Source organism: Sander vitreus, chromosome 19 (assembly GCF_031162955.1).
Source record: "Sander vitreus isolate 19-12246 chromosome 19, sanVit1, whole genome shotgun sequence".
Classification (NCBI taxonomy): domain Eukaryota; kingdom Metazoa; phylum Chordata; class Actinopteri; order Perciformes; family Percidae; genus Sander; species Sander vitreus.
In genome coordinates, this window is record NC_135873.1 from 12,693,493 (window position 1) to 12,837,671 (window position 144,179).

Here is a 144,179-nt window from a genome sequence, read left to right on the forward strand (position 1 = left end):
CTTGTAAAGGGGGTTCTCTCTCTCACACACACACGCACACACACACACACACACACACACACACACACACACACACACACACACACAGCAGCATGCAGCAGCAGCAGCAGCAGCAACCCTCCCCAGCACACAGATGGCCCAGTCTCTACTCTAAACCCCGCCTACAGTCTTTTGTCTTCAGGGAATCTGTCTCTCGGCTGTCGGCAGAAAAACTATTTATTTCATGTGTCAGTAGGGGGCGCAACGAGGCTCTGAGAGTTAATACAGAGGCCTGATCCCATTGTAAGAAGTCTGTTTTGCAGTTGAGATATGACTTTGTCTTACATGTAAGTATTTTAGACTTTCTGTACATTCTCTCTGGTGTGTGTGTGTGTGTGTGTGTGTGTGTGTGTGTGTGTGTGTGTGTGTGTGTGTGTGTGTGTGTGTGTGTGTGTGTGTGTGTGTGTGTGTGTTCGAAGGACTGGATAATAAAATTCAAACTGCCCCCTCCCACTGCCACACACACAGACGCTTCTCTCCACCTCAGCAATGCTGTGTGTGGTGTTCTATTGCAGACCATAGATAGATAGATAGATGGATAGATAAATAGATGAGGAGGACAGAGGAGAAAGATGAGAAAGGAGGGAGTAAGAGGAGAGGGGAGGAGGATGAAAGAGAGAATCAACAGATGCAGTGTGGAAAGGACCAGAGGAGAATGGAGGATGAGGATGAGGCCTCTCTCTCAATGCAGCAGCCCTGCAGAACAGAATTACAACACATAGAATGGACATCCACCCAACATGGCTGTTCTACTGAGAGGAAATGGTTGTACAGGATGGCTACATATGGGATGAACATGTCTGGTGGTATCTGTCTTCTGCAGTGGTACTTCCATATATGTGGAAGACCTTACAGCTTTATATATCTGGTGGTGAAGCAGCATTAACCAAGTCTGCATCAACCCCACTTAAAAAAAACTATATTCAGCTAGCCTGGGTTCCAGTGGACATTTTTAGCCTCATTTGATAATCTACTGTACATATATCATATGTGAAATGTGACCTTTACCAAAAAGGCACTGTATCTTGAAAACTAAAGGCTGGATAGCATGCAGTTCCAGTAAATATTCATGATCCCAAGAGGATGATTTTTTTACACTCTGTGAATGTTCCACCCTTAGGTCAAAATGTCAACTTTGCACACAAGATATCTTATAAGCTAACTGGCAGATTGTCATGGAATTTACTAAGCACATTCATGCAGTATATGCATACTGATTTGCTTTTTGAGTGTACTGCAATTTCATACTTTTTGAGTGAGCAGCAAACAGCACTGCACAGAGAGCAACTGCTATCTCAAAACCTCAGCATTACACAACTAAATGGGTAACTAGTAAACTAAACTAAAAAAAAAGTATTGATTTTATACATTTTGCCCTTAAAGATCATTTCGTAGGCCTTGAGATTAGAAGAGTTTCTAATCTTTTGTACACCCTGAAACATGACAAGTGAGTATCGACAGACACAATCAATTCAGTGCTACATTATCTTTTGCATCTTTATATAATTTCAGTTTGAATCACATAATGTGATCTATTTATGTCATAAAAGCTTGTGTCAGACTACAATGAGTCATCTGATGTGTCATACAGTGCAACATCAGTGACCATATTTTGGTAATCAGCAAACGGAAATCATATGATAATGTATTCTAAATGAAGGGCATCATTCACTGTGCCTACATTAAGGTGTGTATTGCAATAGGCTACAGAATAGACAGGCTACATCATGGTCCTACTATGTGACAGCAACTACACACAACAGGAAGAGTTCACTCTATCACATCTGATTCTAGATCATGCATCGCCTGAGATAACAGAGAAAGTCAGAGAATACTTGGGGGGGGGGTGTAAGAGAAGGAGAGAGAGAGTTATGTGGACATGTGGAGAGAAATGGGGGCGTGAGGGAGGGTGAGAGCAGAGGAGACAGACAAAAGTGAGAAGAGCAGACAGATAGACAGGCAAGAAGGAGGAATGAGACAGGTGAAGAGAGAATGGAGGAGGCGGGGGGAGGGGCGGGGGTGAGGAAAGAAGTGAAAACAAGAGTGGGAGGGGAAACTCGGTTCTGAAAGATCGAAGAGAAACCCAGCGAGAAGAGGAGGGAAAGGAAGGGCGAGAGAGAGAGAGAGAAAGAGAGTGACGTAGCCTATGGAGAGGAGGACAGAGGAGGACATGAAGAGGAGGATGAAAGGAGAGCTGGGAGGTGAATGGAGGGAGGGGAGATATGTAGCAGTTGTTCATTAGTGAGGCTGTGTTAGGGACTGAAGGACTGAGCGAGAGGAGTGAGAGTGGAATGGTGAGTTTCATGGTGAGACACTGACTAATGAGAGGAGAGTAGAGGAGAGAAGGGGGTGAGGGGAGAGGGGAGGAGGTGGCAGGGGTGAAAATGAGACTGGAGAGGGAGGAGGAGAAAGGGGGAGGAAGAGGAGAGGAGGGGGCCTGGAGGTGAGCGAAGCGAAACTGCTTCACTGTATCACCGTAGGGGAAGGGTGGGGGGAGGGGAAGAATTTGCACGTACGCACACACACTGTTGAAATCGAAAGCGACATGAGAGGAAGACTGCAAGAGAGGGAGACAGGAAGGAGGAAGAGGAGGAGGGGTGAGGAAGGAGATGAAGAGGAGGAAGGAGGGGAGGGAGGCAGGAAAGACAGAGTAGCCTAGAGGAGACATCACTGGGGAGAGAAAGTAGCCTATAGGGGGAGCGGAGGAGGGAGGGGGAGAAATATTAAGGAGGGGAGGAAAGCAGAGGAAGCAAAGGAAGTGGGAGAAAGAAAAGAAAGGAGGGAGGCAGGGAGAGAAAAAGACAGAGGAGGATGAAGGAGGAAAAAACAAATCAGGGATGGGGCACAGACAGTGAGAAGAAGAGGAAAGAGGGGGAGGCGGAGGAGAATTAGGGCAGATATTCACGAGGTGGAAGAAAGAGGGAGAGGGGAGGAGGAAGAAGAGGGAAAAAGTATTGGAGAAGGAGAAGAAAGAGGAGCGAACGGAGGGAGATTAAATAAAGAATGGGGAGAGGAAGCAAACAAATAGAGGAGGTACAGAAAGGAGCAGGAAGCAGGGCAGAAACAGGGGGATGACTAACAAGAGAAATCATGGAGAAGATGGAGATAAGGTGGGAAAATGAGAGACCTGGGATGATGAAGAGGAGGTGGGGGAAGAAGAAGAGGAAGTGGTAATGTCAAAGAGAGAGTAGAGAAAGAAAAAAACTGGAGGAGTGTGTAACAGGCTGTTACATGTCAGCAGCAGGCACTTGTGAAGGTATAGCAGCAGGTCCTGTGTGTGTGTGTGTGTGTGTGTGTGTGTTATTGTGTTTATTGCCAGCATCAGGTGTGTGAAATCCTGCTACAATGGGCCTATCACTAAAACAATTCTACTCACACACACACACACAGTCTTTGAGTTTAAACCAACATTTATCGACATAAACCAAGTATTGAGGCTATTTATCTGAGTCATTGTCATGTTTAAGCACAAAGTCCCGCACGCTCTTATAATCACGTTCGCTCTGTCACGCACGCGCGCGCACACACACACACACACACACACACACACACACACACAGGTTCAATTGTACCCCACTCCTGCCCTTTTCTCTACCATGCATACATCAGTACAAGTCTGGACAGCCTGCCTAAGCACAGAGATGCACAGCTGACGAATCCCTCCGCCGACACACTGGCAAGTAGTCCCTAATTTATGGGATTTTGATAGATGGCAGATTAAGAGTAGGCTAGAGTCTATAACGGCTACTGTTTATACAACGTATAACCGCGCCGTCTTTCTCCTTCTATTTAAACGAGATCAACTGTGAATAACCATAGTGTAAATAGCAGGCAGGCAGTTTTGAAAACCTGTTTTTTTTGCCAAAGCCTTTCAGTACGAAATGCTGGTATATAAATCACTCTAATGTGTCAAATTACATGTTAAGCAACAAAATACAAAATTAAGAGTATGCTACACTTAATAGTTTTACAGGACTACTTTTTGTCAATCCAAACGGCTGGTTGGGAGAGGCGAACGCATCGGGGCGGATGTCCACTTCACTTTTCCCCGGGTGTTGTCTGTCTCCCCGGCGCACACTCACGGCTGCTTCCATCTATCCATGCAGTTCACTTCATTGTACTGACTGTGCTCATCAATTAGGCAAGAATTAAGCCGTTTTAGATGTAATATTGTCTTTTAGCGCTTCGAAGAGGATTGTAACCTGCGGAACGAGGCGCAGATAAGTTTTGAGTGCGGGAAAGCGGAGAGAAACGAAACACAGGTACAGTGTGGCTGTTATCTCGACTTCCAACTATTAACGTTACTAATGTAACGCGAGGGTACTAGCCGCAAGCTAACTGGCTAACGTTAGCATCCCATCGACCAACTAGGTTTGACTTCAGATTGCACTTTGGAGAAGAGGGAAATGTCGCCTGAATTTTATTGTTCAGCCCCAGAAAATACTTTCGTTCAAACTGCTACAGTTTGTAGCTAAACGTCCTGAAAGAGACCGCCAACTTGAGTTATAATAACCCAGAGAGCGAGTTTTTACTTGGTGCCAGCAGCAGACACAGCGTCAGTAGCGTCAGTAGTAGTAATAGCAACGTAAGCGTGGGGAAAACAAAAGGACTTCAAAGTCTGACACACAACATACATGACTGTTTAGGAATAAAGCTGTGAAAATTGTGATTTAGCGCGGAAACGTTGCTCGGATAAAGCACCGGGTGCGTATTCACCACCTCATATTTTTTAATTAACACATTTTATAGAAAACCAAGTTTAACAGATTATAAAATGCTGGTTTAAAAAGGAGTCCCTATAGTAATATTCTCGTGTTACCTTTACTGAAATACAAAAATACCACTACACGGTCACTCTAAACTTAACTTACTCCTGAGATCCATGAGCACATTTTTATTCACTTTAGGAATACTATTGTCAACGTTGGCAGTATGAGTAAAAAGTATGCATCAATGCATTGACATTTATGATATAGAACAAATCGAATGCATTTTTTATAGACTATACCTTAAACTTGATAAACAGTGTGTAGTATGGATTGGATTTGTGTAGCATAATCATAGACTGTAAATAGAGCATAATACATCAATAGATGTGGAAAGTTAACGGACAAACAGTTCCTTATGGTGGTGAGAGGATGTGAAAATTGTACCGGTAGGCCACTAAGCATAAGCGGGTGGTTGGGCAATACTACAAATAGATCCTGCCTAGTCGGGTTAGCAGTTGTATAATAGTTTTAGCTCTTATTACTCATAACAATTGCTTAGTCTGCCAGAGATCGAGGCTATCGTGGCAGTGTCCGAGGCTATCACAACCCCCTAAAACTCTCTCTGAAAGTGAACCGAGGCGTGATTATACTTTGTCCCCATTATACCTGTAGCTTCAGCGATTTCCCTAATTTAAATCCATCGAGATATACGTATAGACATAGATTTGTCTAGGTTTGAATGAGGTGAGTTTCCAGTGAAGTTAGAGGGGGCAGCTGTTGTAACCTTGGGGGGGCCACAGGGAGCCGCGATAGACAAAGACCCCCAGAGAGCCTCAGACATTTGTATTGTCTACCGGAGTTTGGTAGATGTGAATTCATCTCTCGGGTTTTAAAGATCGCCCCTCACCCTCTGCAGAAGCATCACTGGTCATGTTTAACCTGGAGAATGCGAGAAATAGGACCTTAATGTCGCCCGTGCTTTGTTCTGGTCGTAGTTCGAGTTAGGGAAACTGGAGATGAAGTTGCTGATGTGATTTGTGAATTAAAGCAAACCAAAGGTTTTAAAATTCGGTGCACATAATTCGTGTTTACTGTGATCGGTGAATGATATCGGTCATTGTCTTTGTGGTCGCCTGTCGTTTGTAACCGCACTGTGTTTGTGTGCGAGGAGGGAGTTGTGTGGGTTACTTTCTGCTGTGTCCTGAGCTGACCGTCTAGTCTATTGTGCTGCTGGGAGACTCACTGGCCCGGAGATGCAGAGAGAGAACGAGGCTTGGCCACCTAACAATATAGCACTGACTGTGGATGACACTTAAAACGAGAGTCCCCTTCATGCAGTAGGGCTCTCATGTTATCCATGGCACGCTTTCCCCACGTTGTTTTATCAGATGCTGCCACTTGTCAGCTGTGCTGATAGATTTCCTTAGCATGTAGGAAAAGGCATGTGAGACCATTACATTACATTTTGGACATCTTAATAGTGAAATTGAAGATGCATAGATGGAATATGAGGCCAGGGCAAAAGCAACTTCACTTTTTAGCCTTTTTCATACTTTCTACACAAAACGTTAAGGGCTGCAACTAATGGTCATTAATGATCAAAACAGTGACAAATGGCCATTATCATTTACATACAGCCCAAGTTACCATATTCAGACAGCTTGTTCTGTTCAACCAATAGTGAAAAATCTGAAAAAATTGTTTGCGTAGATTAATCTACTAGCCTAATCATATCAGTTCTAAAAATCTTCAGTACATTTTTCAGTGTCAGCAATTTAAGTTACTCTTTTTGATATGTCAGAATAGTGTTTCTTAGTGCTGAAACTAACTATTTTGTTTATCAATTAATTTGCTGATTATGTTCTCATTAATCGTTTTAACATTTGGTTTATAAAATATGAGAAAATACTGAAGGATGGTCAGCCCAATTTCCTAGAGGCCATAGTGACATTTTCATAAAATCTGCAAAAGATAAAAATATTCAGTCTACTATCACTTAAGACCAAGAAAAGCAGCACATCTTCACAGTTAAGAAGCTGAGACAATGAAATAGTCAACATGTTTGCTTGAAAAATGTCTTAAATGATTAATTGATCCCAGTGATGCACCTGGCTGATCCTCCAGATCGATATCACTGATACTGACATGCAGCCATTTTTCTGACCTTGTTAATAGGAATGGATATTGGCCATAATATGACCGATTCACACAAAATAAAGTTTCTTTGTCAGTATTTTAAAAAAACAAAATCATTGTTTCTGCAGTTGCATTCACTCAGTTACAGTGGGCTGCCAGCACAGTTTTTAGAGCTCCACTAAAACCCTGACATCCTGTTAACTTTCATGAAATGATTCCATTGAGTTCCACACAGTGAAGTATACACATTTTAAATTGGAAAAAGAGAGCACTGGTATGTCAGCTCTTAGTGGTGGTTCCCCCATAACAGGAGCATGTTCTTGATTAACTGGAGTAATAAAAGAAGACTTGTTAATCAGTTTGGGTCCTGTGATTAACAAGAAGAAGAAGGGCCTGTGGATCTAACTAATAGAGGCCATGTCATGGCATCCTCACTGTATGCCACGGAACTGATCACAAGGTCATTTTGATTAGCGAGACACCAAGTTCTAGCTATTGAGTAATAATGAGGGTTAAGGAGAAAGAACTGAGAGTTGTTGAGTGTGAATCAGTTATTAAACATTAAACCAGTGTTTGGAAAATAAACTCAGCCCAAGGGAAAGTAATGGGATTCCTTCCAAGCAGCATAAGGTGCCGTTCTACTTTACAAGAGTGGATTAGGTTTTATAGGGGTTCAAGTGAAAACTAACAGCAGCCAACTTGCTAATGAAAAAAATAGACTTAAGTTATATTTTTTCATGGGAGATTGAATCATACTTAAGACAGAAACGGCATTTTGTTGATGAATGCTGGTGTGTAAGTGGTTCAATTTTATATTTTGTGTGTGTGTGTGTGTGTGTGTGTGTGTGTGTGTGTGTGTGTGTGTGTGTGTTGCAGCAGCCATGCCCTCAGTGATGGAGCGCTCGGGGTCCGGGGTCCTGTCCAGGAGCAGAGCAAAGACTGTAACCAACGGCAACAGCCAACCACACTCTGAAGAAGAGAGCAGCGATGAAGAGCATGCTCATGGTACACACACACACACACACACACACTAAACTGAAGTATAATCTACTGCATGTGTAAAATGTACTTACAGTAGACATGCATTTCCATTGTACAGATATACATCATGCCAGCTGTTCCGCTTGCATTCATTACATTGCTGTAGTGCTTCTATAGTCCCTGCACACTGCTCTCCTCTGTCCTCCCCTCCCTTCCCACACTCTTCCATCCTTGTTATCCTCTGCCCACATATATGTTTCCTCCCTCCATTTTCTCCTTCACCCACTGACTTGCTGTTGATCTTTCATTTTTGAACTGTTATCTCACTAGGCACAAGATATCTTATTAGATCAAACAGATTAACAGGAATGGTTAGGTGAGTGTTCAAAAGGCACTTTACTACCCAGATTTTCCCCTGTTGATGTAGGTTTGAGACTTTAAGCCACCATCCCTATCATTATTGCAACCCCCCACTTTCATACTCGCCTCCACCTCCATCCGTTTTCAGTCTTCCAGTCACCTTCGTCTTTTTCATCCATCTTTTATTTTTCTCTCATTTCTTGCCTCCTTTCATACCCCTTTTTTCCTTTCATCCAACCTTATTTCTTCTTTAGTCATCCCATTCCTGTCTCCACCCATTTCTTCCCATCTACTCCAGTTTCTATCATCCTCTATCGTCTCCTCCCTTCCTGTCCTCTCTCCCTGAGGAAACAGTAATCTGCCTCTTCCTCCTCCTGGTCTGCTTCCCTGCCCCTCTCTTCACTCCTCGCCTTCTACCCTCTTTACCACTGCACTAATTACTTAATGTTTGCCATGCTCTGTTGTACCCCTCTCTCTCTCTGTGTCTGTCGGTATTTCTGTCACTTAGTGATGAACATGCTGAAAATGTTATCACGATAAAAATGTAATGCATAAAGGTATTTATCACGATATTTGCTATTTCTGTTGAATTTGACTTGTTCTTTTGTAAACAGAGACAAGTTATATGCTGTGATTCAAAACTTTCTGGTATCTTGGTTGAACCAAATTGTTCAGAAAACCAAATGTTTAGAACAATTAAGGAAATGGAACAAGGGAAGACTGAGACAGTCAGCAGTTCCTCGTCTTTTAAAACCATTAGAACCACACTATAATTTCAATAGTTGATTAAAAGCAGGCTCCCTGTGTGGTTCTTACAGGCTGACAACTTGAGGATTGTTTGCACTCTTGCAAACTAATTACATATCCCCAGGGTTTCCCAGTATTTTATAGTGCCCCACCTTGCCTGAAATACCTCCACTAAAGAACCTTTTGTAAAGTGTAATTAGGCCTATTAAGCATCAGGGAAAATAAGCATCGGTGCTACTTTACAAAGCAAAGCCAATGTATTCAAAGATTGAGGTTATTGTTTAAACCATAATGTAACTACTTTTAATAGCGAGATGAGATGTGCCAGGATATGGCCGATTCAGCTTTGCAGGTGATTCATTGATTGATCGCACATCATATGTTCAGTCAGTAGTAATTAATCAGAGCAGCACGTCACTCTGACCTTTTTACAAGTTGGAAAAAATTGAGAGATCAGCTCAATCATTTACAATCAAGTTCTGATGTATGAGGGGGGAAAAACTCACTTTGATGGGAAGCGCTTATCAACTCCACTAACCCTGATCCCACAATATAGAAATTTCAGTGTAGGACAAAAATCAGTTCCATAAATTGTACTTCACTTTTCAAAGCCAGAGCACTGTTTTGGAGAACCTTTTGTCCTTAGTTTCACAAAATACATAAAGACTTGTTAAAGGCTTTTAGGCCTGTGTTGTTATGTGTATTTGGCATATTCGTATAGATGTTTTTCTCACAAACCACGGGGTCTCAATTGGCTCAGATTAAGTAGGCTGCAGCTATTATTTCAATGTGTCAGATATTTAATCAACATTTTGGTGAATATATATATTGCTATTGCAGAGGCAGAGCCCTGATGGGATAAACCAATAGTGAAGCCGGTTAGAGGGCAGAGCACAAAAAATGATTACCATGCTGTAGATGACTCTCCTCGTGTCGCTCCTGTTATCTGCTTCTTATGGTCCCGTCTATCCAGCTCTGCAACTTTCTGGGAAATCTACGGGAATACTCGTCCCCCATCCTCTTCTATCTCTGCAGCTCTACCCATCCTTCTGGGAAATAGAAAGTCATATTCGTCTCGTGTGTGTCTCTCTCTACAGACAGTATGATCAGAGTGGGGGGAGACTACCAGGCTCAGATCCCAGAGTTCAAACCAGGTAAGCTGACAGAGGAAAACATGAGAGAAAAAGAGATGATTGAAAAGGAAAATGAATAGAGAGAGGGAGGAAATCAGGGCTGAGAAGGAGACATAGAGGTGAGGAGTAATGTGGAGGACATTGAAATGGAGGAAGGAGGGGAATGCAGATGATGATGATGAGAAATGAAGGTCAAATGACCAGTTACTGTCTTCCCGTCTCTCCAGGAAATGGAGAGGAAACATGTAGACACTTGCCTGTGTTGCAGAGGTTGTCCTTGTTCAGTAATGGGAAATGCAAATATAGTGACGTTTAACACAAGAATGATGCTTCCTCCACACAGCTTGGATTGACAGGTTTACATAGATGCCCATGGCTGTGGCATATTGAAAGACCTTAAATTAATCCTATAAAGGTAAAGTTAAAGTCTTAAAAGTTAGACAACGTGTTAAATAATTAGTATCACCAATGACACTGTACAGTCAAAGGTTTGTTTTGAAGCGGGTGTCAAGTCTTTGTTTGGTCAATAAAAGGGTTAGCTCTGCAATATTCAAACCCCTTCGTCAATGGGCATCACATATTGTTTTGGGATGTTTCAGAACAGTCCATAGTGATGTTGAATCAGAATAAAGCTAGTTTGTCGGCCTGTTTGTTTGAAAACAATGTCGCGGGGAATGGAAAGGTTCATCAAATCAAGCTTATTGAAGTATCCTGATTCCTTGTATAAGTCGTGGTAGATGTAAAGTGGCTGAACACTGCGAAAGCAATCACCATAGACAAAGTTGTCCCACAACCATCAGATTGCACCAGATGAGGGGAGAAGTGGGAAAAACCAGCCTCTCGTTTAACATCTGGATTTTGGCAGAACACAGGTGGTGAATTCCCAAAAGAGTCCACTGGCTGACACGTCACCATCTCCACCTTGTTCTTCTTGCCAATGAAAAGAGACAGGAGAAAACATGCAATGAGGGAGAAGTAAAAGTTAATATGAAGATGGATATAGGTAGACAATCAGGTAGAGACAGAGAGGTTGGGAGTCATAAGCGGTGGAGGAGGGAGGAAAAAAGGGATTCAAATATACATATTACCTCAATATATGAATTTAAATGCTAAATGTGTTTAAAACATTAAAAAAATGTTCGTTGTTTTTCCAGACAGTCCAACCCGCTGCAATGAGAAGGACGAGAGGAGCATGTTGGTCTGGCGTCCCAACAGTCAGCTTTCTGATGCAATGTGTAAGACACACACACACACACACACACACACACACCCACCCACCCACCCCTCACCTTACCTTCACTGGTGCAAGCTTAACAGCGTGACCTTCAGTTTAATGGCTATTTGCTGACTAGAGAATAGCAATTAAACTTTCATTCTGTGTTTTCTCCTGTGCACTCATTTTCTCTCATTCTTTGTCCCTCTTTGTCTTCATCTCTTCCAATTATTTATTTCATTGTCCTCATCTTTCTTTCTTTCTCTCTATTATGCATTTTACTTTCTCTACCTGGTTTCCCCCCATCCTCCTCCGTCCACTATACTATTGTGGTTTCTTTTTTTCCCTTCTATTTTTTCTTGTACTATACCTCCTCATCTCCTTTTTACTAATGTTTCCTCTCTTTTTAACCCATTTTGTCTTTCTTCTAATCCCAGTGGACGAGTACATACTGATGGCTAAAGAGAAACATGGATACAACATGGAGCAGGTACGGCAGACCGCAAATTTCATTTCAGTTTCACCTATCAAAATGAATCAGAAAAACCCCCCAAGATAAAATCTCTTTCTTTCACTGCTCCTTTGTATCTCTCTCTTCTGACCTGTCACTGTTTGCCTGACTCTGTCTTCGTCCTGTCTGTGCGCTCAGGCTCTGGGCATGTTATTATGGCACAAACATGATGTGGAGCGCTCGCTTGCTGACCTGGCCAACTTCACCCCGTTCCCAGACGAGTGGACAGTGGAGGACAAAGTGCTGTTTGAGCAGGCCTTCAGCTTCCACGGCAAGAGCTTCCACCGCATCCAGCAGATGGTGAGAGACTGCAGGCACAACATTTAGTTTGAATGTTGCAGGCACAACATTTAGCATGAATTTAGCATAATTTTCAAAACACAAATTCAATATTTGAAATTCAATTTAGTGATTTCTGTGTTTGCGTGTAGCTTCCAGACAAGCTGATCTCCAGCCTTGTGAAGTACTACTACAGCTGGAAGAAGACCAGGACCAGGACCTCTGTCATGGACCGACAGGCCAGGAGGCTGGTCAGCAAGAGAGAGAAAGATGACAGGTATGAGATATTCAACCAAACTTTAAGGATCCCCTGAAGGGAGTGAGACGGGTGGAGAGAGGGACAGAGAGAAGAAGGACTGAGCAGGAAGGAAACATTAAGTTCTCAGAAACTACTCCTCTGAGAAGTGACATTTACAAAACTCTGTAGTTAAATGACACTCAATAAGTCTCATGAATACAAATGAGATACTTTGATATTATTAGTTGTCATTTTCAGTTGACATTCTGGAGCAGTTTTAAAAATACTTTGATGAAATCAGACACTTTTAATTTAGATAGGTGGCAGAATCTTGGGTGTGTTTAGTTACATTTTCTTTCTTCATGTAGTAATGATGAGATTGAGGAAGGAGACCCTGGCAGTGACAGCGACTTTGAGATTGACGCCAAGAAAGAGGTGAGCAATATAAAACGTAATAATGGTTGAGTGTGTGTGTGCCTGCTTATTTAAACAATGTTTTGTGTCTATTAGTAGGGTTGGGTGCTAATACGGCACCGGTGCCTAAACGACCGGTATCTACCAGACCAAATTGCAACGCGGATTTCGGTGCCTCATTTCTGTGCCACTTAAATGCCTTCTGTGCTGCTCTCTGATGCTCTGAAACAGACGTTAGAGATTCAACAGGAACATCGCCGCACGTGACGCTAGTTAACACTTCACTTGACAGCAGGTAACTTTAGCCTACCGTTAGCTAGCAGCTGGATTAAACACAGTGTGCAGCTGCCGTTGTCGGAAAAACAACACAGACGTGGTGCGTTCACTTGAAACTAGTAAGCCTCGTGGTACATTCAAAGTTACTGTAAAATACCCTATTCCCCTATTTTTTTAAAGTATCGGTTCAGGCACTGGCGCCGTTTTAAAAGCATCGTTTTAGCACCGGTATCGGGGGGGAAAAAACTCAAACGATACCCAACCCTATTTATTACTCATGACTTGCCTGAGGAGATCAGCCTAGCCAAATTGATGCATTCTATATCCTTTAATTTGAACTTCATTTATTATGCATACATGGAATGCTGCTGCCTTCTTGAATTGCTGTTTATGTACTTTTTTTAATTCCTGTCTTAGTTTAGGTTCTGTCCCAGCTGCTTTTTGCTGTGGTCAGGCCCCTACTTAAGAAGCCTCAGCTTGACCCCACAGTATTGTCCAATTTTAGACCAGTTTCACATCTGCCTTTTCTGTCAAAGGTTTTGGAAAAAGTTGTTTTTATACAGTTACAAGCCTTTTTGCAACTGAACTGTGTATTTGAAAAATTTCAATCTGGTTTTAGATCACGTCATAGCACTGAGTCTGCACAATGATATTGCCTTGACTGTGGATGCCGGGAATCCGGCTGTTTTAGTGCTGTTGGACCTCACAGCGGCGTTTGATACAGTGGATTATGCAGTCCTCTCTCGCCTTGATCAGTGTGTAGGCATCCGAGGCTCAGTACTTACATGGTTTAGATCCTATTTGACAAATAGAAGCTTCTCTGTCATGATTGGTGACTTATCCTCGTCAACTGCTCCTCTCTCCTGTGGGGTACCCCAAGGTTCTATTCTTGGCCCCATCCTGTTTTCTTTATATATGTTGCCTTTAGGGGCTATTATAAGAAAACATATCCTGTCTTTTCATTGTTATGCAGATGATTTACAAATTTATTTGCCTATGAAATCGAATGACAGTGTTGCACTAGACTCCCTGCTTAGCTGTATTAATGATATTAAGTTGTGGCTTTCACAAAACTTTCTTCATTTGAATGAAGCTAAAACTGAGTGTATCGTCTTTAGTGCCTCAGGTATGCCAGTAACAGTCCAGCTGTGAGTTTGGGAGCCCTGGCTTCATACCTTAAGCCAGCTGTCAAAAATCTGGGGGTTACTTTTGATTGCAACATGAAATTTGATAAGCAAATCAGCAATGTTGTTAGAATGAGCTTTTTCCAGCTTCGTCTCTTGGCTAAAGTTAAACCCTTCCTTAACAGGCATGATCTAGAAAAGGCTTTTCATGCTTTCATAAGTTCAAGGTTGGATTATTGTAATGTTCTCTATGTTGGACTGACCCAGACCTCCATCTCACGACTTCAACTTGTACCAAATGCTGCTGCTCGCTTTTTAACAAATACATCTAGAGGCGCACACATCACTCCCGTTCTCTACACCCTACATTGGCTCCCTGTGCATTATAGAATCGATTTTATTGTTTTTTTCAAGGCCTTAAATGGCCTGGCCCCGGAGTATCTGTCCGAGATCTTAACCCTGCGTGAGCACAACCGGTCCTTGCAGTCCTCAAATCAACAAAACGGTACAAACGGTGGGGTGATCAGGCTTTTGCAGTCGCTGCCCCGACACTCTGGAACAAGTTACCCCCTGAAATTCGGACGACTACAGATGTAGCGCTTTTTAGGTCTAAACTCAAAACGTATCTGTTTAGAAAGGCTTTTAATACGTAGTAGTGGTGTGACAACTTCCCTCTCCTATTTATATGTAACCATTTCTGATTTTATTGTTTCTATGTGTCATTCTTTTTATTGTATGATATGTTATGATGTGTGTTTTAGTCTTGGTTTCTGATGTAAAGCACTTTGGACACCTTTTGGTTACTGTAAAGTGCTATATAAATAAAGGTTGGTTGGTTGGTTGGCTGATTGATTGATTGATATGTAAACAGGTGTCATTCTGACCGAACCTCTCTCTGTCCACACAGGCAGTGAAACAGAACCCCAACAGTGCCAACTCTAACAAGGCCACCCCCAGTCGCTCTGGGCCAGTGAAGAAGGAAAATATCGGAGCTCAGTACCGCCACCACCCGCTCAGAGCCCGACGCAGGCCACCTAAAGGCATGTACCTGGAGCAGGGAGACATCATGTCGGTGTCAGCCTCCCACAACGCCGGGGTGCTAACTATACAACAGCTGGACACACAGTTGGTGTCACTCAAGAGACAGGTATGTACCTTCAGTATGAGTAATCTGGCCATTTGAATTGAAGGTGTAAATGCACCTAAAATAATCTGAGGATCTGAAAGCTACTGTACTTCTAGAGGTAGTTTTGGTGAAAACCAATAGGATTTGTGTGTGTGTGTGTGTGTGTGTGTGTGTGTGTGTGTGTGTGACTATGGATCTGCCAGTGAAGGTGACATTTAACACCTCCTCGAGAGCTTTATAGTGCAACAATACATTAATAAATTGTCACCTTTGTATGTGACAGATATAATGAATTCAGTCTCACTGGGGGGTTGCTTTGTCTTTTTACCGTTAGTATGAACATTTTATAAGCAGGTTTCAACAATAGAAAATGAAGAAAACTTTTAACTGCAACTCCATGTTTAAAGTAAAGCAGCGTCTTTGCGCATCAGTGCAACTAACCCAAAACATAAACTTACTACACTGTCCCCTCTGTCCTCTCCGACACTTTTTCCTCTCAGGTCCAGTCTATTAAACAGAACAACAGTAGTTTGAAACAAAGCTTAAATGAAGGTGTTAACACTTTCAAACCAGCTGAGGTAAGTCTTTTTTTTTTTTTTTTGTACAGCTTTCTTTTTTCCACTCTCTTTCTAAACTGTCTCTTTTACATCCTTCGTCTTATGCCCTTTTTGATTTGTGTTTCCTGGACTGCGTTCACTTTTCCTCATCTCTGATCTCTCTTCAGTTTGTCGCTGTCCTCTTCCATGTATTATTCCCTCTGCCCTTTCCCATCTCCCTCCAGATATTATTTCATCCCTTGTGGGACTGAGATTGGTCTTAATCTGCCGTTATCGCTCTTGCTGTCGTTTTCACCCCTCTTCTTCTTCTTCTCTTCTTTTCTACCACCCCTCACACTCTAATCTCTCCCCTTTCCTCTCTCTCTCAGCCTGTCCCTAAGATGAACTCTCGTTGGACCACAGAGGAGCAGCTCCTGGCTGTGCAGGGTGAGTAAAGGCTGCAGCAGCATCATCCTCCTCCTACCCTCTTACAGAGTCACCTCGTTTACATATTTAAGTCACCCCTCTGCTTAGGTTAAACTGTACTGCTGTATTGGCCTTAAAAAACACAGGCTTTGTCCAAAATCATGTATTATTCAGTGTGTAGTGTAATTGGCATTTGCTGTATTATCGAAAATGATACCAGACTAGATGCATTTTGTTGCAATAACTAATTAGTTGTCAGTTTACCTTTTGAGCAAAGCATTTAACCCCCAGAAGAAGAGAAAGCAGGAGCTGAAAGACATGAAATGAATGATATGAGAGTGAAGCCGGACAGGCCTGGAAAAGAGCAGGTGCACTCAGCCAGCCGAGCTCAGGTAAAGGTTAACAGAAAAGGCACGCATCAACAAGCCTGTTGACACGACATTCACTTCTCCTGTCTCTCCTCTCACACACTCTGCTGCATTTCTCAGAGTGAAAGAAAGCAGACTTTTTGTAGCCTTTTGATGGCAATGAATTGGTTGTGAGTGATGCATAGGCACAACATTAACCTGGCGTTCTCCTTTCCAGCTATCCGTCGCTATGGTAAAGACTTTGCAGCCATTGCTGAGGTGATCGGGACCAAGACACAAGCTCAGGTGAGCAACCTCTTCCTCAAATCTTGTGAAGATTGCGTCTCTTATTCTGACCTCACTCTTACCCTCCAGAGTTTACTCTCTGTGAGATCTGCTTTTCATCTCCTCTCCAATTTCATTCTCATTCCTCTGTCTGGATAAGCATTTTTCTTTATAGGATAATTATAATCTCCATTATCCCTCCTTTCATTTGTCTGACCTCCAATCTCCGCCTCCATGGCCTTGAGCACAGTACAACTTTCTGCCCTGCTTCATTTCTCCTCTAAGTGGGCATTCACACAGCCTGCGTCGACTGTCAGACGCAGGTCTTTCCATTCATTTTGGATGGGGGGTAGTGTGTTTAGGCTGCGGCGGGGTTTGCCACAGGGGGGAGACGCCAAAAAAAATAATGCAGCGGCAAAGAGTTGAGACGGACTACATTTTTGGATACGCTGCGGTGGCCAATCATGTAACCGGAGATCAGACTTGTCAGTTTGTCTTGAGGCGGTGTGAGAGTCCCTAACTCTCCATCTCTGCCCGTCTGTTCAGGTGAGTTCCTTCTTCGTGAGCTACCGGCGCAGGTTCAACCTGGACGAGGTGCTGAGGGAGTGGGCGGCCGAGCAGGTGGCCACCAGCCGAGACCAGAGAGACCTCAGGAGGAGCAGCGAGGAGATGGCAGCAGCTACAGATGGAGCTGCCGAGGAGGACGAGGTGAGCCGTGGCAGGATACACATATAAAGAACACTATACTCATTTTGAGAAACAACGTTTAGACACAAGATGTCTTAACAAATCAGTCAACATGAAACCGCCTACCACATGATATTGACCTTCTCGTCTAACTCTTTTAAAAAATGCTGAACTATTTTAATCTAAGTTCATCATCAACCATGTCCATCACAGAGGGGTAAAAAATGGGTTGGCTGGCTCACTGGTCCTCTAGTTAAAGTTCTATTTATAGTCATTCATACTTTTCTTGTAAACCTTAAATGCACCTTATGAAAAACCCATTAAGAGTAAAAACTATAGTCTAATATACTGAAAAAGAGCAACTTGGAGCAAGGGTAATGAATGCTACAACTACACAAACTTGCTGGTTTTAGTATCCGAAACTATGTCCTCAGTGCTTACCATACAATACAGCGTGTCCAAGACAGCATAGGCCCTAAGATAGAAAGATAGAAAGTCTGTCATTAACAGGACCATCGACTTTATGCTGAATCACACAATCCACGTGTCTGCTTTCTCAGTGCTCTTGGTGACTGAAGTGGATTTAATGGGTGAAATTCAACCATCATAGCTCCCGAGTATATTGAACAGAAGGAGCAGGTGGTTGTAACGTTTAACTTCTCTCCTGTGCCATCTGCTGTGGTTAAAGCCGAAGGTGTCTCCTCTTCATCATAGAGCAAATATGACATCTGTCTCTCTATTCACTTTCCTTCAACTCCTCCTCTCTCCCCCTTCTTTGTTTTCTCACAACTGTTCTCCAACTGGCTTTCTCCTTATCTCACTTCATCACCTGTTGTTGTCTCCACTGTTTGCCCTCCTCCTCCCTCCCCTCAGGTCAAAATGGAGGACTCCCCCTCGGACACCGCTAGCGGCTCCTCTCCTCCCTCCTCCACCCAGACCCCCTCCTCCCTCTCCCAGCCTCCTCCACTGCTGCGCCCTGCACCTCCGTCGGCTCCCCCCAGCCTCCTCCGTCAGCCTCCTCCTCTGCAGACACGCCCGCTCCAGAACAGAGCGCCCCACAACCACCCTCCCCCTCCGCTCATCCGACCCGCAGTCACCACCTCGTCCTCCACCGGGAGCTCCAGCCTCAGGGCTTCTCCTCCCAGCTCCTCCTCTGCTGCTGGGCAGCTCCCTCCATCGCTGGTCGGGCTCAAAGTGGAGCAGCCCAACTCCCACTGATACACACACACACACACACACACACACACATACATACATATGACAATAGGAATAGAAGCACACACACAAATTAGCATGCAGACAAACACTGCTTTCTCTTCTCTCCAGAGAAAATTCCGTCACCCTGTAACTTCCATCACCCCTAGCCTTTGTTCCTGGGACCATTACATCACAAGCTCAGGTCCCTAAGGTGACATCACAGCTCTTAAAATGCAGAAAGATCCCCATAGTAAGGCAGTGGCCTGAAGCCCCTTTACTGTACTAACAAACACCTACCTCCAGACCATCACTCACTCACTCTCTCTCACACACACACGTTTCACTATCTTTGTGGGGACCAGTCATTGACATAATGCATTCCCTAGCCCCTTACCTTAACAACTAAATGCCTAACCTTAACTCTTACCCTCACCATAACCTAATTCTAACCCTAAAACCAAGTGTTAACCCTCAAACAGCCCTTTAACCTTGTGGGGTCCAGCATTTTGGGCCCCACAAAGCTGTGCAGACCCCACAAGTATACTGTATTCCCCGGTTTTTGGACCCCACGAATATAGTCTCTCACACACACACACCTCCCTGAACACAAAAAGAGACACTGGATCATCAAGCTATTGAAGAAAGCCATGACCACAGAGTGCGAAACACACCTACTTGTTTCCATGGAAACTGCTGAACATCTGGATTGCGGAGGAGTGTGGTTGAACGCACAGACACACACTATATATATCTATCTATCTATACTGTAGGTTCCACTGGGTAGGTATCAAGTCATCGAAACGACCTTCAGGTAAATCAAATGACTAAACGAGGGACAGAACATGTGAGCCAAACCTGCTCCTCCTGACAGGTCATGCACATTAGAAAGTCATTCAGATGGATGGAAATCATGTGAAGAAACAGGCTTTTTGTAAGTGAGCTTTGCTTTAAAACTCGGACCCTCATAGGAGTGAAAAAAGTTATTTTGCAAATTTACAGGGCTTTGCTCTCAAAGCTGTCCTATAAGTTTACTGTTATGGCTGTTGGTTCAAAAATGGAAAAGGAGAGCAAGAGGTCAAATCTCCCTCTTCTCTCATAGCCATGTATTACTAGTATTAACTGGAGTGATGTTTTCCCTATTAGGCAGTTAGTTATTGTAAGTAGTTTAGATAGTGCATACTTTATTATGATGATTGACTAAGCACTAAGGAGAAAAGGAGCCGTTTAACACACATGACTGGACCTTTTCTCACATTTCAAGAAGACAAGTCATGTATAAACCTTTTTCTTTTTTTTTTTTAAACTGTGTGCAGTGCTTCTTCACTAATTCAGGTCTTCAGCATTCAGTCTAGCACGACACTGAGCAGGAATCAAAGCAGCCCATCACTGTTTGGCTTTAAAGTGGCTTGCATTTTTAATTTGATGGACTTGGTTTCTTGCGGTTATTCCTTCCTACAAAAATTGCTTGTGCGTACTGTATGTGAGAAGCTGTTTACATTGTAGAAACTGAACTGTTTGTGTTTGAGAACTGTTTTCTTAGAATAAAGAAATGACTAAATAGTCCAGCATTAAAGTGTTTTTTACACACACGCACACACAGTGCATGGCACTATCTTTGTGGGGACCCGCCCTTGACATAATGCGTTCCCTAGCCCCTTACCTTAACCATCACAACTAAATGCCTAACCTTAACCCTCACCATAACCTAATCCTAAAACCAAGTCTTAACCCTTGAACAGCTCTTTAAAGTTGTGGGGTCCAGCATTTTGGCCGCACAAAGCTGTCCGGACCCCACAAGTATACTGGACTCCCGGGTTTTGAACCCCACGAATATAGTTGAACACGAACACACACAGTAAAAACACCTACCACACAACCACTTTTTGCATGCTTGTTCAATGCGACTACTGTTGACTGTCACATTGCCTATATAACTATAACAATTATCCTACACGGGAACTGCTGTCAAATGTGAGATTACAAAGTCTGAAAATATATTTAAAAAAAAGATACTTACATGTATAAATATAATTGGTGCAACAAATCTTTGATCTTCAGGAATAGGTCTTGCACACCTGTAAGTGACCCAGTTGTAATTTCCACAGACTAACACACGTGCACAGTAAACAGTCAGGTAACGCCCCCTCTGCTGGTGTGGAGCATCACAGGATTTGAACTAGCCGTGTTTTCTTCATGCTGAATACTGCCTTGATTGCCGGTGGTACATGGCACCAAAGTTATTTTCAAGTAGTTAAGCAGCAATTTCACTTTTTTTTTTTTTTTTTTAGAAAGGCTGTTGAGCTGTTTTTTTCATTTGTCTTTATGAGATTAGAGCTGCATTACAATGAAGAGGGTAGACATGTAAAACAAAACATGTAACAGTATATATATCTCTATATATATATATATATATATATCTCTCTATCTCTTCACATGGTGAGCCCATGAGAAAAGCCTGCAGAATGGAGGGGTTTTAAATGGGGAAACTGCAGTTCACTGCCACTGACCTCCAACTTCAACTACAGGGCTGCTGAGAGCATACCAACATCTGACTTAACACATTCATGTAGCTTTTTGCAGAATGGATTTCACAGTCAGACTATCATTATATCATTGTTTTTATTACTATCATTGTAATTTTTCATCATTTTCTTTGCACAAAAAAAAAAAAAAAAAACAAATAATACATTTTCAGGAGTTGATCACCCCTCCCAACCCCAAATCCACCACTACAGTTACAGTTTGCTCAAAACACATTTGAAATCAATGTAAATTACAGCAATGTAAAACAAAATAATGTAAAATAAAATCAACCCTGAAAGAGATAATATAACAGCAACAGCCAGAATAATAATTAGAATCCAATACCCAGCACCTTAATACAATGATCAACTTTTAAAAGAAAAATCGGACGCATTAAAAACTGAAAGAAAAATAATAAAACAACAGTGTGTCACTGTGTAAGAAAGAAAGAAAAAAGTGTTAAGTCAGGTACAACCAGGTGATGGGACCCAACGTTGTCCCCATCGCCCCCCTTTCTCTAACCACTGTGTGTGTGTGTGTGTGTGTGTGTGTGTGATTTTCTTTTCTGCTTCGACAAACTGAAGCAATCAACGCAAAGTGAGAGAAAGGAAGCGACGTCTTCTGGTTTGTGGTTTTGAACGTGAACAGATGTGCTCTGATATGAGAACGTTTTGGCGAAGAAGTCCTCCCTGCTTTCTCTCTCTGCTTCGAGCCATTCAGGGCCGATGAGGCCTTCATAAGAACAGACAGATGAAAGGAAAAAAATCCAAAAACGAACGAGCAGTAGTCGTCACCGCCACCATCGAACATCGCCAAACACACCGATGACTGCTGTCTGCCCGGGGTGGGGGTTATTAGGTTAATGCTATGAGCCGTGTTTATATGTGTGTGTTAAAGGTGCACTACACTGAAAAGGCAGCAATGATATGATCCGACATCCCTTCACACCCTGTCCACCCCCCCCTCCCCCCCCCAACCCCAAAATATCCAAATCTGTACAAACCAAAAACTTTCAACGACACAAAAATATATTATCAAATCAAAAGTAGAAGAAAATAATTCACCATTCGTCGTCGTGGATTCTTTTTTTTTTTTTTCCAGTGATCTTTTATAATACACACACGCACGCACACACACACACACACACACACTGTTTGTTACATACTCCAAAGACACCTTGTTTGCGTGTTTCCTCTTTGGGAACACAGCAGAGAGCAATTGGGGAGGGGGGGGATGGGGGGTGGGGGGGTCAGGGTTGACATTCTGGATATGAAGGCGTGATGCCAACCGAAATGATCCCAACATATATATATATATATATATATATAAAAAAAAAACGTACAAATAAATCATTTGAGCATTTATGTGCTGACAACAAAAACAAACCCCAAATTTCATTCTACAAAGAAAGGCAACATAAAGATCCATCAACAACCCCGTCCGCAAACTGTCCTCCCCTCTTTTCCAGTGCACAACTCTTTTTAAAAGCCATAAAAGAAGAAGCAGCTCAATAAAAATTTAAACAAAAGTACGGACTTAAAGCCAGGTTGAGGCCCGTACAATTGATGGCGTCATGACGACAAACTGGACTCCTGGGACTTGGTGGCGTGAGAGAAATTCAAAAAATGAGGAAGAAGTGGAGTGAAGAAGTGAAAAAGATGGATGTGTTTGTGCTGAGTTCAGTTTGAAATTAGAGGGAGAGAGGGTGGTGTACAGTGTGTGTGTGTGTGTGTGTGTGTGTGTGTGTGTGTGTGTGTGTGTGAGTGAGAGAGAGAGAGAGAGAGAGAGGAGAAGGGAGGTGGTGGAATCAGATGGATCAGGCGGATTTTTTAAAGTTCATTTTGGAACGGGAGGGGAGGAGGATGGAGAGGGTCCTTTAACCAACAACAGCAGAGTTCTTCGGTAAGTCCATCTGTGGGTGTGCGTTTGTGTGTGCGAGTGTGTGAGTGAGAGAGTGTGTGTGTGTGTGTGTGTGTGTGTGTGTGTGTGTGAGAGAGAGAGAGAGAAGTCCTGGCTCAGTTGGAGTCCATTCAGTTTCGGAGGAGAATCGGAACAAATGTAATCAAAACTCCTTTCGAGTTTTCCAGCAAATAAAGGCTCTGAACTTTCTGTCAATCATCACCACTTAGTTAAGAGTTTTAGAGAGAAAGTCTCTCTTTGTCCTCCATCCAACCTTATTTTATTTATTTTTTTTTTTTTTTTAAACCTGGTTTCCCTCCTACCCAAAAAGACCTGGCAGCAGAACCGTGCAGAAAAACGGAATAAATAGCAGGAAGATGTGACATGAGTGGTCAAAGTGATCAAAGTGTGACTACTAAAAACAGAGAGAGCAGATCGGACATGCAGAAGAGTGGAACGTCTAGTAGAACGTGACAAAAAAATAAAAAAACAGCAGGGAAGAGAGAAGACCTCGGTCTATAAGTACTTCACAACTCAGAGGAAATGGACTCAGAGTTTCTAATGGCAGGGCCTCGTGAACTTTAGGAACAAAACTCCTAGAAAAGAAACGTTTTCTAGTCTCAGAGAACCAATAGCCCTACTTCAGACCTTTGTCCAGATAACAATCGGGTTATTTATTTTTTTTTAAAGTGTTCCCACCCTGTAGCTTACCTCCACAGTGCCCCCATCCCGCTTACAGCATCATCGTCATCCTCCTCCTCCTCACTATCACCCCCTTCACCCGCCCACCTCCGCCCTTTAATCTCATCTCTCCTCGCTGCTCCTCCGCACTCACAGTTTGAGCTCGTTTGCAATCTTTGAGGCAATGTTCTTGAAGGCGATGGATGTGCCCGAGATGCGTTTGAAGCGCACGCCGTTGAGGGAGAGCCGCGGAAGCTTGCACACCTCCATCTCCCACTGGACGAAGTCGTCGCGCGCCGGGTTGCCCGACACGCACAGCAGCATGTAGCGCTCGCGCATCTCGTACTCGCAGCTGTTGGAGTCGAGCACCTTGCGGATCTCGCGCATCATCTCCATGGGCTCCATGGACGACGTGGTCTTCATGGACCAGGTGAAGCGAAGTGAGCGCGGCTTGGCCGAGTCCTTTTGGCTGCCGATGGCAGGAGGGGTGCCGGTGCCACCTGAGGGGGAAGAGAGAGAGAGAAGTTGCAGAGTGGAAGGGCACAGAATGGATAAAAAAAAAAAAGGCAAAGTCTAAGTAATGGCAACAAAAATGTCTATTTATTCTTCTAATGACATTTGAAAATAGCAATACAAGCCAACATACCAGTGTTACCAGATCCTGGGGAGGAGTTGTTCTCATCATTGTTGGAAGAAGAGGAGAGAACACCGCCGGACGTCTTCTCTGACTTGTCCACTGTGCTGCTCAGCATAGACCTGGGTGAGGGATGGGAGGGTGGAAGAGAAGGATAGAGGTGGCCGAAGACAGGAGGAGAAGAAAGAATGGGCAGATAAAGAGATGAGACAACAGGATAGGAAGAGGGAGAGCAGAGGCAGGGGGAAGGAAGGGCGAGGAAGAGGATGAGGAAGAAATAAGCAAAGAGAGAAAAAGAAGAAAAGTGTGAGAATTGAGAGAATTATTTAAAAAGTAGAGACAAAAAAGGAGGGGAGGAAGAGGGAGAAATGGAGGGATGATTGAGAGGAAGAGGGAGATGATGAGGTCGTGGAAATGAAATGAAGACAAAAAGCAAAATTTCTTTCAGTACCCCTGTGTGTGTTTGTGCGTGCACGTCTCTCAGGTTACTAAAATGTGTGTGTGACAGTGGATTTGGAGTCTGCTTGCACACAAACACACATTTGGGTACCCTCAGTTCTGATTTCCCCTCACACACACACATGCAGGCCAACCTCCGCACCGGCACTCTCACTCTCTGGGATGCTACCATTCAAAGCTTATCTCCCGTCCCCTGATTGGTTAAGCCGTTATCACCATCACCAACCAATTACATCCCAGCTTGCTCCCCCTCCCTCTCCCAGCCATTCACAACAAGCTCAGAAATCATCTACTGTTCGGCTCCAGTCTACTGATTTGCAGGCGGCTTTTGGTAGAGTCTGGGGGGTTTGTAGGGTTTTGGGGCTGCTCTGTATCTCACCTGCTCCCCTCATCCCGACCCTCTCCCTCATACGGACTCCTCGAGAAAAATCAACAAAAGTTTAGTCTTTTTGAGGGCAACAACTGGACTCTAACACAGAAAGTTAATCAGCTGGCGGAACACAGTCGTGCTGCTCGCCATGCCTGCCTGAAATGTTCCAATCCAACCACACCAAATATCTCATGTCCACACCAAGTGTTCACAGTGGGCAGCCACCTGATGACTACACAGAAAACAATGCAGATCCCAATACCAGTCCACTCTGAATCACCCCTATCTCACAGCTCCCTCAATCAGGAGACATCATGAGTGTTCAGTGGGTTGAAAAGACTGAGCTGCACCAGCCATTCATAAATCCATTACTAAGTTTATGTGTAAAGTCCTTCTTAAAATATTAGTAACTACTAGCTTTAATGTTAAAACATAACTGCCAACTGTTTGAAAATGTAGGCATTTATATGTCTCCATGGAGAAATATGTGTGTCAGAGTCAATAGGATTTAGGACGTTTACAGTCCAGTGAGAGATGCTAACCTAATGACATTATTTGATCATTTGGTCTAATGTGATCAGCATAACGTTTTATTATTTGAGGTACATTGTGTTACTTTGTGGAAAAGTCATTTTAAAATATTAGCTTAACAGGTTATTTATTAGCAGCAAGCTAATTTGGCGATTTAATTAATTCAGTTAGCCACGCGACAGTTAGACCTGCCAATTAACAGGTAAAAAATACTTTTCAACAACTAACCTCTATGTAAGAACTAGTTTGCGTGGTGCAACCGGTTTTCATTTAGCGACGCATGAAACTAAACTTGTGTTATAACTAGGCTAAGAACTTTCAAAAAGCTGGTGCAACCAGCTGCAGGATGGATGGGGAAAGGGGGGGATGGATGGAATAGAACAGCTGTGAATGGAACAGAATGGACTGAATAGAAATGGAACTAAATGTAAAGTTTTGACAAAATCTAGACAGCTCAAAATGTTTATTTTAGATCAGAATTGAAGTATTTCCAACAAGTTGGAACAGAATGCAATAGCTTGCACTGTGTTGGATTCCAACAAAATGGAAAGTTTGGAACAAAACGTAATATGGAATGATTTGGAACAGAATGGAATGGAATGGGTTCACACAAAATGTTGGGAACAAAATGTGAAATGGAACAGTTTGGACCAGGATGGAATGGTTTGGAACAGAATGGTCGGCACGGTGAGGGCGAGTCGTGCGGCTAAAGGATGTTAGGAGCATTTATGATCCCAGCACTACATTAAAAACCTTTATTAGTAACAGTAGACCCACATACAGGTTGGTTTAGAAATCCTACTGTATATAAAACGTGTAAAACACACACACACACACACACACACACACACACACACACACACTCTCTCTCTGATAAGACTGAAAACATACAAAACAAACTTAACAGAGAAAAGCGACAAAGAAACACAAAGACAAGAAAACGGCTAAACACATGCAGACAGTGGATGGAAAGTGACACATACATGACAAATTCAACAGTTTATGGTCCTAAATTCTTTCTGTTGTGGGAAAGGTCATCAATATTTTGCCCCATTCAAAAAAAAAAAAAAAAAAAAACATAAAATACCTTCTGCAACAGAAATATGGTTACAAATGTAGCACATGGAAAAATGACAAGTGGGAGAAGTGGAAACAATTTGCACAAGGATATCTTAAATAATAGAGAAAAATTGGTGAACAATGTAACATTTAATAAGTTGATAAGGATCCGATGATTACCAAATATATCTTACTTTACTTACTGAGAACTTTCGCTGTCCACTACATAAAGTGCACTGTAAATACATGCAGCTAAAATCTATTCATATACTCATAAACAGAACCACCCTTTGCCTCATATGTATACACATATGTTCAAGGCAGATTCATTATTTCTCCCTCTCATATTTCAAATGTAATGATTTATGAGAATCCTTAAATAAGCCAAAGGCTTAACTACTTACATAGAAGAACTGAAAGTTAGCTTATCCAAAGAATAGTATTACAACTTCTAACCACCAGGTGGAGCAATGGTCCAGATTAAAAGGAAAATTGCTCTACCAGCTGGTGAAAAGCAGACAACACACTCAAAAGCAAGTGTGTGTTAGACAAATGTGGTTGTGAAATGTGTGTTCAGCGTGTACATATATGAATGTAAAATGTGTCATCGTGTTTATCATCTGCATATAGTGCAAATATCTATGTGAGCATGGAGCCATGTTGTCTGTGCAAATGTACATATATGTGCATCGAGTGTCATCTGTGTGTGGGTCCGAGGCATAAAAGGTCTTTTCCAGCCAGAGTAGGTCAAAGCCATCCAGTTCTGTTACCGCTGCAGTTAGAGAGCCAGTGCCAGAGTGAGAACACAGCAATGAAAGAAAATCAAGAGTGCAGCCTCCAGAAAAGGGTGCAGCCTGAGAAACACTGAATCCCCGTCCCTCCCAGATCCTCTCCTTCCCTTTACGTCCATCCACAACTACAGCCGGGGACTTGTTATTATGAATTACTTCCCCTGTGGGATCCTCACAAACTAAAAACACAACTACAGTCTCTAATTTGACCAAACCAATGAAAGCAGAGAGGTGAGATGGGTGGTAGTTTGGTAGGTGTTGTTAGCTTGGATAATGGTTAGCAACATTACATAATCCTGGGCAAAGAAAGTCAGCCAGACTAAAATTTAAAAAAACACCTGCTGATAACAGCTTAAAAATCAGTGTTTTTTTGTTTTTTTCTCTCTCTCTCTCATATGCTTATGGAAATGTGGAAATTAATACATGATGCTGTTTATGGATCCAGTTTTAAAGATATGGAGAAGAAGACCTCCATTAAGCTCAAAAGAAGGCCGACATTACCTGCATCTGAAGCTAAGGAAAGGGTAGAAAGGGAGCAGTTTAATCTATTGCACCATTAAGACTCAACCTAAATCTGGGACGCTACAGGGGAATACGAGCTCTCACACACTCTACTTGGTAAATAAATGGGAAAAAAGGAGGGATAAGGAGGAGGTGGGTGGGAGAGACGATGGAGGGACAAAGAGGAAGAGGGGTGAGGTGTTATTGTGCCGCATGATGATGGAGTGAGTGAGTTAAGTGAGTGGGCAGCTGGGTGAGGGGGAAGTTAGTAAAAAATGAACACGGCACTCAAAACCAGAAGGCTCAAAAAAAAGGGGCCAACCACAGAAAAAAGGAGGAGCAAAGATAAGGCTCAAGGCACAAAAGAAAGATTTCAACAGAAAGCTGCACGAAACACCAACAGGGGAGGAAATATAAATATATATATATATATATATGTAAAATATATATGAAGAAGAGAATATACGTATATATATCAAGGGGTTATATTTAACGTTGGGGGTGTTGCCTACCTTCTCGGAAACCTGAACGAGAGATTTCTACAAAAACAAAAGAGGGATAAAGAAAGAAAGAGAAACAAACGTATATATAAAAAGTTATAGATTTATGACTTTCCTGTAAAAGACAAGCTGCCCTCTGAGTAGCAAACTTTAAAGCAAACTGTCCAACATGAACCAGGCTCATTTAGGACTGAAGCAGCAAGCACAACCATCATTAAATTACCAAAAATAATCAAAATCAGTGTTACTGCAGTCGACTTTCGTTATTAAACGCACACCGGAACACCTTACATGGATGTAATGAACTCTGTGGGAAAATTCCATTAAGAGACCTTGTTTGAACACAGACACCCCCCCCTCCCAACATGAAATGAAGTGCTCCTCCACATACAGAGCAGTCCTGGGTGATCCTGAAAAGAAGCGTCCGTGAGGTGAAAAGTTCAAATGTGATTTAAAAAAAAAAAAAAAAAAACACTTCCTATGAGCACACAAAGACATTTCAAATGAAAATGCACAGGTTAAGCAACAACTTAATCTTGAACACACACTGAGAAACTTAAGCTGTCACACACACATGCAAGTACACCGATGTGTTTGAAGGACGGAGAAATATCACTCCAGACCAAGCAGGAAAATGCAGTGGTGAGGTTATATGATATGTTAATAAAACACATAGCTTTAGTGTACATGTGTGTGTGTGTGTGTGTGTGTGTGTGTGTGTGTGTGTGTGTGTGGTCAAACTGCACAAATGCAACACAATCTCTCTGTCTCCACCACCTCTACTTCCTACCAGCACGCCAAGTTGTGTGTGCGTGCATGTGTGTCAAGGTGTCCCCACTAGTGGTATTTATAGTTGAGGGAAAAGTGATATCTCCGGTGTAACCATGGATACTGTCGCCACGGTGCTACACTATCTCTGAGTGGGAGGCCTAGAGAGTGGCTGTGCCTGTTCCTCCGCCTCTCGCACGCACGCACGCACACGCACACACACACCCTCCCGGTCTCTCAGGTCTGTCAATCAAAATCTGCTATCCACGCCACGCACTCGTCTGAAGACATGTGGGGATAGAGCTTTTAAGGCTATGGCACCCAGACTCTGGAATGCACTACCTACCAGCATTAGGTTTGCTGAGAATGTGGACTGTTTTAAGGGGACAAGTAAAGACTCACTTGTTCAGGCTAGCTTTTGGGTAGCCTATGTCTTATTTATTTGATAATTGTTTCTGTTGTATTTGTATTTTATTCTATTGACTATTTTTACCATGTTTTTATTGTCTATGCACGTTGTAAAGCACTTTGTGACCTTGTCTGTGAAAAGCGCTGTATAAATAAAATGTACTCACTCACACGACTTTGATTTTCAAGCGAATATCACCAAAAATACAAGCAGTACTCTCTCTCTTACTCCCTTCCTCACACACATTTCAACACTTGTATTTATAATGAGCCTCCGGGGCTGCTTGGTGACACAGGAGCGATGATGAAAATCTCAACTTTACCACATCATCCATTTCTACTGCGGCCTCGGATTGTAATGTGCCAGTCAGCCTCGCTGCTCCTTTTTTTCTCCCATTCTGACTCCGCTGCGTACAGACTTCATTGCCCTTCATACATGATTTAGATCAAACATTGTCTTAGATCTTTCTATCGAACTAGCAGAAACCACTGGGCTTGGCAAGTTGAAATATCAGTCTGGATGTCACAAGACACTGTAGTCAAAGAATTGGTAAGTTAGTCAGGTTTTTCCTTCCCTTCCACTTCTATAACCACAATGTACTGTCTTCACCTTAGTGTATTTACACAGCAGAGTTGGATCAAAGCTACAAAGCTGACTCCACTTCCAGAGAAAATTAAATTAAATCTAAATAAAACAAGTTTAGCTTTGATTACAACGAGGTAGCCATAAGAGCAGTTTTAGTGCTGCAATCTGCAGTAGAGGACTGAGATGAAAACTGGGCCAGACGTGGAACCAAAACCAAAATTACTCCTCACTCACCACTGCTCCAAACAAAATTATAGAGGAGACACAGCTGTTCCCTTCCTCTCCCTTTCTACTCCCAGCAGAGTTACAGATCAGCACAAGTTTAGTGATAGGGATGAGATGAGACCAGCCCCTCTAAAGAAATACTCTGAAAACTAGTGATGACATGGACGTACGGTGCGTTGTTCCTGAGAGGAAATGAGCACATGAAATGACTTGTAACGTAAACCTAGTCATTTTCTCTTTAAAGCTGAAACCTCAACACTCAGAAAAAGCCTCAACATGTACTTGTGCTGCAAAGTAGCTGGATAATAAGTACAGCTGCTACCACTACTGCTCTGCATTTACTAAGCTACAAACTTTCTTCTTCTGCCACATATCGTCTGCTGTCCTATCTGTCTTGCTACTTCCTTTCTCTTCTCTAAGACACTTAAACCATAAAGTATAAATATTCACCCTTCCCATTTTCCCATGCTTCTCTCTTTTCTGCCACTCACCTGCGTACAAACTTGGATGTGAACTTGCTGAAAATCCCTGTGGCGCCGTGTGTCCTCCGGGCCTGGCTGTTGCCATGTGACAGTGACGGGGATGCGGGCCCGCCGGGGTAGGCGGAGCCCTGCTGGTCCCGGGCACCCCGCTGCTGGCCTGCATGGAATGTGCTGCGGATGCCCACCCCTCGGGAGAAGTTGGTGCGGTCTGACGCGGCAGCGCTGCTGATGTTGTGGGCAGATGGGGAGGCCCCGGGCGCCCGCTGAGTAGGGGCACTATAGAGAAGGAGTGGGAAGAAAGAAGAGGAAAATGGAGGGAGGGAGGGAGGGAAACGAAAAAGGTGATTCGGAGGAGGGGAGGGTGTAGAAGAGAAGAGAGGTGGATGCAGAGAAGATGAAGAAGGTGCAAAATAATTGGGAGCGGGATTGGGAAGAGGTTGGAAGGTGTGGATGAGAGAGGAGGCAGCGAAGAGGAGGTGCAAATGAAGAAGAATTCAGGGTTACGAAGATTGGGCAGGAAATAAGAGAAGAGAAAGCAGGAAATGAGGACAGTATGACAGAGGAAGGGTGGGGAAGATGGAATGAAAAAGGAAAGGTAGATGAACAAAGTGAGGGGTAGAAGGTGATGCAGTAGGAGTAGAAAGAAAGGAAAGAGTTTTAAACAAGAGGGGATGGGAATAAAGAGGAGGGGTGTGGGAGAGGAGCAAGCGTTAGGCAAACACTTGTAGAAGAAAATCACTTCCTTTTGATGTGCTACTTACCTTAGTGTAAGGTCATACAAGTATCTATGTCTGTTCAACGTCTGCTCGCCCTGTTTCATATAATCCCTTAACTCAGCCAAGTCAATATTTATGGCCACATCAGGTTACTGACACACGCTCACACACTCAGTTAATCCTCATTGCTTCAACTGTAGGGCAAGGCATCAAACGCACACATACTCCCGCATGCACGCAGACATCATTTTCTGTCGTTTTCAAGCTAATATCATCAAAAATACAAGCACACACTTCCCTGAGCTAAAAACCTGCATTTCATTTGTCAGCATGTGTGTGGCAGCAGTACACCTACAGCACATAGCAAACACAACAAACAGAAATGGCAAAAAGCACACAAAGTGAAAGTGGAATAAATAGAGAACCTAATACAAATGCACAGTCCACTGTAGAGGGCTGCAATGGGACTGGAATACCACATAACACAAATGTTGCAGGTGCAGGACATGGTTACTCAAATGTGGGTCGTCACAACATCATGACAAAATTTCATATATGAAAATAGGCTGTAATTACTAGGCTTTAGCATCCAAGTAAATGCTTGGCCCACCATTAAAACCAATGACCAAAAAAGTTCAGTTTATTTGTTTTATATCCCTCACTCTGTCCAATTCAACTCCATCTTTAGACTAGACATTTAGTCGGTAAAAGTATTTTTAACTACATGCTATCCCTTGCAATCTGTAGTCTGACATTACAGCATCTTGTCTGCATCGATTACCTATCAAGAAAGAGGGACATAATCCGAAATCCATGTAGTTTCCACATCTTCTAAAGATGGGTAGCTGAAGAACTGCTTTGTCAGTTTTTAAGGACTACACGTGTTGTTTTCCCCTGTGGGATGGAGTGGGAGTTGAATGGTGTATCTGGTGGAGCAAGCGGTGACGGTCAAAAATTATCTGAGAGGGATTAAAAAAGCAATCCCATGCACACCTCTAATACACTTAAAGAGCTTGTCAGTCAAGATTACAGTTGTGTGATGAACAGCTTCAACACATCCTTTAATTTGATGTGGATATGTTCAAGTTGTGCACAGAGGTCGAAATATACCTATCCAGACAAAGACACAGCTTTTCTATGGATACAGATGCAAGGAAAGAAAGGCTGGATCAGGCAGGTTAGTGGGGACCAGTGAGACATATTATAGTTAATGAAGATGACTGTTGATTGGGAAGGAATACATATTACAAAGAGGAAAATGGATGTAATATTTTCCAGTTGTTTCAACATATGAAAGCATTCTATTGTCACTTAAAGGTCCCATTTTATGCTCATTTTCAGGTTCATACTGTATTTGGGGTTTCTACTAGAACATGTCTACGTGCTTTAATGTTTAAAAAGCACTATTTTTTTTTCATACTGTCTGTCAGAATATACCTGCATTCACCCTCTGTCTGAAATGCTCCGTTTTCTGTCTCTTTAAGCCCACCTCCCAAAAAAGCTTCTCTGATTGGTCAGCGTTTCGGGATCTTCTGCATCTGAGCTCTCGGTGCACCGTCATTGCAGCCGGAGAATGACCGTAACAGCACTGTAGCCGCACTTTCTAACTATATATAGTAAAGTTGTGACATCACAACCATACAGAAGTCCTGACGGCTCATTTAAAAGGCACTGTCTCTGAATACGGGCTGTGTGCATTTCTCTGTGGATTGAGCGTTTTTATTTTCACAGTATTTATAAAGCACCTCAACCTGCTTTATAATCAAAAAAGACATGGAAATCTCACTTTTTACAATATGGGACCTTTAGGAAAAAGAGTAGTGACAGACTAAGTATCTAAAAGAGGTGTGTTATAGCACAGTTTGGCTGATGGTGCTGGATGATTTTCATGCTGGGCATACATGATTTGCATATAGTTCACCGCACCTCTATGTTATACAAATGTGGAGCTGAAAAGAGGTTGTTAATAATAATCTTAATTCATGAGAATGGTATTTGAATGCATTTTTCAGAAGGGTATTTGGAGACAGCTGGAGAAAACAGGAATGGGTGGGACTTAAGGGCACAGACTATGTTCTGAGAAAAAGGTGCCTATTCCTCACTTAGAATACAGTCTGTGTTGGAGCGGTACCTTCTCTCCAGTGTTCCCAACCAGGTTCTGAACAGCCCAAGCTCACTGCTGAACGACGCATGCAACAGAGCAAGACTTCAACACAGAGCAGACAAAACCACATACAGCCAGAGGGCCACCTTGACATTTGCTCTGCTGGAATTTTAGCCTGACATTTGTGTGGGGAGGGTTTCACTAGACAACTGTCACAAAAAGGGTGGGGGTCTCCTGAAGCTGAACTGATATGCCACTTGCACAGACAGACGGTATTTAAGGTAGCTGAGGAACATATTCAAAAGACCTTCCACCGTATATTGTGACACATGGCTGCAAGGAAAGAAGACAAAAATAGGACTAAAACTCAAAAAATATCAAAGTAGCCCTCGAAACAGACACTATATAGCAATAAAGCATAAAGCAAGCTAAACAACAAAGCAAGCGCACACACACACACAAAGTTCCCACGAATGACCAACAAGACACAGTCAGGTCGCTACTCCATTTCTTTCATTCAACGAAGACACGCCACAGTAAAGTTTACACTTAATACATGAAGACGGGGTTTTCCGAGGCAACTTCATAACTAAGGTGGGTTTACACAGCAGATTGAGGCTGTATGAGGAGCACTTCACCACCTTTGAAACCAAAAACAGAGTCTGTGGGAACCTTAAAAGGGACTCCACTTCTTTTCACAGGACTAAAATTCCCTTGTCCAAGCCAGGGAAAATCCTTTTGTCGACAAACACAGCATGTCAAAAAAAATATATTATATATATATATTATTATGCATATTAAATATCAAAATATCTATACATGCAACAGATTATATGGATACATTGTCACAAAAACATGCATCAACAAAACTATTACTCTACATTTTATCTGATTCTGCCCCCAAAAAATGTCTCTCTTCAATACCACTTTTTTAGGACATCTTTATGATTGTGATGAATGATTACTGTATGACAAGTGTAATTGCTATTGACTAACCATCCATATAGATAGAGAACATCTTTGCATGCAGTCATTTAAAGTAGTGACCGCCACTTTGTTTTTAATCAGCATGATGTTGACGCCATCCAATCTTTGACACAGACTCACTAACGCAGCTTACGGCTTAGAAATTTAACCTGCAAACGTCAACATTAGTCGTTTTAGATGCTGAATAATGTAAAGGTGAATTTCTGGATTTATCTCCATAGACATTTTTCTTTATTTAATAATAAAACAGGATAAACAGTCAACTAATCAGGGGTGAAAATAGGTTATACTTTAAAGCTTGACTTAAATGACACAAAATGCCTAAGATGACAATAAATAATACTTTTATCCTGTAATGTCTGTAACGCTTCTATGTAATGCCATCTCATTCAACTTGTTTTACTTATTTTATTCCTTGACCTAGAAGGCATACAGCACACTTCACAATCCAGCCAGCCAATAACCAAGCTTGTATGAAGACTTAGTCTGCATCCAGTTTATTAGCTAGTGAAACCACTGCATATGAAAACCTGATCCCTGCTGTATTTATTTTGTCCTGCCAGGAAACAAAACAAGTAAAGTATCTGGTCTGTCAAGGTACAGCACAGTGAAAAACTTGCTCATCTTGTTCTCAAGCTCTGACTGACAGTTATGATCCACTGGGTGGTGTGAGGTTTGAGAGTGACTGATTGGCCATATATGTCAACATCTCCACAGTGAGTTTAGCTTGTACAGCTTTTATTGAGCTCCACAAACTACTTTCGACTGTTGCGTCTATGACGGCTAGTCTTCGAAATGCTGGACATCTTACTATGGTGGTGCTGTAGTGGTAAATATATACAGTAACAGACAGATTACTAGAACATCACTTAAAGAAATTGATGGCACACCAGTAGCTCAAAATAATCTTGCCTTCAGATAAGGTCGTGTTAATGCTAACTGTACTTCCTGGTTCTGGCTTGCCATGAGGGGAAAAAAATATTACTGTCAAGGAGTTCTACAGTACATTTAAACTGCACACGTTTCCAAAACTGTACACATAATACCCATCGTAGAAAAAGGAAAAAATACAAATGTATAATTTTCACAGGTCAGACTTCTCAACTTTTTTTTGGCTCAACAATTTTCTATTTTGGAAACGTCTTGATCTCTTGAATGTGTTGGCAAATGTAGTCTTTCTTACAGTGTATTTCTGTTAATATCTATATTAAGTACAGTAGGAGGAGCTCTTAGTTGATTTAAAGACTAAAGGTCTAAAGTATATGAGAATAAATTATAGAGAAACTGTTAAAGCTAGGCTAATGTGTCATGTTAGCCTATGTGAACGTGTTTGAGAGGTGGCTGTTGGAAAATCTCCCTCTTTGATCGATTTCACAATTGTTGGGGGGGGGGCATGAAATCATTTTATCCTTTCTTCATCTCTCCTTTTTGTCCATCGAGTTCTTGCGGAAGGAATGATGATCTGCGTTGAGTAAAGTAGTACGAGCAGAAAGGGGCTAAAGGAGTTATGAGCATATGTGGGTGCGTGTGTGAGAGAGACTTGCCTGGGCCGTGGTGCGTGCAGGTCAGAGGGGCAGGGATGATTGGAGGAGGACAGGGACTTGTGGTGGCGGGGACGCGAGGAGGAGGAGGAGAGGACGGCAGCGGCAGAGGCAGTGGAGGCGCGGGAGCCCGGAGTGTTTAGGCTGGGAGGAGGGGGATGAACAGGAGGAGTGCCCCGCCCAACGCACAAACACACACACACACGACCGACACGGGACAGACGCACCAAAACGTCACGCAATCAAACATGACATATATACACACACACACACACACACACACACACACACACACCGGGCGGGGTTTGTGTGTGGGTGGGCGGGGAGGTGAGGTGGAGCATGGTTAGAAGCAGCACTTATCAAACACAGTAAGGGGGGAGGGAAGAGGAAGGAGGGAAGAACAGTGGAAGTAGAGACAAAAAGGAGACAGGAAACAGAGCAAAAGGACTTGAACAAAGAAAAAGTTGGTCTTTTTCGCTGTTGACATTGTTTCCTTGTGATTTCACCAGAAAGCAATCAGAAAACACAATCAAAGGCTGACTGCGTTCTTGTGTTTTCATGTAAAATCTACCTGACACAAAAGTTAGAGCACAAAAGACCACCTTTAAACACACACTTCTCTTTTGGCTAGGAAGACTGAAAACACACACAAGACAAATGATGTGGACAAAGTCAGGTTACCAATATTATAGAAATGGGCAAAGCAACAAAAATCACAAAGTACCACATAAAGACTTAAGGCACCGACACCCTCAGTGTGTAAATATCTCGTTTTATCTATCCTAAAACACTTGCTGCTTTTTTAAATGTCTTTTGGTCTACCTTTTGAATCTTTTGTAGAGCACACTGTATGGTTTTGTAAAAACAAGACAAAAAGTTAAATTCTACATTAAAACCAATTAACTTGACTTTATCCACACACAGAAACAAACTCAGTAAGAGACAGAGAAGAGTGGTACCAGAGGGAGAGAGATAGAATAACAGAGATCAGAGGAATTAGCAATGAGAGAGGGACATTTAGAGAGGTTAACCAAACAGCTGCTAATTACACAGAAAACAAACACTTAGCCGAGAGAAACGCACACTCTTTCTGACAGGGGTTAGTACGGCCAGTGATGGAAAAATAACTGCATTCACTAGGTGACCCAGTGTGTGGCAAGAGTTTGAGCATGTGTGACATGTATGTTTGTAAGCGCGCGTGTGTGTGTGTCAATGAATTTGTATGTGTACCACCTCTGTGTGAGCGTAGATATTTTTGTGTATGTGTAAGCCTATGAACGGGACCATATAGGACCACTAAGCGTTAATATTCCATCACAAGTCTTCCTAATCTCCTTAGAGAGAGGGGAGAAAAAGAAAAGAGAAGAAAGATTAATATAAAGACAAGAATGTAAAAGGGAAGCTGGAAAAAAACAAGTAAAGAAAGGAGGTGCCTAGTAAAATGTGAGTGACTTAAGATCCAGAGGGCAAGAGCTCAGACGCGGGTAAAAGAACACCAAACAAAGAAAATTAGAAAAAGACAAAAAAGGGAAAAAGAAAAATGGGGAAGGGGAGGGTGTAACAAGTATAAAAGGCCAAACTTCAAAGCATTAATGATGATCAAATAAAGTTACTTTAAAATCAAAGCAGATGACAACCACTAAGTTAGCAGAGCTTAACATGGCTATTAGACCCACAGTGCTAAAAAAACAATGCTGTCTCAAATGACCACATCGTCATTATGTAGTGCTTAGACTGAAAGACGATGACAAAAGGAAAAAATGACAGAAATATCTTAAAACTTATCAAAACTTATCAGCCTGAACATGGACTCAATTTAGTCATTTTTATCATGTTGTAGGTAAGGCACTATGTTGGAAACGAGGGGGTCATTTGAGACTGATTCATGAACAGGTAATAAGGTAGTAAGGTAATAAAGCAATAATGATAATGAACGTAGTAGGGATTATGGTATGGCTTAATGTTTAATGCTCGTGAAAAAGCACACAAAGCATATTGCTGGTTAAGCATGAGTGATGTGTGCGTTGTTGTATGTGTGGACACATGAGGCGTATTCAGCACCAGAGGCTTACAATTGCGGGCGACCAACTCAACGACTTCACTCGACCGCTAAAGTTACCGCGTGAAGGTGTGTTTATGGCCTTAAAATGAATATTAGAAAGTCCACAATCAGGCAACTCAAAAACGGACAAAAAGTTGTTTTGTCCATTGGAATTGTGGTTGAGGAAGAACATTTAGAAAGGATGAAATGAGAAAGGGGAAAATGGAGGGCATGTCACACTCAGCAATATCCCAATCCAATGAAAGACTAGTGAAAAAGAGGGGAGCTTGATTCATTGCTAAACCCAATGGTAGACATTATGTCATTTATTTTATTTTCTCCATAATCCCAGTAATCCTGTTTTTTTGGTCTTCTGATGGATTTTGCACCTGCTAAAACCTTTAACTGTCTATCCCTGATTTGACTTCGGGCAAAAACTTTGATTTAACTACAAGTTTGGGGAAGTCAAAGTACAAAAAAAACATTTTAATAAAGGAACGGAACAGAAAGAAGGATAAGAGTTTAAAGTGAGGTCTTCATGTGTCGAACCCTGCCTCTGCTCTGACTGGCAGTCCTCCATCACACCATCATGGGTAATCTGTAATCTACTGGAGGTTTGGCCTAAATTCCCAAAGGGAGTCTGATTTCCTTCTCTAGGAGGGTTCACCCCATCCTGAGGGGAAGCTGGGGGCCTGAGCCAGCTGGCTGAGCTCAGGAGAGTACCAGCCAAGGTCTGGGATTCAGTCACTGAGACAGCTGTGGGACTGCTTCATTCACAAACCATGGTGAGTGTGTTTATAGTATGTGTAGCAGTGCTGCCTCACTGCAACTACTTGAGTTGCCCGTGATAAGAGAGAAAGAGGGTACGTGAGACAGTTTGTATGTAACTGTATGTTTTACATTGTGTGCGGGTGTGTATATATGTGTGTTTGTACCTGTCCTTGCCGTTCTGGATGCCCTGGCCCAGCGTGGCTCTCTCAGTCAGAGGAGAGTTCCGACTGCGACTAGTACCAGTGGACAGGATGCTATTCTGAATGGAGAGAAGAAGAAAATATGAAGAATGTGAAAACTATAGAACTGTCAAGGATTGAGGACAGAGTTAAAGATGGTGAGAGATCAGTGCTGTGGTCAGAGGATGGTGAAATATTATTACTGGAACAGCCCCAAGCAGGCGCCCCGATCAGCACGGACGAGTGACCTTAATTGGCCAACATGAATTAAATTTTAACCAAATCTGGCCTCAATGGTATTTCCTGTGACACATTTATTTTTCTGCAGCTTATCAAAAATTAACCCATTTCAATTTCACCTCAAAAAAAATCTTGAATTGTCATTTAAAGGCACTGCGCTCCCACACAGGTGTGTTCCATTGCCCTGACACATTATCCATCGGCTCAGGTTGAGGTTGGGTGGTGCTATACCGGGAATTGCACAATGTTACCTAAGTCCACATACTAATAAAAATTATAAAAGTCTAAGCTTCCTTAGTCCGCCCACATAGACCTGAGAAGAGGCCTTATCAGGTAACCTAAATGAAAACTGCTGTGCAGGTGAACCATGGGTGTGTAAGGACTTTAAATTTCACATATGGATTTTACACAACATCTATGAAACCATTATAGTAAGGAGACACAAAACAAACTCAAACACATTTCCTATCATTTCTAAAAAAAATAAAAATAAAAAAAAATTAAGTTGTAAGTTTTTATACCCGTAACACATTTGTTGGTAGGTTTCATAAAGAAAGTGTCATCTGTTTTATATTATGTATTTAGTTGGCTGACACTGTTGAGGAAGTTATAATACAGCCTTGGGTTCCTAATTGAAAATGAAATCATGGCTTAATTCCATTTAGCTGTTGCAGTGTCAAGACCCTTGGTATTGTGGATGCTGGCTCATTGTCACACTGGTATGGCTTACTGGGACACTTAAATGAAGAAATCATTTATGCTACTTGCAGCACCTGTGCTTTCCGACAAGTCAAAGTGTCTGCTGTGAAAAAAGGCCTATAGTTTTGCCTCAACACCAAGATAAATACAATATGACAATATTTTGGGTGTGTATAACTAATGCACTTAAACTGGACAAATATAAAAAGTCCAGAAATTGGCATCAAATAACTGTAATGTTGTGAGACAAGGAAAAGGCCTCATTTGAGATAACCCAAAGATGGGTTATAAACACAAAAGACCATCATAGTAATATGGCCATTTATTTCAATGAGTTTAATTATTAACTGGCATCTGTTCCCAAAGTTAGTTTTTGAATTTCTCCAACATTTTCTAGCAGATGTTTTCCTATCAACTCACATTTGGGAAAAGCTGCAGTGTGTATTTTGGGTTCTGTGCATCTATATTTGTTCATAAAGGTGATATGGGAACCACAACTTACAAATGTACTAATTAGAATGCGCTTTTGATAGAAATTGTGTGTCGCAAATGTCATGTAAGCAGTGGTGGGTTTTTGTCTCACGGTGGAAGGCGTGGCGCTCTTCTTGCGGTCAGTGGGGACCAGAGGACTGGCCGGCACCTTGGTAGTGGAGCTGCCTGAACCTTTCCTCCCAGAATCCTCCCCTGCAGTCCGGTTGTCTGATTGACCCCCCCTCTTAGAGTAGGAGCCTAGAAAAAGAAAGCGGGCATCAGAAAAGGACATCACTTGCTGTGCTTTAACCTGAGACATCCACCCCCCCCCCCCCTTCTTCCCATTTGCATCATCTTCTGCTCTGCCACTCATTTGTCATTTCCCTGTCATCCCTCAGTTCAATCTGCTCTACCAACCCTCCACACATAAATCAATCTCGTCTTCCCCACTCTCCGCCCTCTCTCCCTTCTATTGTACATCACCCAGCCCATCTCTCTTACTTCAACCTTTACTCAAACATATATCAAGCCCACCTGTCCCCTCTCCATTGTTAGTCAGCTTTTCCTTTTTTTATCCACTCTTTTCATACAGGTGTCCACAAAAGAAATGTGGGACTCAAGAGAAACGTTTTACCCACAGCTTTTGAAGGCCTTGAATTTTTTATTCAATTATTTTCTCCACCTGCCTCACTGTGGCAGCACCGGGGACCATCCCAGCATACATCAGGATTGAAATCATATGACTATATTTAAAACATGTAAAAAATAACTTTGAACCATCTGCTGGCAGGTCATTTCCATCCATGACCTCCTGACAAGTGACCATCTCAATCTGATGCCCATCTCCGTCCACTTCTGCTAACCCTCTTGGACACACACCAGCTTCGCCCCCCCCCTTCCTCTCGGACACACACCAATCTCACCCTGGTCGGTGGCTCTGCGGTTCTGAGGCTTCTGGTTGGACGACACACTGCGCTGTACCTTAGAGAGGCAAGATGGACACACAGGTCATTGTGGTATTCTTTACGTCACAGAGGGTGTTCACACATTCGGTTGTAAGTACGCTAGCTGAAGCTGCATTAACAGTCGCTGTTAATCTATAGAGCCATTCACACATGAAACCTACAACACTGCAGAGTTCAAGCATCCGGGGGAAGACACTGTTTGCTGTGGTTCACGTGTACCTGTATGTAGGTCAACAATCTAAAACCTAAAAAATGAGCTACATCAGAGTAGATTCCCAAAGTGCCATTGGAAGATATATGAGGTCAAGTCAGTGCACTTGTGTCACTGGCCGGAGACTTCATTATGTGTTAGCAGAAGACATTATTTGTTCTCATTGTACCTTGTGAGGCGGGGAGGGAGCGTTTATGTTGCTTACATCACTTCCTGGCCGGGGCTTGATGCCACCTTCATCCAGCTGGGGGAAGGAACAAATACAAATCTGAATACATGGTTATCAGAAGGAGACACAGGAGACTGTGGTGTGGGTACAACAAACACAAAAGGACTAAAAATAGTTGTGTTTTTTTAATAGTGGTGTTGGAGAACAATGAAGTGTTTTGAGCATAAATATATGCGATCAAATTCAGAGATGACAGCAAATTGTATGTTCTGATGACTTGCATGCAAAATAAAAGTGAAGCCCTACATTTTCTTGTATATAATGAACTTACATGCAGTTTCCTGTAAAACATCAGTGTAAATGCAGCTAAGAGACAAACCAATAATAAGTGGCATGGTACTGTGTAAAAGAAAGGCTGTAGGTATGAGAAAGAATGTACCTCAGAATTCCTATAGTCCAAAAGCAGGTATGCAGCCATCACGTCATTGTACTTCTGGTTCACCAGCGAGTCCTGGATCTCCTCTTGAGAGAATCCCATTGTCAGCATGATGTCTGCAACCACAAAAGCAGTTTTTAAATTAGAATTAAAAAGTATCCGTGTGTGAGATTGGTGCAAAAAAAAACATCTGTACTCAAGTGTGGCTGTGCGTGGGTGAAGAAAGAAATAAATTTACCAATTTTGCGAGCTGTTCCGTTCCTACCTGTCCGCCTGGGGTCCTTATAATCTGGCTGGGGTTCGATGTAGGGTTTAAGTTCTTCCTCCTCGTGGCCCACATTCATCCACCGGTCCCTCATTATCTGCTGCTGGGAGCAAGCCACACAGATAGATATAGGGAGACATGAGATGTCAAAGATAATAGAGGGGCACAAAGCAGAGGAGCGAGAAAAGGTTAAGGAATGAGAGAGGAGAGGAGAAAGAGATTATTACTAAAGAGTCTCCTCAAGACAAATTGGCAACACAATGGAAAAGATGCATGAGTCAGCTAAACAGGACATTATTCATCCGTTTACTCGACAATATTCAGTTTTTCTAATTGGCATAGTCAGGTTTATTTTATTTCTAATATGCAAATGAATCTTCCTTAAGAAGTAAAGGAGGGGCTCTAAATTGAAGGCACGGCTAGACTTGATGAAAACTGAACCGTATTAATTTGTTGGCTGCTTAGAAATGTAGACAAACTGTTTCACTTACACATGCCTTGAGCATGTGTAAGTGAAAACAGTCACATGACTGAATTTTAACACTAAAGCTAGAGTCTTTTTTCTGTATTTGTTTACAGGGCTGCCATAACATTCAGCAGGTCAAGTAGGGACTCGCGAAAATAGAAAGTGACACCGGTTACTAAAGCAGCAAATAGTTATATACCTCGTCTTCTTTTTTATAATAACTTCCATTCCAAACTCGTTACCGTCCAATTACCTTTACTGCAACCAAATTCAGTAACTCATAACTCCTAAACTAACAAGTATTTACTATGTCTTTAAAAAGCTCTTTACACTTCAGTAACAAACTCATATAGCTGGTGAAGCAAGTTTAGGTGTACAGTATAGTACTGTATGTGCTTCATACACCATTAGATTAGCAAATAAACACTCACTGGTCTAGCTATAAGGAGATGGACAATTTTGGTTTCAGTTTTATCAGGTGCTATATATATATATATATATATATATATATATGATTTTACATCCACTTTAGTTTGAAAATGAAATTTTAAAAAACGTGGGAAAAAAATTATTCCACAGCTCAAATAAATTTGAAATCAAAACGATAACTCAATCATTTTTAACACAATTGAACTACAATAGACTCAAGTTCCTTTAATGCTTTGTGTCAAACCAATGCGGGTTATTTATGTATTCAGTGTACCTCGAGGCTGCCTCTTTTGGAGGGGTTCAGAATGAGGAACTTTTTGAGCAAGTTCTCACAGTCGGTGGACATGTAGAACGGAATCCTGTATTTACCACGCAGGACGCGCTCTCTCAGTTCCTGGAGATGGACAAGGACATGAAAAGTCAGCAGCAGACTCTAAATACCCACCTTCAAATATACACACAGTCCTTTTTCGCTCACATCCTCAGATTCTGTCAAAGGGTAGTAACCTCTCATCAATGTGTAGACTGCACCCCAGACTATACAATTGTTTTCTGCGATTTAATAACAATGAGGGTCTATGAAACAGTGTTTGATGATAAAGGATGTGACCCTGCATCTCATCAGTAGCTTAATATAATGTGGCTTGGGTTAGCCAACAGCAACATTAGCTGTGGTTACACCCCCCAAATGATTCATAGTTTTGTTAAATAAGTATCACATTCACCCAAGCACAAGCTGGTTAGCATTTCAAAATGCTAGCATTCTATCTCAGTGGTAGTATAGTTTGTGGGTGACACTACCAAAACATTATTCACACACGTTCTGGTATTTTGATGATTCTGCAACATGACATCATGACTTCGCGTAAACATACGCGCCCCGTGGCACTTTCTAAAGCCACGTGGCGTGTTATCGCGAGGCTACGTGTTATCGTGAGACCACGTCACACACGGGTTTAAGGAAAACAAGAAACGGTGTGGGTGGGTGTGTGTGTGTAATGATTGGGTCACGTGTAAATGTGGATATTACGGGAGAGAGAGAAGCATCTGTATACAGGGGGATGTATGACTGCTGCAGTACTATTTATTGTTTATTTTAATTTATTATTTCATAACATTACATTATATACATAGCATGCTAATGCACTTTTTAAGTTTAACCCTTAATGGATGGGTTGGCTGTAAAACTTGGGAACTAACAAAAGTTAACTGAATCTGAATCAAACGGTTGGGATTAGGAAAAGAAGAACGGGGTTGGATTTAGGAAACGCCACACGTGGGAAACAAACCCCGCTTTCCTGGGTAAAAGTACGGTGTTTGACCACCCCAACCAATCTCCCCGCACGGCGATTTGCCCTTTCATACTACTCTCTACGGCGTCAATTCACACGCAATCACAAGGTAATGTAAGTCAATGGAGGCCAAACGGCGTTGATAATCACGCTAAAAAGCGAGTATGCGTCTTGATAACACGCCAATAATTGCATACCAATTGGCGTGTCATACATATGCCATTTCATGAGATCAGTCTGGATGTTGATATTATATTTTCCTCAATAGTGTCTGTGATATGTGATAAATTCAACATAGAGCAGATGTTAACAAAGGTCAGCAGGCACAAATAATACATCACATTACGATGTTTGTAATCTACTTCAGTGGCCTTTATCCACCTGTTACATTTTAGTAGTGTGCCACTGAGCTTTTTAACCTCTTCAATGTCCCACTGGAGAGGTCTTAATCATTTTAATTTATTGAGACACTGAGGGATAAATGCATGTAGTGACAGGTGACGTATGTAACACTGCTGCCAAGAAGCTCACAGTATATCGTGAGGCATTGAAACTGCATACAAATCTATCAAAATTGCAAAACTGAGAGCTAGGGCTTACAAAATGACATTCATAATTTGACGTGTTACAACATTCACATTAAACTAGCTCAGTTGTACATTTTAGGGCTGCACGATATGAGGAAAATATGCGATAACGACATTACATAATACAATACAATAAATAAACAGATATTAAAGTGTACTCAGTTCTGCATTTCTGCTGCTTTCAGTATTCTAAAAGGAAGTGTCCAACATTGTTTTATTGAACAAATTGAACATTGAATTGAACAAAAAAAGCACCACTAAAAACAAGAATGACACATTAAAAAGTGCAGTTTGCGGGTGCCTGGGTGGCCTAGTGGTAGAGCGAGCGCCCATATATAGAGGCTCAGTCTTCAACGCAGAAGTCGCGTGTCTAAGCTGTCACAATAAAGGCCTAAATGCCAAAAAAATTCTTAGAAAAAAAGTGCAGTTTGCTAGTGATATTTTCTTTCAACTAACACAAAACACCTCTGAGTGTCTTTTGCGATATGTCGCTGCCTTTCGCGATGCGTTTATTGCGCCAGTTAATATTGCGATGATGATAAAAAAAACGATATATTGTGCAGCCCTAGTATATTTTGCAATTTCTTTTTTAAATGTGCATTAATTTGACACATTTAAAAGAATGCCTTTTATTGTAGCGAGTGAAATCAGAAAGCAGTGAGGCTTCCATCTGTTCAATAAATAGTAAGAGCAGTAATGAGGTGTTCAAAACTCCACATAGCAGGAGGGAGTCCAAAGACATAGTCTATAATCCAGGCATGTTAATATCAATATCATCACATTCAATGTTATATCGCCCACCAAAAATGTGTCTGCACTTCCAAAGTGACTCATATGCGTACTGAGTGAATGCAGAGGTGATAGGTGGTAAGAATACTTAACCATAACCATAGTTAACAGAGAGCATTACATCTTTTTTGTTTGGTGGTGTGATCACACCACCAAACCCCATTTGAAGAGAAAGTACTTGGGTTGACATTTAATCACGTTTACACATTCATTCTCTGTGGAGTTTAGGTTCTGCATTCTGTAGGGCAGGAGGAACAGAAACCAGCATGACAAATACTACAACCACCCACAGAATACAGACATCTGTATTATATAACGCATGCACACATGCACGCACACACTCCTGACCTTGAGGTTCTGTCCATCAAAGGGCAGCGAGCCGCTGACCAGTGTGTAGAGGATCACCCCCAGGCTCCAGACGTCCACCTCAGGCCCGTCGTACTTCTTTCCCTGGAAGAGCTCGGGGGCAGCGTAGGGTGGAGAGCCACAGAACGTGTCCAGCTTGTTCCCCAGAGTGAACTCATTACTGAAGCCAAAGTCTGCTATCTTGATGTTCATGTCTGCGTCCAGCAGCAGGTTCTCTGCCTGTAGACAGTGTGGGAGAGAGCGGAAAGAAGAATATTATTATGATGTAGAGAGCCGGAGGATGTGGAGGGAAACTACAGAGAAAAGAAAAGATTTTAAATATGCTGGGTTTTTTTTTTATTTTTTTTTTTTTACTGTATACATGTGCCAGGAAATTATACACAAATACTTAATATTTGCTTTTGTGTAATATGGTAACGTGATATTTAATTTTTTCAAATATGGAACCTCTTTTTGCACTTTCCTTCTTCCACAGGAAGGCCAGAGCTACTGTACATAAAGTTTAAAGCTAGCTTGTACAACAAAGTTGAACAAATGGGCCACCCTGTCATCCAGTGTTTTCTCTGACATACAAATGAGTTTGAAAATAATATATTCCACAGACTGAAACACCGTTCTCTGAAAAACTCTGATGGCAAAGGGGAGCTGCCACAGTTTATTCCTGTGTGTTTGTTTCCCTCAGCCTAAAGTGAGCCAGTGAGAAAGGAGGCTGGGGTTGCCTAGCAACAGGTGCGCTCTCCTTTTCACTTGCTCTGAATACTCTGGCGCTTCTGTGTGTGTGTGTGTGTGTGTGTGTGTGTGTGCGTGCACATTAAATCCAACACTGACATCATCTCTAGGCCCTCACCTAAGAAATAAATGAACACTGGCTTCTCATTTTTTGTCAACAAATGCAATCATCTATAGCTAATTAACAAACATTTTAAGTTGGCCAAATAACTAAATTAAACTTTAAGGGCCAAAAATATAGTAGACAGCAGTATAAACCATAACCACGCGCAGACACAGTTTTTAGCGGTGATCCAAAATGAAAATCTGCAGAATTTAGCGGATACATTCTGAGTTGTATTTTAATTTTTTTAATGTGTTGAAAATCTGCGAAAAATTCTGCAGAATAATCCGCAAAATTCTGCGTCCTGACCATGCTGGTTTTTCATATTGGGACCCAAACAGAGTGACTTTAGTCTCACTGTGCTGCAGGCTCATCCATATTTGCTCTTGCAGAGTCGTACCGACTAGAATTAAGCCTGTGCTGGATTTCACAATACAACCCACAGATCAAGAGTGATTAGGATAATGTGCAGGATGGTACGCATTATAATAATGAGAACTGTCTGTGCTCCAGGAATCTTATTTCCCATGCTGCCTTTTTTGTAAACGGCAACCATCATTGCCTGTTAGAAGTGTAGAAAATGTTTCATGACCTTGGTCAAAGCATTGAAAAGGTTTACTAAAAAGCCAGAAATAACCATGACTGGAAAAAACAACTTTGAGATGAGAGGTTACTATATGGTTACTGTCCCAGTAATCATGATAATGACTTGTCTACAGGTCTGCCTGCTGGCACAATAAGAGGATTTATAACTCCGCATAATACCAGGAACCAAAGTGACCTGGAAGCATTAGACGGGAAGGAAAATATATGAAGAGACAGAAGGAGAAGATTATCCAATAGGGAACACAATTCGAGAATTGTGTAGAAATACAAGTGCGGGTGTACAGATGTATGGGTATGTGTGTTTAAGCACTAGCACTCAAAGATGGACATTATATCATGACATGGGGGTAGGATTTGGCCTATGAAGAAAGAGAAAAAGAGAAAAAGAGAAAGAGAGAGAGAGAGAGAGAGAGAGAGAGAGAGAGAGAGAGAGAGAGAGAGAGAGAGCAGAGAGAGAGAGAGAGAGAGAGAGAGAGAGAGAGAGAGAGAGAGAGAGTGCTTGCGCTTTGACACTCGGTTCAATTCAATGTGTGTGTGTTCTCACCTTGAGGTCTCTGTGTACTATACACTTCTGATGGCAATACTGCACTGCTGACACAATCTGGAGAGTGAGAAAGTGAGTGAGAGATAGAGGAAGGATGACAAGATGGATGGGTTGAAAGGAAGTTAAAGACACTGAGATCTCTTCATTAGGATTTCATCAGGAGGCAATCATGAGGAAGTATTAGGGATGCAAAATGTAAGCAATAAATTAAGTAAATACTTAATTTTTTTTGTTATCAAAATAAGCCTGTCCCTCAAAAGTGCAGTCTCTGCTTCCTCTCCTTGTCATTACTCAACAACTGACACCAAGTTTATAGAGCTGTAAAGAGGCAATACACTTTTAATATTGATCTACCATGCCTTAAAACAACAGCAGCACATACACAAATAACTAGAAAAGCACGCACACACACACACACACACACACACACACACACACACACACACATATATATAGGGATTTTCTCCAACACACAAACCTGTCTGAATTTGGCACGGGCTTCTTTCTCCTTCATCCTGCCATGGGCCACCAAGTAATCAAAGACCTCTCCTGGGAGACGAGAGAAAGAGTTGGAGAGTGGATTTAGTGTTGGAACCTGATACTTGTCTCCTTAAAGCCAGAGTATTAGGTCAATGGGATATTGAACTAAGTATTGTCCTTTAAAAACTAAATATGGGCACTTACATTAAATACTAAAAAAAAATATATATATATATATATATATATTATAATATAGATGGTCAACAACTAACAACCAAAGAAAACCAAACAAATCAAATAAAAATCCCCTTTGGACAAAGTACTAACAAAATACTGAAGAGCCTGTACATTAAGATGGAAGGTAGTTGTTTTATTTGGGAACCATCTGAGACCAAACATACAGAGTGGCAAGCCTCAGGGGGAATGATTACACAGAGACACGCACTTACCTCCACTAGCGTACTCCATTACCAGGTACAAAGTCTTCTCTGTCTCTATCACCTCAAAGAGCTTGACTGGAGGTGGAGAGAGAGAGAAGACAGTGGATTGGCGGGGGAGGGAAAAGTAAAGTCAAAGGGAGATGGGGCAACAACAAAAAAAGGACAGGACAGTAAGAATGAAAGCAAAAATAAAGAGATAAGAGAAAAGCACAAGGATTTTTATGATTCGGGTTGAATACATGATCTCGAAACACCAATTAAGGTTGGTGCTCAGTGAGTGACGATGGTGTTTCAGTGTGACTCACCTATGTTGGGGTGATTCAACATCTTCATAATCCTCACCTCCCGGAAGAGCTGCGAAAGAAAATCAGAATATCAGTGTGAATGTGTGTGTTGTTGTGAGTTACATTTATATTCTACATGTTCATGTGCAAATTACTATCTATTGATTTGGCATGCATGTGTTCATCAAAGTTGCAATCTTATTTGTGTCATTGCAAAGACACCAGTGTCAATATTTCTAGTCAGGTAAAATTACACTTAAAAACCCAAACATTTACTTCCTGTTTATGAACACGTGGGTCAAACTACTAGTAGGAAAAAAAAAAATTTCAAATCCAATGTCTGGCACAATTTAGGATTTCAGAGTTAAACAAACAATTCCCTCAGCTGCTTGTAAGTCTGACATGATAACTCTAAGCAGTGCAAACAAAGTAATACTTCAAGTCCAGCTCAGTGCCATCCAGTCTGTTTCTGTGGTTAAGGCATGAAGAGGCGTTTTTTTTCCTCTGACTCAGCAGATAAGGTCCAACTAGGCTTACTGGCAAATTATCCGAGAGACACACTGTAGACCGACAGAACATCTGCTATCCTTCAAAGTAATGCAACCAACTTTATAAGACATAACTTCAACATGTGTTTCTTCCACCATTATATTGGGGGGCAGCCTGTCCCGCCAATCGGACCCCCCGCCCTGCGTGACCGACAAGGAATTATTGATTTCATTAATTCGGATTTAAAACAAAAAAAAGGTTTGATTGTTTCTTTTCATAGTTGTTTCAAAGACAGCGTATTGTTCGCTTCAGTTGCAGCATACAAAGTTACAGCAGGACGCACTTCCAAGAACCCTCACAACCACTGTCACTGCTGTTGCTAGCTAATGAATCTGTAGTATGGATGTAGCTCTGTGCCTGCAACAGTTACAGATTGATTGACAGGTAGATGTCATATCATTGGTTGAAATTAGTTGGTACTAGCTTACGTTAGCACACTTTTTTTTTTTTTTTTACAGGAAAAAAACACAATTGGATTTTGATTGATTTTTACATAAAAATACAAAGAAATTGATTTTTTTTAATCTTTTGGGATATATTTGAAAAGACTGACTGAAATGACTGGGGATGTGATCTAAAAAGGTTAAAAGGGACTCTTGACTTACGTTGAAAGGGGATAATATCCTGACAATTCTGGTCCTAGTGCACATGGATTTGCGTTTGCATGCATCTTGTGAGTGTGTCTGAGTGTTAGCATTTATCACTGGATTTATGTGTTGGCCCTGTCAGTGTCTTTGTCATGTCTTAACATTTTCTTGCCATGTGCTCTGTGTATCTGCATTTAGTATGTATTCAATGCTGTGTGTGTGTGTGTGTGTGTGTGTGTGTGTGTGTGTGTGTTTGTGTGTTGAGTATGCAAGCATACATGGTTAGAGAGTGTGCGTGTAAGTGGACAGACCCCACCCTGCCACGATCAAAAGAAGTAATTGCAGCTTGTTTCCTGTAATTAAAACTCTCTCCAAAAACTAGACCACTTCAGAGAGAGAGAGAGAGAGAGAGAGAGAGAGAGAGAGAGAGAGAGAGAGAGAGAGAGAGAGAGCAAAAGAAAGGAAGAGCAAAAGGGAAAGACACATGGGGCAGGAAGAGTGACTTAAAAATGACTTCTGAGAAAATTGGATAAGAAGGACTGAGGTTTGGATTTTGTGCCTGTATGTGTGTGTGAGAATGAAAGAGACCCACCTTCTGCAAACTGGAGGAGTTGAGCTGTGTCTTATCAATGATCTTTACAGCCACCTAGAAGCAAAACAACATGTATTATTACACTTATATTAACTAAATAATTACACTTGCTGCAGTGGGTTTGACGCATCTCGCTCAAATAAACCTGCACAGTCACACAATCTTGAATAATTAAGTTATACAACACAATCACAGCAGGCAACAGTTGCATAACAGGACAGTATACAGACAGGAACACACACACAAAGCTGAAGCATGGTTTATTCTCGTGCCGTAATGAGGTCTATAGTTCATAATCCAACAGTGGACAGCAACAAGAGAGACGAAGAGAGAGAGAGATAAAACACAGCAAAGGAGAAAGAGAAATAAGGGGAGGAGAATAAAAATAGAGAAAGAGACAGATGGGAGAGATTCAAAGTGAGAGATGTAGAAAAAAGGGGATGAAACGGAACAAGAGAAAAGAGGACATGAAGAGAAAGGCGAGGGAAACAAAGAATTATGTCTCAACAAGGACACAGAAAGGGAGGTGTACTTCTTTCTCCCATATTCGTCTTTTACTGTCAACTAACTCCTTTCTTTCACTCCTCGTTCTGGTTGTGCTTGTATGTCTGACTATTTCATACCTTCTGACTCTCCCTTGTTTTCATTGTGTGTGTGTGTGTGTGTGTGTCACATTGAGTGTTATCAGGGTGTCAGGCACAGAGCTGTCACACATTGACAAGAGCCCGCCCACCCCTCTCTCTTGCTCTCTCACACACAGACCAAGAGTGGGCCTTAGACAGACCCCAGCATGGGCTCACTGCAGACACAGCTTTCCCCTTAAAGAGACAGACCACTACATTACATCACATCTGGAATTTACAGTAAGCCAGAGACATTTAGGCTTCTCTATTCAAGCTGACAACGGCGATCTAATCTCCTGCAGCAGATGTACAGTCTCCAAAGCCATGCAAGCCCAGGATCAGATCAGACCTACTGTGCATCACAGCGTGAACCCTCCCCTATCATCAGCAACCGGGAAGGAAGATTAACGTTTAGTCTAAACATGTGTGTGTGTGTGTGTGTGTGTGTGTGTGTGTGTTTGTGCGGGGGCGCATGCCTACCTCTTTTCCGGTGAGTACGTGTCGTGCCAGTTTGACCTTGGCGAAGTTGCCTTTGCCAATGGTTTTTAGCAACCGATAGTTACCAATGTGCGGCTGGTCATCTGTTGTGGTCGTGGCAACGGAGTTCCGACATCGCGGCATGCTGGAGCGACCGGATGACTTAGTCTCCTGAGAAGAGAGAAGGCGATATGTAAGCATTGGAGGACATGATGACTTGTAGGCAGAAAGTAATAGAAAGTGACAGTAATTATGTGACGGAGCAAAAACAAAAGAAAAGTGCTATCAGCTGTCCTAAACACTTTGTTAAAACCTTATCTATTCCTTAATTGATTTCATATCCATTTCATGTTTAGTGCCACTGACACCATTTTACATTTCAGGAGTTGAGAGACATTTATCTCTTAGAAGAGTGGAGTTTCGTTAATCCGCATAAGTGATACGATTAACAAAAAAACACATTAATATTATGCTTTAAGAAAAAAATGAGGTTGGGACACTCAATACACGCCTCGTCAACGTGGCTGCCTCTTAGAGACACCTCAATGCTATTGAAGCAACAAACACAATTTTTAGTTTGAACTTCAAATGCTGTGGCACTACATCTTCAAAGCATTCAGGTCAGTCCTAAATATGATATGATCATATGACTTCATTACAACACTTTTTGACATATTTATGTAGGTTTAAAATGCACTAACAAGTTTTTTAATGTGCAAGTGCTGTCAAAGTCTACTGTATTCAGGTATGCTATTCCAGATTTACTGGCCCACGTGCCCTTTTTTTTATGGATTACGGTCAGCAGAGAATTGGTCTACAGAGCTAAAGCTAGTAGGGTGTTTCAAAATTTGCATTCTAATCTGGTAGCAGGATTAAGATGGAGACTTGGAAGGGACAGCCAATGTGGATCAGGGTTTCCCAGGTTCCTGGAGAGATTTAAACAACTAAATAAAACACAAGTGGGTTGGACTTTGTTAAAGCAAATAAAGGTCAAGAATCTTTATTACTCTAAAGCTTTTAAAATCAATCTAAAGCTGTTATTGTAATCTAAACTATAGGCTTATTTGCCATAAACACCATTTTGGGGAAAACAAACCAGTCCACTGCTTTATGCACAGAAAGCTGTGAATAGCTGGGGAGAAGAAAAGCACTGGTGTAAGTGGTGTACAATTTGGGTAAAGTTGAGTAAAAAACTGCAATTTTCTCCCATGTTCTGTCTTATTTAACTTGTACTTAAACCTCTTACTACCACTTATGATGATGGATTGTATTTGTTTCGCTGTTTCTAACATTTCCTAGTGACAATTTTATAGCATTCCTTTGCTGTACCATTATATCACTTAATATTAGGGTATGAGCACATGTCAGAGAGAGCCACTGCCATACACTGAAACCATGTAAACACTGATAACAGTGGTTCTGTTCCGTTTTGGGTCAAAGTAAAGATGCTGGGACAATGTCTTGATTTTCCTATTGTCACTGGTTTACTATGGTTAATGTTTCACACTGCAGCCAGTCATGGCCCACACACAACATTCATTCATATTAGGCTTCAGACAAATCCAGATATAAAATAGTATTTTACCCCTGGTTCCTTGACTGTGCCTATGTGACTTTACTCTGAACCCCAAGGCCAGTAGTGTATCAAGTTATTTTAATAGTCTCTTCATATGGTGGTATGGAGTGAAATTGCTTCCGTTCATCTTACAGCAGACAGTAGGTCTTTCGAGTCATACACACAAGTTTTGCATGTTTGGCAACTGCTATTGGGTTTCAACTCCAGGAAAGGGTCACAGCAATTGTGTGTGTGTGTGTGTGTGTGTGTGTGTGTGTGTGTGTGTGTGTGTGTGTGTGTGTGTGTGTGTGTGTGATCTGAGCGGACAGGTGACAGGGATCAGGGTCAGAGGAGAGGACTACTGGCTCCAGGGTGACGAGACGCAAACACATGTGGTGCTGTGACACAAACACCAGCGCACAGATACAAGAATACACACTGGTGTATACAGACATGCACACAGCGGCATAAATCACACACACACATACACACACACATACACACACACACACCTCTCGGAGATTTGACACCAACGAGAGAGACGGTCCAGTGAAATTCACACTGTTGGTGTGGAGCGAAGAGGTTCGCACTAATCATCTCTTTCTCTTGTTTCCGACAAGTCGTTTTATTCACCTAATTATCTCTCTCTCTAGCTTGAACAAATTAGAGGCTCGCTTTATATCCCAAATTACCCACAGAGACCACATCTTTATCAACATCTTCCTCCCTCCAGCCCTATATCATGGGCCATGGGAAAAAAGGATAGCCATGATTACTTCATTGTGTTTGTGCGTTTCTTGCTCCAGATGGTATGATCTAATGTCTGCGTCCCATCCACCCGCCCCCGACCCACATACTCATGCTGAAAGTGCAGACCTGCACAAAGTGTAATAGGCCAGATTAAGCTTTAACACAAGCAGGGGAACCTGGATTAAAAACTAATGACCGTTGCATTAAACCCGGAGGACAGGGGAAGGTCCTTATGTGGCCTTGTGTGAGGTGGGGGGAGTAAATGATTTTTATTTTTGGATTGGGGGGGAAGACAGACAATATGTCATACGTGGACACTATTCCAGACAATGAGACCCAATCTGATCATACAAAGCTGATTTCTAGGTCAGTCCTCAGAGAAGTCTATGTGATCTAACTCCCTCTGTCACTCGCTCAGCTTAAAATTGATCTCGCTAGAGAGTACTGCGGTCCAAAATAGCGCCTGGAGTTAAAAGTTCACCCTCAACAAAACATTTGGGTTTCCAAAGAGCTTTTAGAAAGCGATAAGGCATTTGTTTTGATGCAAGTAAAAAGGTGTGGAAGAAGATATGCAAGTATACAGGCCTAACTCTGAAGATGCTTAGGTATAGTCCTTACTTCTGATGGTAGAGGATTAATGCTAGTGAACTGCTGTAATAAATGGAAAGGATGTCCCTTTCCCTTGGTGCGTTTATGCCCATAAATAACCAGGTTACTGTCATTTTTTGCAGTAGCCCTATTTCTTAAACCTAAGATTTCTTCTGGAGAAAGTTGATTTCTTGGCAATGTATACACCTAACCATTATGGGTGGGAATCACCAGAGGCCTCACAATACAATATCATCACAATACTTATGTCACGATACGATATTATTGCGATTTTAAACATATTGCAATATTCTGAGATATATTGCAATTTATTACTTTTTTCCAAACATCAAATTGTTCCCAATTTCAAATTATGTCTGTACTAACCATTGTTTGGACATGTACTTATGTTCATGACAAAGACTTGAGAGAGGGAAAGTCAGAGGAAAAAGAAGAGCTCGTGAACAAAAGTAAAGGTCATAACTTGCAGCAATGTGTCCTCATTTTAAAAACCTTTTTATTTATAGTCTGACCAAATTAAAGCAGATACAAAGTAGCCTCTAGAAGTCTTAATAATAGGGGTGTGACGAGACACTCAGTTCAGCTCACGAGACATGAGATTGTGTTCACGAGAACAAGACGAGACTTTAACACTATTTTAAAGAAAACTTAAATGATAAAATATGACTGGAAATTCACAAAATGAAAAATGAGCACTGTGAAAAGTTTTGCCACAAACTCATATGGCTTCTCTCCTGTATAACTAACCTCTTCAGACTTAATAACTGTGGCATCCCTCTCTCCTCCCAAACCTATTAATCAAAAAATTATTAATTTCTTACACTGCACTGTAACTTTTATTCTTGTATTTGTATCTTATTCTATTTAGCCTATTTTATTTTCATGACCGTTTTTAATTGATCTTTAATGTTTTATGTAAAGCACTTCAAATTGCCTTGTTCCTGAAAGGTGCTTCAGAAATAAAGTTGCCTTGCCCTACAACCTTCACCAGGGCATATGAATGCTTTAGTCTTGTGCCTGTCAGTCAGTAACCAAGGCATAGAGAACACTGTGGTGCCTGTCTGTCTCGGAAGTGTAACATTAACTGCACGGCAATCTCACCATTATATTGCCGCAAACGCTGTCTGCGTGAAGTTTTGAAAACTGTAACCACACTTGTGTCTGCTTTACCGGCATTGCTGTGTCTCACTGTGACTTGAACAAACTGCAGAGGCAACGTAACTTTCAATCCGTCTGCACCGCACCTCTGCGCGTGAGAGAGCTGAGCCCCTCGCTCTGTAAAACATGCAGAGAGGACAGAGACTCTCATGTACTGAAATTTGGCACAGATACATTTAACGTGAACTGGTCCTCGGTAGTACCGATGTAATTCTGCACTTGTGTAGCGATATCGCGAGACAACTTTTAACCTCGGAAAGGAGAAACATCGTAACGTTTTAATATCGCAAGATCTCATGGGACGAGATCTCGTCACACCTCTACTAAATAAGTGTTTCCACTTCGTCCGCTTATCCGGTATTGGGTCGCGGGGGTAGCAGCTCCAGCAGGGGACCCCAAACTTCCCTTTCCCGAGCCACATTAAACAGCTCCGACTGGGGGATCCCGAGGCGTTCCCAGGCCAGGTTGGAGATATAATCCCTCCACCTAGTCCTGGGTCTTCCCCAAGGCCTCCTCCAGGCTGGACAAATTATTTGTAAAATTTGGACACAGTCCGGCTGAAAAGTTACAACAATGGATTTAAAAAGGCATTGTCCGTTTCCTGCATAACCTGATTTCTCAGAGTAAATTGGTTTGCAATGCTGACTAAGACAATATTAATGTACCGCCTTTAAAGTCTTAAATCATTCTGTGATTTGGGTCAGGGTTTCTGTTGTCCTGGGAGATTTCATTGTACTGGACACATGAGAGAAATTCCGGTTAGCGTGCTGACCGAAGTGTAGATGTAAAGATGTGATACGATAACCTGGTTTATCAGTTAAGTATATGAACTACACTGCAGACTGGAGTCTCTGAACTGGTACAAGGCAGGTTGAATGCACATCAGCAGGTCTGCGTTATATAGATCACGTTTGGTGTATGAAACGTCTGCATTCTCAATGAAGTGCATTTTTATAAACTATGATAATCTGGTTGCGGATCACATCTCTCACCGACGTCCAGGCGCTGCCTCACTCCCTCTTCCTCTCCTTGCAGTTCTCGTACTAATAGGCCAAAGGTCAATGATCGATTTTATAATCGTTTATCTGATCTGAGGCCGTATGTTTTGGACACTCGGGTGAAGAGAGGAGCAGATCTGTCAACCGATCACCATCTGGTGGTGAGTTGGGTCAGGGGCTGGGGGAAGACTCTGGACAGACCTGGTAAGCCCAAACGGGTAGTGCGGGTAAATTGGGAACGTCTGGAGGAGGCCCATGTCCGACAGACTTTCAGAGATCCGTCCAGAAATGCTGAAAGCTCTGGGTGTGGAGGGGCTGTCTTGGTTGACACGCCTCTTCATCATTGCGTGGAAGTTTGGGACAGTACCTAAGGAGTGGCAGACAGGGGTGGTGGTTCCCCTGTTTAAAAAGGGGGACCAGAGGGTGTGTGCTAATTACAGGGGTATCACACTTCTCATCCTCCCTGGTAAAGTCTACTCCAAGGTGCTGGAAAGGAGGGTTCGGTCGATAGTCGAACCTCGGGTTGAAAAGGAACAATGCGGATTCCGTCCTAGTCATGGAACAACGGACCAGCTCTTTACTCTCGCAAGGATCCTGGAGGGAGCCTGGGAGTATGCCCAACCGGTCTACATGCATTTTGTGGATCTGGAAAAGGCGTATGACCGGGTCCCCGGGGAGATACTGTGGGAGTATGGGGTGAGGGGGTCCCTTCTCAGGGCCATCCAATCTGTGTATGACCAAAGTGAGAGCTGTGTCCGGGTTCTCGGCAGTAAGTCGGACTCGTTTCAGGTGAGGGTTGGCCTCCGCCAGGGCTGAGCTTTATCACCAATCCTGTTTGTAATATTTATGGGCAGGATATGAACCAGAAGGCAAAGCTCTCGATCTACCGGTCAATTTTTTCGTTCCTACCCTCACCTATGTGAAACCCATTTCGGCCACTTGTATCCTGGATCTCGTTCTTTCGGTCATGATCCAGCCTTCATGACCGAAAGAACGAGATCCAGGATACAAGTGGCCGAAATGGGTTTCCTCAGGAGGGTGGCTGGTGTCTCCCTTAGAGATAGGGTGAGAAGCTCAGTCATCCGCGAGGAGGTCGGAGCCGCTACTCCTTTGCGTCGAAAGGAGCCAGTTGAGGTGGTTTGGGCATCTGGTAAGGATGCCCCCTGGCCGCCTCCCTAGGGAGGTGTTCCAGGCATGTCCAACTGGGAGGAGGCCTCGGAGAAGACCCAGGACTAGGTGGAGGGATTATATCTCAAACCTGGCCTGGGAACGCCTCGGGATCCCCCAGTCAGAGCTGGTTAATGTGGCTCGGGAAAGGGTCGTTTGCGGTCCCCTGCTGGAGCTGCTGCCCCCGCGACCCGACCCCAGATAAGCAGACGAATATGGATGGAGTGATGGATCTAGTAACTACTTCAGCGTACCTTACTTTCGAAACACAGCTTTGCACGCTAACCGGAGCAGCTTAGGCCGTCAGAGGCACAGCAGCCTTTAGTGGTGTTGTTGATAGGCTATTACACGTGGGGTCTAACCAACCAGATGGTGGCATTGAGTGAGACAGAGTGGGGACTACATACAGAGAGGCGTCATACACTTATTTTCACCGGACATTATAAATCGGAGAGCTTTAAATATGTCAGACTTCAACAGATGTTCCCGGTAAAAAAAAAGAATTAAATTACCAGATAACGGACACACTGATTTGGGTAAGTGCTGATAATGGCAGGCAAAGATCAGCCTAAGGAACTATAAGACACAACTTGAGATGTATACATTGCTTTTGAGGGATAACCTGACTGAATGTTTGAAGACACAACAACTATCCAAAGGACTTCTCTAGCTGCCCATCACTCTGACAACAAAACCGTCCAACCACACAGGTGTAACCTTATCAAGGCTCCTCAACAAATGCATGACCAATGAAGACGCACATTTTCCGGGTATCTGCCGACCGAGACTTCATTTAAAAAAAAAAAAAAACGGATCAACTAAATGTTAAAAAAGAAAGCGGACACTATCAAAAAAAAAAGGGGGGACATTTACATAAATGTATACTCATAACTGAAACACAAAGCACAAAAAACACCATAGAGTATAGCTTTATGAATGTCTGCAGTGAAAACTGCAAATGTAGGAGATAATGAGGTTAATATGGGACAATTGAATTTTGGATTATGCTCTACAAGTTTATTTTATAAAACTAAGACAAATAGTTCTGAAATTCCTCGTTTCACCAAGTAACATGTACAAACTTGACCGAGTCAGCAGGCTTAACTTTTAATTTAGTAATCTACTGACATTATATTGGAACCATTGTATAAAGCTAAAGTTAAAGCTTGTTAACTCTGAGTTCTTTCCCTCTTCCACAGTCTCCAACTCTTTAGTCCTTCTTCTCTCCTTTCATGTCCGACTATTTTTGTCTTCTGATTCTTCCTTCATTTTTTGGGCAGCTGCCGGCTAGGCAAAACCCCCCCTACCCCCAACACACACACACACACGTTATAATTATAGATGTGTTGGAGGACAATAAGTGACATCATTGTTTTGTTCTCACATTACTCTCTGATGCTTTGTGTGACTCATGAATGAATACTAACTGAAAACTGCCAACATACAAAGTTTAGCAAAGAATATACTAACTTTAGATTCCAGTGAAATCAAATTTGACATATTCACCAAGGCTGTCAGGTAAATACTGAGTTGAGTACTCACTGAAACTCAGGGTTTGTTATTGACTTTCACGCCAGATGAAGGGACCTCTTGTTGAAGGAGTGGAGATAGTAAATTGGAAACACACAGCTCAAAGATACATACATGTAACCAATCTAGACATTGTTAAAGTGCCCATATTATGCTCATTTTCATGATCATAATTGTATTTTCAGAATAGGTTTACATGGTTTCATTATCAAAAAACACTATATTTTTGTTGTGCTGCACATTGCTGCAGCTCTTCTTTTCACCATCGGTTCAAGTTTCTGTTTTAGCTACAGAGTGAGACCCCTCACTGTTGTAACATCTTTGTTGACAGTCGCACATGCTCAGTAGCTAGGTAAAGCTCACATCATCTAGCTTTTTGTTTCTACAACTTTGGTAGTACAAGGCAGGATTAGCCGGGAGACTTCTTCTAAATGAGGGCACACTTCCAACTTTGTGTGGAATACCTGCAGAACAGGGACATGTAAATAGTTCTTTTGTAGATTATGGTGAACAAGTGTGCGTTGTAGTAGTGTTTTGCATTGAGAACGAGCTAGCATGCTACGGTAAGCCCCTTTGTTTTGGCTACTGACGTAGAAAGCCCTGCCGATTTTGACCAGCTCATCCGGAGACTGAAGGCAGGACACATTCAGAAACCGTATCTCACTCAAAACAGCATGGATGTTTTTTTTCCGAGTTTGTATGTGTGTGGAAGCACCAGAGACACAAAATAACACCCCAAATCACAGAAAAAGTGTTTTTTTTTCTAAATATAGGCACTTTAACTACTTCCAGTTACACTTTTTGGTTTGGTTGGCCAGCAGGTGTACTCTTTTGAAAAATCCGGGTTGTAGGCAGAAGTAGATAAGCTGCTATTACTGAAGTGGCACCTCACTTACACCACCTTTAACCAAAATTAGAGCGTGCCGGTTTGTTTAATGCAGGAAATCCCGCATCTAATAGGCGATAGACTCCTTTGCCATTGCCAGTTGACGAGTCTGCCTTTCATGTTTTTTTTTCACTAATTTGGAAATCTGTTTAAGAGCTGCTTGTTCAGAGAATTTATGGCTGACATAGCATAGCATTGCACTGGAAAAGAGGCGCATATTAGCGTGTCCACCTGGGTGTCATGTTTCCATCACTGCCGATCATAGCTGGAGCTGATAAATATCTGTGACTACAGAGTCATTTGTCACAAGGAATGAATGCTGATTGTTCCCTTTCCCACTAAAGACAAAAGCCAGTTGTTAGTGGGTCCTAGTGGGTTTCTGTCCAATGGGAAAGGGGATTTATAAATCAGCGTATAACACAGTAATGTGTGTAAAGGATTTAATTTCTTAAGGGCCTTTGCGAATAAATCCATCCAGGAGATCATGTAGAACTGGTTATTTATGTTTAATAAAAATATGCCATAAAACTAGATTATAATCTACAAAACTTTCCTGTCAGATGGGGGTGCAGACATTGTCGTTCACACACACACACACACACACAATTTGCAGCTGAGAGCCATTTACTGCCACACTGCAAACACAAGCATGTGCCGTTGACCACACACACAAAGCAGTAATGTTAATCCAAGCCAGTACTGGTTGTGTTTTGACTCGATCCTCATTATCACTGACCTTTACTAATCTGAGTTCTTGGAGGAAGCCACTCAGATACAACCAGATGGAATTATAAACAGTACGGTTCAGAACGGGGCCCCTTAGGGAGACGCACATAAAGTGTGTGCAGCACACTACTATCAAGAGACAGCTCAACCCAAATGCAAGATAGGCAAACATAGGCAAAAATGTCATCAACAGTTGGAAGGCAAAGTGGTGGTAATATAGCTGAGGAGCTTAAAAACACACGCTTTGGAAAATGAACATGACAAACCAGGCTAAGCTGAATCACCACCATTTACGACATTGTGAAAAACAAAATGCTCTCTTCAGCCCTGCTTACTGCGACACCAGATCACGTTGATCAATTATCAACTATAATCTGATCAGCCTTCCAGACTATTCTCCCTGTTTTTCAACCTACTGAGTAGACTGCCTCACCTTACAAGACCTTATTCTGAAGTGAAAAAAATAACACTTGTTTACATTGTTCAGTTTCTTGGACCTTAGTTTGTTGGAGGCTTAGGCCCTTGCTTTTACTGGGAAACACAAGAGGGAAGAAAGAAACAAACAAAATCATTTGTAAAAAATGCTGTGTAAAGAATATCAAACCATTTTTATGTGCTTTTAATTCATATAATATGGGGTATAATTACACAGACCCATTAGTACTCCAAATAGACACAATTAAAATATGCAGACTTTCCTGCTAACTCTGGCAACCAACAAAATGATGTCTTGTTGGCAGCTATTATTAAAAGCTGTTTATGCAGATCGTTTTTGTTAAATACCACATCACAACCTGCTTTTAACAATTAAATGTAATCACACTGTTCCCTTTTCAAATAATTACCTTCTCTGCCCCTTCCTGTCCCGAGGACAACTGAAGTTTGCTACTGTAGAATCAGAGGAAGGGCTCTGCACAACGCTGGCATTTAACGTTGCACTGCACTGTACCTGTGCATTTCAGATTGAGAAGTGAAGTAATGGCTGAAGACAGACAATTATAACACTGGGGAAAAACCACATCAAACTTAATTAAATTGATGAGTAACAAGCTGCAAACCAATTTATGAGGTTAAACTAGAGGTCTCAACACTTGCAGACTGATCGCCCATTTGATCTTACATTGTACGCGCAATGTTTTCCCCACAGATGGCCATTGAGGGGTGAGTTGGGCACAACTGATTAACAAGTTAATTGTGCCAAATAAAGATGGTGGTTAATATCAAAATATATATAATAATTAAAAAAAAGAAAACCGTTCTCTCTTTAGGAGGCTAGGTCATTTTAACATGGCAGTAATAGCATTAATTATAACCCTAAATACCTGTTTTGATTGGTCCCCCAATAATTAAGGTCACTTTCAGATAAACACCTTGTGTTTTAAGATGATTTTTTTTTCACAGCGCTGTTATTGAATTTAATCAGATCCCTGCACGACACTGTGGAGGTTTTGGCAACCCGTTTACACTGACACGCAGTCCTAAATGTTGCTGTAGGACAGCCAGAGCCAGAGATCATTAAAAGAGCTACTGTAATGTCAGCAAACATGTAAGCTTACTGTCGGGCCTGTAGGCTGCCTTCATATTACTAACTTGACATGTCATCAGCTGGGGAATGTGTTGTCTACAACAAACCACCCGCTGTAATTTGCTGGAAATTTGTGCGCAGTTAATGAGAGCATGATTCTCGTTAACTACACTTGTCTCATTTCATCTTGTTAATTAATCCTGTCCAAATGGGCTTAACTTGACTGAAAGGGTGATAATACTGGTAAGAAAACACCTCTTAAGCTTTACTTTTCTGCCCCATAAAACTCACTGGCAGCAGCACTGCTGTTCCACTGGTGCGTTACTTGGTGTAGTGTAAGATTTACTGGTGGAAATTTCATTATTTATATTTATGTGTTGTTGGGCATGGTAAACTGTATAGCAGTTAGGGCTGGGCGATATGGAGAAAATCAAATATCACGATATTTTTGACCAAATACCTCAAAATCGATACTGCAACGATATTGTAGGGTTGACTATTGGTGCTTTCAATAAAAAATCTACACAATGAGATTTTTGATTAATAATCATCAGTAATGTAGATATAATGACTAAGTGGGTAAAGGCAAATAATAGAACCGTTACAACAGTCTGGTAAGTTCAGAAAATGACATCACTCTACTGTAGTGCAGCCTTTAAAACCAGGAAAAGACAACACTTATGCCATATTACAATATCCAAAATCTAAGACAATATCTAGTCTCATATCACAATATCGATATATTGCCCAGCTCTAATAGCAGTATAACATAGATGGCCCTATGTAGGACAAATGCTGGACTGACACACACACACACAGACCACCATTTGTCCTACAGATATATATTTTAGGGGTGTGGAAAAAAAATTGATTCACATTCAAATCGCAATTAAAGCTCTACCTACTACTGCAAAATATCAAAATCGATTCGTAGAAAATATATATATATATATACTTAATGAGAAAATACTTTGATCTATTTAATCCATATTTAATCCTCAAACTCAATCCAACATTTAAAGAAGATATTTCTCCTCCATTTCTACCAACCAACGCTATATGAAGAACAAACTAGTTCATAACAAACGGGGTCTTAAATACATAATGCAACCACATACAAAAGCTGCTGCATTATACTGGAATTTGTAGGCGGGAGGACGGACACACACACACACACACAGTCGTGATGGCTGTGTTGCCATGGAGATTTGTCGCTTGCTGAATCCTGCCCACCTATCTCGATGTTGGTTTGTAACGCTTTCATCTTTCCTTCATTTTCTCTTGCTCCCTCCCTCCTCCCAGCCACGTTTTTTTTTCCCTACTCTGCTTTTCATATGTTTATGTTTCTATGTATACTCATCTTTATTGGCAAGATGGGTTTCCAGAAAATAAAAAAAAAAAGTTAGTTTGTCCTTAAATGGGAGCATGTAGTGTGGGAGATCCTAATATTTCCATACAGGGTCATATCTGACAATGGTCAAAAGATCCAACTTAACACAGAAGCATCTTCTAAGTTGTCCTCATCTTAATTACCACATTTTACTTGCTATATCGTTATATAGTTGCTCTCACATATAAACACTAATTACAGCTGCAACTACAGCTTCTAACCGGAACTACTAGCTAATTAAAACCTCCCTAATAGGCAATAACTTTGAGAGGACTCATGTGAAACAACCGCTCTAATGAGAGGGAGATAAAAAGGACACAAGTTTAAGAAAAGCTGCCAAATGCCTGATAGAAATGTATCTGCACCTGAGCTGCAACATCTAATTGTTTCAATCTATTATAAACGATAATAATCTATTAAAATTGATTCTAAAAATAGTCGCCAACGAATTTCATCATCGATTAGTTGGGTCTATCCTCATCTGTCATCATCATCATCCACGTTCTCTCCGACCTAATTTCAGATAATTAGCATTAGCTAAATCTGTAGTCTCCAGATTTGTGTCCGTTTTGATGGACAAATGCACGATAACAGGTTGATTTAAAAACAAACGTAACGGAGAGAAATACCTTCCATCTGTTTTCTCTCCACTGTGTGCTGATCACTGCTGCCAGGCTCCTAATAAAGCTAACCTTGATAAAGCTAACGCCCCATAAAACGCTACTTTAGAGGTAACGCTTGATTGAGCCCGGCTACTTTGATCCATCACAAAACGGATTATGGACGGATTTCTGTACGTTACGTTTTTACTTTAATTAATCCATCAAAACGGACACAAAGCTGATGGAGACAGCAGATTAAGCTAACCCTAATTCACTGAAAAGAGGTCGGAGAGAGACACACTGGACTATAATGTAACGTTACAGAGTTTTTTGTAATATTTTATGCCATTGTCTAAAGTGAATCCTTTTTCGTACAACAGAAACTTGAGCAGTATCTGATCAAATCAGATGGTGGTTGCAGTGTATACAGTCACAGCTTTATGTGTATAGGTTATTTAGGCTGCAACAGGAAACAAACTGAGGCACAATTAGAATGTTAAGGTTTAAAAAGGTGAAATGGTCTATGGTTAACGTTACATTTCCTATTTATTCTCAGTGTATGGCTGCATAATTTATTTAATTTCACTTCTTTAAATGTAGTGGCCTTGTCTGTGCTCGTTTTTTTTAAATCAGCAATTAACTAAAACATGGTATGTATTGAGTTACATGTAACTAAATAATAAAAAAAAGCATTGTACAAGAAGACGAGGAATATTTTTTATTTTATAAAATGCTATAAATACAATTTATCTTTTTATACGTAATCAAGGTAATAATAGACAGAATCTATCACAATAGTTGTTAGTTACAGCCCTAACTGAACCTGTTTGACAGTTCTTCTGATTCCGTTCATAATGGAAAGCCAGTTAAACAGGACCAGGGTGTATAGAGTTTTGTATAAATGTAGGATGGAAATAAAATTATTATTATTATGACTGTCTGCCACCAGTAACTATAGACTCAAAACTGAACTGCTTTTCAGTTGTAGTGCTGATGCGTGCTTTCAGGTGTCCTGGCTCAAGCCTCAATGCAGTGCAAGACTGAAAAATCATTAAATATTAGTGACTTGCATGTTCCCATTTTAGGGCTGCAACTAACGATTATTTTCATAGGCAGTTAAGCTGTCGATTAGTTTCTCGATTAATCGATTAGTTGTTTGATCTATAAAAAGGTCAAAACATGGTGAAAAATGTGGATCAGTGTTTCCCAAAGCCTAAGATGACGTCATCAAATGTCTTTGTCCAAAACTCAAAGATATTCAGTTTACTGTCACAGAGAAGAGAAGAAACTAGAAGATATTCACATTTAACAAGCTGGAATCAAGAGAAATCTTATGTTTTTTAATAAAAAAAACGACTCAAACGATTAATCAATTATCAAAATAGTTGGCGATTAATTTAATAGTTTACAACTAATCGATTAATCGTTGCACCTCTACATAATTTAGTCAATTTCCTGCTCACTAGCTCCTTTGTCGCCTAGCAGGCAATATCGAGAGTTTGTGCGCGTGCACACACACACGCACGCACGCACGCACACACACACTTTGTGAGGGACCCCTTACTTTAGCAAGATGGTGTCACGCCGAGTCTCAGTTTGCTGTGAATGTAGTGTCGTGTGTGTGTTCTCCTTAACTGGATTACCCTAACCTCCAAAGTATTTTATATTTGTGCGTTTATGCATGCGTGTGTGTGTGTGTGTGTGTGTGTGTGTGTGTGTGTGTCCAATCAACTCAGAGCTCTTGTTTGCTCTGTTGCTGTCACAGTTGGGACACGCTGCACAGCACTTTCTTGCTTTCCCTTGTTTTGCTGCTATGCAACTCTGTGTGAGTGAGTGGGTGTGAGCAATGCATGGGAGCCACCAGAACAAACAGATCTATGTAGCTTCCAAAGGGTGGCTGATATGAAAAGGTGATGAATACATGCATCTATGGGTACAGGGTTTCCTGCAGTGTTTTATAGCAGATTTGGGCCACCTCGCATGAAACAAAGACCACTGCAACAATCCAGAGTTGAATCAAAAACTTTTTTTGAAACATTTTAATTCATGAAAAGAAAAAGAAAAAAAGCACAGCTCTTCAAAATATTTATATTAAGCACTTTATCTTTCGCTCTGGAGTTTTTGGATCACATCAGCTGTGCTGGTGAGTCAGTGACATGGCGCTATGTTAAAAATAGCCTAAATGTAAAGTATTTATTCAGTTTGGGACATCCTACAATCTCTACAAAGCTAACGTTAGCTCAAGTGCTGCGCCAGTGTCGTAACGCACAGCGTCTCCTTCATTACCACACCGTGGTGCCTGTCTGTCTCAGAAGTGTAACATTAACTGCACTGCGATCTCGCCATTATATTATATTGCAACAAACGCAGTCTGCGTGAAGTTTTTTTTTTTTTTTAAGATTTTTTTGGGGCATTCCAGCCTTTAATGGAAAGAACAGATAGATATGAAAGGGGAGAGAGAGGGGAATGACATGCAGGAAATCGTCTCAGGTCGGACTCAAACCCTGGACCTTCTGCGTCGAGATATACACCTCCATATACGTGTGCCTGCTCTACCAACTGAGCTAACCCGGCCACCTGCGTAAAGTTTTTAAAGCTGTAACCACACTTGTGTCCGCTTTACCGGCATTGCTGTGTCTTACTGTAACTTGAACAAACTGTAGAGGCAATGTAACTTTCGCTCCGTCTGCAAGGCACCTCCTGTGTGTGTGTGTGTGTGTGTGTGTGTGTGTGTGTGTGTGCGTGCGTGCGTGCGTGCGTGCGTCGGAAATGAGCCCCGCTCTCTGCGAAACATGCAGAAAAGACAGAAGCTTGCTCTCAGGTACCAAAATTTAGCACCGATTGATTTAACATGAATTAGTCCTCTGTAGTACCGGCGTAATTCTGCACTTGCGTAATATCACGAGACAACTTTTAGCCTCGACGAGAAATAACGTTTTAATTTCGCGAGATCTCGTGGGACAAGATCTTGTCACACCAGCCAGACATTTCTCCCTCCATAGCTGAGATGGACAGCATAGCGCTGCAGGATGCGTTTATTCCGTATAAATTAGCCTCTTTTTTTTTTCTTTTTTTTTAGCTCGTAGTGTAATCCCACTGATTTTCAGCCTGCATACACATTTTTAACACTGTTGAAACAGAGCAGCTAATATTGGTCGCAAGAGCAACAAGTTAGCGAACTGCCAACTTCACTGCACTTACCTCTGCTGCGCACCGGCCAGATGTGTGTATGTGTGTGTGTGTGTGTGTGTGTGTATGTGTGTGTGTGTGTGTGTGTGTGTGTGTGTTTAAAGACCTGCGCTTGGTGGGTGAAACAAAAAGATCAAAAGGGAGAAAGACCGCTGCTGTGTGCTGCAACATGCATCGGTTTAATTAAAGGCATTAATTAGGGATTCTGTTATTTTACTGTATTGGGGGACAAAACGATATTCAAATCCCAAAATTGAAAATCTAATACCTACCTAAAAATATATATATATATATATATATATATACACACACACACACACACTATATATATATATATATATTCTAATAGTCGAATATTAGGGTCCTGCCCTATTGCCAATACGCCAGTTTTATATTTACTCTTTTTTTTCTCTCTATCTCAATCTAAAAAAAAACTGCAGCATGGGTTGTACTTGATTAAATCTTTGACAAATCAACCATATCATCTTAAACATTCATTTAACCTTTACTAGAAATCAAAACGCACACCTTTGATCACAGGAAGAAATCCAAGTATTTATAGTAGACTGACATCAGATGTAGGGCTGTCCCAAACGATTATTTTTTAAACGATTAATCTAACGATACATTTTTCAACTAGCGATTATTTCCCCATTGCTCAATTATTAACAATTTACACAAAACAAATTTCAATAAGGTTCAAATCTCTATTTATTAAAATTGTTTAACACTGCACTGTTCAAGTAAAATTAATTTGTGGTGAAACCTGAAGCCAGATGTAGGCTATCAATCCAACAACAAAATAAAGTCACTTTCAGGAGGAATACAAAAATAAAGACTTAAGTAAACAGAGCAAGTTCAAAAAGCAAATTATTTGTGTCAACGCATTTACTTAATCAATTACGTCGACGAATCGTCCTGGCCCTAATCAGATGACTAAACAGGAAGCTTGAATTACATTAAAGCAGTAAGAAAGAAAAATCCACACGCCTTCACCTGAATGATGTCAAGCCCTTCAAATCACAGGTCTACAGTTAGCTGCCACACCTACCACTCGGTTCAACTGGAAAGGCCCGTTTTACCCTGCTCACTTAAGAAATCCAACACACACACACACACACACACACACACACACACACACACACACAGCATTGTTGGTTAAACACCTAGGTAGTACCTGCTTGCCCTATATTTAAGTGTCCACCGGATGTCCAGATATAAATGACTAACAGAACTCATTAAATCTAAACGTAATTCCGATCCATTTAACAACTAACCAATGTGTCTGAGTGCAGGGAAAAAATGAGGAACTGCTAGTGTGTGTGTCTGTGCCGGCAAGAAAAAATGTGAAGGATGGAGTGTGTGATCTACTCGGTGTGTATGAGTGTGTGTTTGTGGCAGGTTCTCTGTTGCTAGGGCCCTGGCTAGCTTCGTCTTTCTGTTCATCTGCCTAGTGACTGGTCTGGTAAGGAGAGAGGCATAATTTATGGTTTCCTGGGCGTAACTGCAACATGTGTGTGTGTGTGTGTGTGTGTGTGTGTGTGTGTGTGTGTGTGTGTGTGTGTGTGTGCTATAGATTGCTTGCAAGATGACTCATTCAAAGGGAGCATGAATAAGGAAAAGCAAAAAGGTGAACGCTAGAATATCAAAACATCTTCACCACCACAGTGTTTCTCTCTCTTCTATATTGAATTTCCAGCTCAACAGCTTGCTGGGAGATTCTCTACCAGGCTTTCACACTCCCAAGGTGTCAGGAAGAATACATCAAACTATGCTCAGCTACACTCATATTTCCAATACTGCGTTTGCTTTGTCTTTTGGTGCTTGACATTCTAAGCATTTTAAATCTGCAACCGTCACTGTTGTAGTGCAGGTCACAAAGGTCAAACCAGAATAGACGGGGAAACTAGGGCAAAGGAATTTTTACTATATAATTTTGACTTAAAGAAAACATATGAATATTGTCCCTGAAATCTCTCCAGGCCAACAATTAAATCCTGCATTCCAAAAATGGGGGGAAATGCATCACAAAATCTGCAAAACCTATTAAAAACATGTGCATTTCTTTAAACCAATGACAATCGTCTTGGGCGGCGCTAAGCTCTGGACACAGCGATGGTGGCTCTGCAAAATGGTCTCGGGATGGACCTTGTTTTGGTGGAACATTTTCACCCCACAAAAGAAAATGCCACATACAATATTAAATGAAGTAAACTGTTACAATACAGTGACGTGAGGTATTTAAATTAGCTGGATACATGGGTAAACATAATGTGCTCTTACCAGTGTATTGCCGTGCGTACTTTGTAAGGGTGCCACGATTTTGATTTAAAATCGACCGAAATTAAGTCACAATCTCGAATTTCGAATAAAAAAAATGGAATCGTCGATGCTGCCACGCCCCCATGTCACGTCCGGTCGTCCGGTAGCCAATTAACATAATGGACCAACAGATCCCGTTGCTTTGGACGGAGACCAGTGAAGGATATTAGAAGTAGAGATGTTCCGATACCGATACCAGTATCGGCTCCGATACTGCCTAAAACGCTGCTATCGGGAAGTACTGGAGTTTATGCACCGATCCGATACCATGTAATAAAGCCCTAAAGAAAATCTACGTTAAAGTACTTTATGTTTTTTTCCGTTACAACTGACTGTCAAACTGCAGAATAAAAGAAAGTTCTGTGGTGTTCATTGTTCATGTTTCACAAAGAGTTTAACCTGAGCCTGACCGATAACAAAGATAGAAATAATACCACATCCATACAGGGATAGTAGTATACAGTTGTTAAAACATAATAAAATATATGACACACTGGTATCGGATCGGTACTCGGTATCGGCCGATACACAAGTTCAGGTATCGGAATCGGGAAGCAAAAAATGGTATCGGGCCATCTCTAATTAGAAGCACTTTTCCAGTGATGGCTGAGCGTTACTGCGCAGCCTCCAACTGAGCTCGAAGACGTAAATGTGACATGAGCAACCTGTCTGAAAGTTATAAGTCTTCTGGTAGCTGTGCCAAGAGAAATCTCAATCATTCCCAATCTTGCAGAGACGGAGAGCGTAGGTAAGGAGATAACATGAGGCATCCGCCGGATGTCAGGCTTTATCCTGGAAATGTACTTCCGTTGAGCCAGACTACATATTTTACAGTTTGTTTTACACTATCCTATTGATTAATGTGATGTGTCAAAAAGACTGCTAGCAAGCAATTATGGATGTGAACAATACAGGATTAGAAACACTAAATGTAAACATAATTTTTGTTGTTTGAAAGATAACTGTACAGGGCAGCTTTAAGTTCCCGGGTTTTACTTTTAAGTTTTTAATTGAGAATGTTGAGGAGTCTGCGTTTTACTTCTGTCAGCTGCATGTATGAAATCCCTCAGATTTTATCCCCACTTTCCCTGCTTGATAAAGTAGCGTACAGGCGTGACAATGCTCAGCGACAGTAAGTTTATACTCTTAGGCAGAATTACATCACGGTCATTAATTTGGATTTAAAAAAAGACTGCACACTCAGCCATCCTGGTAAGGTAAAAGGGACTAAGTAGGCTTTTCTTTTTACTGTTTTTTTTAAAGTTTTTGTGGGAACTTTATACACCTTCATATGGGCCATCTTGTGATTTATACTTTATTTACTTGTTCCTTGTTTTATTTCCTTCGGGATGGAGGGTCTTTAATAAATAAACCTTGGGTAAACTCTACATGACTTCTGCAATGAGGAAATATAACTTGGACAAATGAATCGTTCAAGTCCATCACACTCCCATGTGGGGAGGATCCAGCTTGCTCAGCTAGTGTGCAACTACCCAAACAATGAAATGGAGGATGAAGTAACAATTGAAGAGGCAGACCAGTATTTCTGGCTGCATTAGTCTGTCTTTTCAGAAGACATGGCTCAGAGAATAGAGAGGGAACATTGTAAAACAGGAAATCAGACAGACAATCAACTGATCATGTCTGGGGAAGTGGACAAAGAGTGCAAACCTACAGCAAACATGTAACACAAGTCATGCGGAACACCATTTTAGACTAATTTACTGCAATTTTAATATCAAGTAGTTTCCAAGACAAAATACATTCCGCTTTGTCATTTTAATAAACCTGATGTGTATTGTGTTCAAATTCCGGCTAGTCAAGGTTGAACTGGGGTAACACTGATAATGAGTGTGATGTCCAAATAAGTTCCTCAAACTAACAGCCACTACCAAACCTTGTGTGGCAACATGTCAGATCAGAGCCACTCAACATATCTGCCATTTCACACCGTCAGAAAGATGTCACAAGTCACTTCACTACATTTGACAGCTCTCTCGTGATATGTGCCCAACTACTAGGGATGGGTATTGAGAACCTGTACTAAAGTGGTGCCGGTTTCAGACCGAAATATTGATAAGCTCCTGGACAAATGGTACTGCTATCGATCTTTAGGTAACACAGACATCTGTAGCAATTGCTCCTCCTACATTATATACACAGGAAACAATTTAACTTAACCCTGCAAAAAAGTTATCAATAACTGTTTGATAAAATTCTATTGATGCCCATCCCTACAACGGTCGTTTATGATGACAGGATGGTAGCTCAGTAGCTTTTACAACACAGCCCTCCAGACTTTTATAACCATTAACAGCTTAGTTTGCCAGTCATGTGTAAAAAGAACTTGCAAACTTTCCATCCAAGTCAAGTAATTCACCATTAGGCGTGAACTATTAAGATAAAAAATGTTTTCATTCCAGTCAAGCAGTCTTTTTGCTGATACAAGGTCAGGATATTAAGAGAATATTTGTTTTTACCTAGCGACACACTGACTAATCCAATCAAAATATACATCTCTGATGGGAACAGAGACAGTCATGTCAACACTCAACCCGACTTCATGTCCATTGCCATTTTGTCCTGTATCTTGAGACCCGACACCAAAGGCTTTCTATACATGGCATCTAAAAACAGACTGGGTTTGTGTGGGAGTATCCATGGCCTTTTGCCTACAAACCCAATTAAGGACTTGCCATGACCCCAAACGTTTTTCTTACACCCCTAAATCCTCACTAGGTGCTGTAGGATGAGTATGGGTGCATTCAGACCAACTATACCACTACAGCAAAAACAACACAGGAGGCTGCATTGGTACAGGCACGTCACTAAAGGGTACACTAACCGGGCATAACAGGAAGTTCCATTTGAAGGTTATTAATCACCAAAATACTGCACTTTGGTTTTGTCCTCTTCCAAGCCTGAGTGTACAACGAAACTGAAGGTTAATACTCATGTGTGTGTACAAGTGTGTGTTATATAATTATGTTCAAAACACACCCAACTTCAACTATGACATTAACCTGGATATAGAGAGGCTGTGTGTGTGTGTGTGTGTGTGTGTGTGTGTGTGTGTGTGTGTGTGTGTGTGTGTTTGAGGGTGCTAAAGTCAAAGACATCCAATGAACTGTATTGTTTCTGACCTCTGTAAGGGTGTCGCCATGTAAGAATATGTATGTGTGTACTTATTTGCCTACACAGCAGTCTGGCTGTCAATCTGCTTTCCTATTAACTGTAAGGGAACCAGTGATCCACCGTGTGAGACAAGCCAGCACACACACGCTGTGAGATCATGGTATCAACAGACATCTTCTGTCAGCAATTTATTTGTACAAGACGCCAAGACAGACAAAATCTTTGAACCTTAGAGTCTCCAACACAAAGAGGTTTCCCTATTGGCTGTTAAGAGCAGCTCTGGAGTCTGGTTGGCTGTGCAGCTGCAGTTCACACACCTGGGTTGGGCTTTCAATGTTTCAGGGAGAAAACTGTTTGACAGAGGGTGCAGCTCTTGGGACAGAAACATTTAATAATGCTCCCCTTATTTATGATGTTATATTTATTTAATAGCCACATTTTATGAATTCTTGTAGGTTATAACAAATGTTTTTTTTCATGTGTACATTTGCTCTATTTATGTTGCTACACTCAAAGCTACTGACCAACTGCCAAAACAATCCATCACGCCAAATTCTCGGCACAGCTACATTCATATACCTATAGATGCTCAAGCAACCCAAATATAGAAATGGGTTTAGCTCCACACACATGCTGACATCATCCACTGGCTACTCTGTCAACATGTAGACACACAAATGTTTCTATCCAATGGCAATAAGAGTTTATTTTATTTTTTTAACATTAATGGTTTTCATGCGAGTGTGTGCAGCTTAATTACAATAAATCACCAGATAAAACTGTCGACAAGATAAAGACAGATTGTGTCCTGGAAGCTAGGGCTTTGTTCCGGCCTTCTAATGATTTACAGAGCACAGCCATGGGGTTTCTTTGTCTTTTACATATTTAAGCACACTACCAGAGTGGTTCTCTACTCAACTGAATGGAAACGTGCACTTTTTTAATCTCCAGCTCTCAAAATCATTTGTAATTGCGATACATGTATTAATGGTATGGTATCTATGGTGTGTTTAGAAGCCCTCTGGCCTCTGCATAAGGGTCAGTAGATTTATTGTCCGGGAGTGCCTTCAATCACCTGCACCCAGAAATGACAATTCCAATTTAACATCTGGGAGACAACTTTAACAATACCTCTCAATTTAAATCTACATCTGCTCCAGGATTTATGTACAATTTATTTAACAATCAATGAACGATCCATCTAGTTTATTACAAGTTTGCACTACCACCAAAAACTTTGAAAGCCTGTTTTCTTTTATCACACAGACACCAATTCTTCTTCTTTTTGGCAAGAACAACCAGCAAGTACTTAACAGCTTTGTGATATACGGAAGGTTCCCATGTCAAGATTGTCCTGCACAAACACAATACAACTGTTTCTTTCAAGAGACCAACACTAGAGGAAAATTTGCACTAAATAAGTCGCAAATCAATGTTGTATATTAAAATAAGAACACATTTCGAATCAAGCCTCCAACAAAAGTCAACCGTCTTCTCTCTGAAGAAAAGGGAATTTCTCAAACCCCACTTGATTGTTTTGACACTTTACAATGGATTATCATCGTTTCCAATGGAAAAGGGTGCATAAGAACACTTGTCACACATGTACTATGGTGAAATAATAATGCATAGGGCTGATTCGCTGATGCTGGGCTTCTGTATTGTCAACTCTATAGCATTCACGTGGAACTAACAGGGTTGTCTGTATTGCAACAGGTCAAAGTACTGAAAAGTCAAGTAGGAGGACATGCCCTAACACACAGACTAAACATAAACCTAAATGTATTCTTTACTCTGCAAAGAGTAGGAAATCCAGTGCGAGTGCGTAGGCAAGCTGGTGAATCACTGCTGTGTGGCAAAGACAACAGAGAAAAAGCAAAGAGACAACCAGAGACTGTGGAAGGCCAAACAGGGCCTCTCACCACAGCAGATACGAATTTCACACTAAGGTAGATTTATGGGTAAATATCAACTATACCATTAAATTGGAGCATTATCTTAGATTCTTACCTGCCCGGTCGAAGTTTCAATGACTTGCACCAGTGGGGTCCTTGTTGACATTTTTGAAAGACTTGAAGTTGCCAAAAAGGGGAAAGGAACAGTGAAACAAAAAACGATTCTTTAGTGTCTTTTGTGCATTTAAAATCTGGCTAGCTTATGGTAGAGGAAAAATCCAGTTCCAGATGTCCAGTGCTAGCCAGCTAGCAGCACGACAGATAGCCCGTGAATCAACAAGTTGAATCCCACATCAGCGGCTAGCCGAGTTAGCCAGCTAGCTAGAAACTAGCTAGCAGCAACCGTACGTCCCATGTTTGTCAACAAGCATAAAACAGGAAAAAGCTAAATGTCTTCTTTAGCTTCGGTCTTTGTGTGAAAACATCCAGTTCCCAATTAGCATTTATCAGTGTCGATGGTGACCAGTGAGTTACCAACCTGATGCTCGGGCGTTTTGGCCAGCTAGCTACTTGGGTTAGCTTGAAGAAAAGTTGTGGCAATGGTATTGAAAAAGACAAGGTTCAATTAGGTGGCTAGCATGCTAACCTGTAAGGTTGCTAACTAACGTCTGACTTTAATAACGCAGTGTCGACGCCTGTTTCTCTTCTTTTTTTTAATGGCACAGATGTTTCCTTTCAGGTTTGAAACCAGGTCCGGGGTCTACAAAACTTTCAGGCCAAAGTTATTCCCGGCGAAGTCTCGACCTTTTTAACTCACACAAAACAATTCAAAATGTTCCCAGCGAGATATCCAGGGTAGGGTACCCTAAAATAAAAGCAGCACCATGTAAAATTGTCACATGGCAGGTGAAAAACACGAATTAATCTGTTGCGCTAGCCAGTATTAGCCCATGTAGCTAATTCTGTGTTTTTTCGAAGCAAGCTCGCTAGTTTGCTGATCCTCCTGCGGCCACAGAGCAACCCGCAAAACTCAAAATCCACGGAAATCACCGGCGCTCTTCCTTGTGCTGCGTGATTGGAATAAGGTCGTCCAACAGTGCTGCACTGCAGTGTTTGTCCCGTCGGTACACCGACTGCTATTATCCCCAAGACCAGCCGACGGAAGAAAGATTTATCAAGTTGTAAAATCCATTATCGGTAAACGGGAGTTTTCTTGTTAAGGAGGTGCGTGTCACGGGCGACAGGGGGAGAGAGCCGAAGAGCTGCGCCCGATTGCAGTCTATGCGCACGATCCTGCCCTGATACCGGAACAAGCTCGCGGCAACATGGCTGCTTGCACCACCACGACTGAAAGGATTGGGGAGGGAGGGGGTTCGTTCTGCGTTCGGCTCTACTCGTCTTTTTCCGATCTTTACCGGTAACCGCGACTCTTCCAGGCTGGTTAATGGCAGGTGCAGGAGATTGTGTATGTAGCTGTGAAGACAGAACCCCAGACCCCCAGGGGCCCCAAAAGCCCCACATTCACATTTGTGTCAGTTGCTTTTTTGGTTATTTGATTACTTGCAAATTTGTACAACTTAAGTACAATATGATCTGGGTCCTTAAATATATTAATAATATAATATAATATATATATATATATATATATATATATATATATATATATATATATATATATATATATATATATATATCTATCTTGTGGCCCTGTGTCCAAATCTATAGTTCTACATTTTTGCCCCGGGGCCCACAAACAAATGAATGCATTAATGTTTATAATAAAACTAACTGTCACTTTTTCAGTTTTGTCCCAAGTTGGTTATCTTTTCAGATATTCATTGCTGATTAGTCAAAGTGTTACTGTCCTATATTAGAGCAGCTCACCAATGAGGTTGTAGTGAAAACAGTGCCTTGCTCACAGGCAGAGTGACATTTGCTGGCACTGGAGATCCTCTGGTTGAAGGGTAGTTTAATCATTACTCCATAAAATCCTTCTTTCGTTAGCTGCAGAATTTTAGTGGAAAATATATATTTCTTCTCCATTATCCCCATACTTTTTTATCTGAATGAGGCCATAGTCCATTATTTAACTATGCTCTGATGTGGTTGATAATATGCCTTCATTGCAATCACAGCTGTAGAAATAAAGTGTATTTCTATGTACTCACAAATGTGACTGTGAGATGCTGACAGCTGGCAGAGACATTTTCAAGTTACTTAGCAACAGCCTTGGACTGACGAAGATAATATGGCTGCCATTGGAAGTGGTGATGTATGAACTCTGTCAATCAGGAGGTCTGCAGAGACTAGCTACAATACCAAATATTCGCCATTCGCACAATGCAAGGATGTTATGTAGAAAATAAAAAAAATAAAAATCAGGAAATGAAGGGGTATGAGAGGCTTGTTAGTAATGACTGGGAGAGCATCCAACTGGCAGGATTTCCCCATGAAACAAGGGGAAAATCACATCCCTGATGATGGAAGGAGTGTACATAGGGGTACATACACTGTTACAGGAGACAAACACCTTGTGTTTAAAAAAAAAAGTGTGTAGCCTAGTAACTGTACCAGAGGGAATCACCGGGCCTTTTTTTTTTGCAACTTATCAATCAGTATACACTCAAACCAATCCAAGAGACTTGGCAGAATATGTCCTCTTTTTCTGTTTCAGCGTATTGGAGCATGTCCAATTTGACAGTGGAACACAGGAGAGCGGATGACACCCGCACTCTGTATTTAGTGATAAGTGCTTTGTGAAAAATGTGAAATTAGAATGTTCACAAAACGATAGGCTATACCATATGAACTCAATGACTCTATTTTTTTTTTATTTATTTTTTTTTACAGATTTTACAGGAGCTGTTTAGGTAAAAGTCTAGTTTGTTGCTGAGAAAAACGTGCTAAAGTGTCGCCATCTGCAGGATGCCTGAATATATTACAGAGTATCTATCTAAATAAAACACAAAGTATATCCCTCAGCCTACAATTTCCTGCTGTGTGTCCCATAAATATTTGTGTGAAAATTCATTTTTTTGCCTGCCACATTTTTGCAGAAGAAATGACACTCTTGAGTAGGAGATTGAACTGTAGTCTGCTAATTGCAGCTGATTTGGGAGTATTTTTAAGTCTCATTGGATGAACATTAAAAAAAAAAAACACTCAGCCTTTTTATCTCCAGTCTCCTATTTCACAGTGCCAACAGTATCTGGCCAGATTGAGGCTTTAATGACAGTTGTTTCTAATAGGTAGCCAATCATTTTCTCTGTAGAGGCTGGCATCCTATACGCATCACCAGACTGTTAATACATCACCATCAGGCTGTCTCTCCGGCCTTTTCGCATTTCAATTTATCTCGACAAGAGTCTAGAAAAATCGGTGGCACTATGCAGATCTTCATTATTCTTTATTCTCTATTATGTTGTCACATGTATGATTCAAATGCATTGGAGCACCCAGCTGTTACCAGTGATTCCACTTTCAGTAAACCAGTTATTGAACAAAGTTGGGGAGAAATTAAAGCAATTCTTAAAGAATTATACACAATTTCTTTTCTGATTTAAAAAAAAAAAAAATAATGTGTGGCGACATATATTCTAATAATGAAGGCATATTAGAGGTTCACTCCTCGATGCAGCGGCCGCATGTTCATCTCCGACCTGCGGCTCCTTTGCTGCATGTCATTCAGCTGTCAGCTGTCCTATAAAAATAAATGGCCTAAAATTCCCAAAAAATAATCTTATAAAAAAAAAAAGAGAATTACTTTCTGGGGAGTCCACATAGAGCTAGATGCTTGAAATTAACTTACAACTGAATTGTGATCATGGCAGTTCATTCATATTTGGAGTTGAACCTACTGTAATTGCATGTATTTGTAGACGTACATTAGTGGTGGGTAATATGGAGAAGAAAAAATCCTCTATCACGGTATATGTCCTTTTGTATCAAACTAACACATTACATCATGTTATATACATAAGACATTTTCTGGATAATCAATTGAAAGCTGTGTCAATGTCATCACATTGAGGCAAAAATCATCGAAAGGCTCAACACACAATGATTCAGTCTAATAAAACTTCTGCTCGGGCTGAAGGTGGGTGGAGCTGTGTGCGATATGTTACATCATGTCACTAAACCTGATGAACCAATAAGAATGATGGTGTAACCTCTCTCACCCTAACAGGTGCAACACAACTACTCAGAGGGTCAGACAGGTCTTATCAGATAAATCAAGTGAAAACGCCTCATATTTAGCCACGATCATTGATTTGCAACAATTGTTTCTCCGAACAATCTTCAGTGAGTAATAGGTTTATTGTCACAATAACCAATGAACTGTCAGCTACAACAGGCTGACTGTACAGGACTCCCATCACCCGGAGTCAGCTTTAACACCTGAACGCCACTTGCTGCTGTTGGCGAGTTAAAAGTTAGCAGAGAAGTCAAAATAGAGATGGAAAATGATAACACATAGTTAAAATGTCTACCTTCTGTAACAGTACAAGTACCAAACAAGACACCAAGCCTGAACATCAACCATTCAAGGATCAATATGTCTGATATGAAGATAATATGCTATATTACGGTGGCCGACAGGGGCAAACGCCCTGAAATTTAAGAAAACACATGCAAATAGACAAAACACAAGCAAATTAAGAAAACAACTTCATGAATTTGACAACACATGCGCAGCATTCAGCAAACGCGCTGCAAATACACACAACACAACCAAATACATAAACACGCTGCAAATATGAAACGATGCAAAAAGAAAAGCACGCAAACCCAGAAAACAAATGCAACAAAAAAAACGCAGCATCAAGATTACACAACGGAAGTTCTCCAGACCTCTAGAGGGGGCAGCTAAGTGGAACAGCTGGATTTTCGACCCCACGGGGGGGGGGGAGGGGACAGAGAGAGAGAGAGAGAGAGAGAGAGAGAGAGAGAGACTGTAAATATGTCTCTCAGGTCACAGGTGATACTCAATCAGCAGAGACGTCTGCAAACTCCGAAAGGCGCATTACTGAAGTATAGGCCTCCTCAAGTGTAGGCTAATATTGTGATTATACAACAACGGTTACCAACAAAATAAGTGTTCAATCTGTATTCATATTGTGGAGCAATTCGCTCTTGAAATACAAAAAACAGACAGGATTTCTAGTCCTTCCCTGTTTAGTAAACCAGCCAATTTACCGTGGGATTTATCAATCTGAATAAATCCCGCTCGCACATATAAACACAAAACTGCTTTGCTAACTCCATCGTGTTGTAACTAAGACATCTGCTGAACAAGTTATTGTATTCATTAGCATGATTGCCGTACAGTTTAGTTAAAAAACATCCAAAACACCAAAGTACAAACACATAGCGGACCAGACGCGAGCTTTTATTTTGAAAAACCGAAGTTCGGGGACGGCAGCAGCCGGGATGGCATGAGACGGGAGCATAGACTTTATATTATTAATATATTATGTTATTAATAATAATATGAATTTAATATACAGTCTATGGAGTTCTCCAGGCTGCAGCCATACCCGACTCTAATAAAAAGGCAGAGCGCTCTCTCTCCCCGTGGGGTCGAAAATCCAGCTGTTCCACTTAGCTGCCCCCTCTAGAGGTCTGGAGAACTTCCGTTGTGTAATCTGGATGCTGCGTTTTTTTGTTGCATTTGTTTTCTGGGTTTGCGTGCTTTTCTTTTTGCATCGTTTCATATTTGCAGCGTGTTTATGTATTTGGTTGTGTTGTGTGTATTTGCAGCGCGTTTGCTGAATGCTGCGCATGTGTTGTCAAATTAATGAAGTTGTTTTCTTAATTTGCTAATATAAATAATCCTCTGACAGGGCTGTAGGGTTAAGTCAGACAAAATGGGTGGGAACCATAGACTGCATAATATTAATGGACAAAGCATCCGGTTCGACGAAGTGCTGCAAATGCGGAAGTGCCTTAAACCTGCATTCTATCTGAAATCCAGCAGGGGGCGACACGTGCGGTTGCAAAAGGAGTTCGGTTTCTGTAGAAATCTATGAGAAACTGACCCACTTCTCACTTGATTTACTACCTCAGTAAACATTTTCATAATGAGTTTATGGTCTCAATCTCTAGTTTTAAGTCTTTTGCAATACAGAATGGTGTTAATTGTTTTAATTATGGTGTCGTTGATTTTAAAATTGACGATAAAGCAGGGGGTGTTTTAGGGCGTGGCTATGATGTGATTGCCAGTGAAAGTGTGTAACGTAACGCAGAGTGTAAGGGCTCCTCCCTCACTCCTCCCTCTCGTCTAAAATCGTCACATCAGCAACCAGGATGGCTGCGCTCGTAACGGCAAACTCAACGACGGATAGCAGATCTCCACAAACCAATGGGTGACGTCACACATGCGCTGTGCTCTGCTTTAGGCCAACATTGCATAATATTGCTGACACCATCAATAAGGAGCACGTTGCCCTGATATAGCTGGTCTAGATCATTCAGTGCTCATGTAAAATTGCACCGTAACCTATTGAGACAAAATGTACAGCCATCGGCCATTATTTTAGAAGAGGACACAAACAAAAATACTTTGTACACTCACAGAAATGAGTGAGAATGTCTGTACTTAACCTGACAATTTAGTAGGTGCTGACTCCCAGCGTGGGCGAAATTAGTGAAGTTGTAAGAAGCAAGGCCAAAAATAGGCTGAATCTGTAAAGACTGTGCTACAATCACAATTAGTGATAACATGATGTACTTAAGATAACTGAAATCTCAAAAAAAAAGAAATATATATATATATATATATATATATATATATATCTTTAACTACAGCCAAAGTAATGAAGACTTGTTTTGTTGCCCATTAAGAGCATTACATATTTTATCATTCGCAGTGAAAGAATCAAGTAGAAAATTATCTTTGAAGGGAAATGTGGAAACTGATTTGTTTTCGATGGAACTTTTTAGGAAGCCAGGCTTTCCTTCGTATCACCAGAGGAAATGCCACAGAGTGGGTGAAACCAGCTTCATGGCCTCCAACAGATTTGTTAGTCTGTTTTTAGTAAGATACCAACGTTGTTGAATCTCTTGTGAGGTTTTAATGTCAAGTTTTTATGCCATTTTTATTTGGGGTCCCCTGCGTCTGCTCTGAGGACTCCCTCTGCATGACAACGATCAGGATGATTGACATCTTTATCGTCACCCAACACTGCAGTGAAGCGCGTACCATTCATGGAGTGATGACTTCCTCTGTAAATCAACAGATGCTTATAAAAAAAACTGAACATCTACCTATAATCTGTCTCAGAGCGTGGTCTATTTTCACTAGGATCAGAACCAGATTGCATACTTCTTTCCAGGAAACCTTTGGAGGAAATCACAAACCTGTAGGAGTCAAATTCATATTTATGGAGTTTATTTGAGTGGTCAAATTTAACCATATCGAGTCCCCCACAGTGCAATTTTTGTACTATTCTTTTTTTATTATAAATTGTGCAGCTTCTTAACCCCCTCACTTTATTTGTTATTATTGTCTCAATAATAGCTTATATTTTGTTTTTTCATGCTACATTTTGTGTATAGCAGACATTATTTATGTATTCTACTAGTTTAAGGTTACTTATATAATAGATGTATCGGTTCTTGTGCTTTTGCTGCTGTGGCACTTCAAGTGGGATCAATAAAGTTGATCTGATGTTATGTTTTTTTTTTGTTTTTTTTAGGATGTAATTGCCCACTCAGTTTATATAAGGATTTCTGCTCTGGGGGATGAACATAGAAACATTTACGTGTGAACCTCCCGTCACCAAAACTGGCTGTATAATCCAAGATCCAGATCAGCAAAAAACAGCCACATTCATGACATCATTATCAGCTGTTCAGCAGAAAGGAAGATAATCCCTCTCGGGCTCCACTACTATTTTATTAAAATGTCTCCATTTGGCTCTGGCTCTTTGAAGATAGCATCAGTGTGACTCTAGTCTGACATTAGCTCATGTTAGTGTTGAGTTGCCGGGCTAACAGGAACGTTATTAATGGACCTTTTTTTGTTTAAGGTGTCAAACCTCATTTAAATGACATCATTTGGACACTACTTGGTATAAAGTCTTATGTCAGACTAAAACGGTGGGTTCACTATTCTGCAAATGGAAAAGCTTGTTGAAGTTGGGTTTAACTGTCTACATCTCTGCACATGTCAACTTAAAAAGGAAGAGTATGCTTAAAATACAGTGTAAAATCAAATGTTTATTATTAGGTAAAGAAAGAAGCCAAGTGCAAATGCACAGGAACATGAAGTGAGATTTTGGAAATGATATGTTTTTGAGCCTGACAGAGTTAATGCACGTGCAGCTATCCAGAGGAAACATATTCCACATATCAAGGCTTCTAAAAGCCCCAATTATTCATTAGTAAAAAAAAAAAAAAAAAATGACACCGTTAAATGTATCAGAAACAAAAATATACATTTGACCTGAGGAACAAGTTGAAAAGCTTTAAACTATGTACATAAAACATTTGATTCATGTCCATATTATTTTTTAAATGTTTGTTTAAACCAACATCATTGCTCCGCCTGGCTTACCGGCTGTACAGTTTCAGGTCTAACCATCCAGGCATGTCAGGCATTCTCCTCCCCTTCCGCTATCTATTTTGCAAGGGCACTGTCGCTGTATCTGGTGATTAGCACTGCCTAAGGCGATTGGTTTAAACAAATAAACAGGTCAAGAGTGTTTTTCCCCCATTTATAGAATGTTAACTCGTGCAGCCGGACCATACTCAAGCACTGACACAGTGCTATGGAGATAGATCTGGTAATGCAAGACTAATTCATTCGTTAAAAAAGTAGCTCTCATATTCCTGTTGTGCACTACATGGGAACAAAGCTTAACTTTTCAGATCTGTGTTCAAGAAATGCCTAAACTGTACACTTTCCAATTCCAACATCTTTAAAACCTTTTAAAAAAAACATAAAAGAAAGAGAGGGCTCACACAACAAAAAGGAAACAAAGACAAACTGTAGGAATATAAATAATAAAGGATCTGTGGGGGTGTTAAAATGGCTTCACAAGCAGTCAGGGAGTGAGGCTTCACCTCTGACTCGCTCTCTTTAAATAGCAGCGAGCAGATCCTCCACGGCGACAGTCGTCAGGTCGGAGTAGAAGTTGCCCTCGTTGTCTCCACCTCCGAACACCAGCAGGCGTCTGCTGACGGAGCCTGCGTCCATATCCACGTCTTCATCCTCCGCTGAGAAACGGCGGTGGCCGTCTGTCTCCATGGTGATGATGGAGTGCCCCGCCCTGGGGACGGAGAGCTGAGGGAGCGTCACCTCCGTCCAGCTGTTGGTGTCTGAGCCAATGAAACAAAGACAAAAGGGATGAGTTTAATACTGTAAAAGGTATAATAATGTCATACTTTGTTGTAATTAGAGCTGCAATGGCTGATTAATTGATAAGACAATCGGCAGAAAATGAGACATTCTGGACTGTCTTTTGCTTAAAACAAGAGACAACTCTTGGATGTACTTAATATATTTATGTTAACCAATGCTTCTAAGGGTCAACAAGGCTCCCCCCCGAGTTGTACGTTGTATGTAAGTGTGTGTGTGTAATGGTGAGCTGCCTCTAACCTATATCAAAGATGAAGGTGTCACTGAGAGCGTTGTTTCCGTTGTAACCTCCGTGGATCAAGAACTTTGTATCTGAGAGCACAGCACTGCCATGCCAGCTGTAACACACACACACACACACACACACACACACACACACACACACACACACACACTAAATAACACAGAAAAGCGCTGCAAAGTACTGAGGTACAATATCCAGACCAGTTTAAGCTGGGTGTGTTTGGGTGTTTAGTTGTGTACCTTCGTGGAGAGGGGGCTTTCCCAGTTGTTTTCACAGCAGAAAACTCCATCAGACCTAAGAAACACATTATTTTATTTTAATAATGCATGCAGTGTATTTTACACCTCTATCCAGATATATGTGCCTTGTGTGGGTGTGTGTGTGTGTGTGTACAGTTGGTGTGTGGCTTACCGAGGTCCAACATGTACATGTCATTGTAGCAGACAGGAGTGTCCCATCCACCAAATACATAGATCTTCCTCTCCTGCATCACACACGCAGAGTGGCTGGAAGTGAAACAAAGAGGGAGGATAAGACAGGGAGAAAATGAAGTGATTCAATGTGTGTGAGAAAAGGACTGCCAGCCAGACGTGCTGAGATGACATTTGGATCAAACCATCTTACCCTGAGCGGGGGGATGGCTTGTCGCCAGTTACAATAGGCTGGTACCAGATGGAGAGGTGGGGATCGAAGATATACAGCGAGTCACTGCAGCCGTCTGGCTCTGGGTTTGGACACGGAAACACTCCTCCGAGCACAAACAGCTCGCCCCGAAACATACTGCAGCTGTGGTAGGCCAGAGGGGGGACCTTGCCTTGAGCCTGGAGGAGACGAGAGAAGGGGGGACATGAAGAAAGAGCACAAGCAGCAAAAATGGTATTGGGGGGGAAGAGAACACACACCTCCACCATGGTCCACTTCCAGCTCTGTGTGTCCAGGATGTGAACGTCGTTGAACCACTTCTTGTTCTTAGAGCCTCCAAACACAAAGATCCGCTGTGAGTCCGGGTCGTAGACAGCTGTGTGGCCGATCCTGGCCTCGGGTGTTGGACCCTCTGCCAGAGTCTCCGCTGCAACCCAGGACATGTCCTCTGTTGGACACAGATGAGAACACTCTGAAGTGGATCCACCAATATTAAAAGCCCCTTTAACACATTTCTCACTGGTGCCTTATATGAAACAGAGAAAATGTTTCTTGTTTATGACTGACAGACCTGTGCAGAGCTTCCACATGGGATCTTTGCAGAACTGCATCCTGGATCCCTGGCCTCCAATCAGAATAGCTGTCAGAGCATCGATGGGACACAGAGTCTGACCCCAGCGACCTGACGGGCTGACCAATGGGGCTGCAGGACAACCAGAGATTTGTTATTACACGAGTTGAAGTCTCACTAACATCTCACACGCACAACCTCAGGATAGACGTCGAAATGTCAACACAGGCCAACATCAAATAAAGTTTAAATGTTTCAGAGACCTCTAACCACAAGTTCACACCAGATCCAAGTCAAGGTGTTGACTTTATCCACTGATTCTGCCCAACAAGGCTTTATATGCCCATAGTGAAGACTGAAGGCCTCAATTAAGCATTATAGATATTAAGAGGTGCTGAGAGGGCACAGCCATGCTAACTGTATCCCCCTGTTCCGGGTCTTTATGTTAAGCTTAGTGTCACCTAGTTCCAGTTTCATATATGAAAGACAAATATGAGAGTGAAATTGAGCTTTGTGTCCAACTGTTGCCAAATAGGGGAATAAGGGTATTTTCCGACAGTGCCCAGGTTGTTGTAACATACAAATACCTGGGTGCACCATGGCCTGTCCAAGTTTCTGTATACAGAAAACATATTCCTGTGACCTCAGGTGGACAATGTGCATCAATGTACTAAAAAGGTGAATAGATACTACAAGAAGCAAAGATAGAAATAAAACTAAAAATGGATTGTATGCACAAACTCACCGGTCTGTGTGGGAGTCTTGGCCTGCTTACTCTTTGTCCTGGCTGCACTCTGAGGAGTCGTTCTTCCCACAATCCCCTGCACCTGTCCTGCTCCATTGACTGCGGAACGTAGATGAAGTGAAGGAGATGTGATAGAAGAAAGAGCACACAAGGAAATGCTTTACTCCTCCACACCATGTACAGTATAAAGAGGATTTTTTTTACTGAATTGGTACACAGTTATGGGAAGTCATGGATTTGACATCAGGACAATTATCAACAACAATATCAACTTCTCCTTCCACAGTATGCTATCTATCTCACCTGTTCCCTTCACCTTTGCTGCATCTGCTCCACTACTGAACAGCTTCTGGCCCCCCTTGGTTTGACCTGTGGCCTTTCGCACAGGTGTGGTCTTCTCCACAGTGCCATTTGGACACACATTCTCCTGTTCCCCACTCGTCGTCATCTTATTCTCGTCCCCGTCTTCCTCCGACACTCGCTCTCTCTTCCTCTTGCCGTTGTGCTCCCGGGCTGCGAGGGGAGCCACAGTGTCCTGGGACGGTCAACAATCGGGTGTCATTTATTATTTAGCAAAACGTTATTGTTTAAAATATGATTCCAAGAGTAAACTGGAAAAGAGAGGCAAGCTGTAAGAGGCATTGTGCCAAATGTAGGAAAAAAAATACAAAAGTAAACATTTACAAAAGTTGTATTGACAAGTGTTAAGTATAATAATTAGATCTTTAAAATACGACTGTCTGATTTGGTACAACTATCTATAGAAAATGCACACACAGGCATTAAGACAACTTTTTGTTTGCATTCCATCCGTAAAACTCTTTTATCTCATGTAGCATTAAAGATGATTTTTTTTTACTGAATTTGGTACACAGTTATGGGGAAGTCATGGATTTGACATCAGGACAATTATCAACAACAATATCAAGTTCTCCTTCCACAGTATGCTATCTATCTCACCTGTTCCCTTCACCTTTGCTGCATCTGCTCCACTACTGAACAGCTTCTGGCCCCCCTTGGTTTGACCTGTGGCCTTTCGCACAGGTGTGGTCTTCTCCACAGTGCCATTTGGACACACATTCTCCTGTTCCCCACTCGTCGTCATCTTATTCTCGTCCCCGTCTTCCTCCGACACTCGCTCTCTCTTCCTCTTGCCGTTGTGCTCCCGGGCTGCGAGGGGAGCCACAGTGTCCTGGGACGGTCAACAATCGGGTGTCATTTATTATTTAGCAAAACGTTATTGTTTAAAATATGATTCCAAGAGTAAACTGGAAAAGAGAGGCAAGCTGTAAGAGGCATTGTGCCAAATGTAGGAAAAAAATACAAAAGTAAACATTTACAAAAGTTGTATTGACAAGTGTTAAGTATAATAATTAGATCTTTAAAATACGACTGTCTGATTTGGTACAACTATCTATAGAAAATGCACACACAGGCATTAAGACAACTTTTTGTTTGCATTCCATCCGTAAAACTCTTTTATCTCATGTAGCATTAAAGATGATTTTTTTTTACTGAATTTGGTACACAGTTAGGGGAAGTCATGGATTTGACATCAGGACAATTATCAGCTCTTGATATGGGATTTTTGCTGTCTAAATGGCAGATTTCTGATACTAGTATTATAAAGTATATAATTCACACAGATTACCTTTGGTGTGTATTCCTTTACAGACAGGAGTGTCTCTGACCAATCTGCTTTTACCTGACGGAAAAAAACACAATTATCCATAACTGAATCCTTGTGTAGGAACACACTTACAGATTTGATTTTATTTATAGTCAAGACACAAATTTGTCTACCATGATACATAAATAATGTCATTTTACCCCCAAACCGCTTTGATTAGACACTATAAAGGATATATTGCCTGATTGCCAAAGGAATACTATGTTATATTTCCATACTTATACTCATGTGGCTTGGGTATTAGCATGAAACTAAATAACCACTTCTTATAGCTGTTTGTTTGGCGACTCCCAGTACGCCATTTAGTCCCGAATCTTATAGTTTACTCAATATTTACCAGGTTTCCTCCTTCCAGAGTGACATTCAGTGTGACGCTGTCCGTCCAGGTCTCCTCTTCCCACTGCTCCCATGACAGGCACCTGCAGGACACAAGATGTCCGGGTTGGTTACTCGATAAATCATTTAGATTCAGATTTGGTGACAGTGGGAGACGGTATTTGCTTTTACTATACTTGTTATATGGAGTCAGTTTTCCAATAGTGATGGGGAACCGGTCAGCATCGTTGAGCTCAGCGTTGACGCAGATCCGCTCCCCCCACGGCCCGCTGCTGAACAGCACCACCTGGCGGACACTCGGGGGAACTGCAACAGACACCCTACACGAACCTTCAGCACTGACATGGAGAAAAAAAACAAAGAAATAAGGGAATATTGGTCTCTCTTGCTATCCAGAATTACTAGGCTAGAGCAGGAAAAGTAGGTAAGAACGTTATCCTTCTCTTAACATTGCTGATTTGAAGAGGCGCCAATGGGAGCAACAGATAGCTAGCTAAAGGTTTACAACACGGGCTGGTGACAACTGCCTACAAAACCCGTAACGTTATTTAACAGCACTCGAGCTGCGGTTCAGATACATTAACGTTAAAGCTCACAGAAATAATGTGCCATGGTAATAAACTTATTAACGTTAACGCTACTGTTTAAAGTAATCGTTAATCGTAACGTTAACGTTACCTCAGCAGCCTTTGAGGCGGACAGTTTACTCCGAAAACCGCATATATTCCGAAATCTTCCATCTTTGTGTTGTCTTCCAGCAAAGCCGTTTATTGTCACAACTCTTTCTGCTATCGTATTTTATTTTGACATTATTTTAAATATCAAAACAACGATATCTTGTCTATCTCCCTCTGTACGACATCTCCCGCCACAGATATGTGTACAATATCTAAACTCCGCGCGAGTTCTTGGTAAGAGTATGAGCGCGTGTTTTGTTGTTGAGAATATCTGTACGGGTGGAGTCTGCGCTATATAATATAGAAGAGAACCAGAGCTCCGCCCATGCAGTACAAGCTGATACGATATCGAACACACTTCAGGCTGCAACAAACTGCAACTCACAAGCCTTAAGCCAATCAAAGACCTGCATTCAGCACCGCTGCCAGACGTAACAAAAGCTGCATTCAAGAGCATGTCACCACTTTTTAAACCCTATGTATTCATACTAACTGCACTGCTTTATTATTCTTTTATTATGTTTATTAATGTTTATTTTATGTTTAATCTATTCTTTTTTTTTTAATTATATATCTGTGTATTTCCTTGTTTCGTCTTAATATTTATATTATTTATATTATCTGTTATATTTATTTTACGTAGCTGTTGGCACTGGAAAAGGAGTTGCTTTTAATCTCATTGTACATGTGTAGCCTCAGATTATTTACTTAGGCCTAAGTAAAAATACAAATATCCCAATGTAAAGATACTTTGTTACAATTTAAAGTTCTGTATTCAAAAATGAATCAGCCAAGTATTATCAGCCAAATGTACGTAAAGCATTATGCAGAATGCTCCCTTTCAAAATATTATACTATTATCCAGTATACGAAAATAAATTATTAGATTAGTATTCATGTATTAATGTATAAGTATTTCAGTATTGTTGCTAGTTAGGATGTAGTTTATTTGAACTGTAAACTGTGGTCATATAGCTACAGCCAGCTGCCACACCAATCAATACTGCCAGCCACAGCAATAGCATCAACTAAACTAAAGAAATGGCTGTAGCTGCAGCAAAGTACATGCCCACTTGTAGTGTGGCCGTAGCCTGTGGCTGGCTACAGTCAGTGCTCAGCTTTCCACCTTAATTGTAGTCAGATATTTGTCTGGACCTGCAGAATGCAAGGACCAACCCTATAAACTCAAAACTCTTCACAGAGTGAGTGATGAAATTAAACCATTGGTCGGAGTGAGTGTTGGTGTTTCCCCATTGGCTGTTGCCCTTTCAAAATGTATTGGTGTGACACAAGCTTTTACCTCCGCCATTGCCCATCAATCAGCCGATTAACGTCCTAAATAAATGTTTTTTGTGGTTGTTGTTGCTGTACCCGTTTTAACTCTGTGTGTCTGTGTGTGTGTCTGTCTCTGCTCGTCTCTGTCGCTCTCTCTTCAGACAACTAAACGTGTGGAACAAGTAGGTCTATGCAATTTATTAAAAACCAATCACAAACAACTGTGATGTAGGCTATTTCTATACAAATACAATCATCATTCATTCATGTAGCATAGGCGGTTGACCACAGCTCTTCAGAATCATCTGTACCAGACTTTCCTTTCTAGCTAAGACAAGACACCTTGTCAGCCCGCTCTGCTTGATGTCTGTCTCGAGGTCCCTTCGCCAGGTGTTCTTGGGCCGGTTTCTCCATCTTGTGCCTTTGGGGTACTATCTAAGAGCCTGCCTGGTGCTTCTATTTGGTATTCCGGAGTGTTTGGCCAATTCATCCCAATCTTCTTCTCTGGATCTCTTCTTCCACCGGTTGTTGGCCCATTCTCTGCCAGAGATCATTGTTGCTGATGCTAACTGGCCAGGGGATGCTCAAGATAAGCATCAGGCCGCCGTGGATGAAGGTTTGTACTTTCGTCATGTATGTCACGTTCTTGGTTGTCCTCCACATCTCTGATCCCAAGAGTAGTACAGTATAGGTTTAATGGTAGATCTGTAGAGTCTAAGCTTAGTCCGTTGGCTGATTTCTTTGGAGCTCCAAATGTTCTTCAGCTGGATGAATGAAGCCTTTGCCTTGCCAATTCTGGCTCTGAAGCATCAATGACACTGCCTAAGCAAGTGAAGGCTTATACTTCCTCAAGTGCTATTCCCTCCATGGTCACTGGGTCTTTGTGCGTTGTGTTGACCTCGATGTTTCCCTTGTTTTACCTTATTACTCTTGTCTTCTTCTGCATCTGCTGGCCACTGTGTGATAGCATAGCAAGGTCGGTGAAGTCTAGGTCATCTAGCTGTTTTGCGAGTGGCCACTAGACCCCGTTCCCCGTTTCATTTGGAAACTTTAAGTGGGCTGTCCTGCAGGCCATCCCTTCTTAGCAGTTCCTGATCATGTTGACCAAATTGTCTGGGATGGCATATTGTCAGAGCAGTTTGTTTGTCGATAATCTGTCACTAAATCAATATAGTGGATGAGCAGGTTTAGATATTTCATCATGTAAAAGTCTGAGGATTTGAAACTCCAGGAGAACAGGGAGAAGGGCAGGAAAAAAATCACAAGGGTTGGCAAGCAGGGTATGCATATTTTATCACTTCTCATAATCAGCGTCTTCTATATCGAGATCACTCGCAGAAAAAGACTTCAATTCGTCCATGAACAAATGCTGCAGCTCCTCAAGACTAATATGTGAGGCTGTGGTTCACAATTGTCCTGAGGTCAAAACTGAAGTAACATTAATTACACTTTAGATGAGTAATCCAGAACACCAAGTTGTTGAAAATAACATGATTACATTGTTGAGTTCATTAGATTAAAGCAGTCCTCAATTATTTGTCATAAACGTATCTTAACCATGTCACGTGATGCTACTTCAGACACACGATCGCTGGTTGTAAATACCAGCCGACTCCACACTGAGCTAACGAGAGCCTGGCAAACAACTCCCTCTCGTTACGTCAAATGACGCGACGTAGAAAAGAAGAAAAAAAAAAACGCGTATTAAACTGTTGAAAATCTGTCACTTTTTTCTAGTAAATTTGTGCCATTGTGTCTTGTAAAACTTCAAATCCTGCATGAACTATTTATATGGTATTTTCATACATGGTTATATATTCATTTTCATTTACAAAATGTAACCTGCAATATGCCCTTTAAGTTGCTGTCTAAATGTATGTTAACACACTAAACTGGGTGCTGCCATGGTGAAAATATGAAGAAAATAAAACCTCTCAGGTTTCAGTTTTAATTATTTATTATATTATTACTATTTCTCTGGTTGTACGAAATCAATCACGTTCTTATTTTAGGAGCAGAGATAATCTGGTATGATACCAGATCGATGATGTTCTGCTCGCCTTATCAGATTGTGACCTTCTGTGCACACTGTGGTTTGCTGCCGAACTGACGCCACCAGGATGAAGATCTCTGCATTTCTTGATGCTACTCATTAAGGCACTTGAGGTGGTTTGGAGTAGGAGGATGCCTCCTGGATGTGGTCTTTTAATCACTAACATAGTTTTTACAGTCTGGGGCGTCTTCGTTTGGAGAGGTCAGTGCTGCTCTCATCTGTGGAGGTTTCCTTCCTCTTCTTCTGAGGCTCCTCCTGTTCCACAATGGGGAAGTAGCACAGCAGTGACAGTATCACTTGGCCCTCGTCCGTGTAGTCAGACTCGCTGAACCAGCCCTTCACCTCCTCCTCCTCTGCAGCAATGTAGACCGTGAACACCAGCCTGTTGTACGGCTGACCCTCCCACTCCAAAGGGAGAAAGTCATCCCTCCGGTCTGCTTTCAGAACCGCTGAGGAACTTTGTTTGGGTGGACTGGAGACTGCAGTCTGCCAGCAGGAGGCCTAGTGGGGGGAGGGAGCAGAATTAGATATATAGGCCTACACATATACATGTTACACACATACACATTTTTTTTTATCTTGTTGTGGAAGGTCAATTGATCGTCTATCAAAAACTGGATCACAATATCTCAATATGATTAGACTGTAATATTAAATAATCTTGCATTCCTACCTAAAGCCTGCAGTGGCCGTGATGACCTCTGCTGGCTTTGCCACTAAACGACAGCATAGATAATACAGACTCGTAAAAAAAAAAAAAAAAAAAATTCTAGACTATTACATTATAACACTTACCAATAAGCTATCCATCTCCAGCAGCACCTTTTAGGCTAGAACTAGTCATATTTAACAAGTGAAAACTCTTTAAGTGAAAAAAAATGTGTAGACCTTTTTTGTGTTGTTGCTTTTTTATCATTTCACAGCACAAAGGCAAGTTGGTTTTTGTGTATATTGGCATTGGTGTGGTCTAGGGCACTCTTGAATTTAGATTTTACTTAAACAAGCAGAAAGTACACAAGTATTGTGGAATGCCACAAAAGTTCTTAAGCACAATTTAAGATCAAATCTGTGTACACACGATTCATGCATGAGACCTATTTTTTCTTTACTACAGTATTTTCCACGTGAGGAAATAGAACTTACTCACTGATCATTTTATGGAGGCTGTATTAAATGACAGAAGAACATGGCGGTGTCTCCTGTCATTAATATTGACCTAACAAACACGACCAAACAGTATGAGCTTATCAGGGTTCTTGTCCAGTGTGTATCAAATGTGACAAAAGACCGACAGAGAGCATTTGTCTTTAACATCTTTATTCTTCTTTTTTCATTATTTTTATTTGTATTGAAATTCATACTCTGTCTTCTGGACCTCTTTTTTTTTCTCCTTTTTTTTTTTTACGGCTTCGGTCATCTAACGCGTCTAAACAAAAATCACCAAAAATGATTTCATGTTGTACAATCCACCTGGCGGACAATCCTATTGGCTTCACCAGGGTGCCATCCGACAGATGTGGTCCGAAACTGTGTGAGGAAGTTCCATTTTAACCAAGGTTTCACGGTCTCCTGCTCGGTTTAAGAACACACTTGAATACTTGTTAGGTTGAAAATTGGAAAAGCTGCACAGATGGAATGAAGTGCCTTCACCTGTCAAATACTTCTTAAGTCAATGAAGTACAAGTGCACAAGTGTCTACTTAACACTAATACAGTAAAATACACGAGACATTATTGTCAATGTTAATACCACAAATGAACAGTGGCATGAGCATTAATGTTCAGATCACAAGATTCTCTTATGACAATACTGCCTCTGCATTTTTTTAAACCAAAATGGCTAAGAACTAGAAAACAACTAATTATAGATTACTGTTGATTACAATTTAGGTTTCCTTAAAAGCATCTTCACATATACAACTTTTTCCTATTGGCTCACAACTTAACAGAGATATACTTGCACTAAGAGGCGATGATTCAGGCAAAGCCAGACCACAAAAAAAAAAAGATTTATGGTGAAAAAGAACTTCCTCAGAAACGTCAACATACAAAGAGTAGAACAGCAAGGAAGTCATACTGTCTGCCATGTGTTCCATACTGCTTTATTCTGATTGGCCATGACAATACTGTTCCCTCAACGTTTCCTCCTGCAAACAGGACTGAATGGACACCACAGGTTACTGTACCCAGTAGAGACACAAAATGACTCATCCTCACAAACATGAAGAGAAAAAGGAGGAGAGGCTATTTGAAAACCTGATTTGGATATGGACACTCGATCTGATGCTGGACAAACTAAGTTGTTCCGGCAGGCAGTGGCTGTGTTCCAGACCAAATACTCCCCTGTAACAAGGTTGTTCACTACACCCCATGAATCTAAAAATTGAACTATAGGATGAAGCCGGGAACAAAAATAAATTTGAGAACTGAGTTGTTTTTTTTTAAGGTTCAAAAATCGGACCTTTTCCTCTATAATACACTCAACTTGATGCATGATTTAGAAACTCACACCTCTGTAATAAACTGGACAAAAGATAAACATGGACTTCCACATAAATTGGGAAAATAATTTTGTATCCATGATTACACCTGTCCTTGTCTGTTGACAACACGTCAAAACAAGCGTGCAGGGAGGGTGGGGCTGTATTTGGTTTGAAACGGAGCCGCCGCGGATACAAATAACCCGCATTTCTAGATGCACAAGAGCTGTGATGTCACAAGTAGCTTATGACATAGGAGCAAACGATAACGGGTATGACTGACCGTGATGACACAACAGAGCAGCGGCAGAAACCCATCAAGTCCCCTGAAATAAGTAAGTCGTTCTCTTACCTCACTGTTACGGAAACCCTTAACCTACTGACAATGCTTTTCAAGTTTTGACAGCACACAAATTAACAAGTATGTGAAGCAATTTTTCATGTTTATTAGATGTTTTGTCCTGGCATCACTCCTTGGTAGCTGCCTCAGTTCCAAGGGGACATCAATAAGATCTGCATACTCTGTAAACATCACCAGTGTCATCTGAAATGCAGTGATGAGCTAGCGCCCGCAGTAGGGCGGTGCTGGTATTACACCCCTCCCCCACCCCTGTTCCCAATGTCCCTCAGTTTACAAGAAATAAAAAGATTAAAGAAACAAAAAGAAAGAAAGAAAGAAAGAAAGAAAAAGAAATCCCCCCACCCCCCAACTGGGCCTGCCAGCACGCCATTGACTTCAAGTGTGTAGGAGTGTGTGTGTGTGTGTGTGTGTGTGTGTATCAGTGTGTGTGCGGTCATGGCCGCCAGAGTCTCTGGGAATATGTGAGAACTGTTGTGTGCGTGTGCGCGCGCGCGTGGAGGCTCCATGGGGGTGAGGGGGACTCCTAGTATTTCTTCCCCGGGACAAACTCCTTTGCTTCGGGATTCAAGATGCTCTTCCTCTGCAGAAAGAGACATGGAAAAAGAGTAAGCGCATGCTCGTTTGAACTCTTGGGTGTTCATCAATTTCTAAGTGGGCTTCTCTGTTGTGAAATTAGATGCAACTGTGACTCACCGCCACTTCTTCCAGGTTGTTGTGGTGATCGTTGACGGACAGGCCGTTGAGCTGCTGCTGCAGCTGCCCCACCCCCTGGTTGTTAAGGTCGCGTGAAGGAATGAACCAATCCTGGTCCTCCTCCTCCAGCATTTCCTGGAAGCAGCGCTCCAAGAACTCCTGCTCCAACAGCTCCTCTTCCACCTGGGAGATGATGAGGGAGAGAAGAAAGGGGGAGGGAGATGAGTGACATGCATGCAAGGGCAGAGAGAAATTGGCGGGGGAAAAAGAGCAAGAGGATGGATGGACAGGAGGAAGAATATATGAGGGATCATTTGCATGACAAGTAGGTGGAAGGTTTCCCCAAAGAGAAATCTTCTCAGTAATGGGGTGGCATTAAAACACATGACTCATGGCGTCACGTCTCAAGTTCTCTGGGTCGGACCATAAAGAATTAAAGCTTTTCCTGGTGTGCTCCGTGTCTATAAAACATAGTATGAGCACACACACACCTGTCTGTTATACTCTTCTTCATTCTCCATCCACATGTACTCAGCGAATGGGTTGGCGTCGCTGCCCTCTCCTGCGTGCCCATTGGACACTTGCTCCTTTCCCTCCTTGCCCGGAGCGCCACCTCCCGGTGTCTTGGCCACCTCTGGACCGCTCATCTCAGCCGGCTCTGCACAAGAAGACAGACGTGTAAGAGTAATAGTTAGGAAAATGGTCACGACGTAAAAACAGGAACTCTTCTCAAAACGTCATCATGGTAAAGTATAATTACTTGGCTCCCCAAATAAATAAATAAATAAAACACCATGCAAACTTCATTTGGTTCCATTCTTGACGCCAGATAACTTTGACTCATCTATTCATTAGCCCACAGCTGGGTCTTATTGGCCCTTACATTTACATTATCTCATCTGAATCAAGTTTCAGAATCCAAATTAGCATTTAAGATACAGCTGAAAAACTGCCCCCACTGTTGGAAGTGTATTTGAGCCTCAGTGCTCATAAACAATAAAACCGCCAAAGAACTGTCCACATCTCATGATCTTAATAAGAGGCAGATTGAAAACTGCATCACCGGATGGGACTGATCCTGGTCTCCAAAACTACTCCGTGATATCTAGAAATGTTCTTACTGCAAACAGCTAAATGAGTCTGAGGGCTTAATAGAGTTGTTTGCATGTTCCGACAGCAATCTTGTGTTTTTTTTCCAGGTTGGTGAATTGCAGTGCTGCGATAAAAGGACACGGACACGGACACACACACACCCAGAGTGTTAAGTCAGGTAGATTGTGCTAATAAAAACAGAAAATATAGCACAAGATTAACTTCCTCTTTCCATACAGAGTTTGGCTTCAGTGTGTGGCGCAAAACAGTGTCAAGAGTTAAATGTAAGTCAAGGATGCAACATAACTGTAAAATAAATTTCAGAGAAAAGCACAAGGTTGAGTAGCGATGCAGGAAAAAAGTTAGACAGTAAAGTAATGGTGCTGAATGATGCTATGTAGACACACACGACTACGATTTATTTAAAAGAAGGAAAAATGGGTTTAATACATTAAAAGAACCATCTTCATGTAAAGAACTTCCATCCTATTGCACTTTCACCTTTGCACTTCGTCTTAACCTTACCTTCCTTTGACTCGACTATGCTTAAAGAGGGAATTTTAACTTTAAAAAAAAAATATTGTGATTAGACATGATTATTTGCGCATCCTACTTTTGTAGGAACAGAGAACTCATGCTCTGATGCAAAATGCCCCCTATGACATCATCCTCAGACTGCCAGCCAGCTCAAACAGACTTGTCATGACTCAACTGCGGTCTCGCAGCGGGGAGAGAAAAAAAAAGAAAAGTGAAGCGATGATCTCAACCGAGCTGCACACACAGCCCCAGGGTCAGCCTCATGCAGACACTATAGCAAGGTTTGACTTGCGAGGACCGGCTCCCAGCAGCTTCACCCATACAAGAACCCCATTTCCAAATTAAGGACATAATGTTTTACATTTGTGTTTCTGTCCCAGTCAATGTATCAAAATCAACATGTGAGAGCCGAGTTTGACCCGGGGCAGACTGACAGCACGGACACACTGTCCTTCAGAGGAGTTCATATGAACGTGTATAATCTAAGTAGGTTAGTAGACTAAGAGGAGGGGTGTCTGCCTGGCTCAAAGCTGTCAGTGTTTCTGTCTGTGGACAATGATAAAGCAGTCCAATTATGCAGTGCAGAGATTTACACGAGATGTTAGCTATGAAGGTAAATAATACTCTGGGAAGGAGAGAGGGTAAGAAAGAACATTTAGTAAAAAAATACTACACGCCTAAATTTAATTCTGCACTAGTTGCGCAAGGCGGCAGCATGCTCCAAGCATTTGAAGCCTGCATACGCGAGTGTGTCTGTTTGTGTGTTGAAATTCACTTTTACTGTAAGTCTATAAAGTGTTAGGGAACAACAAGACTTAACATCAATTGCCGGAAGTTTTACCCGGACAGTTAAAACAAAAACACACACACGATATTTCTTCACAATAGTATTGTAGTGAAAGACTATACATTATCATTGACTTATTGCCCAGCCCTACAAAAATGTATGAAAGCCATCAAGCTAAAAATGACCACATGGATCCCAAACCCTATCAAATAATTTCAACAATTGAGTCACTGTAAACATGCCTCTGGTCAGGCAACACAAGAGCGCATGGAGCACGAAGAAGGGAAAGTGGAGACACAGCACTGTGCCATTATGTACTGCTAATAGCACTTAACGTGTTCATGTTGCATAACCATGTGTTGTTCATCATGTAATATTTACTTAGCGGACCCTAGCATTCTCCATGCAGGCGAGCAGAGTTTGATTTGATGAGGGTGTCGGAAAAACGGTGGAAAGGTTAAATGCTGCTCGGCAGTAGAACGACATTTCTGACAAAATTAACAAACAAAAAAATGGCATATGATTGAGGTCCAGTTCTGGGTTAAATGACCTCATGTTCTTGTTCTTCTTGATCTGAAACACTTTCAGTTGCACTGTAGTTGTAGATAAACGTTTTCTGACTGGATGTTTCTAGGCTGAAATGAAGCCTCCCTCTTGATGAATGCCAGTAATAAATGTCCATATTGCTGCCTTGATTATGCATTTCTTTACTGCAACTCCTCATGAATGTCCCCCCATCTTATTCTGGAATAATGTCTCTCCTCAAGACTTATGCATTTGCTGTATATGAGGAGTGGATTACAGACTTAAAATGACAAACTATCACAGAAATTAGATCATTCAAATATAGATGTGAATTTCTATTTGAAAATTAATTGCAGTTGTATTTCTGTTAAAAAAAAAAAAAAAGGGGGAGGAAAAACTCAAAATGTCACTATTAAGTAAGGGATAATGTGGCATGAGACAGCCATTATTGCAAATTAGAAGCCTGACAGGGTGATGCAGGACTTGAATCAACCTAAAGGGGTTCCATAATACCTACCTACCCAACAAAGGAATATCAAAATAGTCTAACAGCAGGGTCCAGCCCTATTCTCTACTATGTGAAATATGGCCTAGTAATACAGTTAAGAGTAGCCTACAGTTGCCATACCAGTGTTTTACCCCTTTAGAAGCATATATTGAGATTTTAAGAAAAATAAATATACCGTTACCGTCTGTGCTTCAAATTACACCGTGATATACATTTCAGGTCATACCGCCCAGCCTTAGTTAGTTAGTTGGTCGGACAAAAACATTTAACGCCTTGGGCTCTGGGAAACTATGATAGACATGTATTATTGTCTGCCATGTTAGGGGTTACACGATTAATCGTTTTAACTAATTTAGGAAGCACAAATGACATTTGAGATTTATTGGTTCCACCTTGTCAAAAGGAGGAATTTTTTGGGTTTTGGATTGTTGGAGAAAGAAATAAGCATGGATGGACACTTTTGACAGAGATTGACGTTTTACAGTCTAAACAATTACTTAAGCAAATGCATGTAACATTAATTAGTAACGAAATAATTGTTAGTAGCAGTCTTAAAAACAAGTTAACACAATTATTACCAGAAATGTCCACAAGTGAACTCATTCATCCCAATTGTAAACTGCTTTGTAAACAACTGAAATGTGTGGGATAACAAAATAAGCGCAGGTACTAATACCAAACGGTTTAAAAAACTAAAAATAATAAACTCTACACGTGAAAATAATCGATCAGTCTACTGAGGAGTTTGTTGTTTTAACATAATTTGCTAATGCATTAGGAGAAACACAAAACGCTAACATTGTAAAATCTCCCACAGACCCAATCTGCGGAGCAGTGTCGCTAACAGTTACGTTAGTGTAACGTTACAGTCAGTAATTATGGGAGCTACGTCGTAGTAGCTTATAGCATGCTAGCGGATTCTGAGAGCTAACGGGCTAAACCAGGTGTCCAGGCCTACCTGGGAAGTTGGTAAATGGATTGGACGGTTTTAGCCGAGGTAATGCTAAGTGGCTAGTTTACCGTTGCTGCAAACAGATACACATAGCTGTGCTGTCAATGGGCGGGCCTAAGGTGAAAGCTATCTCTGTAACAACAAAGGGCAGCGCAGCGGGCTAGGTTATTTTCATTAAAGTCGTAAAGTGATTTTGCATGAAAACGGCTTGATCACAAACAAAGCACCAAATAAAAAACACAAACTATGATAACAGGTAAACCATACACCGAGGTCAAACTCCATTCCCGTTCGGATGAGGCCAAACAAAGTCGGCTGCTTTGCTATCAGCTAGCACGCTGCTACAGCATGGCAGCATCAGTGAAGCAGGTCAACATAACAAGCCTCCGCTCTGGGGATTACAACGGCTTTACACATACACACACACATACACAAGACGAACAGTTGATTGTTTAAAATGTGAAGTTACCTGGCATTGTACTCTAGGTGTTCGCTTCGAAGCGTAACGTTACACAAAGTTTCCGCAACTACACCGCAAAGAGTGCGTGTTCGTCGTTTCTCCAGTGGGGATTACTGTGCTGCGATGCAACGTAGCTCAATTTAGCTAAATCCTGTTAGCCACCTTGCTAACGTTAGAAAGCTGGGTCGGTCACGTGGTCTGGTGCTGCATTCATGTCTGTCAGGAATGTGGGAATTACACGTGAAAGTAACGCGAAAATGTCAAAGAAATGCCTATCACAATTTCCCAAAACCCAAGGCAACATCTTCACATGTCTTGTTTTATCCCGGCAACAATCCCAACCCAAAATATATTTAGTATACAATAATATATAAAACAAAAAACTGAAAATCATCACATTTGCGGGGCTGAAGGAAAATAATGTTTTTTTTTTCTTGATGCATTAGGCTACTTAAATATCGATTCATTCATTAACTGATTAATAGTTTTAGGTCTAGCTTTGAGCAAACTGTAATTAAAAACTAACAAAATTACTTATTGAAGCTTTTACTTTACCAATGCGGTATGAAGGGTTTGGTCTCATGTACTCCATAACAGTGCTTTAAACATCAGTTTGAGTATTTTATGTGTGACATTGCAAACGTTTGCTATATCATGATCTTTATGGATTGTAAAATACTTATTTATAATGTGATTTCAACCATATTGACCAGCCCTAGCTGAGATGTCTGAATTCATCTGAATATTGACACGTGCATGGCAAGTGACAATATTGAGAACATGCCGACTTCCATTTGAAGGATGAACATCATTAACAACACTGACAAATATTAGTATGAATGGTGCAGGCATACAGTGTATGTACAGAGCAAATGAAAAACAAACTGACCAAAGAGCAGTTTGTTTATTGTGCAAAAACAATTTGCAGCGACGCACAGAAAAAGACGTGGCCCGGATATGCAAGCAGCTACACCACAACATCTGGTTAAATCCCTCCGCAGTATTTCCATTCCTATTCCCCCCAGAGGCTAAGAGTGCGTGATTCGATGATAGATCCCAAGATTGAACAAAATCCAGCACTGATGCACTCTGAAAAGGAAAACACTGTAAATCACTGACCCTTTCCTCAGGCCACGCTTTTTTTCTGTTGAGATAAATGTACCATATGTGGATCGTGGTTTATTTCCCCTCATTCTATTTAATCAAAAAGAAAAATCACAACACAAATAACATCATCACGCTTGGAGTGTCACAGTCTGAAATAGGCTTTTTTTTTTTTTTTTGGGGGGGGCATTTCTGCCTTTTATTCGATAGGAAATCTAAGATATGAAAGGGTAGAGACGGGGGGGTGGAATACATGCAGGAAAACCGTCACAAGGTCGGACTCGAACCCTGGACCTTCTGCGTTGAAGAATAAACCTCTGCATATATGCGCCCGCTCTACCAACTGAGCTAACCGGCCACCTTTCTGCTCTGGTTTGAAATCACAGTAGTTAATGTTGTTAGTTACGCTAATTGAGCGACTGACAACAGCTGACATTGTGGTTGCCTAGCAGCAAATGAGGGATGATTCCTGTGTTTCTGCCTGCAACAACTTATTACAATCAGCCAAGAAAAGTGATTATTCTATTTTCAAGCAAATAAAGTGCATCCAGTGCATAGGTCCAGTGAGACCCCACCTACACCTATAATTCACAGTTTGACGCTGAAGAAATGACTGCTGTGTAGGGCTGAACAATTTTTGAAAATAATCTAATTGCGATCTTTTTCAGAAATATTGCGATTTCGATTCAATATGCGATTATTTTTTAAGCTCTTTGTCTTCTGTATTATTCAACAAAGACAAGCAATAAATCATTGTATAGTATGAACAACACAAGATTAGATCGATTAAACAAACTGTTCTTTCCTGGAGGCCAGGCCTGTATGTGATGATGAAATTAGGTGATGCATGAATTTATATGAATGACATCTTTTATTTAACTACTTCAGTCCCAGTAGTATACTGAGCACTGACCGAGCCTGGTGGAAACATTCATATGAAAGTCAGAAACAAATCACACAAACTGAAGTGCAGATTGCAGAAATATAAAAACAAATATGTGGCTTTACCACACTTAGTAGTATTTACATTTAATTATCATTTACTGTAATAAACATATGTAAACATGTGGATTGCACTTTTTAAACACCATCTTTGAACTTTACTAGACAGTTAAATAAGTAAAAATATAGTATATACAGTATATACAACGATGTATTTTTTTTTTTTACAGCGCACACAGAGGAGCTGCCTCCAGCCCCTCGTGAAGTTGCGGCGGCGTGCATGACAGTGTCAACATTGCACTCAGAGACAGAGAGGCTATCGTTACGTTAGTAGTAGCATCAAAACTGTCTACGGAAAGCCGTTCCACTCCCTATTCAGCCCCATTGTACCGAATTTGGTTGCAGTTCCACCAGAGTTCCCCCGGTGGGTGATCGCGGTCCAGTGCTAAATGAATGGGACTCTATGGAGCTAGACGGCTAAATTTGTCTCTTTCGCCTGATTGTTGTTGAGAAATCTCAGATTTGATTGTAGTTTTTGCAAGTTCAACATGGATTATAGGTCAAAAGTTGAATGAATGAGTACTTATGTCCTTTCGATGAGTCGTTGTTGCTCATAACACGCTAGCATTCTGCTAATGAATGCTGATTGGTCAGTGAAGGACTGATTACGATCGGAGATCCCGCTTGACGGCATCCAAAGCAGAACCAGAATGTCAGAGTGAATATTTCGGCGTGGTCTTCAAAACATTAGCAAACCTCTTTCTAGCACATGTATTAACAGAGAGAGGCTAACCTGTCAGCTGTGTTGTTGATGCCTCGAGAGAACAAAGGAAGTGACTCAGAGCTCGTAAAGCAGTATCTCTGGCCATATATGTGTATGACGTCATTGACATTTTAAAAGGCTTTTTAGAACAAAAAAGCCACTTTAAAAAAATCTAACACCCAGCAGTGTGTATTTTCTTAGCCTCCCCTTTCGAATGCAACATTCAAATTACTAGACAAAAAATGATCGTGCTAAGTTGATGCTTTCTCTGTGGGTGCAGACTGATTTGCTCTTGCGAGTCACGTGACCAAATCGCAGCCTTTGCGATTAGGAAATCGCGTCTTAACATATCGATATTATCGCAAATGCAATTAATCGTTCAGCTGTACTGCTGTGAATGCCTTAAGGCCACCATGAGTTTATTTATAGTGCCGCGACTGCTCATTCAGTCATGACATATGAAAAGTAACTACATATACTCAGCTGCCAATTTATTTGGTACAAAACTAAAATTAACCAAATCTAATACAACAATCATGCAATAAATCTTCCATGAAGGTTATAATGTTCAGATTTTGTTAAGACTGTTTTAGAGAGGTGTTGATTCAACGTTATGATCATTTTGGAGAATGTTGTTTGCGGTTGTGTTGTTGAGTCGTATTGTATTATACTAGGATGGGTTTCTAATATTTTGTCCACCATGTCTATATCAATGAGGGTAGACTAAATAGTATAAACAACTCTCATACAAATTATATTTTTTACATTTTAACAGCACCAAAATAAGACTACATTACTTTTAGCTCGGTAAACCTAATAAACTGACAACTGAGTGTAGAACACTACTTCTTTTGTTACAGACACTCTTTGCAATTACAGTTATTTCATTATCGGTTAATCAAATACAATAGTGATAAATGCATCACAATTTCCTAAAGGGTCAAAAGCCCCAAAGGTTGGGAATCAGTGAACCAACGATGTAGCCATTTAATCGTTTCAGCATTACACGTCACAGTAACGTTGAGCGTCGAAAATCGGGGCTCACGATGGGTACTTGAATGCAACCTGTGAACAAACATCCATCAAGCTCCGCCACAACATCACTAACACATACACTTTTTTTTTTTTTTTTTACTCTCTCCCGAAACACAAATGCCTGCGTGGCTTCGAAAATATAAACATTTCTGCCGATAAATGACAAATAATCAACACTTTAATTGACTTTCTGTGGAATAAATGATTATCAAGACAAACAGCAGACAACTCACAAGGTCTGTCTGTTGTTCGAGTCAGTGTAGGCCTATATATAATCATATGTATCATATGTTACTGATCTAAGTAAAGATCTAAATCCAACATTTGAAGACACGAACTTGACAGTGCTCCAATGTTGTAACGTTAGTCTACCAGAATACAACTATTTCTAATGTAGGAGAAGACTAAAGTTGGTTTGCCACCATTATTTTTTATAAAAGTTTTTTTCTTTTCTTTTTAGACTGATATTCTAGGGCTTAAGTGGTGCAACACAATACATAATATTAGCCGTCAAACTGAAGCAAGTTATAAGGAAATAGGCTCTTATACAGAAAATAACACAAGTTATTGCTTTTTAACATGGTTAGCCGGTTAGCGTTTTTGGTTGCTATCTTGCTCCTCTTTCTTTTTGTCTTTCTTTCTTTCTTTTTGTAGCAAACAGCTAGCTTCCCCCTTTACTCCACTAATAACAACAGACTCACCACACAGCTTCAAGCTTGTAGGGGGGAATCCGCAAACCAGCTGTCGGGGGGAAACTGCTATTTTCCGGTCCCGGACGTCACAGGAAAACAACACAGTTAATATATTCTCCTAATAATCTCCAATACGATGAATAAATACGTGTTTCCTCTGTCGGTTTGCTCACGTTATTAGTTAAAAACGGATAAATCCTCTGTTTCTCTGCAGAAACGTCGAGGGGTAAAAAAACGTTATGTCGTGGGTAGCGTTTGTCCAGCTGTACACTTCAATCATTGGTTGGAATCTACGTCCGTCAATACTTCCTAGCGATGCTATTGGCCCAGCCGACCACAAGCCGCGCCCCACCTCAACTCACGTAGGTAAACAAAATAGAACCCATTTTCTCTCTGCCACTTTTTATAATCACTATGACCAATTAATATTTGACAATGTGGTTGTTTTAACTTGGTCTGACCTTTCTTTAACAGAAGAGGCGTTGGTTGTATGTTTGTAAAGGGTGTTAGGGATGAGAAAGAGAGAGGACAAGACTGAGGAGAGTAAAAGTACAGCAGATAATACAGCAGATAGCAGCAATAATTTAATATCTGAGTGTGAGCAGTGTGAGCACGCTTTTCAGGGTCAGGGGAATTCCCAGTTTGTGCCTCATCTATTAGTGTAAAATTACTGTTTTTAAGAAAGATAAATATTTAGTATATACAGTCTTAAATTGAAAGATTATTGAAATACGCTCACAGCAATGTGTCCATCCATCTGAAACTTTCCCACAAACTTCACAGTATTGTATTTATTTGATCATTGATCACTGACTATCACTAGTGAAAAGAAGCTTTAAGCCTGGTGCTGGAAAGTAATAGACAAAAAAGAATATAGACAATTAACTAATGAAATTGTCGTACAAATTAAGCAATAATAGACATGCCGATTTGTGGGAGCCAATTGGATTAAAAAACATAGTTGTTATTAGGGAATTTCTATTGTGCAGTGGACACACATGGTTAGAAGAGTCTTTGAGGATTATAGAAATACCTTTAGAAATGCAGTAAGTATTATCAAACACCCCTCTGTTCACTGGGTATTTATATTTCTGAAAAACACAAGGTCAGCTCTGACTCAAATGTATTCATAACACATGAGAAGCACAAACGGGGCCTAAACTGAGGTTGCACAATGGCACCAGAATATAACTTGATGCATTTATTAACAAAGGTTATGTTATTAGTTTTTGTGCAGAAAACAGTCCAAATTGAATACTTCAATTATAACATTTCAAAGGTTTAATGTCCCTTTTTGTGTATTTTAATAAAGCAATATTATTTAATAATATATTTTCTAAAAACTCAGCTTCACCTGTTTCCATCATGCAGGTTTAGAGAGCTGACAATGTTTTTAGTAATGACAGCTGTTCTGAATCAGAAACACTGTTTGGCATTAATAACATGATGACGGTGACATATATGTTGGTGTATGTAGAGATATTTCTTGCTCCTGACTCACAGATAATTGAGGCCATTTTACTTCACTAGCTTTTTGGCACTTAAACACTTAAATAAAATCTAAGGCTGAACTGCCACACCTATATAAAGAATCCATGGCTCATCAGTGCTACATTTTTAAAAGCGTCATTCAGTCTCTGTCCTACACACCTCATAATGATTCAGGTGCAATTAACAACAGGATATTACAACTTTCTCCTGGATCAACCCAGCTGTCCTCTTGAAAGCTAAAAGAGAGGAGATGTCCCGGGTCAGCAGTAAAATAAGGTGCATTACCCTAAAATCACAGCGGAGGGCGACTGTAACACACAATATGGTTGTGGGGCAGTACGGTTTGTCCCCTGGCACAAACATTATCATTGTGTTGTCAATGTGGCTGGAAGTTGTGTAGCTGGAACCTAGGCTGTACTGCACTCCAGGAACCACTAATGATAGTCAGTGAAAACAAGTGACTATACTGCATATTCTTCCATGAATCTTGCACTACAGCACTGCTTGGTCTACATGTAGTATATAACATTCAGAGAAGCTCCATGTCACCGTAAATCGTCACTGTACCAGATTTCCAGCTGGCTACTGTATTTCTGCGTTCTCTCAGCTGGATGCAAGATGCATAGTTGTGCATGTGTTGAGAAGGCGATGGGGACATTAAATAAAGAACACCAAATGTTCCTCAGAGTGTCACCTTAAATCAATGTCTGTGTGTGTGTGTGTGTGTGTGTGTGTGTGTGTGTGTGTGTGTGTGTGTGTGTGTGTGTGTGTGTGTGTGTGTGTGTGTGTGTGTGCAGTTTATTTGCATACTAGCCTGTGATACTTCTCCTTGGGAAACTCATAAAGAGCTACAGAAATGGTTTGTTTCCTTGTAATTACACACACACAGCACACACACATGCATGTACACGCTGCAGCCAATTGGAGACCAAAACTAGTCAAATTTATCTCAACGACCCTATGCTTTAACTGGAGTTTCTGCTCTGTTCACACATGACAAAGGCAGTTAGAAACGGTGAAACTTAATTTGATATGAGACGGTATTGCAGATTTAATACACTGCCCACACCCAAATATACTGTCATAAGAGAACACAATAATATAATGCATGCACACATACCAACTGTGCTCACATTCACTATTTGGTTACAGACTAAATTAAGTACTCCACTTTTTCCCACCTCTTTCCTTCTCTCACTGCTATTACATGAAGTCCCCTCCCTCTTCTCTCTCCTCTGCCATACATTATACCAACTATTTTTGCTATTGAATCATAAATCATAAATTCCCTTCCTGCACTTCTCTCTCTCTCTCCCCCTTGCTCTCCCTCTCATTTTATTACACAATAGCCCAGACTTGATGTCAGAGGGCAGTCATGTTTCATATGTGTGTGTATCCCAGCCTTTCCCGTGGCCCTGTCCCCACCCCAGGCTTCACCGGTGAGTTTGTCCAATGCCACTTACACGGACACATTCACCCTTACACACACTGGAACATACGACACACCCTTGCATGCACATGAGCAGAAAGTAGCCCTTTAGCACGCACGCCAAGGTACAAAATTGCCTTTATTATTTTCTGCACAAACTCAAATATTCCTGCACCTACAAGTGCTTACAGTCCGAGGTCCTGTTAACACTCACCACTGAGGTGCTGTTAACACTCCAATAAGCAACAGGCCTACAGTATGTGTTCGAATTTAACAAGGACTTTAGTGAACATGGAAATATATTCCTGCTACACATTTGTTCCAGAAACCTTAAAGAAAACAAGGAGTTACAACGTACATGCAGATATTTCTACTGCCACTTTAATGATTCCCTTGTGTGTTTTACACTCACATGTTCAGACTCTGGGCCCCTCGTGTGTTTGCTTAAAAAAAAAAAGGTGCAAAAAGCCATGCAGTACTTGTGCAGGACGATTTGTTTTACGAGAGGTTGTATAATTATTACCACTTAACCCACAATACTAGCACAGGGTGAGGGGATCTGCATATTCATGACCAATATTTACCTTAATGAAAGAAAAGAGAAGAATTAGAATGGCATCTTTCCAAATGGCATGTGATTGCGCAGAGCATCTATCACTTGAACTTGACAGACTTTAGAGACAGCTTAGTTAGATGAGAATGTTGATACTACTCTTCTGTCTGTACGGTAAATATGAAGCTAGAGCCAGTTAGCTTAGCATTAAAGACTGGAAACAGCTAAACAGCTAGCCTGGCTCTAAAAAGATCTGCATACCAGCATCCCTAAAGCTCACCAATTATATTATTATTATATTTCATTTGAAAAATTCATACAAAACATGCATTACACTTTTATGTTAAAGATCCCATAATGTGAAAAATGTCTTTTTTGATTATAAAGCAGGTCAAGGTGCTATATAAATACTGTAAAAGTATTAAAACGCTCAATCCACAGAGAAATTCACACAGCCCATATACAGAGACAGTGCCTTTAAACGAGCCGTCAGGACTTCAGTACAGTTGTGATGTCACACCTATACTATATATAGGTAGAAAGTGCTGTTACATTCCCTCCCTGGCTGCAATGACGGTGCAGAGACCAATCAGAGAAGACTGGGCTTTTTTTGGGAGGGGGGCTTAAAGAGATAAGCTCTAAAATTGAACATTTTAGACAGAGGGTGAATACAGGTACATTCAGACCAGGGGCGTAGCACAAAATTCTGGGCCCTGTAGAAAGACATTTTCTATGGGCCCCTCCCCGCATCCACAGCTATTCATTCTAGCATCTTTTTGGGCCTACTCACATGAGGGCCCTGGGTACTCAGTCCCCTTTTTACCCCCAGTCCGACGCCCCTGATTCAGACAGACAGTATGAGAAAAATAATGTTTTGTGATCATAAAAGCATGTAAACATGTTCAAGTACAAAGTAGAAACCCACAATATAAGTATGAACCTGAAAATTACCATATGGGACCTTTAAAGTTAGCATGTGGAACTTTTGCTTTAACATGCACTAACATAAATGTATGTTGTTGTCAACACTATGTACGTAAAGCTATCAACAAGATATTATCAACTTAACTGCATTTACAAAATTCTTTTCCCAAAAATTGCTTTTGTATTTATGAATGCTATCTGGAGGGAAAGTAACAGGTTCTCATTCAGGCTGCAAGATAGGGGTCTATTTAGAGCAGCTAAAGGAAGAACAGTCTCTTAGAGTGCGCGCGTTTGCATGCACGCTTGCATGTGTATGTTATGGGTGTGTTTCCGTCAGTCGAGAACTTCATGAGAGGAATGCCGCGTAGGGGTTCCTTCCTGTCAAGTGAACCCATCACTTCCTGTGTTGGGTTTCCTGCGTCCGAGGAGAAGGGTGAGGCTGCACCTATACCGGATCTGTTTCAGAATTTTGAGTCTCTGGGGGATGATGCAGGAGCCTGACTGCGGCCCCTATATGGTGGGTTTAGGCAGGTCTAATAAAGATTAGGATGAAGCTGATTGCAAAACAGAGGCGTCATGAAAAATACCAAAATCATGAAAAGCCCAGGTTTAATAGCAAAGCTGTTGAAATGCTGCCACCCGACTGCTAATTTTAGTCATAATAAAATTCCCTGGAGCAAATGAACGCGGGCAAGGGATCAAAAACAATGGATTAAACAAATGAAGATCCAAGAGAAAAGAGAGAAAAGAATGGCCCATAAAACAGAGAAGTGACAGATGTAGGAACAATAAAAGAGGCATGAAAGAAAGAAGGAGAAAGAGAGAGGTGATGGCAGGATCCATATGGGGCCTCTTGGTTTTTGGGCAGCAAGGGGAGACATGCCAGTTAATGGCTTCCAGACACACACACACACACACACACACACACACACACACACACACACACACACACACACACACACACACACACACACACACACACAAACCTAATTCGATTTGGAAATCTGACAGGACAAGGAGACTGAGTGTATGTGTATGTGTATATACCAGAGGCCTTTTCTTTTCGAATACTCAAGAGGTCTGACTTCCTCTGCCCATCGGGAGTGGGGCCAGCTAGTCTCAGTGTGTGTGTGTGTGTGTGTGTGTGTGTGTGTGTGTGTGTGTGTGTTTGCAGGCACTGGGGGTTAATGTATGCTTTCAATCACAGCTCTAGAGGGGAGAAATCAGATCCACACGCATGCTTACACACACACACACACACACACACACACACACACACACACACACACACACACAGCATGAGAAAACATGTATTGGGTAAGAGTACCGCAAAAGCTACAGTTTAACTATTAAACTGATTGTCATTGATACCACTTTCCGACATGAGATTGATATCGATCTCATCATCTAAATCTTGGCAAGAAAACAAATAAACATATTTCCAAATAAGTCAAACTGTTCCTTGAAACACTGACATTAAATTGAGTTTATTTCATTTGTTTTAGGTTGACCCAACAATACTGGCTGCTTCCTGCTTTTGTCTGCAAAGTTAGAAAGTTGCACGTGAAGGTTATTAAAAGGTTAATGAGCAGTAACAGAAAGTAAAGGGATAAAGACAAAGAAGTGGAAGGAGACAAAAAAAAGAAAACTAATTTGAACAAAGCAACAGCAAGTGAAGAGAAATGAAGAGGGGACAAGATGAAAAGAGAAGCAAAGAGGAGGACACGAAGAAATAATTAAACAGAGGAAGGATAGATATGGAGGAGTGGGAGGGGATAGAGAGGGCAAGATGACTTAACTGGGTTACACCGTCTGCTCAGGAATACTCCACCCCTCAGTCTCCAACACACACAAACACAATTTCCCAGTGAGGTAAACCCCCAGAATTTCTCCCATATGCGCTGTCATAGCCCTCCCACTCCTGCAATTTGTGTGTGTGTGTGTGTGTGTGTGTGTGTGTGTGTGTGTGTGTGTGTGTGTGTGTGTGTCAACACTTTTCTCTGACATTCCTGCACAGAGCGGAGAGGCAGCGAGCTCGGCTGCAGAGAGACAAAACTACAAATCTCACTTCATTAGGAAAAGTTTGACTTTTCTCAAAAGAAGAAGAAGAAGAGAAACAGTTCTTTTCCTTGTTGCAACGCGTATCTTCATCCATCACATCTCATTGGGATCTTTTCTGACTAGGGAATTCCAATTTTGGGAAATCTGCCTGCAAGTGGGATGTCTTTAATTTTTTAAAAGGGATTTCTAGGAAAGCATCCTCTTGTATTCAGTCACAGTTTCCTCCTGTTCCTCCCTTCTCCATCTCCACCTCCCTGGAGACAGACTCCAAACTTCAGACTGCGGAGTTTGGGAATACTTTTGGAGAGACAAAGGACAAGAGCATAGTGTTGCAACAGCATTGAAAGAGGTGAGTTAACATAAAAAAAATTTCAATTTGTAATGACATGTAGCTCTTGTTCGAATGGTGGTTGAATGCATTGTTTAAGCAGCTTTGGACAAAAAAAACATCTGTCAAACTTGCATGTTTGTACTATTTTGCATTAGTGTTTTTTGTTATAATTTGTCAGAGTATAATAATACAACCTGTCTTGCCAGTAAATCTGCCCTGTATACTTTAAAGAGAGAACTGTATTGTTAATGGTGCATAAAAGTGGAGTGTGTTGCACAATCTGTCCGTAATGTAACGTCTCAGGGGAGTCAAAGTTGCTTGTTCTGCTGTTCCCTTGCTAGATCTTAGTTGTGTGTCTGAGAAAGAGAGAGAGAAGAATTGTGGGGCAAGGGGGGTTTAAATCGTCCACTGCATCGTGCATTGATCTTAAAGAGATGACAGGATGAAAGAGAAGAAAAACATAACAAAAGTATGATGAAACAGGGAAAGGATGTGGAGTTTCAACCCCTCTCTGGTTTTATCATTAAATAGCAGGGACGGACACTGGGAAAGAAAGCCAATGATGCACACATGCACAAGTACACATTCAAATGCTCAAATGTTTCAGGCACACGCATGAATAAATGCAAACAGATGTTGCATGCACGCACGCAAAGAAAGGGTGTCAAACTAACTCATGGTCTCTTTCTCTCTCTTACTTTCTCAATTACTCACACAAAACACACACACACACACACACACACACACACACACACACACTTTTAGACAGATTTAAACAAACACAGCTTTGTTTCATTGCACTCATCTGTTTAGTGGGCTCTTGGCTCAGATCACAGACGGATCCAATGATTCCAGGGCTGCAATACAATACACACACACGCACACACACACACACACACACACACACACACACACACACACACACACACACACACACACACACACACACAATTATATAGATACACTCGCTGTCTTTTTCTCACATTTCATGCACAAACATCTTTTCATTCTCTGATCCTCCATAATTAACATTTCTGTCAGACCTGTGCCCAAGATCATAAAATGCATGTTATAAATGCGAATGAGTCTTTTGAATAAGTGCACGCAACATTTATCAAGTTACTCTTAGTTTCTCTAACTTGTCCACGTGTTTATTTGTTTTGTGTTTAACCCCGACAGAAAGTTGTCTCATGTCGTATATTGCATTTACATATATGGTATTCAAAAGACATTCGGATTCATAAACTTGAAAGCTTCTCCAAGCAACCACAAATCATTGGCCTCTGAGTTATAGCAGCTGGGAGTTGGAAGTTCAAGTGCGCCGTAACAGTTGGGGTGTGTCTTCCTTACTTCCTTTTCTTGGCTCAAGAATATCTTTGGTGTGTCCAAAATTGCTCCCTATTCACTATCTAGTGCGCTATATTTATTTTACGTTATTTTATCTGGAAGCCATGAAGCATTCATTATTCTATTTACATCATGTTGGTGTCGGTGTTTTTCTCTGCAGACCCTGGCTCCTGTAAAGATGGCTGACGTGGTGCAGCCAGAACCCAACAGCCTGCAGATACCCGGTGAGACACACATACAGTATTGTATAGTTTATACACATGCTTTATTATGGCAACCTGTTCAAAATGACTCACTGTTATCTTTTGGAGCGTGAACACACAGACCTTTCCATGTCCCTCTCTCCCACTTGGGAATATTACTCAAATCAGATTCCAGCAACATTCCAGTCATTCCAGTGAAACTACAGATATTCAATCTCACATTTAGAGAGCTTAAGGTCGAGTGTCTCCTTCCTTGTGATTAGATAACGTTTCCCTTACTGCATATCGCTTCAAACTAATTTTTTTGGCAATTCCATTCATTTTCCAGTGGAGTACGTGTGCTGCTTTGCCAATGCTGAAACGTGTTTATATTTGTAATAAGATTTTAATAGTTAGCCACCACTGCGTATCTTTACATTTCTCTGTCCCTTCCTCTTTCTCCATGAATTCCCAGGTGATACTTTATCAGCTCCTTCATCGCCTGCCACAGCTAGAAATGACTGCAGCATCACACCCCTCACACCCTCACCCTCGCCGGTAACTATGCACACACACACATTCACCACAGAAACTCCTACACACCCTTTACCCTTTCTACTTATTTTCTTTATATAGAGCTCTTAAACACGACATTTAAACCCACATCCACTTCTCACTGTTATTAGTGGTTTATAATAACACTTACACTCAGAGTTTAAAGGGAAGTGTAGACTTAAAGTAAGTGCCCAATAAAGACGAGAGGAGAGGAGTAAATAGAGAATCTATCCAATAGGAGTGATTATGGAGAGGAGTTCTCCTATCAGTACGAGCTACAACTCACACAATTCTCTCTCTCTCTCTCTCTCTCTCTCTCTCTCTCTCTCTCTCTCTCTCTCTCTCAGAGGGTGGAGGTCAGACCCAGGATGTCCTGCCCGTTCTCGGTTGTCGTGGCAATAGACTTTGGGACAACCTCCAGCGGCTATGCATTTAGCTTTACACAGGACTCAGAAGCCATCCACATGATGAAGTAAAGGCTGTGTATTGTCTTCAATTCAATTCTATTCTATGAGTTTCTACCTTTGACATCTTTTTCCTCCAATCTACGCACGCAGGCGCTGGGAGGGTGGCGACCCCGGGGTGGCCAATCAGAAGAGCCCGACGTGTCTGCTGCTGACTCCTGAGTTGCGGTTCCACAGTTTTGGATTTGCAGCCCGGGACTTCTACCACGACCTGGACCCAGAGGAGGCCCGGCACTGGCTCTACTTCGATAAGTTCAAGATGAAGATCCACAGCACAAGTGTAATATATGAGTATATGGGTAGTAGTGACAGAAAGACAACTTTACACAATACATCTAGACTGAAAGGGTAAATTCTAAACATCTAGGTCGAGTTGCATTGTGGGAAGTGTAGGATGCAGTGTAATTGGAGCTTGAACTATAATCAGGATGAAAAATCTGGATATCTTGGCCTCTGCTGCTTAATTTTTTGCTATTTTTTTTTTTTTTTGTAACTTTGTTTCTCGCAAGTCTCCGGACTTTATGGAAGGGAAATAAAAAATGCTAAAGTATCCCCTTTAAGCAACAGAAAGATGACTTGTTCTTGCAGCAGTGTTTCAGCATTTGCGGCTGTTTTGCTACAGGACCTCACCATGGAGACGGAGCTGGACGCCATCAACGGTCGGAGGGTCAGGGCCATCGAGGTGTTTGCTCACGCCCTGCGCTTCTTCAGGGAACATGCTCTAAAGGTGCACGTTATGATTGCAGTATGGTGCAGTGTGGTGGACATGTTTATACACTGTTCATACGTGTGTGTGTGTGTGTGTGTGTGTGTGTGTGTGTGTGTGTGTGTGTGTGTGTGTGTGATTTATTTAGATATACTTTGCAAGCCAAGGTGTAGAGATGACTTAAATATTTGCTGTACTGTAGCTCATAAAGTGTTTTGCTTTGACTGAAACTCACATCTTCAGTACGATTCTGAGTGTTCCATTTGATCCGGTTTCAGGAAGTGAAGGACCAGTCGTCATCAGTGCTGGAGGGAGAGGCGATCAGATGGGTAATCACCGTCCCCGCTGTGTGGAAACAACCTGCTAAACAGTTCATGAGAGAGGCTGCATACCTGGTAGGGACACACATATTGACAGATACATACAATCTACGCATAGAGCAATAGATATGACTGGTTGAAAGGGGCTATAAACTTGTTCTGGTCTGATAAAAACAAGCCTTCTTTCCTACAACAACCCTCTAAAACCCACTGAATTACAAAAAATAAATTTTGATTAAGCATCAGACAAGGCTGTTTTTCTTGTTGCATGAAAAGTCGATATTTTGGAGATACATGGTTTTGACTGGACAAAGATGATTGTGGCCATCATTGGCTGCCGGTATCGTACATACATGTGATTATAACAGTTCCAGGTTGTATGACTAAAACCTTTCAAAATCAGTGGATTTAACTTGTTCAACAGGCTAGACTTTAGTCTTCCAGATACACACACGTACAAACACGCAGAGGATGATGGTAGACTGTGTGTGGAGTGTGTGTGTGACATCATAACGCTGCTCTTTTGCCTCTATCCTCCCTGTACATCTTCCCACCAACAGACACACTCCTCCTCAGTGTACTGTAGTGTGTCACAATAACTTGTAGGAAGGATGGGTACATGGACAGGAATGCAGGGGGTCCTATCACAATAGACATCAATGACAATGGACCAACCCATGTTTGAATGTGTGTGAGTGTGTACATGTGCAGCATAGCCCATGGGAAAGACTGTACAACCTTTCACTTTTAAAGTCATGCTCTCCTCATTCTCGTTCTCTCTTCTTTCAATTTTCTCATCTTTTACACACACAGACTTACACACACAGACTTACACACACACACACACACACACACACACACACACACACACACACACACACACACACACACACACACACACACACACACAGCCTCCTAGCTTAAGGCTGTCAGGGTGTGTGCACTTCCTGCTGGTGATGATGTAATCACAAGTGAACAATGAGAGAGGCCGGCGTACAAACACAGGAAGTGGTGTCCAGACCCCCGCCCTGCACACACACACACACACACACACACACACACACACACACACACACACACACACACACACACACACACACACACACACATCATTCCAGCCACTGAACTTTACACCAAATACATCACGACTAATGCTTATATACCAACTCTCCTCTCCTAGTGGTACTTAGCATACTGTATGCAGGCTATATACAGACCAAAGCAGAGAGAGAACAGCTTTCTCCTACGTCTAACTTTCTCTTGTTCAGCCCCCTAAGTATCTCAGTACAATCAAGAGCACTGCAGGATAATAAAACTCTGCGAGTAAAGTTTCTCTCCCTCTCTGTTTGTCTTTACTCCTCCAGGCTGGTCTTGTGTCTCCTGACTGTCCTGAGCAGCTCCTCATCGCTCTGGAACCCGAAGCTGCGTCCATTTACTGCCGTAAGCTCCGCCTCCACCAGGTGATTGACCTGAGCTTGCAGCCAATCACAAATGGCTTTGATTTGGAAGGATCCCGACCATTTGACTCCAGCTTCAGACAAGGTAGTGAAGAGAGAGAAAGATTTTGTCTGTGTGTGTGTGTGTGTGTGTGTGTGTGTGTGTGTGTGTGTATACTTTGTGTGTACTTTGTGTGTGCGTGTGTGTGTGTGTGTGTGTGTTTGTGTGTGTCTTCTTGTAGACTTTGTCATTAGCATAAGCATGAAACCACACTGTGTTCCTGGAACTGGTGTTGTTAGATTTCACTTGGGGATTGTGGTTTATGCAAAGGACAAACTGCGTGTGTGTGTGTGTGTGTGTGTGTGTGTGTGTGTGTGTGTGTGTGTGTGTGTGTGTGTGTGTGAAAGAAAGAAATCTGACTTCAAATACTACTTGTGGTTTTTACTCTGACTTTGCAGTTGTGTATGTGTGTGTGTGTGTGTGTGTGTGTGTGTGTGTGTGGATGTGTGTGTGTGTGTGGGGTGTGGGGGCATTATACAAAATATATCGACGATGTTTCATTTACGGGATTGTTCTGCCGGATTGCCCTTATTTTCGGCCGAATATCCCTCACCTTCCGCTTTCTTTGTGTTGGCATTCTAAACTCCGGTCGATTCAGGAAACGTCCTCCGAGCTAGAACCGTCAATCAAATTATATTTATCTTTCTCATCAATTCTCATCACACACTCGACAGCCATTTTAATTCCAGAGCTCACCTCTTTACGTGCACGTTCCACCAAAACAAGTTCCTTCCCGAGGCTATTTTGCAGCGGCACCTTACCTCTGTGCGGCGCTTAGCGCTGCCCAAGACAATTGTGATTGGTTAAAAGAAATGCCAATAAACCAGAGCACATTTTTCTCCCATCCTGCAATGCTGTATGGACTAGCCAGATCCTCCTACACAGCGCTGTGGAGGAAGGTCGGGCAATGCGAGATTATACAAACTACTACAGACAAACTACTTTTTATATCATAACATTTTTTTCTAGATTGTGAAGTATTCTACATCTTATAAGTATTTTGTGGCAATGTGGCTTTTCAATTCATATATTGTGAAGTGGGAGGAGTTATTTCGGGCATGTGGGGTCGATTTTCTGCATAGACAATATTAAGTGACTGCCAGTGAAGGCATGTATGGTCATGAAACTCTTCTGGTTGAATCATCAGTACAAAGGGTGAGAAGCTGTGTTACAAAATATCTGGTTCTTTGATAAAAAATAAAATGTATAAACCTTTGCATATAAAAACGTAAGGGGAGAACAGGGGACATATGTACTTGCATTTGGGTTTCTAGAGCTATGTCCATAATTGCAATGAGAAAGCAATTTGTATTGCTCCTCTGACTGACTTTTCCTATAGCACTTTATAGCACACAGACATATTATCATGCAATAGCTGCATTAAAAACAGTTGTTTGCAACAGCTACAGAACAATGCTACTGAAATACAGCAAAGGAACAGAGAGTGATTTGGAATAGGAGAGTGATGCATAATTCAGGAAACGAACATGCCGTCCAAAATCCCCTGCACAGGCTCACTTATACATATGCAGTCAGTGACACACACACACACACACACACACACACACACACACACACACACACACACACACACACACACACACACACACACACAAAGAACATTCACACACACAACGACACACACTAAACACAGGATATTGTAATTGGAACAAGGTGCAGTGAGACTATGTTCTCACCCCCTCCAGGCCTGTCATTCTCCCTCTCCTTCACTCGCATTCATTTTTCTTTCTTTTCCCTCTGTCTTTCAAACATTTCCTCCCCCTCTTACTTTCTTTTGCCAGGTTGTACACTTTGCAAGGACTCTGTAGACACAGACTGCCACACAAACAGAAATACAGTATTTCAACACACACACACTTGGCATCACGGTCATGGTTTTTATTATCTTTAGCTTTTATTCCACCTCATTTCGTCTCCAAAGATAGCACAGGGGAGTCATTAACACACACACACACACACACACACACACACACACACACAAGCACACATGCACACATGCACGCACGCACGCACGCACGCATGCACACATACATTTACTTTTCTGCTGTTTCATGTAAATGGTTTCCAGACTTGAATTTCACTCATCACCCCCATCCAAACACACACACACACACACACACACACACACACACACACACACACACACACACACACACACACACACACACACACACACACACACACACACACACTACCTCCTGTGTCATCCAGAGGGTGAAAACAACTGTAAGAGTATTTGCTTTCAGGACAATGTAGTCATTGTTGCTTTACAATCTTTTTCTTTCTTTCTTTCTTTCTTTCTTTCTTTCTTAATTTCTTTCTCTCTCACACACACACACACACACACACACACACACACACACACACACACACACACACACAAATGTCATCAATGCAGGACCTGGTGCTTGTTTTGGTGACGCGCCAAAGCTCTATAACTTGGCCATTTAAGACGAGTTGGATCCCCGATATGCATTTTAAAACCAAGTGTAAACAGGGTCTATGTCTCATTTCATGGGTTCACTTGCATGTTTGGAGGCATATACGTGTATCTGCTCTGTCAAACAGCCTGTCAGGTGTTTTGTATTTCTGTCAGCTTTCAACAAATTTCTTCTGTCATGCAAAAATATTATGACTCTAGTTGTTGTATGTTTTTCTTATTTTACTTAGATTGAAAGACTTTATACTATTCTTTGGGTAAATGTCATGACCTCATGGGTTATGAAACTAAGGTCCAAACCTTACCATATGTAGTATACATTACAGAGGTCAATTAGGTTGAAAGTTTGTTTTTTCTCTAGCCAGTTTGCATTGAGCATTAGTTAAACACAAGTGTCTGATCCTACAGTATGTTTATACAGAAAGACTACAAAATGTTTGAATGCTAGCAAAGCAGTGAACGGTGGTGATGACTCATGGGGCCCACAGCTGGAGAGAGTTCAAAAAACATTCTTTGTTGTTGAATTGTTTTATTTAGAAAAAGGTGGCCTTTCTTTAAAACAGCTTCCCGCTGACACCAAAAACAATGTCCTTGTGTCCACTGAGTTAATTACCTAAACAATTTCATACAAATGCGTGTGCAACAAAAATCAAATATCAAAGGTATAAAAACTGAAGTATGCTGTGTATTTAGCTTTGTGTGTGTGTGTGTGTGTGTGTGTGTGTTGCAGCGAGGGAGCAGTTGAGGCGATCCAGACACAGCAGGACCTTCCTGGTGGAGAGTGGAACCGGAGAGCTGTGGTCAGAGCTCCAGACTGGTGAGACTGTGTGTGTGTGTGTGTGTGTGTGTGTGTGTGTGAGACAGACCCCACATGTCGGAGATATTGATGATATTGACCTTTAACCCCAACTGACTATGAGAAGCAGGCACACCTACTACTTTCTCATGTCTACATTATTTACTGCATTCACTCTATCACTTCACTGTACAATATCTGAACTGTTGGACTGGGGACTGAGATTTTGAGGAGAAAGTCCTAATATTTTGAAGAAAAACATCTAAATGTTAGAAGAATAAAGTCAGAATTTTATAGTTTTTTTAGATTTTTTTTTAAAGGACCAAGGAAGAACAGGTCTGTCGTTCTAAACTACTATTCACAACTACAACATTTACAACCCAACAGTGTCCAGTTTTGCCTGGGATCATTCTCTGGTTTTACACACACGCCTTTTCGCTCTGCTGAGCCATGACAACAATCTGAGGAGCCACCCTTTCTGCTCCCTTTCCTGACCACAAACACACACACACACACACACACACACACACACACACACACACACACACAGGAAGGACCCAGCCCATGGGACTCTTTGCATCTGCACTGTAAATAAACCAAAGAGTCTTCCACCTCTTGCATTTTTGTTCATCTGTCCCAACATTTTCAATTTTTTTTGTAAATTTTTGCTGCTCACAATTTTTTTCTTTCTCACTCACACTAGCTCTCTCGTGTTTAGGGTGTGGTCAGCTAAACTCAGGGTTACTAAGCCAAAACCAGCTCTTATTGCATATCATAAACACACACACACACACACACACACACACACTCACACTCACACAGGGAATCACAGATGCCTGGAGGTTGTTTATGTTGTTTATATTTGAGAGTCTATTGGTTGAAGAGCTTCAGGGAAAATACACACGCACACACACATACAAACACTGGAAACACTGACATTTATTTTTATCATCCATAATTTCCTCCTACAAACTACGGAGAAACATCATGTTCTTACAGCACTATGCAGAATATTCTCTTGCCCTGAAATCAAACTGATAAGCAAGATTATTTGAAAAAAATATTCCAGGACACTGTATGTATTAAAATTGTGCGTGTTTGTGCACTCTTTGTGTAGGTGACAGGTACATTGTTGCAGACTGCGGAGGAGGAACAGTTGACCTGACAGTCCATCAGATAGAGCAGCCACAAGGAACACTTAAAGAGCTCTACAAGGCTTCAGGTACAAACTTTTACAATTGGCTGAAACACGAAAATCTCTTCCTACTGAATCCAAAGCTGTAGATCTTCTTCCAGGCGGTCCGCACGGTGCCGTCGGCGTTGACCTGGCTTTCGAAGCCATGCTGTGCCAGATCTTTGGCGAGGACTTCATCCAGAGCTTTAAAGCCAAGCGGCCGGCGGCCTGGGTGGACCTCACCATTGCGTTCGAAGCGAGGAAACGGACGGCGGCGCCGGGCAGGGCCAACGCCCTCAACATCTCCCTGCCCTTCTCTTTCATCGACTACTACAAGAGACACAGGGGGCAGAGTGTGGAGGCCGCCCTGAGGAAGAGCAAGTGAGTGTGTGTGTGTGTGTGTGTGTGTGTGTGTGTGTGTGTGTGTGTGTGTGTGTGTGTGTTTGTGTGTATCACAGCGGGATGAGGTGAGTGTGTGAGCAGTTGGATTAAACAATGAATTGATTTAGTGTATCTGTAACATTAAAGCTGTAACTCTCTCCTGTGTGTGTGTGTGTGTGTGTGTGTGTGTGTGTGTGTGTGTGTGTGTGTGTGTGTGTGTGTGTGTATATCACAGCGGGATGAGGTGAGTGTGTGAGCAGTTGGATTAAACAATGAACTGATTTAGTGTATCTGTAACATTAAAGCTGCAACTCTCTCCTGTGTGTGTGTGTGTGTGTGTGTGTGTGTGTGTGTGTGTGTGTCAGTATGAACATAGTGAAGTGGTCCTCCCAGGGGATGCTACGGCTGACACAGGAAGCCATGAACGAACTCTTCCAGCCCACCATCGTCAACATTGTCAAACACATTGGTGAGAAACACACAAAGACACGTGTCATTTAGCTTTGCTGGCTTTAGTCGGATCACCATAAGACAAGGAGTGGAGGTTTCAAATTGAAGATATCAATATTTCCCTATGAAACATCCAGCCACAGTACACAGAAACACACACTTTGCTCATACACTCTAATGACGTGAAATGATTTGAAAGCTCTTCCCTCTTTTTGTCCCCTGACAGAGGAGCTGATGGCAAAGCCGGAGGTTCACGGTGTGCGTTTCCTCTTCCTGGTTGGTGGTTTTGCCGAGTCGCCTATGCTGCAGAAAGCAGTCCAGAGAGCACTGGGGCGGACGTGTCGCATCATCATCCCCCATGATGTTGGACTGACCATACTGAAGGGTGCCGTGCTCTTCGGGCTGGATCCCACTGTCGTGAGTGTTCAGGAGCACCTGTTAGTAACAGAGTAGTCTATATCCACGACGTTCCACTTCCGCGATTGCTCCGGTGCCGCCGGAAATTCCACCGGATGTTACTCCTTTCGGCCGGATGTCCCGTTACCTTCAGCTTTCCTTGTGTTGTAATTCTAAACTCTGGTGGATTTGTGAGGACTATGGTTAACTGCTCCTCAGATCTCTGCAGGGTAAATCCAAACAGCTAGCTAGACCATCTGTCCAATCTGAGTTTTCTGTTGCACGACTAAAACAACTTTTGAACGTACACCAAAACAAGTTCCTTCCCGAAGCTATTTTGCAGAGGCACCGTGGCGCCGTCCAGCACTTAGGGCCGCCCAAGACGATTGTGATTGGTTTAAAGTAGTGCTGTCAGTTAAACGCGTTAACGACGTTAACGCAAACCCATTTTAACGGCGTCAATTTTTTGATCGCGGGATTAACGTTCTTTTTGGCCTAGCAAACTTTGTAGTTTTTTTCACATGCTGTTGCAACAACTATTAATGTTAGAAAAACTACAACACCACACCGGATCTAGCTGGACCGGAAACAAAACAACAGGCACGCCGCACACACTTGTTTGGGCTTGCGAGCCGGCCAAAGAGTAGTAGGCTAACGTCACGTTTTGAGTGGATGGCGAGCGTGAATTGACAAAATGGATGCCAATAAGATTCTGAACGGAAAGCTTACTTTTAAAAAGTTGTCGAGGGGGACAGTAGTTTCACGCATACACAGCCTGTACGACACGGAGAAAGCAGCCAAACTGGAACTGCTGCAGAGTGCTGCAAACGCTGTCTCATTAACCGGTGATCACTGGACGTCAGTGAGTAATCAACATTATTTAGGAGTTACTGCACACTATACTGACTATGTATATCAGCATACGGTTTTAGGACTGTGTTGTTTGTATCGTTTTTTTTTTTTTTACTGTTTTTGTCATTTGGGACATTGTCCACCCCCTTTTCTGTCCAGGAGAATTGTTACATTCCTTATTAGAAAAATGTAAAGGTTACAAATGTCCTGCTGTGGCATCCGGTTTTTGGACCATTTTGTTTGTACTGTATAAGCAAAGTGTTAGTGTTACATCTCAGTTAGGTTAGGTACTTGGAGGAATTGTGCAATAATGACAGATTCACACGTTTCTTTTGTTTACAGTAAATAAATAATAAACAAATACAAATCTTAAAGTCAAGTTCATAAAGTAACTTTCTTTGAATTCATTTGATTCCCAATTAAGATACACTGGTAAGAATGGCTTTCCATTGTTAATATGTACTTAAAAACTGTTCTGAAATGCGATAATCGCATGTTTTATCATATAAAACATGCATCGTGATTAACTATAGAAATTTGGCGATTAATCGCGATTAAAAAAATAAAACGTTTGACAGCCCTAGTTTAAAGAAATAAACCGGAGCACGTTTTTCTCCCATCCAGGAATGCTGTGTGGATTAGCCAGACCCTCCTCCGCAGTGCTGTGGAGGACGGTCTGGCAAAGTGAGACTAGTAACAGAGTAGCTTTTCAACACGTTCTAAAACCTCTCTCTCGCAGGTCAGAGTGCGTCGATGCCCCCTGATCTACGGCGTTGGCGTATTGAACCGGTTCGTGGAGGGACGCCACCCACGGGACAAACTCCTCATCAAGGATGGTCGCCAGTGGTGCACCGATATCCTGGACCGCTTCGTCTGCGTCGACCAGTCGGTGGCTCTGGGCGAGGTCGTGAGGCGGAGCTACACGCCTGCTCGTCTGGGCCAGCGGAAGATCATCATCAACATCTACTGCAGCGCCACAGACGACGTCACGTACATCACCGACACTGGAGTCAGGAAGTGCGGGACGATAACATTAGACCTACCGGAACCACTACCGGGAGCAGTGGGCGGAGCTGGAGGAGGAACCGGAGGCCCAGAGAGAAGAGAGATCAGAGCCACCATGCAGTTTGGAGACACGGAGATCAAAGTCACAGCCGTTGACGTCATGTCTAATCGCTCCGTGCGGGCTTCCATAGACTTCCTGTCTAATTGAGGAGGAGCAGGAAGTGGAGACGAGGATTGGAAAACAGAAAAAAAACTGATTCTAGGGACGATAATATAAAAAAAGCGGTACTTTGGGAGTGGGACTTTGCATTCCAAGAAGAAACTTCCATCCTGTAAGTCAGACATTTAGGCTTTATATTTACTACTTAGAAAAAGGATAAGGAGAGGAACTTTTTTTAAACTCTCCAGCCTTCATAAGTACATACTCCTCAAAAAAAACATCTCCTCAACTGAAGGGTAGGGCGCCCTCTATGTACAAGAAAAGTACACATGAATGTGTCTGCCTCCTGTCTCCAGTGGAGTTTTTCATGTCATACCATATAATGCTGTCACAGGCATTTCCTGCCCAGAAAATATCCAGAGCAACACTATGAACTCTATGAACACTATGAGTAAAGCTAACGCTAGCTAGTGGCTAAGTACACATCCCTGCTGAAACGAACAGATACCTTCTAATAATTCAGCCTGTCCGAGGTGTATTTCAACTTTTGCATTATACTACCTAGAGTGAAACTCACTCATCCCAATAGCCAAATAAGAAGACTGTTGCCTTTTTGTTATTTGCCATATACAAGATATTGACGCAACTACCTGGACTGCAGCTGTGACTGTGATTGAGCATCACCTATTGGTGAAAAGACTGAACTACAAGTTGTAGATCACATGGGAGGTTTTAAGCTCTCTGGGTGCATCAAACACACACCTAAGGATCCTTCACTATGAAGGACTGTGGCATTACATGCATCTTTCTTACAAAGTATGTCACCATTTACATCCAGGTGTATCGTTCGGTATCTGTAGTGTTTTTGAAAGTTACCTTTTTTTGGGCATTTTTGGCCTTTATTTTCGACAGGACAGATGAAGACATGAAAGCGGAGAGAGAGGGGGAATGACATGCAGCAAAGGGCCACAGGTCGGAGTCAAACCCGGGTCCGCTGAGGAGTAAACCTCCACATATGGGCACCCGCTCCACCAACTGAGCTATCTGGGTGCCCTAAAAGTTACCTTTTAATGGTATTCTTGACTTTTCACATAGCCTAAAAAATGGGAAAATTCAAACCAGCATGATTAACACTTAGAGCCAGTTGATTTGGGCCAAAACCTAGCTTTCAACAGTCTCACTAGCCTTTTACAGGTTCCTTTAACCACATCTCCCGGCCTTTCTCAGCAGATGGAGATGGCTCAGTTGTCTTCACTCCGTTACCACATGTTAAAACGTGACTTAAGTTCCATACAACTGAGTTATCGCCATGGCAACTGAGTAAACTTCACCAACTGAGGAAGACCGGGTAGTTAAAAGCTTAAAAAACATAAAACCTGGGATTTCTTTTGTCAAACTATGGTCTGTATTTTTTAATATAACCCTCTGCAGGGGCTTTAACTTCCCCCCCTTAAGACATCATACTATCTTATGTTGTGTATGCTGTAATAAACTGTATTCATGTTTATGTTCACTTTAAGTAACAGATTAAGAACCACTGTACCATGTTTAACATGCTGACCCAACCATGTTTGAGTTTTTTTCTCAGTCTTGTTTATTTTAATCTGTGCAGGTTGCAAAATGATTCAAAAGCATCATCCTTACACGGTCCTAAAGTTATGATCCATGGCCTTACATTGAAATTAAACCCATGCACCATTTTCCACAGCAAGACCATGCTTTACTTTTTCTATTTAAGAGAGCAACACACCTGCCACTAATGCACTACTGTCGACAATCTTCTGTCTCCACCCTTGACCAGATGTTTACAAAAAACAAACTGTCAACAGTATGATTTCAGCTGTGAATTTATTGATAATGGTCCAATAAATAGTTTCACATAGCACAACCAACGAATGGTTCAGAACTGCTTAACATCAGTGCTTTACTTCCCATGTTACACATCAGTTTGTCAAGTAACACATCCATATTAGAAATGATGGAACAGCTGCTTCAGGTCAGAGAGGAAGAGCTAACGTGGAGGGGACAGGAGTGTGTTTGATACAAAACCAAGGGGGAAACTAATTTCATTCTTCTTGAATTTCAATAGTTCTCAGTAAAATGGCTACACATGGAAAGATGCAAGACTTGAAATGTTAAACAGACGTTACCAAGTAAAAGCGTCAGTATAAAAAAAAAAAAAAGTGACAGAAAACACAAGAAATGTCAGCCATCTTTGAAAAAGTCTAAAGAATCCATCTCGAAATTGCTAGATAAACTTCTAATTTCCCCCCTGTTATTTGTTTCACTACACTTGCAATTTGCAACATGTCTATGACCGTTTACAAAGCCTAATTTTTATCTAGAATTCAAATCCAAATGCAGATCAAACATGCCAACCTTTATTCTACACAATCTCTGCATCCATGTGTAAATGTAGCCTGACTGGAACTGAAGACAATCCTGTTTCTGCATTTGGATTTGAATGCCAGTTTAAAATGTGGTTTTGTTCCTGCTTCTCTTAGTGAGCATGGGGTCTGCCGCGGCCTCTGCCCCTGCCACCGCCAGGAGGTCCATCCATACTGCTGCGTGGGTTCTTGATGGTCTCATCCACTGACAGGATGAGGCAGGCTGCCTCTGACGCCGCCGTCAGAGCATTGATCCTCACAATGGATGGTTCCCAGACGCAGGCAACATAGTTGTCTGCGATGTCCTCGTTGTTGATGTCTACACCGTACCACATACCACCCTGCACGGAGATGACAGAAGAACCCCACAAAGTCAAACAGAGTTGACTTTATATCCTGCTCCACAGCTAAACCTGAAGGCCATAAAAGTGCCCTTATGCCAAATATATACTATATTTTGAGTCTTGTGTAGGAAGGTAAAGCATGCGCGTTTCATTCCCTACCTGTGCGTGTTTGGCGCGCAGTTTGTTCAGAATGTTGGTAGCATCAAAGCCGGCGTTGTCACACAGCTGTCTGGGGATGATCTCCAGGGCCTTGGCGTATGCTCCGATCAGCAGCTGCTGTTTCCCAGGGATGGTCCTGGAATAATCCCGCAGGTACTTGGACAGCTCCATCTCTATGGCTCCTCCACCCGCTACAATGGAGTCGCTCTGAAAATCAGTAAAGTACAGTCAGCTTATTGCGGTCGGTGTGCACACACGGGTTGACAAATTAAAACAGAATTAAGGTTCTAGATCAAATCTCACTGGTTTGTATTAAATGCTACAAGTTTCCTTGAATTTAGCATCAAGGATAAGAAGAACTTCAACTAAAACTAGTATTACCGCCTCGCTGTTGTATGCCTCCGTCAACCAGTAAAGTTGCAGTTTACATCCATGTCTGTCCAGAATCATAATATATGTAGTGAGGACTTTGAAGCAATTCAAAAAATGAGTCCAAGTGGATGTTTGTGCCAACTGTGAAGAAATTCCCTCCAGGGAGTCATAAGATATCCCGTTCACAAGAACGAGAAGGACGTACGGACGGACAACCCGAAAACATAATGCCTCTGGCCACGGCTGTCGTGAAGGCATAATAAAAAACTAATTTCAAACCAGACTGAAGAACCTGCATATCACTTTACACAGATTAAGAGACTCCTGAATCCCTATATCAATTCAACACAACCAGTCATATAGGTGGAATGAACAGCAACACAGAGCTGGTCACAAATATTTGACATAGTGTACTCCTAATGGCTACATATATTGAGCCTTCTTGCAATCACTGGAAAACATGCACACATACACTCTATGTGTCGACTGACCTTGATGGCTCTGCGTACGATCATGATGGCATCATGCAGTGATCGCTCCGTTTCCTCTGTGAACTGTTCTGCTCCGCCCCTCAGGATGATGGTGCAGGTCTTCGCCTTTGGGCAGCCCTTAAAGAAGTTGTACCTACAGACACAGACGTGATGGGTGTGAGCTGTCACAGAGAATCATGATGCATGGTTTACTCTTAAAGATGTTCATTCTCTCAAGAGGACTGACAAATTTGGACTTGTCCCTCTTACCTCTCTCCTCCAACCTGGACCTCTTCGAAGAGTTCACACAGTCCCAGGACATCGTCTGTCAGGGCACCTACGGAGGTCTGGATGGAGCCACCGCAGGCCTGCAGGTCACATAACACACAATCAGTATTGTTCAAGCTAATTTTTTACATGTGAAATGTAGGTTTGCAACAGACAAGTTGATTCAAACAACAAGCCAACACGCCTACCATCATGGTCCTCTTCATATCCTCCTCCTGCACCCTGCCAGCACAGAACAGATCTCTGTCAGCGAAGAACTGGGTGGCCACATCCCCGATGGGTAACTTGGACAAAACCACTTTGGCTCCTGACTGATAGATCTTCTCCAGTTTGTCGTACAGGATGTTCCACTCTGCGTCCACAATGGCCTGGTATTCCTGCAAAAAAGGGGAAAGAAGGTTAAAACAGGGAGCAAGGAAGAGAGACTGATTTCACAACATTTCCAGGGATTTGGGTCACATCCTGATGCTGTGTGGTGGTCTTCATACCTCCACAGATTTCACGCGGACCTCAGCGTTATCCTTCTCAGCCTTCAGCTCCAGCTCCACATTGAGCAAAGCAATCCTTGGATTGTCATAGCGTTTAGGCTGCATCTCAAACCCAGCGTAGGAGAAGGTCTTCTTGAATGCAACCCCAGAGATCATTTGGGAATCCTGTGAAATTAAAGATAGACAGATGGATTTGGAATTTAAAAAAATGAAAAAGAGTGACAATTTGTTTTAGTAAACTCATAGAAACCTTTTTAAATGTTTAAACCTTGTTTTAATTTCCATGACTGACCCATATACTTGTTTCTATAACCGTCAGATCTTGTATTAAGCAATTTCAGGGGAAAGTTTTGCTTAAAATGGTAGAAAAAGTATAAAATACAAACCTCAAGGGCTCCTCCCTGGACCTTCTTGATGCCAATCATCTTAAGAGACAGCAGCTCGTCCAGAGACATGACAGCATCCACCACCATTTTAGAGAAGAACTCCTTCTGACCGGCAATGAGCTTGGAGTTCAGGGCAGTGGCTGCACACTTCTCCAGCAGCTGCCTCTGCTCCCTGGAAGAGATAGAGAGGGGGAGAAATTCTGAAAATGTACAACTAGACCAGTTATTAAAAGCACAATTTGACTACAACATATAAATACATTGCTCATAGATCAAACCTGAAATGCTATGTAGCTGCCATTTATATAACAAGGTGAACGTGAGCACTTACTGCTTGTCGTATTTCTTCACAGAGACGGCGATCTCATTGATCTTTTTGACAGCGAGTTGGGTGGCAGTGCGAAATGATCTGATAATGGTCTGTGGGTGGAGACCCTCCTCCACGTACGACTTAAGCTGCTTCAGGAACTCAGCAGCCAGAAGAGTGACGGAGGTGGTGCCATCTCCGACCTGAGGATAGTATAAAAGGAATAAAGCCGATTATGAAAAGCTATTATATGTAGTTTTGACGGGGAGATCCTACACTGTGTTAGCCTGGCTCCGCCCTCCTACTTACTTCCGCTCAATTTTCATTTTCCTTCACTACTCCGTCTGGGTTTGCGGTATATACTTGGGTTTTCTCCAGTCAATTATTTGTAGGTCCAATCAGTAAACAGAGGGAGTGGCTGAGAACGATGACGTTGACGACATGCACTAGAAAGATGCGAGCGAAGCCATTCGGTCCGTTGTGGCAGCAATGCTGCTGAATATCCAGAAGTTGAAGCCCGAGCAAGAACAATCTTTGCTGAGTTGTGTTGGTGGCCATGATGTTGTGGCCCTCCTCCCCACGGGGTTCGGGAAAAGTTTGATTTTCCCGCTCGCTCCGTTAGTGGTGAAGGAGTTGGCTAAGGCTAACGCTAGCGATGCTAATGCTAAATATAAGCCGATAGTTGTTGTCGGTCTCCCCTCTTGTTGCACATGCGCATGACATACGTCACGACCACACGTTAGCGATTGGTTATGGCAGATCCACAGTGGCTCTGGGCAGATCCAACAGTTTTAAACTTCAACAGAGTACCTGCCTTCAAGGAAGTTAACACTTGTCAATGGAGAGAGTCCAGACTCTCTGTATAAATAAAATGTACGAGAGTCTGGTAGGACCAGGCTAACACTGTGTTGGTATCAGGTTCAATTTTGAATCCACAATCTTCAATTTTGTGGCAGTTTTCATTAGGCCTGAAACCACCCACACCCACCTCAGCATCCTGGGAACGAGCGATGTCCACCAGGGTCTTGGCTGCAGGGTGAACCACATCCAACAGTTTCAGGATGGTGGCTCCATCATTGGAGATTGTGGCCTTACCTGGAAAACACATTTAATCACACATTTTTGGTGAGGGTGAATTCATCCCGTAATCCATTTCTTACATCCTTGTCTAACCATCTCTCCTTACCTCTGCCATCTACCATCAGTTTGTCCATCCCCCGGGGCCCCAGGGTGGTCCTGACAGCCTCAGCAATCACCTGGAAAAGACAACCCAACAGGTGCATTCAGACGCATTTAAAAGAATATTTGATAAACACAAAAATACAGAAAATAAAAACCACACAACCAAAGGAAGAAAAGCTGTTTTTCTGACCTGGCAAGCATTGATGTTACTGACGAGCTGGGGAATGCCCTGAGACGTGTCTGTTCCCTCCTTCAGCAGGATAACTGGTGTGGGCTGGAGAGACGAAGGGATAAAGGAAGAGGGAAGAAGAAGAAGAGGTGGTTGACAGAAGAGGAAGAGAAGATGGAAAGAACAAAGTGAGTAATCAAGTAAGCTGAACCCAAAACCAATAATTGAAAATAAGTAAGGCATACTTAGCAGTGTGCAGTGGTTATCTGAAACAAAATGTGAATACTGCCAGCACATCTTTGCAGCCATAGTTTGCTTCTTCATGAACATCATCACACAACACAAAATATCGGTAGAAACTGTAGGAAGCATGACTGTGACCAAGTTCATTTGCAGTACGAATGGCAAAGAAAATGCTATTGTGTGAATAATAGGTCATGTGGTTTAATTCGTAAAAGTATGGCTGAGCAATAGTTAAATGGCACATCATATTTCAGGAATTTTTGTACACGTGTAAACACATACACGTTCCATATTGTAATACCACAAAATCTAAAAAATATGTATATATTATAATGTTGAACTTAGCCATATCGCCTAGCTTCAGCACAAACAGTCTATAGGTTTGAATGGTTTTTAGTGACCATTTAAGGCCATAACCTAAAATGATAAAACATACAGGCTGTTGCTGGTACTGTAACGTTAGCTGTGGGGTGTGATGCTTTTGTTGCCCATCATCAAGACATGCTGTGCGACTGTCAAAAGCCGGATGTCTGTTTACAGTCTGCTCATAATACTGTTTATTGTAGCAGGCTAACGTTATATGTCCTAACACCTTGTATATTAAGTTACATACCGTTTTCTGCTCATTAACGTTAGCTAGCAGATTTAAGCAAATCACTGATTAACTTAGTCTGGTTTTTGTTTCTCTGCATGAGTCGGCTTTAGTCAGTCACGGCTAACATTACCAAATCTCAGGACAAATTCATATGCTGAGTAACGTTAAATTACTCGAGCAATACATTTTAGTTAATCGGTTTATCGGGCCGACTCTTGAGCATTAGCTAACATTACAGGGCCGGTAGACATGTTTCCTATGCAGCCACCGTATATATATTTATCTAGCTAACGTTAACGTTTTATGCAGCCACTCGTACAAAGAGGCTAAACACACAGCAGCTAACGTTAACATGATAATAACCTGACTGACAAAGCTGCAATGACAGAAGCTAACAAAACTAATAGACAAATACTTAAACTACCCTAAATTATAAACCCAAATAGTAACCAGCTAATAGGTATATAATATATAGCTAGCTAATATGTTAGTATATATGTATACGCCCATTGATGCTGGGTAGGTACCCTACGAGGCTAACGGTCTGGCTAAAAATAAAACCCATTTTTAAATCATTTTCACAAAAATAATTACTTCAAAAGACTGTCAAAAGGGAGTAATCTAAATTGAGAGTAGTCCAAATGAAAATGCTCGCTGGCAAACTGAAGGATGGACAGGGATTATACATTTGAATTTGGGCATGAATGCTAACTCACTCACCATCATCTTTGCAGTTCCTTCGAGAAGCTTTCCACCGGCATCCAATCCCACAATGCTTTTCGAAATCAAGAGCTGTTGGGGGTACGTTCAAGAACACGATGCAACGTTTTGTCAACGATATGAATGTACTATTTTACACTTTTACTGAAATAAAACACAGACTTATCGATAAACAAGCTTCTCTTGTGCGAATGCAGTTATTAATCACTAGTATGGAGCCCTAAAGTGCTCAAAATCGTATACACAAAGAGGATAATATGAAATAAACAATCATATGAATACATTTTGTTAAACATAAATTAACCAATACATAGTGAGTGTGACATAAAGTGAGACATTTTTCAAGATGAACTCATTATTATGAAATATGTTATTTCATTGTTGTTATTTTCGTAACTGGGTTAAAGTCTGTCATCATGGCCTTTTCCCCAATTATGTTTCAATATCTCTTTTTATTTATTTATTGGTTCATTTATATATTTTACAGTTTATTTATATGAATCATTATTTTGCTATATCTTATCTAGTATGATATTAAATACTTAAAAGTGGCCCCAGGTAAAGTGTGGGTCATATCATGAAATATTGATATCATGGTATTGTGACTTCTTGTGGGATTTCAGTTATAATATAGTTTATGGTCATCATATCCACATTAGTTGTTTTTATTTATATTGTTATTTAATTTGTTTTACTACATATAAATATCTTTTGAAAGCTCTTGCAAGTGTTCCAAAATATCATCACTATAGCAATGTTGAGGTATTTTTTTCTTTTTGTTATTAAACAAATTCCTCAAAAGTTATTGTTTACATTCATAGCAGGTTATACCATATAAGGCAAACATTCTGAAGGACACCTGTATGGAAAGTTGTCATCCGCACACAAGCATGCTCAGACATGCAAAGAGTCATGTCACATCATTTTCATGTCACCATCCATTAACATGTCATATTGAGCATGCTCTGAAAATTTGCATTTCATACAATTACAATGATCCAGCTGCACTGTGTATTTGCCGTAGTTGGCTTAATAACTTTCATTATCAATATCATTGTTTTGATTGGTGTAGTGATTTATAGAAGGGCTTACTTATATTTCAAAGGTAAAATCTTGTTCTGTGATGGAAGGAAATACTAGGGAAATACAAGGGAATGACTCGAGTTGTCATAGAAACTTCCCTCTGTCTCCAAAAAAACACACAAAATCCAGTCTGGAAGAGGCTAAAAATGAAGATTGAATGAATAATATTAATGCTGATTGCGGCTCTTATCTTAAATGACTCAATACCAATCAGAGTGTCTGGCTGCTTGAAAAGGTGTTGGATGATGATCAGTGTCAGAAAAGATGTGCTTTGTTTTAGGGTTTAGAGGATTTAAGGTTTAGGAAATGCTGTTAGGTCTCCTGACATGCAATAGCAGCAGCAGTTTTCTTTGATTGTGGTTCAAACTGAATGGGAGCTAATCTGAATGAGTGTGTACCCATACTGCTGGATCCTACTGATACTCATAACATTATAAACACATGGGACACTCGATTGCAGGACGCTCCCATGGATACTACATGAGCTTTGAATGTAACGTTGCTCATGGATGCATACTGATGGACCTGGTTGATGTATTGGTAGTTCCATGTTGGTATGAACAGTGAAATAAATCCTCATATGTACCCAGTGCTGTGGCTCCTTGCTTTCAGCCCTGAGGCCAGAGTCACCAGGGCAAAAACATTTTCATTTTCCAGTACTACTAAGCTTAGTAATGGAGCGGATTATGTCACACTTTCCTCTGTGTTGTCATGGACATATTAGGAGAACTCCAAGAAAGCCCACAATTCATTCTGATAAAAGTTGCTCATTTAGTGGTACACTGAAAATTATTTTTCATTTGTCAGTAAAATCAGCCGAAAGTGACGTCTTCAAATTATTAGCTTTGCCTGAGAAACAATCCAAAATACAAATATACTGTATCCAGTTCACTATCCTGCAAGACAAAGAAATGCATGAAATCCTCACATTAGAGAAGCTGCGACCACAAAATGTTTGAAAAAAAAAATGACTCAGATGATTCATTTATTATCATAATAGTTGCCAATACATTTTTTGTTGATCAGTTAATCGAATAATCGTTGCAGCTCTAATTCCTTCTCTGGTTGAGTAGGGTGACTCCCCGCACACATAAATGGCACAAAAATAATATATTGATTTGACTCTTTAAGACTTCTTTAATTTGTATTGGACATAATGTCTCAAATGATATGTTGTATATGATAGTTCAAAGAGTCATTTCTGAATGTGTGTCATTTTCCCTCATTGTATTTCTGTTGTTTCTGGGACCACTAGGACAGAATTTCTGCATAGCCTTGGTGTTGGATGTCTTCCATCCTTTGCTGTATACAAGGGGGGGGACAAAAAAAAGGAAAATAAGGTTGGGAAAGGATAATGCTCGATCTGAATGTCTCATTAAAAATGATAAACAAAAAGGTTTAGGCTCTTTGTTTATTCTTTAATTAATTTGCACATTATTAGGTCACTACACTGCAATAGAAGAAAATAGTTACCTTTGTCTGATTATGTGACAGATGAGCCAGAGGTTTGACGGGGAATTCCAAACAGTAGGTGATGAAGAGGATGAGTAAGCCTGCCGAAGGTCTTCCTAATTTGCCAGCACCACTGTCATCATCATTGTAACACTCAGACCAGAAAATATGCTGAAGAATAAGAGTTTACAGCCGTTCGTACTGCAAGGAAATAAGAAAATGGTTGCCTTGAAACTTGATATTGGAAGATCAGAAAATAGAAGGACAAAACGATCTTGTCATTCTTGTCAACTTCTGCTCTATCTCAACACAGTCTTCTTCTTTTCTGTTATAGTTATTGTACAATGGCAAACCTGGAGGTAGCTAATTTTTGCACGACAGCGACAACTTGTAAATGACGAACATATACAGTAAAGTAGCTGTAACGAACCTTTCAGTGTGAGTGGCGGTCTGGAGGCAGCTGGGTTTGGTGTTGAGGGCTCATGTGAAAAAGCTGCCTTCAGAAAAACACTTCGCATGACAGATTTGCATGAACATGACAAACCAGAAGCATATAGTGTATCCTATTGGATGCTGGGAGCCTTCTGCATGCACTTCATATGTGTGTTTGATCTTCAAGTTCTGCTAAGCACAATTTAGCTTTTTCCCACCTCAAACAGTGGGGACTGAATTAAATCTGTATCTAAAATCTGTCATATACTGGAAAAACACACCGATCTGCCATTTGGAATGTAGCTATCTAAAAGTATTTCTTGTGTATTATTAGACCAAATAACATAAATTACACTAATAATAGGATAATAATATGACATTTAGAAAGGACCATTACTATCTTACATTACTATCGGTACTTGTTATGACCATGTTGTCATAACGAGTACTTTTACTTTAAATAAAGTAAAGTAATTAACTGATAATACTTCTGTATTACCTTTTACTTAATTCATTTTTGAACAAAGAGCTTTTACTTGTAACAAAGTATTGTTACATTGTGGTGTTTCTTTTTATTTTTAAGCTAATAATCTGAGGCTATTTCTTCCACTTCTGTACTGCCACATGCACATTTACACCTCTTCCCAACAGGATGACAAGAAGCACATTGCACTTGTCTCCTTTAAGCGCCTGCCAGCCAATGGTTACTGCTGTGTTACCACTCATCCTCAGCTTCTGTATCCTGAGGCAATTACCTTGACCCCTACTTCAATTAGGAAGGATTTTTTTCACATGTGGCAAGGCAACCCATTTGACCTGAAGAGTGCGGGTGATTGAAAGAAGAAGAAGTTTTAATATTTAAAGTGGAAATCCTTAATTGAACGTATGATGATTAAAAATGATTTCAGTCCTGGTTGATTCAGAATTTCGATTTAAATGAAAGAGAGAATGAGAGTTTAGCAGTCTGGAGCATTTCTATGCTCTAGAGTCTTGTTGTTGATACATCCATCCATCCATCCATCTTCATCCGCTTATCCGGCGTCGGGTCGCGGGGGTAGCAGCTCCAGCAGGGGACCCCAAACTTCCCTTTCCCGGGCCACATTAACCAGCTCCGACTGGGGGATCCCGAGGCGTTCCCAGGCCAGGTTAGAGATATAATCCCTCCACCTAGTCCTGGGTCTCCCCCGAGGCCTCCTCCCAGCTGGACGTGCCTGGAACACCTCCCTAGGGAGGCGCCCAGGGGGCATCCTTACCAGATGCCCGAACCACCTCAACTGGCTCCTTTCGACGCAAAGGAGCAGCGGCTCTACTCCGAGCTCCTCACGGATAACTGAGCTTCTCACCCTATCTCTAAGGGAGACGCCAGCTACCCTCCTGAGGAAACCCATTTCGGCCGCTTGTACCCTGGATCTTGTTCTTTCGGTCTGTTGTTGTTGATACATGAGCCTCCATTTTCAAAATTGTGTGCAGAGTTCCATTTTTTGTGTGTATACAATGGAGAAAACCTGTGATTACTGTACAGCATTTTTTCCGGGTGATGTCACGGCAGAAACCCAAATTGTAATACTGCAAATATATATATGTACTGTATTGCAATATGTGTTTTCTTCCTTCTGTGATAGTGACATTACATACAATTATGTAAATGAAAATCTTCGAGATTTCAGCTTTAATGTTGACATGAAGAACTTTTTAACTGGTTTATTGTGTTTGACACAAACACACAAACAATGCTTTTTTGTTAATCTACTGTGTATTGAGGCAAAAGTTGACACTCAGGATGAAGGATAAAGTATCTGTTGACGAGGAGGATCACAATAGTGAATGTCACTCTGCTGCATCTTTGGCTCGGCCCCCTAGGAGACACACAGGGTTATAAAGGACAAATATACAAGGACATAGAAAAGCCAAAAGGGCTACAGTTTGGTAACCATCAGATTCACACATACTCAGTTGACCTCTCTTACCTCAGCAGCATAGCTGGATTGGTACTCTGTCAGCGGTAGTCTCCTGCTGGGTTGTGGGCAGTAGAAAGTTGGCTGTACACGGGCCAGAGGTAGTGTGCTGCTACGAGAGAAGCTTTGCATCTTACAGCAACAATTAGGGCACTCAGTTTCCCATGCACTGCTGAGAGAGAGGGGAAAGGTGAGAAAGGGTCAGGAAATAACACATAGGGTACAAGAAGAGTGTGTGACAAGAAACTAAAATTACAATTTAGAAAAATGTGTTAGTGATAAAAAGGCGAGGTTTGGGCATGCGGCTTACCAACTACACTGCCTGGAAGTAGGGTGAAGGAAGGTGCTATTATTCAGTCCAATAGTTGATCCCAAGACCCTCAAGCAGCCACTGTCCCAATTTTCAGTATCTAGTCAGAAATGGGAATGAACAAAATACACTCACTTAAATGTTACGTTATATGTTCACTTCAAACACATTTTGGAAAATACACTTACATACACTGCTAATTTACAGGCAGGCTAACATGCTCAACTCAAATGGTGACAATGGTAAACAGCCTTAGAGCTGCTAGCATGACTGTAGACCCTGTAGACAGTCTTGTTTCTTTATACTGACTTCATCTGTTAGCATGTTTTGTCATTATTTTAAGTTTTTCTCAAACATGGTTGGCACCGTTTTTGATATGAATGCAGAAGAAAACATTGGTGTTCATTCTTAAGGTTACTTCATTCATTTTAGTAAACTTTATGCTAGTGCTTAATCTTTACTATCTTCTAGTGACGTTTCCTGACTTTGTAACCTAAAGGTTATGTATAATGGGACAAGTGTTTCTGTGTGTGAAGGAGTGTTCTACCTTTGATTGCGATAATTGGACTGGAGGCCACAGGAAGGTGGAGAAGGTGCTTCAGCCCGGCTTCTCTACAGAGAGCTCTAACGCTATCTTCAGAGGAGGCCGGACCGCCAAGAGATGACAACACAATCACACCTAAAAGTGCACAAATATAGAGCAGGTTTATGTCCATACTCCAGGAAACACTTTACATACAGTTTGAAGGCCCTTAAACAAAAGCAGGGTAAAAACACCAGCAGATTGAACAGTGAAAGCATCTGTGAATTTCAGAGCCCAGAAGCCAAAAGTACTTCAAAAGGTTTCCCCGTTGAAAAATGACTAGATGAATCAAATCCCCTGAAGTAAAAAGAGCCATCTTACCTTCCTCGTAGAGAACATCAATCTTCTTCTGCAGCTCATCTTTAGCCTCCTGCTGCTCTAACACATTTGCTGTCAAAAGAAAATGGACTGAGTACCAATGCAACTGCCAGCTTAGATGAGTGTGTGTGTGTCTGTGTGTGTATGTGTGTGTGTGTGTAAGTATGAGTGTGTTTTAGAGAGAAAGAGAAAACTCCTTACCCTTTCCACCAAAAACGTAGTGCAGCTGACATTTCTCCTCCTCACAAAGTAAAGATCCAGTCTCCCTTGCAACTCCCACATCCTGCGTCCTGGAATCTAACAGGGAAGAGCCAATAATCCAAGAAGACGCCTCAGAGACGGAAGGAGCGGGAATGCCAAATGAAGGCAAGGAGGCAGGGAAGAAGGAACAAGAGGGAGGCTGAGAGAAAGAGTACAATAAGCGCGATGATGGTGGTGGTACTAGTAACAGAATGCTAGTTAGAAAATAAAGTTGTTGTTGTTGTTCACCTGTAAACAGCTACTTGAGCCGTATATGCTGTTAGTTGTTTTGTAAAAGCATTGATGAAATACAGGCCAGGTTTCACAACGAGTCTATGAAAACAACACAATCAACATATCAACATAGACAGATAGATACTTTATTCGTCCCGACATATCAATCAATCTATCTATCTATATCCATCAAACCTGAGGTGGGTTGATAAATGCAGGAGCAGCTTTAGGTTCAGTTCTGGGCGTCAGCTGGTTGGCCTGTTGGTGGCACTCACTGAAGGGTTTATATTCTCTACTATAAGTGGTGACATATCTCTCTAAAGGCAACAGCCCCACAGTCTGCAAGGGAAAAACATGCATTGTGACAGTGGGTTATATACTGTACAGTACTGTAGGTTAGCTCAAACAAGTGGTGAAGGAAGTAATCAAACCCTTTATTTAAGAAAAAAGCAATACAACAATGTAAATTTTGAATGTGTGATGCATTGTGAAAATGAATATAAAGGTTTTTTTTTAAATCAAAATGTACTTGCAGTATCGTGAATAAAAGTACTCAATTCAGAATTTTTTTTTATTGATTATTACTGAAACATTGTTTTAGTAGCATTTTACTGTTGTTTCATTTGTAGCTGTTAAATAAATGTGTAGTAAAAACACATTAGACTGAATGAATTGAAGTGAAGTATAAAGTAGCAAGAAATGAAAATACTTAAGTAAAGTGCAGTAACGTTACAGGTACGTCAAATTTGAGTACAGTGCTTGAGCACTTAATAAAATCCCACCTTTAATATATCCGAACTCAAGCAGCTAATAAGTCACTAGCTAGCAAGTTAATTAGCTTATCACCTGACTCTGCGCTTCTCTTTAGCTCCACAGAGTTGCAGCGTCTCCCAATCACATCCATGTTTCCAATGCATTGTTTTAGTTTTTGGTCCAACAACTTTTCTTTTTTTGGTTCACTGTCACCACTCCCATAGTGTTTCGGCTGCAGCATAAAGCTATTTTTGGTGAAAAAGCTCCACAAAACCCACGACTGGATAAACCAAACGGTGTAAACACAGTTAGCAACCAGCTGGTGAACATATCGGCGCATTTAGCAGCTTTGGAGCCAGGTATTTTTTAAAGAGCTAGTAGGGACCGAAAACACAGCCCAAAGGAGAGTAAATATTGGATTTACATTCGCTGGGTGTTCAGAAACACGACTCCATATGAATGATAATGTTGCTCCATATCTGCTGGATGTGTAAATAGGAAACGGTTTGCTTTTAAGATTAAGCACCATATTTTAAAAAGGTGGTATTCTGTTAAGTTGTGTGTTGGGGTCACAGCTTGTTTCTGCTGCCCCCAAGTGGCCAAACGTCAGTTAACATAAAGTTTAACTGAATGTAATGCAAATGATAAAAGTATCACTAAAAACAACCAAGGCTCCACCAAAGCTTTCATAGAAGGAAACTTTTCTGCAATTACTGTAACGTTACCATTTAATGACTGTACGACAATGCATCATAATACCTAAATGAATTACATTTCTCTATTAAGTTTGTTGAACTAAAATAATAGAATTGCAGCGATGTTAGTTAGGTTGTGAGAAAATCATTGTACTCAGAGTTTTTAATCTAAGCAGAAAGTGTTGATTGAAGAAAGGAATGAGTTAACAGTAACGCTGACTGACACAGTGGTGCAGTCTATGAAGGATGACACGTTTGCCTCGAGGCAAAAAAAAAAGTCATCAACTGCGTGTTATGATAAATGCTGGAGCAACAGGAGCGATTTTGAAAATCTCATTTCAAACCAAAACATACTGTACTAAGAGAAACATTAAAACAATGCACACTATTATTGCATAATTCAAATCAGATGAGGAAATTATCCAAAGACGATTTAAGTTGCGTAAATCTCAGAGTATTTACCTTCAGGAGTTTTGAGGGGACCATCTGATGTTTTTTTTCATTCCTCTCTGGTATAGTCATCTCAGTGCACCACCACAGCTGCTAAGCTGAACTGAATGTCAGAGGCAGCTGGGAGCCCGTGGAATGTTATTGCTGCTGTTTTTAATTAAATTGTATTTATTCTATTGTTATTGATTCTATTTACAGTGGCAGCACACACCATTACTGATACTTGTCCCATTACTCCTGCTACAGTTCATACAGTAATGCTGTGATTCGGCATCCATGTGAATCTATGAGAATGAGTGCTTTTTTATTAGTTATTACATTACACATTGAAGAAACATACAGACATGCGAAGAAGGCCTGCAGATGAATCAAGTGTTGCTTTTTTGTGACATTCCTCTGCCTATAATAACTACAAAAGATAAACTGAGCAACTCATATTTAGGAATTAAATGGCTTAAGGCACAACAGTGACTGGGCTTTTCTGACCACAGCTTTAATGAACTTCAATTATTTTAAGGTTCAGAGATTATTTAAGACATGAATGAGTTTTTTTATTATAAATGTCAAATGTAAACAAGTGTAGAAAAGGTGCAAAGATTTACAATTACAGTAAAATTAAAGTAATATCAAATCAAGATCCTGAATACTTTTAACCACATTCTTGGTATCTTGTAGTAAGATCAAAATAAGTGCTACACCATTATTACACAATCATTATCACTGTAGTAAGTGTTATTAGCAAGGATGCTAATTCTTATATAATCGGCAATACGATTTCCCTTTAGCTGAACACTGTTTGGATCTATGGGCTGTGCAGGTGCACTCTCATTGGATGCTGTTAAAAGTGTGTTGGTAGAAGACTTTGGTGTTAGCTTTGTAATCCATAGTTACGGTGGCGACTATACTCTGAGCCCCCAGACTAGCACCACCAAGGGCTGAGGACTGCTGCAAAATCAGGAGACTGTAGCCAAGGAAACGGGCCTTGAACTTGTCAGATGAAGCCACTTTATCCAAAACCTCAGTGAACCCTAGTCAGAAACAAAGAAAGTAAACTGGGTTTTAGGAGAACTTTCCACTGCTTCAAATCATTTTTTCAATGTAAAAATGACAGAAAAATGGGTGAAAAACTCATTGTCTTGATTGGAGGGG

General features: G+C 41.4%; 7 protein-coding genes across 24 annotated transcripts in view; 2 read left to right on the forward strand and 5 right to left on the reverse strand.

The window, feature by feature from the left end:
* Positions 1-2,927: 2,927 nt before the first annotated feature.
* Positions 2,928-20,324, forward strand: rcor2 (REST corepressor 2). Of its 3 annotated transcripts, none has more exons than XM_078275695.1 (14): positions 2,928-3,295; positions 7,761-7,889; positions 10,070-10,126; positions 11,260-11,340; positions 11,756-11,808; positions 11,968-12,129; positions 12,261-12,385; positions 12,715-12,781; positions 15,068-15,307; positions 15,787-15,864; positions 16,212-16,269; positions 16,834-16,901; positions 17,427-17,588; positions 18,441-20,324. In XM_078275695.1, the coding sequence occupies exons 1-14, from the start codon at positions 3,271-3,273 to the stop codon at positions 18,783-18,785; spliced, it is 1,650 nt and encodes a 549-aa protein (XP_078131821.1). In that variant the 5' UTR covers positions 2,928-3,270; the 3' UTR covers positions 18,786-20,324. The 3 variants fall into 3 exon arrangements, with proteins under 3 accessions (XP_078131821.1, XP_078131823.1, XP_078131824.1); XM_078275697.1 differs by lacking the exon at positions 2,928-3,295 and adding an exon at positions 4,093-4,301; XM_078275698.1 differs by lacking the exon at positions 2,928-3,295 and adding an exon at positions 4,093-4,301 and having other exon boundaries at positions 7,764-7,889.
* Positions 20,325-21,364: 1,040 nt separating this feature from the next.
* On the reverse strand, positions 21,365-77,689 carry mark2b (MAP/microtubule affinity-regulating kinase 2b). Of its 15 annotated transcripts, none has more exons than XM_078275683.1 (21): positions 76,472-77,689; positions 52,923-53,090; positions 51,820-51,873; positions 50,113-50,161; positions 49,817-49,882; positions 49,366-49,436; positions 48,888-48,944; positions 46,888-47,124; positions 44,146-44,265; positions 42,977-43,079; positions 42,715-42,827; positions 42,276-42,350; positions 41,845-41,911; positions 41,043-41,188; positions 39,506-39,600; positions 36,533-36,673; positions 31,191-31,457; positions 28,725-28,751; positions 25,340-25,378; positions 24,514-24,623; positions 21,365-24,367 (listed from the first exon to the last, which is right to left on the reverse strand). In XM_078275683.1, exons 1-21 carry the CDS (start codon positions 76,520-76,522, stop codon positions 24,018-24,020), a joined length of 2,406 nt encoding a protein of 801 aa, XP_078131809.1. In that variant the 5' UTR covers positions 76,523-77,689; the 3' UTR covers positions 21,365-24,017. The 15 variants fall into 15 exon arrangements, with proteins under 15 accessions (XP_078131809.1, XP_078131817.1, XP_078131815.1 ...); XM_078275691.1 differs by having other exon boundaries at positions 41,854-41,911; positions 42,312-42,350; positions 42,950-43,079; XM_078275689.1 differs by having other exon boundaries at positions 42,312-42,350; positions 42,950-43,079.
* A 6,867-nt stretch (positions 77,690-84,556) lies between these two features.
* krcp (kelch repeat-containing protein) lies at positions 84,557-90,859 on the reverse strand. Its single transcript, XM_078276636.1, has 15 exons — positions 90,624-90,859; positions 90,122-90,283; positions 89,947-90,028; positions 89,571-89,624; positions 88,880-89,111; positions 88,654-88,673; positions 88,223-88,454; positions 87,920-88,018; positions 87,175-87,306; positions 86,864-87,051; positions 86,586-86,782; positions 86,373-86,467; positions 86,201-86,255; positions 85,958-86,055; positions 84,557-85,677 (listed from the first exon to the last, which is right to left on the reverse strand). The coding sequence occupies exons 1-15, from the start codon at positions 90,683-90,685 to the stop codon at positions 85,439-85,441; spliced, it is 1,947 nt and encodes a 648-aa protein (XP_078132762.1). The 5' UTR covers positions 90,686-90,859; the 3' UTR covers positions 84,557-85,438.
* A 5,996-nt stretch (positions 90,860-96,855) lies between these two features.
* paip2b (poly(A) binding protein interacting protein 2B) lies at positions 96,856-107,123 on the reverse strand. Of its 2 annotated transcripts, none has more exons than XM_078275794.1 (4): positions 106,890-107,123; positions 97,975-98,141; positions 97,484-97,666; positions 96,856-97,370 (listed from the first exon to the last, which is right to left on the reverse strand). In XM_078275794.1, exons 2-4 carry the CDS (start codon positions 98,128-98,130, stop codon positions 97,314-97,316), a joined length of 396 nt encoding a protein of 131 aa, XP_078131920.1. In that variant the 5' UTR covers positions 98,131-98,141; positions 106,890-107,123; the 3' UTR covers positions 96,856-97,313. The 2 variants fall into 2 exon arrangements, with proteins under 2 accessions (XP_078131920.1, XP_078131919.1); XM_078275793.1 differs by lacking the exon at positions 106,890-107,123 and adding an exon at positions 102,354-102,497.
* Positions 107,124-113,160: 6,037 nt separating this feature from the next.
* Positions 113,161-128,598, forward strand: hspa12b (heat shock protein 12B). Its single transcript, XM_078276620.1, has 14 exons — positions 113,161-113,687; positions 115,177-115,240; positions 115,674-115,756; positions 116,101-116,225; positions 116,311-116,497; positions 116,840-116,944; positions 117,202-117,318; positions 118,608-118,785; positions 121,932-122,018; positions 123,115-123,219; positions 123,294-123,552; positions 123,918-124,021; positions 124,229-124,419; positions 125,990-128,598. The coding sequence occupies exons 2-14, from the start codon at positions 115,195-115,197 to the stop codon at positions 126,461-126,463; spliced, it is 2,061 nt and encodes a 686-aa protein (XP_078132746.1). The 5' UTR covers positions 113,161-113,687; positions 115,177-115,194; the 3' UTR covers positions 126,464-128,598.
* Positions 128,247-134,610, reverse strand: cct7 (chaperonin containing TCP1, subunit 7 (eta)). Its single transcript, XM_078276621.1, has 12 exons — positions 134,526-134,610; positions 132,989-133,072; positions 132,803-132,872; positions 132,605-132,711; positions 131,641-131,819; positions 131,310-131,481; positions 130,924-131,088; positions 130,624-130,812; positions 130,418-130,515; positions 130,169-130,301; positions 129,306-129,512; positions 128,247-129,143 (listed from the first exon to the last, which is right to left on the reverse strand). The coding sequence occupies exons 1-12, from the start codon at positions 134,529-134,531 to the stop codon at positions 128,916-128,918; spliced, it is 1,638 nt and encodes a 545-aa protein (XP_078132747.1). The 5' UTR covers positions 134,532-134,610; the 3' UTR covers positions 128,247-128,915.
* An 8,699-nt stretch (positions 134,611-143,309) lies between these two features.
* Positions 143,310-144,179, reverse strand: part of nagk (N-acetylglucosamine kinase) — a 3,622-nt gene continuing 2,752 nt past the window's right edge. Inside the window, exon 10 of the mRNA XM_078276371.1 lies at positions 143,310-144,058. Coding sequence (XP_078132497.1) covers positions 143,856-144,058 — 203 coding nt within the window. The 3' untranslated portion in view covers positions 143,310-143,855. The remainder of the gene's footprint in view (positions 144,059-144,179) is intronic.

Bases quoted from the DNA above. Each gene is read 5' to 3' on its own strand.
- rcor2 (XM_078275695.1), top strand. From the start codon at position 3,271: ATGTCAGCAGCAGGCACTTGTGAAG. The intron at 3,296-7,760 runs GTATAGCAGCAG...TGTGTGTTGCAG, and splicing joins AGCAGCAGGCACTTGTGAAG to CAGCCATGCCCTCAGTGATG. The intron at 12,782-15,067 runs GTGAGCAATATA...CTGTCCACACAG, and splicing joins AGATTGACGCCAAGAAAGAG to GCAGTGAAACAGAACCCCAA.
- mark2b (XM_078275679.1), bottom strand. From the start codon at position 76,522: ATGTCAACAAGGACCCCACTGGTGCAAGTCATTGAAACTTCGACCGGG. The intron at 51,874-52,922 runs GTAGGCATGCGC...TTTTGCTTCTAG, and splicing joins ACGTACTCACCGGAAAAGAG to GTGGCTGTAAAGATCATTGA. The intron at 43,080-44,145 runs GTACACTGAATA...GCTTGCTCCCAG, and splicing joins CCAAAAGAGGCAGCCTCGAG to CAGCAGATAATGAGGGACCG.
- krcp (XM_078276636.1), bottom strand. From the start codon at position 90,685: ATGGAAGATTTCGGAATATATGCGGTTTTCGGAGTAAACTGTCCGCCT. The intron at 88,674-88,879 runs GTGAGATAGATA...TTCTATAGATAG, and splicing joins AGCAAAGGTGAAGGGAACAG to TTGTACCAAATCAGACAGTC. The intron at 86,783-86,863 runs GTGTGTGTTCTC...CGTCTCCTCCAG, and splicing joins GGAAGTGGACCATGGTGGAG to GCTCAAGGCAAGGTCCCCCC.
- paip2b (XM_078275793.1), bottom strand. The intron at 97,667-97,974 runs GTGTGTGTGTGC...ATCATCTCCCAG, and splicing joins AAGAAGAGTATAACAGACAG to GTGGAAGAGGAGCTGTTGGA. The intron at 97,371-97,483 runs GTGAGTCACAGT...CTCTTTCTGCAG, and splicing joins ACAACCTGGAAGAAGTGGCG to AGGAAGAGCATCTTGAATCC.
- hspa12b (XM_078276620.1), top strand. From the start codon at position 115,195: ATGGCTGACGTGGTGCAGCCAGAACCCAACAGCCTGCAGATACCCG. The intron at 116,498-116,839 runs GTAATATATGAG...GTTTTGCTACAG, and splicing joins TGAAGATCCACAGCACAAGT to GACCTCACCATGGAGACGGA. The intron at 122,019-123,114 runs GTGAGACTGTGT...CTCTTTGTGTAG, and splicing joins GTGGTCAGAGCTCCAGACTG to GTGACAGGTACATTGTTGCA.
- cct7 (XM_078276621.1), bottom strand. The intron at 130,302-130,417 runs GTAAGAGGGACA...CTGTGTCTGTAG, and splicing joins GTCCAGGTTGGAGGAGAGAG to GTACAACTTCTTTAAGGGCT. The intron at 129,144-129,305 runs GTAGGGAATGAA...ATCTCCGTGCAG, and splicing joins TGCGCGCCAAACACGCACAG to GGTGGTATGTGGTACGGTGT.